Source organism: Pogoniulus pusillus, chromosome 21, assembly GCF_015220805.1.
Source record: "Pogoniulus pusillus isolate bPogPus1 chromosome 21, bPogPus1.pri, whole genome shotgun sequence".
In the NCBI taxonomy this organism is placed as follows: Eukaryota; Metazoa; Chordata; class Aves; order Piciformes; family Lybiidae; genus Pogoniulus; species Pogoniulus pusillus.
This window is the reverse complement of record NC_087284.1, coordinates 22,267,894-22,409,168: the sequence shown is the minus strand read 5'-3', so window position 1 is coordinate 22,409,168 and position 141,275 is coordinate 22,267,894. Positions and strand designations below refer to the sequence as shown.

Genomic DNA, 141,275 nt, shown 5'->3' with positions numbered 1-141,275 from the left:
CCCCCTTTCCTTCCCCTCACTCTCCCCCTCCTCCAAAGCGGAGTTGCTGCAACCTCTCCGAGCTGTGGCCGTGGTTGGAGCTTCTGGCCGGGGGCTAAGGCTGCTGAGCGCCCCCGGGCGCCAAGGAGTCAGCTGAGGGCTGCAAGGAGGCAGCTCAGAACCCAACGCACACTAAAAGCTCCTCAGAGCCTCCCAGCCAGGCAGGCTCCGCTCCGTTAGTGGGCAGGGGGAGGCTGGGGCTGGTGTTCAGCTTGGCCCTGCCCGCTCAGAGCGCAGGGAAAGGAAAATGGGATTAGTATTAATTACTATTAGTGTTATTAGCTGGAACTCAGCCTCCCCTGCATGCTTAGAACACACTGAAATGGAGATGGATTTATTATTAATCATTATTATGATTATTATTAGCTGGAACTCAGCCTCCCCTGCATGCTTAGAACACATGGAAAGGGAAATGGATTTATTATTAATTATTATGGTGATTATTATTATTAGCTGGAACTCAGCCTCCCTGCATGCTTAGAACACACTGAAATGGAGATGGATTTATTATTAATAATAATAATAATAATAATTATTATTATTAGCTGGAACTCAGCCTCCCCTGCATGCTTAGAACACATGGAAAGGGAAATGGATTTATTATTAATTATTATTATGATTATTATTAGCTGGAACTCAGCCTCCCCTGCATGCTTAGAAAACATGGAAAGGGAAATGGATTTATTATTAATTATTATTATGATTATTATTATTAGCTGGAACTCAGCCTCCCTGCATGCTTAGAACACACTGAAATGGAGATGGATTTATTATTAATGATTATTATGATTATTATTAGCTGGAACTCAGTCTTCCTGCATGCTTAGAGCACATGGAAAGGGAAATGGATTTATTATTAATGATTATTATGATTATTATTAGCTGGAACTCAGCCTCCCCTGTATGCTTAGAACACACTGAAAGGGAAATGGATTGATGATCAATGATTATTATGATTATCATTAGCTGGAACTCAGCTTCCCCTGCATACTTAGAACACACTGAAAGGGAAATGGATTTATTATTAATTATTATGGTGATTATTATTATTAGCTGGAACTCAGCCTCCCTGCATGCTTAGAACACACTGAAAGGGAAATGGATTTATTATTAATCATTATTATTATTATGATTATTATTAGCTGGAACTCAGCCTCCCCTGCATGCTTAGAACACACTGAAATGGAGATGGATTTATTATTAATTATTATGATGATGATTATTATTAGCTGGAACTCAGCCTCCCTGCATACTTAAAACACATGGAAAGGGAAATGGATTTATTATTAATTATTATTATGATGATTATTATTAGCTGGAACTCAGCCTCCCCTGCATGCTTAGAACACACTGAAAGGGAAATGGATTTATTATTAATTATTGTGGTGATTATTATTAGCTGGAACTCAGCCTCCCCTGGATGCTTAGAACACATGGGAAAGGGATTAATTATTAATTATTATTATAATGATTACTATTAGCTGGATCTCAGCCTTCCCTGCATGCTTAGAACACACTGAAAGCAAAATGGATTTATTATTAATTATTATTATTAGCTGAAACTCAGCTAATAGTAATAAAGAGGGTTGGGGCTGACATTCATCTTTCCCTGCATGCTTAGAACACACTGAAAGGAAAATGGATTTATTATTAATGATTATTATTGTTATTAGCTGAAACTCAGTTTTTTCTGCATGTTTGGAACACACTGAAAGAAAAATGAACTTTTTATCTTTAATAATTATTATTATTAGCTGAAACTCAGTTTTTTTCTGCATGTTTGGAACACACTGAAAGAAAAATGAACTTTTTATCATTAATAATTATTATTATTAGCTGAAACTCAGTTTTTTCTGCATGTTTGGAACACACTGAAAGGAAAATAGATCTATTATTAATTATTATTATTAGCTGAAACTCAGCTAATAATAATAATAATAAGGAGGGTTGAGACTGATACTCATCTTACCCTGATGTTTAGAACACACTGGAAGAATATTATTATTAGTAATAGTATTGCCATTATTATTGTCATTATTATTGTAATTATTCTTATTATTAATAGTTGTTGTTGCTGTTGTTAATATCATTGTTTTAATATAATAAAATTAAATAATATCATTAAAATACTAATAGAAACAATAATTCAGTCTTGTCTGCATGTTTAGAACACACTGGAAGAAAATTATCATTATTATTATTACTACCACTTAATAACATAGTTATTAATAATGCTAGCAATATACTTATTACTGTTATTTAATAATGCATTTATTGTTGTTGATTTATTTTTAATATTAATACTTCATATTATTAATAACAATTTAGTAATATTATTATTTGATAATAATATAATTAGATGCTATTAATAGAAATAATAATTCAGACTTGCCTGCATGTTTAGAACACACTGGAAGGAAATTTTTATTATTATTATTATTATTATTATTATTTAATAGAGTTAATTGATAATATAGTTAGTAATGATGCTGTTAATATATTTTTACTATTATTTAATAATGTACTTATTGATATTAGTTTATTTTTCTTATTGATAATTCATGTTATTATTAATAATAATCTAATACTATTATTACTTGATAATAATATTAGATATTATTAATGGAAATAATGATTCAGTCTTGTCTGCATGTTTAGAACACACTGGAAGAAAATAATAATAATAAAAAAAAAATAATGAAATAATAATAATAACTATTATTGTTATTATTATTATTATTAGTAGTAGTAGTAGTATTAAAATTGCCAGTATTAATAATATCGTTATTAAGGTTACTATTAAAAATAATAATAGTAATAATAACAATAACTATTACTATTATTATTATTAAAACTGCCAGTATTAATAATATCGTTATTAATATTACTATTAAAAATAATAATAGTAATAACAACAACAACAATAATAATTATTATTATTATTAAAATTGCCAGTATTAATAATATAATTATTAATGTTACTATTAAAATATAGTTATTGTTATTGTTTGCTAATATATTTATTAACATAAATATGTTTATTAATATGAATATTTTATATTATCAGTAATCATTGAATATTATTACTACCTAATAATAGGATTAGCTACTATTAATAGAGCTAATGATTCAGTCTTGCCTGCACGTGTAGAAGACAGAGAAAAGAACAAAGCTGTTCATGAGCCATTATTTGGGTGGGTTTTGGGGGCTGCTCTTTGGCTTTCCCTGCAGCTTTCCCAGAACAGGCTCCCAGAGCAGCTCAGGTTGGGAGGGAGCTCAGAGCTCAGCCCCTCCAACCTCCCCCCCATGCCCAGGGACACCTCTCGGCTCGACTCAGCTGCCCAAGGGCTGAGTCCCAGGGAGGGCACAGCCACAGCCTCCCCGGGCAGCCTGGGCCAGGCTCTCCCCACCCTCACTGCCCATCTCCACTCTGGGGCTCCTCTCTCCCAGCTCACAGCCACTGGCCCTCGGCCTGGCACCCCCAGCCCTTGTCCAGAGTCCTTCCCCAGCTCTGCTGTAACTGGGACACTCACAGCCCAACTGGGAGAGCCCAACTGGGAGACTCTTCAACTGGCAGAGCCCAACTGGGAGGTTCTTCAACTGGGAGAGTCCAATGCTGGGACACTCTTCATCTGGGGTATTCTTCAACCAGGAGAGACCAACACTGGGACACTCTTCAACTGGGAGAGACTTCAACTGGGAGAGACCAACACTGGGACACTCTTCAACTGGGGCATTCTTCAACTGGGAGAGACCAACACTGGGACACTCTTCAACGGGGGGAGACTTCAACTGGGAGAGCCCAATTGGGAGATTGTTCAACAGAGAGAGACCAACACTGGGACACTCTTCAATTGGGACAGCCCAACTGGGAGATTCTTCAACAGGAAGAGCTTATCTGGGAGGTTCCTCAAGTGGGAGATCCCAACTGGGAGGTTCTTCAACAAGGAGATCCCAACTGGGAGGTTCTTCAACAAGGAGATCCCAACTGGGAGGCTCTTCAGCTCCCCCAGCTCCCTTATCCTGTGCTCATAGCAGAGCTGCTCCAGCCCCCTGAACGTTTTCATGGCCTCCACTGCACCTGCTCCATCAGCTCCAAGCCCTTTCTGTGCTGAGAGCTCCAGGGCTGGCCCCTGCAGGTGAGGTCTCCCCAGAGCAGTCTAACCCTGCTCTGCCTCAGCTCCAAACCATTCTCTCTTGGCTGGAAGGGACCTCCAAAGCTTATCCAACCCAGGAAAAGACCTGAGGGTCAAGACCTGGGGGGTCTGGTGCATGATAGGATGGCCATGAGCCACCAAGGTGCCCTTGTGGTCAAAGGAAGAAGGTCAATAGCAACCTGATCAGGCTGCCCAGAGCCTTGCTGAGGATGCTTTGAGCTGGAAGGGACCTCCAGCCTTGCTGAGGATGCTTTGAGCTGGAAGGGACCTCCAGCCTTGCTGAGGATGCTTTGAGTTGGAAGGGACCTCCAGCCTTGCTGAGGATGCTTTGAGCTGGAAAGGACCTCCAGCCTTGCTGAGGATGCTTTGAGTTGGAAAGGACCTCCAGCCTTGCTGAGGATGCTTTGAGCTGGAAAGGACCTCCAGCCTTGCTGAGGATGCTTTGAGCTGGAAGGGACCTCCAGACTTGCTGAGGATGCTTTGAGCTGGAAAGGACCTCCAGACTTGCTGAGGATGCTTTGAGCTGGAAAGGACCTCCAGCCTTGCTGAGGAGGAAGTTCTGCACCATGAGGCTGGTGAGACACTGGCACAGGCTGCCCAGGGAGGTGGTGGAGACCCCTTCCATGGACACGCTCGAAATCAGACTGGATGTGGTCCTGTGGAGCCTGCTCTAGCTGGAGGTGTCCCTGCTGCCTACAGGGGAGTTGGTCAAGATGACCTTGAGGGTCCTTTCCAACCCCAGATTCATGCAATAAGCACTCAAGAGGAGCCCACAGGACCTCACTAAACACAAACCTGCATGCTGGGGGGGAGAGGTTTTCAGTTCCACCCCTGATTTCAGTGAAACATCTAACACAAAGGAGTCCTCTGACTGCTCCAGCATCGCTACCTTCTCCCTGGCCTGACCTTGACCTCCAGAGGCAGCCTCCAGCAGGCAGTGCTGATGTGGTTTGTGGTGGCAGCAACCGCAGAACAGGATCTTCCCAGTGGCTCCCAGCCAGAGGCTCACTCAGGAGCTAATGGTGGGAATGGAAGGATAACAGATATGGAGGGGGGAAGAGAAAAGCTGAGATTCTGCATCTCTGCTCCAGCAGAAGGAACTCTTTGATCTTGCCAAGTGCCTTTGGTTCTGCTTAGAGGCATCACAAGAAAAAGGATTCAAAGGTCCCCCCCATGGGGGGGGGTCTAACACCCATCCCTGGACCTGTAAAGGTGGGAAGCACTCTGCCTAGGGTGAAAGCATCCACCTCAGAGTTCTTTTGATCTTTCCCACCACCATGGTGTGGCAGAAGACCCTTTGTGTGAGGAGAAGGAACCAACTTTGTGTCAGGACCTCTGATCCACTGCAGTAAGTGGAGAGCTCAAAGCAAGGAGACCAACACATGGCCCCAGCAGCCACCCCGGGCAGCCTCTGCCAGGCTCTCATCACCTCCACTGGAAAGAATTTCTTCCTCAAGTCCAGTCTAGATCTGCTCTCTCCCAGCTCCAATCCATTCCCCACATCCCCTCTCTTCCAGCTCAAATCCATCCCCTACATCTCTCCTGTTCCAGCTCTAATCCGCTCCCTACATCTCTCCTCTTTCAGCTCCCATCCATTCCCTACATCTTTTTTCCATCTCCAATCCAGTCCCAACATCTCTCTTCCAGCTCCAGTCCATTCCCTACACCTCCTCTCTTCCATCTCCAATCCATTCCCTACAGTTCTCCTCTCTCAGCTCCAATCCATTCCTTACACCTCCTCCCAGCTCTGATCCATTCCCTACACCTCTCTTCTTCCATCTCCTATCCATTCCCTACATCTTTCTTCTTCCAGCTCCAATCTTGCCCCTACACCTCCCCTCTTCCATGTCCAGTCCATTCCCTACACCTCTCTTCTTCCAGCTCCAATTCTATTCCTACACATCTCCTCTTTCATCTCCAACCCATTCCCTACACTTCCTCTCTTCCACCTCAAATCCATTCTCTACATCTCTCTTGTTCCATGTTCAATCCATTCCCTACACCTCCCCTCTTCCACCTCCAATCCATTCCCTACACTTCTCCTCTCAGCTCCAATCTATTCCCAACACCTCCTACCAGCTCTGATCCATTCCCTACACCTCTCTTCTTCCATCTCCTATCCATTCCCTACATCTTTCTTCTTCCAGCTCCAATCCTACCCCTACACCTCCCCTCTTCCATCTCTAATCCATTCCCTACACCTCTCCTCTCTCAGCTCCAACCCATTCCCTACCCTCATCTCTTCCACCTCCAACCCATTTCCTCTTTACACCTTCAGGCCTGGCAGCTCGAAGCAGCATCCAGAAGCCTTATCCTGGCTAAGCAGAGGATCCTCTGGAGCTCTTTTCCAAGGATCACCACCAAGCTGGCTGAGTGAACTCCCCTCCAGGCCACCCAAACCAACTCTCCTTTATTTTTAGCCTCTGAAGGATTTTCCACCATGCTCCAAAAGTTGTTCTTAGGCATTTCCTTCTCCCATTATGCAAAGAAGGCAACTGCTGAATAATTCAAAGCAGCCAATACATTAATAATTAGCATCTCCCCCCCCCTCCTTTCCCACTCCCCCCACTCCAAACCTGACCTTTAATTGAATTCCAGAGTGAGAGACTGTGAAAAATGAGCCTCTTGATTTATGCTAAGCAGAAAAGGTTAAAAAGCATTTGCCTAGCAGAGCTAATTTTTAGCATTATTGCCTGAGCAGAAACGTTGCCAGGAGAAACTTTATCCTCTACTTCGACCTAGAGGCCTCCCAAGGAAAGGCTGCTGCAAAGAAAAGACAAGGAAGGAGGAAAGGGGTTTGGGCCAGGGGGGATTAGAAAGGTGCCAGGAGAGGTTGGGGGAGGTGGTGGAAGCCTCATGCCTGCAGGTTTTTAAGGGCAGGTTGGATGTGGCTGTGGGCAGCTTGAGTTAGTGTGAGGTGTCCTTGCTTGTGGCAGGGAGGTTGGAGCTGGCTGCTCCTTGAGCTTCCTTCCAGCCCTGCCAATGCAATGGCAGGGGGGTTGGAGCTGGCTGCTCCTTGAGCTTCCTTCCAGCCCTGCCAATGCAATGGCAGGGGAGTTGGAGCTGGATGCTCCTTGAGCTTCCTTCCAGCCCTGCCAATGCTATGGCAGGGGGGTTGGAGCTGGCTGCTCCTTGAGGTCTCTTCCAGCCCTGCCAATGCAATGGCAGGGGAGTTGGAGCTGGATGCTCCTTGAGCTCCCTTCCAGCCCTGCCAATGCTATGGCAGGGAGGGGTTGGAGCTGGCTGCTCCTTGAGCTCTCTTCCAGCCTTGCCAATGCCATGGCAGGGAGAGGTTGGAGCTGGCTGCTCCTTGAGCTCCCTTCCAGCCCTGCCAATGCCATGGCAGGGAGGGGTTGGAGCTGGATGCTCCTTGAGCTCCCTTCCAGCCCTGCCAATGCTATGGCAGGGAGGGGTTGGAGCTGGATGCTCCTTGAGGTCCCTTCCAGCCCTCTCATTTCTATGGCAGGGAAATGGAGCTGGATGCTGCCTGAGGTCTCTTCCAACCCTGCCAATTCTATGGTTCTATGGGGGCTGAGTTGTTGGAGAGCAGTGAAGGGGTAAAGGACCTGTGGGGTCCTGGTGGATGAGAGGATGCCCAGGAGGCAGCAATGTGCTCTGGTGGCCAAGAAGGCCAAGGGCATCCTGGGGTGGATCAGTAGGTGCAGAAAGGTTCTCCTGCCCCTCTGCTCTGCCCTGCTGGTTGGAGCTGGATGATCCAGAGCACTGCCATAGACTCATAGGATGGTCTGCGTTGGAAGGGACATGCAGAGCTCACCCAGCCCAACCCCCCCTGCACTCAGCAGGGACATCCTCCACTAGAGCAGGTTGCTCACAGCCCTGCCCAGCCTCACCTTCAACATCTCTAAGCATAGAGCCACAACCACCTCCCTGGGCAACCTGCTGCAGGGTTCCAGCAGCCTCCTGCTGCACAACTTGTTCCTCACAGCCACTCTCAAGCTGCTCTGCTCTGGTTTGCAGCCATTGCCCTCCTCCTGTCCCTGCAGCCCTTTGCACTCAGTCTCTCTGCAGCCTCCTTGCAGCCCCTTCAGGCACTGGCAGGCTGCCATTAGGTCTGCCTGGAGCCTTCTCCTCTCCAGGTTGCACCCCCCCAGCTCCTTCAGACTGTGTCCACAGCAGAGCTGCTCCAACCCCCTGAGCACCTTCACAGAATCAAGCAGGTTGGCAGAGAGCTCCAAGCTCCTCCAGCCCAACCTAGCACCCAGCCCTGGCCAATCAGCTACACCATGGCACCTCCTCTGCCCCCTCTCCTTCAGCTCCATGTCCTTGCTGTGCTGAGAGCTCCAGAGCTGGCTGCAGCCCTGCAGCTGAGGTCTCCCCACAGCAGAGCAGAGGGGCAGGATCCCTTCTCTCCAGCTCTGCCCACACTGCTGCCCTTGGCCCCTTCTGTGCTGCCCCTGCCCATTGCTGGCTCCACTGAAGGCTGCTCCCCACGAGTGCACCAAGCCCTTGGTGATGTCAGGGGAGAGGCAGTGGAGCAGGAATTGATTCCTTGCATGGATTGGGAGAGGCTTTTCAATACATTTTGATCGGGGGGTTGTTTTTTTTTTTCCCTCTCCAGCCATTCCTCCTCTCTGTCTGATTGTAGCTGCAGCAGCTCCAACTGATAGGCAGCACTTAAAAGAAGGGGAGGGGGAAAAAACACCCAGGGAGGGGCTGCAATTGTCCTGATTTTGCTCTCCTGACATGTGGGGAATAAAAAGGAAGGGGAACAAAACAAAACCACCAACCCAAACCTCTTTGATTTCATGATGGAAAACAGAACAGGCTGCAGCAGTGGCATTGATTTTGTCAAGAAGCAAAGACTCAGCAGAGCCTGGCAGGTTGGAAATGTGCCTTGGGCTCCCCTGATAGCCAGAGGCAGAAAATGCAGCCCCAGCAGAATCACCTCCCAACCCCTACAGCAGGGGAGCCTTTAGAAAGGCTTCCAACTGACTCCAGGATGCTTTCCATGGCTCCCAGAAAGTCCTGCTGGGCACCACCAGGATGCCTGTCAGGCAGCAATGTGTCCTTGTGGCACAGAGGGCATCCTGGGGTGCAGCAGGGAAGGTCTAAAGGAGGTTCTGCTTCTCCTCTGCTCTGCCCTGCTGAGGCCATGCCTGCAGCAGTGCATCCATGGCTGGGCTGCCCAGATGCAGAGGGACAGGGATCTGCTGGAGAGAGGCCAAGGGAGGGCTGCAGCACTGCCTGCTGAGGAGCAGAAGCTGAGGGACCTGGGGCTGAGAGGCTGCAGAGGAGGAGGCTGAGGAGGGCTTGAGAAGGAAGTGGCTGTGGAGGAGACTGCAGAGGAGGAAGCTGAGAGGCTGCTGAGGAGGAGGCAGCTGCAGAGGAGGAGGTTGAGAGGCTGCAGAGGAGGAAGCAGCTGTGGAGGAGAAGGAGGCTGTGGAGGAGGAAGAGGCTGCAGAGAAGGAGGAGGAAGGGCTGCAGAGGAGAAGGCTGAGAGGCTGTAGAGGAAAAGGCTTAGAGGCTGCAGAGGAGGAGGCTGCAGAGGAGGAGGAGGAAGCACTGCAGATGAGATGGCTGAGAAGGGACTGTAGGGGAGAAGGCTAGAGAGGAAGAGGCTGAGAGGCTGCAGAGGAGGAGGCTGCAGAGGAGGGCAGGGTGGAAGCAGGGAGGGAAGGTAATGAGTGGAATTGGGAAGAATTTCTTGGCAGTGAGGGTGCTGAGAGCCTGGCACAGGCTGCCCAGGGAGGCTGTGGATGTGCCCCCCCCCCGTGGTTGCTGAGGTCCAGGCTGGCTGAGCCCTGGAGCAGCTGAGTGCAGCTGAGAGGTGTCCCTGGGCAGGGTGGGGAGGTTGGAGGGGCTGAGCTCCTGCCCAACCCGGGCCCCCTCTGTGGCTGCAAGACAACCTCCCCAAGCACTCTGATCTGAACCTCTCCTGGAATGCAGATGAGCCCTGGAGGCCTGAGAGGACAGTGATCAATCTGTGGAGGCTCACAGCTTTGGGGGGGTTTGAATCCAGGCTTGGTGGGGTTTTTTTTCAACCACATTTTTCTTATTGCAGTCTCTTCCATCACTTTGCTCTTCTCCTGTCTCCCTCCCCACCCCCAGCCAGGCTCAGCCATGGCTGTGCTGCTGTTGTGTCAGCACTGCTCATCAGTCTCTGCTGCACAGCATCAATCACAGCCTGGCTGCTCAGCACCAGGGTGGGAGATGAAAGCTTGCAACCAGGAGCAGCCCCCAGCAGAGCTGAGCCCTCAAGCACAGGCACCCACCAGGGCAACCTCCTGCAAAGTGCTTCCCTCCACCAAGGTCTGAGTGCTTTGGCTTCTTCTGCAGCCTTCATCCTCTCCTCTCTGTTCAGCCTTCACTAATCACACAGCAGCCATGGTCTTGGTGTGGCTCCTGGGATCTAGATCGTCTTTGAGGTCCCTTCCAACCTAAACCATTCTCTGATCTCTGTTTTTTTGCCACACCTAGAAGGTCCTTAAGATGTTTCTGTGATGCTCCCTAACCAGAGGAGGTTTCCTTCTGCCTCTTCCTCCTTTGCATTTCAGAACAAATCCTGTTAGGAGGACAGAACTGCTCCTGAGACCAAAGGCTTGCAGCTGTGTGTCACAGAGCCATGGAGTTGTTTGAGTTGGAAAAGCTCTCTGAGATCTCCCAAGCAGCAACTCAACCCCACCATGGCCACCAAACAATGACCCCAAGTGCCATGGCCACAGGAGCACCTCCAGGCATGGGCACTCCGCCACCTCCCTGGGCAGCCTCTGCCAATCCCTGACCACTCTGGCAGCAAACAAATGTTTCCTCCTCTCCAACCTAACCCTCCCCAGCACAATTCCAGACCAATTCCTCTCCTTCCATCTCCTAAGCCTTAGGGAGCAGAGCCCAACCCCCACCTGCCTGCAGCCTCCTCTCAGGGAGCTGCAGAGAGCAATCAGCTCTGCCCTCAGCCTCCTCTTCTCCACCCTGCACACCCCCAGCTCCCTCAGCTGCTCCTCCCCAGCCCTGCTCTCCAGACCCTTCCCCAGCTTCATTGCCCTTCTCTGGACCTGCTCCAGCCCCTCAATGTCCTTCTTGGGGTAAAGGACCAAAACCTGAACTCAGGCTTTGAGGTGTGACCTCAACAGCTCCTTCTTGGAGTGAGAGACCCAAAACTGATGCCAGCATTTGAGGTGGCCTCATCACCTCTGAGTACCTCTAACTGGTGCCAGTGGTGCCCATGCCCAACCTTGCCTTGCTCTCCAGCATCTTCCTCTTCCTCCAGAGAGATGAAACAGCCCAAACCAGAGCACAGAAAGAGGAGAGCAGTGCAGGTTTGCTGCCAACCACTCACTGTCTTCACAAGCATCTTGCTGGCATTGTCTTGAGAGCACAACCCCAAACCCAACCTCTGCAGAGCAATCAGCTCTGCCCTCGGCCTCCTCTTCCTCCACACTGCACATCCCCAGCTCCCTCAGCTGTGCTCTCCAGACCCTTCCCCATCTCTGTTGCACTTCTCTGGGCAGGCTCCAGCCCCTCAAATCCCAGCCTCACATCCCCACGAAGCCCCTGGAGGACTTGTGAGGAGCAGTCTCCACTGCTGCCCTTGCTGGAAGTGAAGTGGTGGCAGAGACTGGGGAAGAGTTAAGAGCAAGAACTGATCCAGTAGGGAAAAACAACAACAGCAAAGCAGGCAGGGGCTGTGCCATCTGTGCCACCTGTTCCAGCTGCTCACCAGGAGGGCTACAGGCACCTGGGGAGTTTTCCATCTCCCTTCTGCACACTTCATAGATCACCTTCAAGCTCATCCACTTCCAACCCTGCCATGCTCAGGGACACCTCCCTCCAGCCCAGGGTTGCTCAAGGTCTCATCCAGCCTGGCCTTGAGCACCTCCAGGCAGGGCACATCCACAGCCTCCCTGTGCCAGTCTCTCCCCATTCTCACTGCCAAGAATTTCTTCCTCATCTCCAGTCTCAACCTCCCCTCGCCCAGCTTCAGTCCACACTCACTCACCCTCTCTGTCCCAGCCCTTGTCCAAAGGCTCTCCCCAGCTCTCCTGCAGACCACTTCAGGCTGCTCTGAGCTCTCCCTGGAGCCTTCTCTCCAGGCTGACCAGCTCCAACTCCCTCAGCCTGATTCCACAGGAGAGGTTCTCCATCCCTCTGCCCAGCTCTGTGGCCTCCCCTGGACCCTCTCTAACAGTTCCTTGCTCTCTTTCTGCTCCAACTCCCTCAGCCTGGCCCCACAGGGGAGGTTCTCCATCCTTCTGCCCATCACTGAAGACTGAAACTCCCTCACCAATCACCCAGGCTCAGTCGAGGCACTTTGGAGTCTTCCACACCCCCAGCCCTGCTTCCAGCCACACCAAACTCCTCTGCAGTCCTGAGAAGGCTCAAAAGGGGCACAGCAAAAGGCATTTCCCAGCTGCAGAGCTCCGAGCGACCTTCAGGCTGCTGGCTGGAGGTGATGGGGTCCATTGGATAGGTGAGGAGGAGGAGGAGAATCGTGGTGGGAGGAGGACATCTAGCGCCAGGCTCGCTGCGCACAGGCACGGCTCAGCTGCGCAGCTCTGCAAAGCATGCGGGGCTGCGGCAGGGAGGGAAGAGGAGAGAGAGAGTGAGAGAGAGAGAGAGAGAGAAAGGAAAGAAAGGAAAGAAAGGAAGAAAGGAAGAAAGGAAGAAAGGAGAAGGAAGGAGAAGGAAGGAGAAGGAAGGAGAAGGAAGGAAGGAGAAGGAAGAAGGAGAGAGAAGGACAAGGAAGGAGAGAAGGAAGGAGAGAAGGAAGGAGAGAGGGAAGAAGGAAGGAGAGAAGGAAGGAGAGAAGGAAGGAGAGAGAAGGAAGGAAGGAGAGAGAAGGAAGGGAGAAAGAAAGAGAGAAAGAGAGGAAGAGAGGAAGAGAGGAAGAGAGGAAGAGAGGAAGAGAGAAAGAGAGAAAGAGAGAAAGAGAGAAAGAGAGAAAGAGAGAAAGAGAGAGAGAGAGAGAGAGAGAAAGAGAGAAAGAGAGAGAGAGAAAGAAAGAAAGAAAGAAAGAAAGAAAGAAAGAAAGAAAGAAAGAAAGAAAGAAAGAAAGAAAGAAAGAAAGAAAGAAAGAAAGAAAGAAAGAAAGAAAGAAAGAAAGAAAGAAAGAAAGAAAGAAAGAAAGAAAGAAAGAAAGAAAGAAAGAAAGAGGGAGGAAGGAGAAGGAAGGAGAAAGAAGAAGGAAGGAGAAGGAAGAAGGAAGGAAGGAGAAGGAAGAAGGAAGGAAGGAGAAGGAAGGAAGGAAGGAGAAAGAAGGAAAGGAGGAAGGGAGGAAAGTTTTTTATGTGTTTTTTTTAATGTTTAGTTTGGGTTTGTTTAATATTTTTATGGGTTGTTTTGTTTTTTATGCTCTGCTTTTGGGGTGTTTTTTTTATGTTTGGGTTTATTTCCCCCCCTTCCCAGGGAAAGCTTTTTTGGATTGTTTTGGTTTCTTTTCACTTCGTTTCTTTCTATTTTGTTTTTCCATGCATCAACTTTCCCTCCCCAACTCCCACCACCCACCCAAAAATCGGCCTTGATGTTGCTGTGATTATCACCACCACCACCCCTCCCCACCCCCCCAGGCTGCTTCACCTTTTCATCTTTGCAAGCTGTCAGGTTAATTTCTGCTCAAAATAAAAAAAAAAGGGGGGGGGGGGAACCCCAAACCCAATTCCTCCTTAGAATAAATCCATAAATAACTATGTATAGCAATAGATAAATGCATAAAGAGATAAGTATGGCAATAGATATATAAATGGAGAAATAGAGCAACAGCTAAATAAATAGAGAAGCATAGCAATAAATAAGCATAGTAATAGATAAATACATAGAGAAGTATAGCAATAGATAAATAGATAAGCATGGCAATATATAAATAAATAAATAGTGAAGTATAGCAATAGATAAATACATAAATAAGTATAGAAATAGATAAATAAATAGAGAAGTATGGCAATAAATAAATAAATAAATAGAGAAGTATAGCAATAGATAGAGAAGTATAGCAATAAATAAGTATAGCAATAGATAAATACATAAGTAGATAAGTATAGCAATAGATAAATAGGTAAGTATAGCAATAGATACATAGATAAGTATAGCAAAAGATAAATAAATAGATAAGTATAGCAATAGATAATACATAGATAAATATAGCAATAAATATATATATTGATAAGTATAGCAATAGATAAATAAATAGATAAGTACAGTAATAGATAAATACATAAATAAGTATAGCAATAAATACATACATTGATAAGTATAGCAATAGATAAATAAATAGATAAGTACAGCAATAGATAAATACATAAATAAGTATAGAAATAGATAAATAAATAGATAAGTATAGCAATAAATACATACATTGATAAGTATAGCAATAGATAAATACATAAATAGGTAAGTATGGCAATGGATAAATAAATAAATAGACAAGTATAGCAATAGATTAATACATGAATAGGTAAGTATGGCAATAGATAAATAAATATATAAGCATAGCAATAGATAAATAAACAGATAAGTATAGCAATAGAGAAGCATAGCAATAGGTAAATACATAAGTATGGCAATCTATACATAAATGAATGAAGAAGTATAGCAATAGAGAAGCATAGGAATAGATAAATACATATATAGATAAGTATGGCAATGGATAAATAAATAAATAAATAAATATAGCAGCAGAGAAGTATAGGAATGGATTAATACATGAATAGGTAAGTATGGCAATAGATAAATAAATATATAAGCATAGCAATAGATAAATAAACAGATAAGTATATCAATAGAGAAGGATAACAATAGATAAATACATATATAGATAAGTATGGCAATAGATAAACAAAGAAATAGATAAGTATAGCAATAGATAAGTACATGAATAGATAAGTATGGCAATAGATAAACAAAGAAATAGATAAGTATAGCAATAGATAAATACATGAATAGATAAGTATAGCAATAGAGAAGTACAGCAATAGAGAAGTATAGCAATAGAGAAGCATAGCAACAGATAAATACATAAATAGGTAAGTATGGCAATAGATAAATAAATAAGTGTAGCAATTGAGAAGTATAGCAGTAGATAAATAGATCAGTATGGCAATCTATAAATAAATGAATAGATAAGTATAGCAATAGAGAAGTGTAGCAACAGATTAATACATGAATAGATAAGTATGGCAATAGATAAATACAAACATAAGTATAGCAATAGATAAATAAATAGAGAAGTATAGCAATGGATAAGTATAGCAATAGATTAATACATAAATAGATAAGTATGGCAATGGATAAATAAATAGAGAAGTATAGCAATAGATAAGTATAGCAATAGATTAATACATAAATAGATAAGTATGGCACTGGATAAATAAATAGAGAAGTATAGCAATAGAGAAGTATAGCAATAGATTAATACATCAGGAAATATATATATGAATGTATACAGAAATATATGCATATATGAATAAAGAGATGTACAAATGCATCAGGAAATATATATATGAATCAAGAAATATATTGATATGTAAATGAAGAAATATATCAAGAAAGAGATATATAAATGCATCAAGAAATAAATTAATGAATCAAGAAATATATTACTGTAAAAATGAAGAAATACATAAAGATATAGAAATGCATCAAGATATAAATAGATGAATCAAGAAATACATTACTGTATAAATGAAGAAATACATAAATACATATAAATGCATCAAGAAATAGGCAAATGAATGAATCAAGAAATATATTAATGTAAAAATGAAGGAATACATAAATATGTAAGATACAAATGCATCATGATATAGACAAATGAATGTATCAAGAAATATATTAATGTATAAATGAAGAAATACTTAAATATATAAAGAAATAAATGCCTTAAGAAATAGATAAATGAATGAACCAAGAAACATATTAATTGTCTAAATGAAGAAATGCATTAATATAGAGAGAGATAAATGCATCAAGATATAGATAAAGAAATTAATCAAGAAATATATCAATGTATAAATGAAGAAATATGTCAATCTATAAAGAGAGATATAAATGCATTAAGAAATAGATAGAGCCAGCTAAGTATATAATTATATGTAAATATATGCATAAATACATACATAAATATATACATACATTTATACATAGAGAAGTATACAGATGTATAAGAAATATAGCAATATATATACAGAAATATAGAAACATATAAATATATAACCAAAGAAACATATAAATATAGAAAGAACTATAGAAATATAAGAATAAAGAGATATAAATACACTTATAAATATATCAATATATGAATCATGAAATAGAACACATCTATAAATGAAGAAATACATAAATATACAAATAGATAAACACAAATAGACACATAAATACACAGAGATATAGAAATATGCAAAGAAATGGATGTTTGAATCATTAAAGGTATGAATATATAAATCAAGAAATAGGTAAATATATAAAGAAATAGATAAATAGGGGTAGATAAATAGATCTCTATGAAAAGATACATAGGGAAATATATAAAGATATATATAAAGAGGTGTATAAATATATCCAGATAAAAAGAGATGCATAAATAGATAGATATATAAATATATGACTCAAGAAAGCTATATATAAATAAAAGAGATAGAAATATATCTAGATAAAAAGAGATGCATAAAGAGATATATAAATATATGACTCAAGAAAGCAATACATGAATAAAAGATATATAAATATGTCTATATAAAAGCAAACATATAAATACATAAATATATATATAAATATATGAGTCAAGAAAGCTATATATAATATATATATAAATATGTCTATATAAAAACAAATATATAAATACATAAACATATATATAAATATGAGTCAAGAAAGCTATACATAACTAAAAGATATATAAATATGTCTATATAAAACCAAACATATAAATACATAAATATATATAAAATATATGAGTCAAGAAAGCTATATATATGTCTACATAAAAACAAACATATATATACATAAATATATATATAAATATATGACTCAAGAAAGCTATATATGAATAAAAGATATACAAATATGTCCATATAAATACATAAATATATATATAAATATATGAGTCAAGAAAGCTATATATAAATAAAAGACATATAAATGCATCTAGATAAAAAGAGATGTATAAATATATCTAGATAAAAAGAGATGCATAAATATAAATACATATATAAATATATGACTCAAGAAAGCTATAAATATATAAAAGGCATGTAAATATGTCTATATAAAAAGAGATGTATAAATATACAAAGAGATATATAAATATATCTAGATTAAAAGAGATATATATATATATATCAATACAGGACTCCAGAAAGCTGTAAATATATAAAGATATATATTAATAAATATATAAGTATAACTATATAAGAAGGGATATATAAATATATGACTCAAGAAAGCTGTAAATATATAAATAAAATAAATATCAATATACCTAGATAAAAAGAGATATATAAATAGATAAAGGGATATATGAATATATCTAGATAAAAAAGAGCTATATAAATATATGAGTCAAGAAAGCTGTAAATATATAAATAAAAGATATATATATAAATATATCTAGGTAAAAAGAGATATATAAATAGATAATTAGATATATAAATATATCTTGATAAAAAGAGCTATACAAATATATCAATATATGACTCAAAGAAGCTGTAAATATATAAATAAAAGACATATATCTATATAAAAACAGATATATAAATATATAGATATATAAATACATATAGGTAAAAAGAGCTATATAAATATACGACTCAAAAATGCTGTAAATATATAAAGAGATATATAAATATATAAGTACATCTAGATAAAAAGGGTTATATAAATATATGAGTCCAGAAAGCTGTAAATATATAAAGAGATATATAAATATGTAAGTACATCTAGATAAAAAGGGTTATATAAATATATGAGTCCAGAAAGCTGTAAATATATAAAGATATGTATAAATCTATAAGTCTATCTATATAAAAATGGATATATAAATATATGAGTCCAGAAATATCTATATAAAATACATATCTAAAGATAAATATATATAATATCTGAATGAAGAAAGCTCTCTCTATAAATATATCTATATAAAAAGAGATATATAAATATATGAATAAAGCTATAAATATCTATATAAAATATATAACTATATAAAGATATATATAAATATCTGAATGAAGAAAGCTCTCTATAAATATATCTATATAAAAAGAGATATATTAATATATAAATATATGAATAAAGCTATAAATATATCTATGTAAATATATATCTATATAAAGAGATATATACATAAGTAAATATCTGAATGAAGCTCTCCCTCTCTATATATAAATATATCTATATAAAAAGAGATATATCAATAAAGCTATAAATATATCTATATAAATATATAACTATATAAGGAGGCATATAAATAAGTAAATATCTGAATGAAGAAAGCTCTCTCTATATATAAAGATATCTATATAAAAAGAGATAAATACATAAATTTATGAATAAAGCTATAAATATATCTAAAAATATATATCTATATAAAGAGATAAATAAATAAATACATGAAGAAAGCTCTCTCTCTATATATAAATATATCTATATTAAAAGAGACATAAACATATATAAATATTTGAATAAAGCAAGCTATAAATATATATATAGAAATATAAAGATGTATGTATATAAAGATATATATATATGAATAAAGCAAGCTATAAATATATAAAGATATATATAAAGATGTATGTATATAAAGATATACATATTAATAAAGCAAGCTATAAATATATATAGATATATAAAGATGTATGTATATAAAGATATACATATGAATAAAGCAAGCTATAAATATATAAAGAGATATATAAAGATGGATGTATATAAAGATATACATATTAATAAAGCAAGCTATAAATATATATAGATATATAAAGATGTATGTATATAAAGATATACATATGAATAAAGCAAGCTATAAATATATAAAGAGATATATAAAGATGGATGTATATAAAGATATATATATATGAATAAAGCAAGCTATAAATATATATAAAGAGATATATAATGATGTATGTATATAAAGATATATATGAATAAAGCAAGCTATAAATATATATAAAGAGATATATAAAGATGTATGTATATAAAGAGATATATATGTGAATAAAGCAAGCTATAAATATATGAATATATATATGAATTAAAAAAGCTATAAATATATATATATTTTTTATATATATATATATATATATATAAAGATCTCTCTATATAAAGCAAGCTCTAAATCTCTGACTGAAGCAAGCTCTAACTCTCTCCCTCCAGGACTAAGGAACTCACTGCCTCAACAGCCCTGTGCTCTAAGTCTTGCTTCCTTCTCTTTCCTGCACCCCAAAGAAAAGAAATCAGCAGGTGCCAAAGCTGCCAGGAGAAGGAAATTGAAGACCCTCCAGGGTGACCTTAAGGACCACCAAGAGGCTGGGGGTGGGGAGAGGAAGGCAATTGCCATGCCGTTGTTTAAGGCAATTTCGTTGAGGGCTGCTTGGCGCTGGCACCAGAAGGGAAAAGGAGAGGCTTTGGGTTTTCCATTACTGGCTGTAATGAATTCCCTTCTCGGGGCTGTCAGCGCCTGTCAAACTTGCTTAACGAGAAGGGAAGGTGCTGGGGCGCGCCCAGATGGAAAGGGGAAAGTGCACCCTGCGGAGTGAGCCTGGGAAAGGCTTCTGCTGCCCGCCTGGAGCCTCTGCTGCCCGCCTGGAGCCTCTGCTGCCCGCCTGGAGGCTCTGCTGCCCGCCTGGAGCCTCTGCTGCCCGCCTGGAGGATGTGCTGCCCGCCTGGAGGCTCTGCTGCCCGCCTGGAGCCTCTGCTGCCCGCCTGGAGCCTTTGCTGCCCCGCCTGGAGCCTCTGCTGCCCGCCTGGAGCCTCTGCTGCCCGCCTGGAGGATGTGCTGCCCGCCTGGAGCCTCTGCTGCCCGCCTGGAGCCTCTGCTGCCCGCCTGGAGGATGTGCTGCCCGCCTGGAGGCTCTGCTGCCCGCCTGGAGGCTCTGCTGCCCGCCTGGAGCCTTTGCTGCCCCGCCTGGAGCCTCTGCTGCCCGCCTGGAGGCTCTGCTGCCCGCCTGGAGCCTCTGCTGCCCGCCTGGAGCCTTTGCTGCCCCGCCTGGAGCCTCTGCTGCCCGCCTGGAGCCTCTGCTGCCCGCCTGGAGCCTTTGCTGCCCGCCTGGAGCCTCTGCTGCCCGCCTGGAGCCTCTGCTGCCCGCCTGGAGGATGTGCTGCCCGCCTGGACCCTCTGCTGCCCGCCTGGAGCCTCTGCTGCCCGCCTGGAGCCTCTGCTGCCTGCCTGGAGGATGTGCTGCCCGCCTGGAGCCTCTGCTGCCCGCCTGGAGCCTCTGCTGCCTGCCTGGAGCCTCTGCTGCCCGCCTGGAGGATGTGCTGCCCGCCTGGTGGATGTGCTGCCCGCCTGGAGCCTCTGCTGCCCGCCTGGAGGATGTGCTGCCCGCCTGGAGCCTCTGCTGCCCGCCTGGAGCCTCTGCTGCCTGCCTAGAGCCTCTGCTGCCCGCCTGGAGGATGTGCTGCCCGCCTGGTGGATGTGCTGCCCGCCTGGAGCCTCTGCTGCCCGCCTGGAGGATGTGCTGCCCGCCTGGAGGCTCTGCTGCCCGCCTGGAGCCTCTGCTGCCCGCCTGGAGCCTTTGCTGCCCCGCCTGGAGCCTCTGCTGCCCGCCTGGAGGCTCTGCTGCCCGCCTGGAGCCTCTGCTGCCCGCCTGGAGCCTCTGCTGCCCGCCTGGAGCCTCTGCTGCCCGCCTGGAGCCTTTGCTGCCCGCCTGGAGCCTCTGCTGCCCGCCTGGAGCCTCTGCTGCCTGCCTGGAGCCTCTGCTGCCCGCCTGGAGGATGTGCTGCCCGCCTGGACCCTCTGCTGCCCGCCTGGAGCCTCTGCTGCCCGCCTGGAGCCTCTGCTGCCTGCCTGGAGGATGTGCTGCCCGCCTGGAGCCTCTGCTGCCCGCCTGGAGCCTCTGCTGCCTGCCTGGAGCCTCTGCTGCCCGCCTGGAGGATGTGCTGCCCGCCTGGTGGATGTGCTGCCCGCCTGGAGCCTCTGCTGCCCGCCTGGAGGATGTGCTGCCCGCCTGGAGCCTCTGCTGCCCGCCTGGAGCCTCTGCTGCCTGCCTGGAGGCTCTGCTGCCCGCCTGGAGCCTCTGCTGCCCCGCCTGGAGCCTCTGCTGCCCGCCTGGAGCCTCTGCTGCCCCGCCTGGAGGATGTGCTGCCCGCCTGGAGCCTCTGCTGCCTGTCTGGAGGCTCTGCTGCCCGCCTGGAGCCTCTGCTGCCCCGCCTGCTGCTGAACCACATCAAGGCAGGCTGCAGAGATGGACAGGACCTGAGGGAAAGCCAGAGAGGTTCTCCTGCCCCTGGGAATAGGTCAGAGAGGTTCTCCTGCCCCTCTGCTCTGGAGAGTAGGTCACAGAGAGTTTCCCCTGCCCCTGGGAGCAGGTCAGAGGGCTGCATCCAGCCTGGTCCTGAACATCTCCCTGGGCAACCTGTGCCAGTCTCTCCTCACCCTCACTCTCTTCCTCATCTCCGCCCCGACCCTTCCCTTTCCCAGGTCACAGCCACTGTCCCTCGTCCTGTCCCTCCCGGCCCTTGCCCACAGTCCCTCCGCAGCTGTCCTGCAGCCCCTTCAGGCACTGCCAGGCTGCTGTGAGCTCTCCCTGCAGCCTTCTCCAGGCTGCACAGCCCCAACTCTCTCAGCCTGTCGCCCCAAGGGAGCATCCTCCATCATCTCCGCGGCCCCCTCTCGCCCCTCTCCATGTCCCCCCTGCGCTGGGGCGGCCCGAAGGGGACAGAGCACCGCGGCTGGAGCCGGAGCAGCGCGGAGCAGCGCGGAGCAGCGCGGAGCAGCGCGGAGCAGCGCCTCACACCCACGCGGCTGCCCCCGCTCTGCCGTAAAGAGCCGAAGTGTCGTGAACGCCGCAAGTGCGCAGCGGAGGGACGCGTGGCCGCGGAGGCACTCCGCGAAGGGACGCGTTGTGGCGTCATTGCCGCATGGGCGCTGGGGCCGCGCACGTTGCCGTGGCAGCGAAGGGCTGCGTTGCTATGGAGACTTACCGCAAGCGGGCTCGTTGCCATGGAGACGCATCGCGCAGGGACGCGCTGTGACGTCATAAAGGCGTGAGCACGGGGGCGCGCAGGTTGCCATGGCAGCGGCGGGACGCGTTGCCGTGCAGGCGCCCCGCGGCGGGACGCGTTGCCATGGAGATGCTCCGCGGCGGGACGCGTTGCCATGGAGATGCTCGGCGGCGGGACGCGGTGTGACGTCACTCACGCCGGTGCGCTGGGGCGGGGGCAGCGTTACCATGGAGACGGACGCCGGAGCCTGGCACCGCCCCCCGGCGCAGCGAGTGGGGCGCATGCGCACCAGCGCGGTGTGCCCTCCCTGCTCCGCGCCGCCACCCTGCGGCCGCTCCCGGGACTGCAGCAGCTGGGGTCAGGGTCTTACCGCTTCAGCAGAGAAGGCGGAGGCGAAGCCCTCCTCTTCCTCCTCCGGCCCCTCTCCTCCTCCTCTCCTCCTTCCTCCCCTCGAATCGCCCCTGCCTCCTCCTCCCCTCCTTTCCTCTCTCCATCATTCTTGTGAGAGCATTCCACGAGGCTCGGATGTTTTCTCTTGTGCCTAAGAGTCTTAATAGCTTTAAGGATGGAGAGAGGTGACAAGTACAGACATACTGGAACCAGTGCTGGCCCCCCGGGGGGCTATACTGGAAACAGTGCTGGCCCCCAGGGTCTATAGTGGGACCATTGCTGTCAAGGGTCTGTACTGGAACCAGAGCTGTCCCCAAGTCTCTATAGTGGGACCATTGCTGTCCTCAAGGGTCTGTCCTGGGACCAGTGTTGTCTCCAAGGGTCTATAGTGGGACCAGTGCTGTCCTCAAGGGTCTGTCCTGGGACCAGTGTTGTCTCCAAGTCTCTATAGTGGGACCATTGCTGTCCTCAAGGGTCTGTCCTGGGACCAGTGTTGTCTCCAAGGGTCTATAGTGGGACCACTGCTGTCCCCAAGGGTCTATAGTGGGACCAGTGCTGTCCGCAAGGGTCTATAGTAGGACCAGTGCTGCTCCAAAGGGTCTATAGTGGGACCAGTGCTGTCCCCAAGGGTCTATAGTGGGACCAGTGCTGTCCTCAAGGCTCTGTACTGGGACCAGAGCTGCCCTCAAGTGTCTGTCCTGGGACCAGAGCTGTCCTCAAGGGTCTATAGTGGGACCAGTGCCTGGCATGAGTTGCCCAGGGAGGTGCTGGAAGCCTCATCAGAGGTGTTTGAGGCCAGGCTGGCTGAGGCTGTGTGCAGCCTGCTCTAGGGTAGGGTGTCCCTGGGCATGGCAGGGGGGTTGGCACTGGCTGCTCCTTGTGGTCCCTTCCAGCCCTGACTGCTTCTGTGATTCTGTGTTTCTGTGGATCTGTAACTGTCTGATTCTGTCGTTCTCTGATTCTACATTTGTCTGATTCTGTCGTTCTCTCATTCTGTGCTTCAATGACTCACTGATTCTCTGAGTCTCAGGTCTACCAGACACAGGAGGGCAGCAAAGACCTCAACTCTAAAGGCCCTTCACATCCCCAAACACATCGCAGTGGCTTCTGGATTCCTTCTCTTCCTTTCCCCCCCACCCCCCAGCCCCCTCTCTTCTTCTCCCAGGTCAGTTTGCCCTTGCACTTCTCCAAACGCCTCCCAGAAAGCAGAGCAGGAATCCTTCCCTGGTCAGCTCAACCCAGCACCTCTGGAAGCAGAAATAAACTTTGCTGCTGGCTTCAGAAGTCTCCTTGTAAGAACTGAAGGGTAAAAGCTTTGCTGCCTTTGGAGCATTTCCAACTCTTTCATTTATCTTTCACACCATGAACTTCTTCTCCCTCTCCTAATTCATAGACTCACAGAATGCTCTGGGCTGGAAGGGACCTCCAAAGCTCACCCAGCCCAACCCCCCCTGCACTCAGCAGGGACATCCTCCACTAGAGCAGGTTGCTCACAGCCCTGCCCAGCCTCACCTTCACCATCTCCAGCCATGGAGCCTCAGACACCTCCCTGGGCAACCTGCTGCAGGGTTCCAGCAGCCTCCTGCTGCACAACTTGTTCCTCACAGCCACTCTCAAGCTGCTCTGCTCTGGTTTGCAGCCATTGCCCTCCTCCTGTCCCTGCAGCCCTTTGCACTCAGTCTCCCTGCAGTCTTCTTGCAGCCCCTTCAGGCACTGGCAGCAGCTCTGAGCTCTGCCTGGAGCCTTCTCCTCTGCAGGCTGCACCCCCCCAGCTCCCTCAGCCTCTCCTCATAGCAGAGCTGCTCCAACCCCCTGAGCATCTTCATGGCCTCCTCTGCCCCCTCTCCATCAGCTCCATGTCCTTACTGTGCTGAGGGCTACAGAGCTGGCTGCAGCCCTGCAGCTGAGGTCTGCCCAGAGCAGATCAGAGAGGCAGGATCTCCTCTCTCCAGCTCTGCCCACACTGCTCTGGCTGCAGCCCAGGCTGCCCTTGGCCCTTCTGTGCTGCAGGCTCACCCTGTGCTGCTCCTGCTGCACTGCACACGCTGCTGTCTGGCTCAGGCTCCCCTGGCTGCAGACAGAATGCAACTGCCTACTGCCAGCAAGTGGCCAAAGGAACACAGACAGGTGCAGGTGGGCAAAGCCCCTCAGGAGCACCAAGCCCAACCTAGAACCCTGATCTACAAGATTCACCTTAAAGCATAGCCCCAAGCACCATGTCCAAACCACCCTGAAACACAGCCAGGGTGGGTGACTCCACCACCTCCCTGGGCAGCTCATTCCACTGCCTGACCAAAGAGAAGACTTTCTTCTCAGGCCTGCAATCCAAAGCTGTGTGACCAGCAGGAGGGAAGGGATTCTCCTTCTCCTCCTCTCCTCTCCCCTCTGCCTCCAAGACATCAAGGACATGGAACTGCTGGAGAGGCTCCAGAGGAGGCAATGAAGATGGTTCAGAGGTCTGGAGAAACAGGATAGGCTGAAAGAGTTGGGATTGTTCAGCCTGGAGAAGAGAAAGCCCCAGAGAGACCTCAGAGCAGCCTGCCAGGACCTGACAGGGGCTCCAGGAGAGCTGGGGAGGGACTTTAGGCCCAGGGAGATCTCAGAGCAGCCTGCCAGGACCTGACAGGGGCTCCAGGAGAGCTGGGAAGGGACTTTAGGCCCAGGGAGATCTCAGAGCAGCCTGCCAGGACATGAAGGGTCTCTAGGAGAGCTCGAAAGGGAATTTGGATGAGAGCTGGGAGTGCCAGGATGAAGGCCAATGGCTTGGAGCTGGGAGAGGGGAGATGGAGACTGGAGATGTGGAAGGAATTGTTGCCAGTGAGGATGGAGACATACTGGCACAGGTTGCCCAGGGGGGCTGTGGATGTGCCCTCCCTGGAGGTGTTGAAGGCCAGGCTGGCTGAGCCCTTGAGCAGCCTGGGCTGGTGGGAATTGTCCCTGCCCATTAGAGCAAGGAGGTTGGAACTGGATAAGCTTTAAGGAACCTTCCAACACAAACCATTCTATGAACCTGTGAGTAAATCTCACCTACCTTTACAACATGGAGCAGGAGAGGAGGGGGCTGCACTCCTGAATTCATTCCACACTCATCCATCCATCCATCCCCTACATTCCCACTCCTTAGGAGTTACAAGGGCTATAATCAGGGCACCTGAGGCAGTGAAACAGCTTCCAAAGCTGCCCATGTTTGCAGTGGGTACCAATTAAATCAGTAATCAAATCATTCCTGTTCAGTAGAATCACAGAACCAAGCAGGTTGGCAGAGAGCTCCAAGCTCCTCCAGCCCAGCCTAGCACCCAGCCCTGCCCAACCAACCAGACCATGGCACTAAGTGCCCCAGCCAGGCTTGGCTGCAACACCTCCAGCCACAGCCACTCCACCACCTCCCTGGGCAGCCCATTCCAGTGCCAATCACTCTCTCTGCCAGGAACTTCCTAACAACATCCAGCCTCAACCTGCCCTGGCACAGCTTCAGCCTCTGTCCCCTTCTTCTGGCCCTGCCTGCCTGGCAGCAGAGCCCAACCCCACCTGGCTACAGCCTCCCTGCAGGCAGCTATCAGCTCTGCCCTGAGCCTCCTCTGCTGCAGGCTGCACCCCCCCAGCTCCCTCAGCCTCTCCTCACAGGGCTCTGCTCCAGGCCCCTCCCCAGCCTTGCTGCCCTGCTCTCAGCACCTTCCAGCACCTCAACATCTCTCTGCAATGGAGGAGCCCAGAGCTGGACACAGCACTCCAGGGGTGGCCTGAGCAGTGCTGAGCACAGGGGCAGAAGCAGCTCCCTTGTCCTGCTGCCCACACTGCTCCTGAGCCAGCCCAAGGACCACAAGGAGCAGCCAGTCCCAACCCCCTGCCATGTCCAGGGACACCCTACCCTAGAGCAGGCTGCACACAGCCTCAGCCAGCCTGGCCTCAAACACCTCCAGCCATGGGGCCTCAACCACCTCCCTGGGCAACTCCTGCCAGCCTCTCACCACTCTCCTGCTCAACAACTTCCTCCTCACCTCCACTCTCACTCTCCCCACCTCCAGCTCTGCTCCATTCCCCCCACTCCTGACACTCCCTCACAGCCTCCACAGTCCCTCCCCAGCTCTCTTGGAGCCCCCTGCAGACCCTGCAAGGCCACCAGAAGGTGCCCTGGGAGCCTCCTCTGCTCCAGCCTGCACAGCCCCAACTCTTTCAGGCTGTGCTCACAGCAGAGCTGCTGCAGCCTCTCAGCATCCTCCTGGCCCTGCTCTGGGCACTCTCCAGCCCCAGTTCCTTACCTCCTCCCTGAACCAGTCGGAGCCGTCGACGCTTTCACCCTTTTATTGTCTTGGAAAAAAAAGGCAGGGTTGGAGGGGGAACACTTCCAGTACTCATTGATGCAGGCTAAATTTATGCTTTTTTCCCCTTGGTTTTTATGCTGTTTTTGCTTTTCCTTTGGGCCTCGATGCCTCCAGAGTGAGCAGCAGCAGCAGCAGCTTCCATCCCAGGCGGAGGAACAACTCTGACACCTCCACGCTCTGCTCGCTTCTAACCCAAGCTCAACCTCCACCTTTGCCCTCCCCCTCCCCATCAAATAGCCTCCCAGAAGTCACCTCCAGCTTTTTGTCCTCAGCAGGTTGCTATTGCTTCTTGTCCTGAAAGCTCCTTGGGACCCCAGGTTGCCATTCAGTGTTTGTGGGGTGGTGGTTTGATTTTTAGGGGGGGTGAGTTGGGATCTCCCCCCCCCAAACGCAGCAGCCACTCTATTTTAAGGAGAAAAAGGTTCAGATAGGCACTTTAGTGGAGTAACAAAAAAGCTACCTCTCTTCCACTGCGATGCCAGGAGGTTACCTCCCTTCTTAGCCACCTCAGGAGAGCTCTTTCCTGGTGGGGGAGGTCGGAGCTGGTCTCAGTGTTAATTCCAGAGTAAGAAAGAAACCAACGATGACAACAACACAAAGGAAAGAAGAAACACAACCAACCCGACCCAACCCCTGTGTGTGTGTGTCTGTGTGTGTGTGACAGGATTTGGTCCCCCTTCCACTGAGCAAACCAAGAGTGGCAGGAGGGGACCTGTGGGCAAGCTGCTGGCAAGCGCCGCTGTGGGCTGAGCATCCGAGCGAGCCTGTCCTGGGTGAAGCTTTAGCTTCAGCTTTCCAGATGGGGGGCCCTGGGGGGGGTTGCTTTGCTTTGCTTCTGTCTCCCACTCTTCCAGTCGTAGCATACGCTCTGAAGAGAAGCCAGAGCCGTCCTTAGGTGACTTTCTCGGGGTGGGAGCTTTCCTCTTCCCCGAACATCTCGGCCAGGCTCTGGAAGCGAGGCCCCCACTCGCTCAGGTAGTCGTAGTCCTGGTCTGCCTCCGTGGCCAGGGAGTCTATGGAGCTGAGGGACTCCGCCGCCGAGCCGGTCCCCTCGTAAGCGTAGGTGGCCAGGGAGTCGTAGGGAGGTGCCGTCGGATCTCCGTCGTTCTCCTGCAGCCTCTGCTGGATGAAGTCTTTGATGTCTGCGCTGTCCTCCGCCGCCGCTCGCAGCCGCGGGCAGCGCAGCGCCTCGGGCTTGATGTCTCGGCGGAGTTTGCTGTCTTCCATCGCCTTGGGGTTCCTCAGGGCGCCGATGTCGAAGGCTTGCGTGTCCTCCTCCCCGCCTCCCTCGTCGTCGTAGTGGATGACGTTGTCCCTGATGTCTTCTTTGGAGGTCATCAGGGTGTCCTTCTTCTTCTGCCGCCGCAGCGCCACGTACAGCACCACGATGACTGCCAGGAGAGACGGGGCAGGGTTAGGGGGGGCACAGGCAGCCCTTGGCGCTCCGCTGTGCCGCCACCCACAGGCTCCCGGGGCTTGGGAGGGAGCCACAGACCTCGCAGAAGCGGAACACGGTCGATTGGCAGGGGCTGGAGGGGATCAACAAAGCTCATCTGGTCCAGCCCCCCTGCCAGAGCAGCACGGAACAGAATAGAGTAGAGTAGGGTAGGATAAGATAGGATAGGACAGAATAGGATGGAATAGAATAGAGTAGAATAGGATAGAGATGAATCGAGTAGAGTAGAATAGGATAGAATAGGAGAGAGTCGAGTAGAGTAGGATAGGATAGGATAGGATAGGATAGGATAGGATAGGATAGGATAGGATAGGATGGAATAGAATAGAGTAGAATAGGGTAGAGATGAATAGGATAGAGTATGAACTTCAAGGTCCCTTCCAACCCAACCCTTTCTATGGTTGTATGATCTTTGAGCTCCCTTCCAACCCAAACCATTCCATGATTCTAAGATTTTCAAGGTCCATTCCCCACTCAATCCATTCTATGACTCTATGATCTCTGAGCTCCCTTCTAACCCAAACTATCCAAGCCAATCCATTCTCTGACTCTGTGATCTTTGAGGTCCCTTTCAACCCAAACCATTCTCTGGATCTATGACCTTCAAGGTTCCTTCCAACCTGACCCATTCTATGTTTCTATGACCTTCAAGGTCCCTTCCAACCTAACCCATTCTATGACTCTGATATTTGAGGTCACTTCCAACCTAAACCATTCCATTATTCTGTGGTCTTTAAGTTCCCTTCCAACCCAAACCATTCCATGATTCTATGATCTTTGAGGTCCCTTCCAACCCAAACCATTCTCTGGATCTATGATCTTCAAGGTCCCTTCCAATCCAAACCATTCTCTGCATCTATGATCTTTGAGGTCTCTTCCAACCCAAACCATTCTATGATTCTATGATCTGTGAGGTCTCTTCCAACCCAATCCACTCTATGATCTTTGAGGTCCCTTCCAACCCAACCCACCCAACCCAATCTATTCTCTGATCCTACGATCATCAAGATCCCCTCCAACCCAACCCCTTCTCTGATCTTCAAGCACTCAGATGATGGCAGGCACAACACAAACCCATTCCCAGGGGAAGAAGCAGGGTGAGAGCCCTGCCAGGCTGAGGACTCACCCAAGAGGATGACTATGCAGAGCAGGATTGCCACCAGCGCCCCGGTGCTGAGCCCCACTGGTAAGAAGATTGCTTCCACGTTGCAGGACAGGATGGTGCCATCAGAGTCACACCTGCAGACCCGGATGGTCATCGTGTTTGTGCTGCTCTGCACAGGGTAGCTGCTGTCTTCTATGACTACTGGGAGGAAGTACAGCTCCTGCTGCCTTCTGCTGTAGCCATTCCTCCGGGTTTCAATCCCAGCTGTGTTGTCTGGGAAACACAACAGGGGCATGAGAGGAGTTTTTGTAGGACACTGAGAGAGTCACAGAATGGTTTAGGTTGGAAGGGACCTCAAGGATCAGCCAGTTCCAACCCATGGGCAGGGACACTGGAACAGGTCACACAAGGCCTTATCCAACCTGGTCCTGAACACCTCCAGGGAGGTTGTGGAGGACAGAAGCACAGAATGTGCTTCAGCACACAGAATGGGTTGGGAGTGACCTATGAAATCAGAGAATGGGTTGAGAGGGACCTATGAAATCAGAGAATGGGTTGGGAGGGACCTATGAAATCAGAGAATGGGTTGGGAAGGACCTTAGGGAACATAGAATGGGTTGGGTTGGGAAGGAACTTAGAGATCATAGAATGGGTTGAGAGGACCTTAGAGATCAGAGAATGGGTCGGGAGGGACCTTAGAGATCAGAGAATGGGTTGGGAGGGATCTTAGAGATCAGAGAATGGGTTGAGAGGACCTTAGAGATCAGAGAATGGGTCGGGAGGGTCCTTAGAGATCACAGAATGGGTTGGGAGGGACCTTAGAGGTCAGAGAATGGGTTAGGTTGCAAGAGACCTCACAGATCACCTCAAAGGTCATAGAATCATTGAGTGGGTTGGGTTGGAAGGGACCTTACAGGTCATGCAGCCCCCTGCCATGGGCAGGGACACCTCCCACCAGCCCAGGGTACTCCAAGCCTCATCCAGCCTGGCCCTGGACACCTCTGGGGAGGGCACATCCACAGCCTCCCCAGGCAGCCTGTGCCAGTGTCTCCCCACCCTCACTGCCCAGAATTTCCTCCGTGTCTCCAGTCCCACTCTGCCCTCCTGAGGCCTGAACTCCCCTGTTTATGACACCCAACCAGGACACACGAACAGGTTGAGCTCAGTGCCAGCTTTGACAACTCAAAACACCTCAAAATGCTTTGAACCAAAGCAGCTCCCATCTCCTGCTTGCTCTTTCTCTCTGGGATGAGTCATCTGCACTGCACAAAGAGTTTCAGATGGAATTTGGAGTCAGCCAGCTTCAACTTATGCCTATTATTAGAGTTATTTCTGCTCTGTGTTCTCCATTTCTCTTCTAATTGCCCTGCTGAAGATAACCCCCAAGCAGCCAAATGACTTTCCAGTCTCCTTGGAGGAAAAACAAACAGATCCAAGCACTCAAAGCCTTTGAATCTGAACATTTTCTGTTCTTCTTCCACTGCATCTTTCAGGTGTTCAAGGTCCTTTAGATACAGGATGGGTGGGCAGAGGCCAAGGGGATGAGACTGAACAAGGCCAAGGGCAGGTTCTGAACTTTGGCCACAACAACCCCAAGCAGCTACAGGCTGGGGCCAGAGTGGCTGAGAGCAGCCAGGCAGAGAGGGCCCTGGGGGTGCTGGCAGAGAGCAGCTGCAGAGGAGGCAGCAGTGCCCAGGTGGGCAGCAGAGCCAATGGCATCCTGGGCTGGCTCAGGAGCAGTGTGGGCAGCAGGACAAGGGAGGTTCTTGTGCCCCTGTGCTCAGCACTGCTCAGGCCACCCCTGGAGTGCTGTGTCCAGCTCTGGGCTCCTGCATTGCAGAGAGATGTTGAGGTGCTGGAAGGTGTTGAGAGAAGGGCAGCAAGGCTGGGGAGGGGCCTGGAGCAGAGCCCTGTGAGGAGAGGCTGAGGGAGCTGGGGGGGTGCAGCCTGCAGCAGAGGAGGCTCAGGGCAGAGCTCATTGCTGCCTGCAGCTGCCTGCAGGGTGAAAAAAAAAAGGAGAAAAGGGGGAGAAAAAGGAAGAAGAGGAGAAAAAGGGAAGGAAAACAGGGGAAAGGGTGAAAAGGGAGCAGAAGGGGAGAAAAAAACAACAAAATGGGAAGAAAAGGAGAGAAATGGGGAGAAGTGGGGAAAACCAGGGAGAAACAGGGAGAAAAGGGGAGAAAAGGGGAGAAAAAAGGGAGAAAAAGGGAGGAAAAGGGGAGAAAGGGGGAAGAAAAAGGGTGAAAAGGGGAGAAAAAGAAGAAAATGGGAGAAAAGGGAAAAAAATAGGAAAAAAGAGCAAATAGGAAAAACAGGGAGAAAAGGGAAGAGAAAGGGGAGAAAATGGGAGAGAAAGGGGAGAAAATGGGAGAAGAGGCAGCAGGTTTTGCAGGGCTGAGGGGAAATGTCAGCCTTTGGTGTTCTGCCAGTTCCTGTCCCTTGAAAATAAGAGTTGTGGCAGGACCTGACTTTCTGTTCATGTCTGCCTGACAAGCAGAGATGTGGCACGAAGGAGGCAGCCTGTGGGCATGAGTGGAATGCAGACCCCTCTCATGTGTCACTCTCAGCACAGCCTCCTGGCTCTGGGGGAGAGCTGTAGGTGAGGAACTTACTTCTGTAGTCATGGACTGTGAAATTTGGTTTGTTGGAAGCCTCAGGTGACAGCCTGAAGGAGAACCTTTGCCCAGCTGGTGCCAGGTCTCTGTCTGCTGCAGTGACAGTCTGGATCACCTGCAACCAGAGGAAGACAAATTCTCCACTCAGCTCACTCTGGAGGAGTGCAAAGTGAACAGCAAATCACAGGATCCCAGAGTGACTCAGCTCGGAAGGGAGCTCAGAGCTCAGCCCCTCCAACCTCCCCACCCTGCCCAGGGACACCTCTCAGCTGCACTCAGCTGCTCCAGGGCTCAGCCAGCCTGGCCTTGGATAGGCAGGAGGCAGCCACAGCCTCCCTGGGCAGCCTGTGCCAGGCTCTCAGCAGCCTCACCCTGCACAGCTTCTGCCTCAGCTCCACTCTCAGCCTGCTCTGCCTCAGCTCCAAACCATTGCCCTTGGCCTGGCTCAGAGCCCCTCAGCACAAGTCCCTCTGCAGCCTTCCTGCAGGAGCCCTTCAGGCCCTGGCAGCAGCTCTGAGGTGCCCCTGGAGCCTTCTCCTCTGCAGCCTGCACCCCCCCAGCTCCCTCAGCCTGTGCTCACAGCAGAGCTGCTCCAGCCCTGACAGCATCTCTGTGGCCTCCTCTGGCCTCTCCCCAGCACCTCTGTGCCCTCCTCCTGCTGCTGCTGGAGACAGGCTTGGAGGTGAGGTCTGAGCAGAGCAGAGCCAAGGGGCACAATGCCCTCTCCTGCCCTCTGCCCACACTGCTCTGGCTGCAGACCAGCCCCTGCCTGCCTGCTGGGCTGCAGGAGGGCACTGCTGGCTCCTGGGCAGCTGCCCAGCACCCAACACCCCCAGGGATCTTTCATCCCAACCCACTCTGCACCCAGCCTGGGCTGGTGCCTGGGGCTGGCCCAGCTCAGCTGCAGGACCTTACCCTGTGACTTGTTGCAGCTCATGCAGTTGCACCAGTCCATGTCTCAAGCCTGTTGAGACTCTTCAGGCTGAAGCCCTTCCCTCAAGTGAGTCCAGCACAGCACACAGCTTGGTGCCACCAGCAGCTCTGCTGAGGGTACCCTCAGCACCTCAAGCCCCTTCTTGGCAGGAGGGGCCCAAAACTGAACCCAGGATTCCAGAGGCAGCTTCAGCAGTGCCAAGCAGAGGGGAGAAAATCACTGCCCTGCTCCTGCTGGCCACATCACTGCTGCTCCAAGCCAGGGTGCTGGGGGCCTTTTTTTGGCCACCTGAGCACACTGCTGGCTCCTGTTCAGACAACAACCAGAGCCAGGAGCAGCAGCAGCTGAACTCAAAGGCAATAAAAGCCCAAATGGAGTGAGTGGATTTGGTGGATACAGGATCCCAGGATGCTAGGAGCTGGAAGGGACCCAAAGAGGTCACTGAGACCAACCCCAACCCTGCCAGAGCAGGGGATGTGAAGAGAAGTCATTGATGAGGCTGCAGAGGAAATACAACCAATGGAATGAAAATAAAAGAGAGCAGGAAGGGTCAGCTGAATGGAAGGGAATTAAAACCAGAGCATGAAGGTCAACTAAGTAAGAGAGAAGAAAAAGAGGTGGTGAAGGTCAAGTAAATAAAAGAGGATTAAAATAGGTGATGAAGGTCAAACAAATGAGAGAGAAGAAAAAGAGGGGATGAAGGTCAACTAAGTAAGAGAGAAGAAAAAGGTGATAAAGGGCAACTAAAAGAGAGAGAACAGAGAGAGGTGATGAAGGTCTAATAAATAAGAGAGAAGAAAAAGAGGGGATGAAGGTCAACTACATAAAAGAGGATTAAAATAGGTGATGAAGGTCAACTAAAGGAGAGAAGAAAAAGATGTGATGAAGGTCAGCTAAAAAAGAGAGAAGAAAAAAGAGGTGATGGAGGTCAACTAAATAAAAGAGTACTAAAATATGTGATGAAGGTCAAATAAATGAGAGAGAAGAAAAAGAGGTGATGAAGGTCAACTAAGTAAGAGAGAAGAAAAAGAGGGGATGAAGGTGAACTAAAGAAGAGAGAAGAAATAGAGGGGATGAAGGTGAACTAAAGAAGAGAGAAGAAATAGAGGGGATGAAGGTCAACTACAGAAGAGAGAAGAAAAAGAGGGGATGAAGGTCAGCTAAAAAAGAGAGAAGAAAAAGATGTGATGAAGGTCAACTAAAAAAGAGAGAAGAAAAAAGAGGTGGTGGAGGTCAACCAAACAAAAGAGGATTAAAATAGGTGGTGAAGGTGAACTAAATAAGAGGCAAGAAAAGGTAGTGATGAAGGTCAACTCAAAGAGAAGACAAAGAGGTGATGAAGGTCAAGTAAAAGAGAAGAAGAGGTGATGAAGGTTAACTAAGAGAGAAGAAGAAGAGATGATGAAGGTTAACTAAAAGAGAAGAAGAAGAGGTGATGAAGGTTAACTAAGAGAAGAAGAGATGATGAAGGTTAACTAAAAGAGAAGAAGAGGTGATGAAGGTTAACTAAAAGAGAAGAAGAAGAGGTGATGAAGGTCAACTAAGAGAGAAGAAGAAGAGGTGATGAAGGTTAACTAAGGGAGAAGAAGAAGAGGTGATGAAGGCCAACTAAACAAGAGTAGATAAAGGCAAGGAGATGCTGCAGGCCAAAAGGGTTGCAAGCAGAGTGCCCCTGCAGGCCAGGCTGTGCAGCTGGCACGGGCAGCAGAGCAGGGGGGGCAGGGCTGTGCAGTACCTGTCCTGCCTTGGCGTTCTCACACACAGAGGTCTCGTAGGGCACTGAGATCTCGGGAGGGAACTCGTTGACATCCAGCACGTTGATGAGGACGTTGACTCTGCTGGTCAGGAGTGGGTTGCCTGGAAAGGTTTGGGAGGAGGAAAGCAGTGAAAGATGCAGGTTCTGCCTGCTGCCATCACCTGTGCCCTGCGAGCTGGCATCCAGCTCTCTGCCCCCTGGGAGCCCTCAGCTGCTCCTTCTATCTGCTCTGTCCTGAGCAGCAATTGTCAGAAGCAAACTCTTTGGGTCTGCTTGGCACTAAGGGGCTGGGAGCCAACTCAGCATGGAGCCATTGTTCCTCAGAGCATAAATGAGAGAGTTTGGAGTTGATCCCAAGCTGAGTGGTGCTGGTGAGAAGTCTTAGGGTGCCCAGCTCTGGAGCCCCTAAGGGCTGGAGGGCAGAGCAGGGCAGGGCAGGGCAGAGAAGGGCAGGGTAGAGCAGAGCAGGGCAGGGCAGAGCAAGGTCGGGTACAGCAGAGTAGGTCAGAGCAGGGCAGAGCAAGGCAGAGCAGAGCAGAGCAGGGCAGGCCAAAGCAGGGTTGGGTAGAGCAGAGTAGGGCAGAGCAAGGCAGGGCAGGGCAGAGCTGATCAGAACAGGGCAGAGCTGATCAGAACAGAGCAGGGCAGAGCATAGCAAGGCAGAGCAGGGCAGGGCAGGGCAGAGGGGCAGAATCCCCTCCCTGTGCTGCTGCAGAACCCTTCCTGTGCAGGAGCCCTCAGCAGCACAGGAGCTCATCTCCTCCCCTCATACTTACTAACTTTACTTGCAATGATGGAGAAGTTGTACTGGGCTGTGGTCTCTCTGTCCAGCAGCTCACTGGTAGCAATGGTTCCCTCGGTGGCATCTATGGTGAAGAAGGTGTCCACATCATTCTTCCAGTCAATGAAGTACCTGTGGATGACAAACAGGGAGCAGAGGGGATGGAGAAGGTGCAGAGATGGCTCCTGTGGCACAGCAGCAGCCAAGCCAGCTCAGGTCTAGCTGCTTTTCTCTTTCTAACCCTTGGCATCCTTGCAGGGAGAGGCCAACAAATATTCAGGGCTGGTTTGTTTCATTTGGATTTGGGACTTCTCAGAGGTCTTTTCCAAGCTGCTTAATTCTGTGATGCTGTGATTCTGATTTCCATCATCCACTTCCCTTCCATGCAGCTTCATTCCCAGGAAGGCAAAGTCCATAAACCTCTCTTGCAGTTCCAAGCACCTGACTGCCACTGGCCAACAGAAGAGCATTTGGTGTCCTTCACAGGCTTCAGGGATTTGATCATAGCATCATAGAATCAAGCAGGCTGGCAGAGAGCTCCAAGCTCCTCCAGCCCAACCTAGCACCCAGCCCTGGCAGGGAGCTGCAGGCAGCAATGAGCTCTGCCCTGAGCCTCCTCTGCTGCAGGCTGCACCCCCCCAGCTCCCTCAGCCTCTCCTCACAGGGCTGTGCTCCAGGCCCCTCCCCAGCCTTGCTGCCCTGCTCTCAACACCTTCCAGCACCTCAACAGCTCTCTGCAACGGAGGAGCCCAGAGCTGGACACAGCACTCCAGGGGTGGCCTGAGCAGTGCTGAGCACAGGGGCAGAAGAACCTCCCTTGTCCTGCTGCCCACACTGCTCCTGAGCCAGCCCAGGATGCCATTGGCTCTGCTGCCCACCTGGGCACTGCTGCCTCCTCTGCAGCTGCTCTCTGCCAGCACCCCCAGGGCCTTCTCTGCCTGCCTGCTCTCAGCCACTCTGGCCCCAGCCTGCAGTGCTGCTTGGGGTTGCTGTGGCCAAAGTGCAGAACCTGCCCTTGGCCTTGTTCAGTCTCATCCCCTTGGCCTCTGCCCACCCATGCAGCCTGGCCAGGTCCTTCTGCAGGGCTCTGCTACCCTCCAGCAGCTCCACAGCTGCTCCTAGCTTGGTGCCAGCTGCAAACTCACTGCTGCTGCACTCAATGCCCTGCTCCAGATCATCAATAAAGCTACTGATCAGGACTGTGCCCAGCACTGCTCCCTGGGGCACAGCACCAGTGCCAGCTGCCAGCTGACCCTTGTGGAGGAAAATGTTCCTTACCTCACCGAGCTGCTGCCAGCATCCAGGTCCTGAGCTGTCACTGCTCCTATGATGGTACCCACAGGGGTGTCCTCGAAGACCTCCATGGTGTAGAGAGGCTTGCTGAAGACTGGAGGCTCCTCCATGTCCAGCACATTGATCTTCACTGTGGCAGTGTCCTTGAAGGGCCCCACCGAGTGGAAGCGGTGGTCCAGGTGGAGGTTGGAGGCCTCCACCTTGAAGGTGTAGGCCTTCTTGGTTTCAAAGTCTAAGGGCTGCAGGAAGAATCACAGCATGGAGCAGGTTGGACAAGACCTCTGAGAGCACCGAGTCCAACCTAGCACCTGACACCTCCTCATGAACTAAGCCATGGCACCAAGTGCCTCGTGCAGCCTCCTCTGAAACACCTCCAGGGATGGGCACTCCACCACCTCCCTGGGCAGCCCATTCCAATGCCAATCACTCTCTCTGACAACAACTTCCTAACAACATCCAGCCTAGACCTGCCCTGCCACAGCTTCAGGCTGTGTCCTCTTGTTCCATCTCTGGGTGCATGCAGAAGAGCCCAACCCCACCAGGCTACAGCCTCCTTTCAGGGAGCAGTAGAGAGCAATGAGGTAGTTGTAGAGAGCAATAAGAAAGTTGCAGTGAGCAATAAGGTAGCTGTAGAGAGCAATAAGGTAGCTGTAGAGAGCAACAAGGTAGTTGTAGAGAGCATTAAGGGAGCTGTAGAGAGCAATAAAGGGGTTGCAATTGTAGAAAGCAATAAGGTAGGTGTAGAGAGGAATAAGGAATCTGTAGAGAGCAATCAGGTAGTTATAGAGAGCAATAAGGGAGTTGTAGAGAGCAATAAGGTAGCTGTAGAGAGCAATAAGGTAGGTGTAGAGAGCAAAAAGGGAGTTGCAGAAAGCAGAAAGGGAGTTGTAGAGAGAAATAAAGGGGTTGTAGTTGTATAGAGAAATAAGGGAGATGTAGAGAGCAGTAAGGGATTGGTAGGGGCAGTAAGGCAGGTGTAGAGCAGTAAGAGGTTGGTAGGGGCAGTAAGGCAGGTGCAGAGCAGTAAGAGGTTGGTAGGGGCAGTAAGGCAGGTGCAGAGCAGTAAGAGGTTGGTAGGGGCAGTAAGGCAGGTGTAGAGCAGTAAGAGGTTGGTAGGGGCAGTAAGGCAGGTGTAGAGCAGTAAGAGGTTGGTAGGGGCAGTAAGGTAGGTGTAGGGCAGTAAGAGGTTGGTAGGGGCAGTAAGGTAGGTGTAGAGCAGTAAGAGGTTGGTAGGAGTAGTAAGGCAGGTGTAGGGCAGTAAGAGGTTGGTAGGGGCAGTAAGGCAGGGGCAGAGCAGTAAGAGGTTGGTAGGGGCAGTAAGGCAGGTGTAGGGCAGTAAGAGGTTGGTAGGGGCAGTAAGGCAGGTGCAGAGCAGTAAGAGGTTGGTAGGGGCAGTAAGGCAGGGGCAGAGCAGTAAGAGGTTGGTAGGGGCAGTAAGGCAGGGGTAGAGAGCAATGAAGGAGCCACAGCTGTAGAAAGCAGTCAGGTAGCTGTGCCCCCCCGGGTGCCCCCTACCTTTCTGAGCTTGATGACTCCCTCCTGGGTGCTGTGGTCGGTGGTGATGTCGAAGAGGTTGCCCCCATCCCCCGGCACGATGCTGTACTCGATCTCTGCGTTCCTGCCGAAGTCAGGGTCCACGGCTCGGATCCTGCCCACCGCAGCGCCCACCCGCGACGACTCCGGCACCTTCAGGTGGAAGATACCTGCAGAGAAGGGGCAGGCGGTCAGGGAGGCTGCTCCTGGGCTGGCAGCAGGCCAGAGGCACGGCGAGAGGGAAAGCAGAGCCCTCTGCAGAGCCTTCAGCACAGCCACACTGGTGTGGTGGCTTAGAATGGGCTGCGATGGGAGGGATGGGCCAAGCTCCCTGCTAAGGTCCCTGCCAAGCTCCCTGCTAAGGTCTCAGCAGGCTGAGAGTGGAGCTGAGGCAGAAGCTGTGCAGGGTGAGGCTGCTGAGAGCCTGGCACAGGCTGCCCAGGGAGGCTGTGGCTGCCTCCTGCCTGGAGCTATTCAAGGCCAGGCTGGATGAGCACCTTGGGCTGGTGAGAGGTGTCCCTGCCCATGCCAGGGAGGGTTGGAACTGGATGATCTTTGAGATCCCTTCCAACCCAGCCCATTCTATGCCTCCCTGAAGATAAACCACCTTCCAACCACCCTTCTCTGTGCCAGGCTGTCTGGTGTCACCCCATACTTCCATCCCCACTGCTCAGCTGTCATTGCTGGGACACAATAAACGTTTGGGGTCTTTTTTATCCCCTCCCCCTTTCAGTCTTTGCCTTATTTCTGCTTGTTGGGGGGGGGAAGGGAGCTTGGCAAGGCTGACTCTTGGCTTTGAAACACAGAAATGCTCCTAGGGGTGAGAAAGTTTCTCTCTTTGAGAAGCAAACATGCAGAAGGAAGCAGGAATTCGCTGTGCCAGGAAGAGCTCTGGGGAGTAGATTTTGTACTCATCAAATCAATTCCGAGGCTGCTTTTGGCTTGGGTTTGGGTTTTTTTCCCCCCTCTCTGTTTAGTAACGAAGGAAAAAAACATTCACTTGTCTGAAGTGTCTCATCTCAGCGTGCTGAGAGGTGGGGCAGGAGGCACTCAACGGCTCTGACAGCATCCCAGCGTTGGGGGCTGCCCCTTTGGTTCCTCCCCTCCCTCCTGCCAGGCTCACAAGGAGGCAGCTCCCCCACTGGATGGCTTCAAAAGCTTCCAGACAACACAACCCCACGCTCAGCAGCTCTGGCAGCGGCTTCCCAGGCTCGGGATGCTGATGGTCCACCCCACGCTTGTCTCCTGGGCGGACCTCGGGTGAGATGAAGGTGTTCTGGGGGAGGGGAGGGTTGGTTGTGGCAAGCCTGTGATGTATTATTGACTGCAGAGCTCCTGCCAGCAACTCAGAGTGCAGCTTCTGCCTGGCCCCGCTTCTGATGGGAAACCTTTGCTTCCCCCTCCCTCCCTCCCTCCCTCCCTCCCTCCCTCCCTCCCTCCCTCCCTCCCTCCCTCCCTCCCTCCCTCCCTCCCTCCCTCCCTCCCTCCCTCCCTCCCTCCCTCCCTCCCTCCCTCCCTCCCTCCCTCCCTCCCTCCCTTCCTTCCTTCCTCCCTCCCTCCCTCCCTCCCTCCCTCCCTCCCTCCCTCCCTTCCTTCCTTCCTTCCTTCCTTCCTTCCTTCCTTCCTTCCTTCCTTCCTTCCTTCCTTCCTTCCTTCCTTCCTTCCTTCCTTCCTTCCTTCCTTCCTTCCTTCCTTCCTTCCTTCCTTCCTTCCTTTTTTCTTACTTTCTTTCTTTTTCTTCCCTCCTTCCCTCCTTCCTTCCTTTCCCCCTCAGCACAAGTCCCTCTGCAGCCTTCCTGCAGGAGCCCTTCAGGCCCTGGCAGCAGCTCTGAGGTGCCCCTGGAGCCTTCTCCTCTGCAGCCTGCACCCCCCCAGCTCCCTCAGCCTGTGCTCACAGCAGAGCTGCTCCAGCCCTGCCACCACCTTGGCGGCCTCCTCTGGGCTCTCTCCAGCAGCTCTGTGCCCACCTCCTGCTGCTGGGGATTGGAGGTGAGGGTTGGAGGTGAGGTCTGAGCAGGCACTCCCAGCCCTCACCCAAAGTCCCTCCCCAGCTCTCCTGTAGCCCCCTCCAGGTCCTGGCAGGCAGCTCTAAGCTCTCCCTGGAGCCTTCTCTCCAGGATGAACACCCCCAGCTCCCTCAGCCTGACTCCCCACAAGGGAGCCTCTCCAGCCCCTCTGAGCATCTTAGTGGTCTCCTCTGGACCCAGCAGCTCCATGTTCCTCTTGTTCTGGAGGCGCCAGACCCAGAGGCAGTGCTGCAGGAAGGGTCTGAGACCACCTCAGATGTATCAAAACTTGATGCATTCCTTTCCCCTCCCCTCTGTGTGTGCTGGGGGGGAAATATTTCTGCCCTGGAATCCTTTCTTTATAGAGGCCTCCTGAGAGAAGGTTCAAATCAGCTGGAGGAAGCAGTGGTGGAACAAAGGGACACAGCAGCAACAAATCCTTGGGATTAGCTGTGCCCAGGAGCCTGAGAGATGAAGGAAGTCAACATTCCTGATGGGCAATCTTTTGCCTCCAAGCACCATGGCACAGAAAAGGCTTTGGAGGTGCTGACAGAACAATGGATTTGGTTTGGTTTGGAGTTTTGAGGTCCCTAAAGATTCCCAGGGAGTTTTGGTGGGGAGCTCAGGATAGATGTGACTGACACAAGGCACCAAAGAGCAGGAGCAGGATGAATGCACTCAGTGAGAGCATCCCAGAGTGGGGAAAAGAAACCAACACCCCCAAATGCAAAGGAACCCAGCAGGGGTTGGTGGTTTGCAGTGGTAAGACCACAGCTGGAGTCGTTTGTGCTGGGTGCAAGAGGGACAGGGAAGGGCTGGAGAGAGTCCAGTGAGGCTGTGAAGACGCTGAAGGGACTGGGGACAGCTGTGTGAGGAGGAGAAGATGAGAGCCACGGGGATGGGTAGCTTGGGGAGGAGGAGAAGAGGGCAGAGAGGAGAGGGAGAGGAGATTGGAGGAGAGGAGATTCGAGGAGAGGAGATTCAAGGAGAGGAGAGGAGAGGAAGAGTTGCTTTCAGGCAACTTGTGCAAAGAGGAGAGGGCATGGCCTGAAGCTGTGCCAGGGCAGGGTTAGGTTGGATGTTAGGAGGCACTTCCTGATGGGAAGGGGAATTAGGGACTGGAATAGGCTGTCCAGGGTGGAGTCACCATCCCTGGAGGTGTCTGTGCCTGTCTCTGGGCACCACTGAGCACAGCCTGGTGCCATCCTCCTGCCACCCATCCTCGGAGGATTGCTCAGCACTGTTGAGATGGCCTCAGGCTGCTCTTCTGCAGCCTAAGCAGCCCCAACTCTCTCAGCCTTCCCTCAGCACAGAGCTGCTGCAGTCCCCCCAGCAGCTTTGCAGCCCTTTGCTGCCCCTCTCCAGCTGCTCCCTGTCCTTCTGCAGCTGGGCAGCCAGAGCTGGCCACAACACTCCAGATGTGACCTCAGCAGGGCAGAGCAGAGGGAGAAAACATCCTTTGACCAGGCTGCCTTTGCCCTTCCGTGCTGCAGACTCGCACTGCCTGCTCCTGTCCAGCTTCTCCCCACACCAGCACCCCCAAGCTCTGCTCTCTCTCCCCTCCTTAGATAGGACTTTTCTCTATCTAAAGAGGTTTCCCACAGCAGAGCTTTTTCCCTGGTGCCCATCCCAGCAGAGTGCCCCCTGAACCCCAACCTACTCTTAGGGAACCTGGGGGGGTTGTCGTTGACGTCCGTCAGGGTCACGTTGACCGTGGTGGTCCCAGCCAGGCCTCCCAGCTGCCCTCCCATGTCCTTGGCTTGGATCAAGACTTGGTATTGCTCCTTCACTTCCCTGTCCATGTTGGGCAGAGCTGTCCTGATGACTCCTGGGGAAGTAGGAGGGAGGAGAAAGGGCAAGAGAAAGGAGTTAGGCACAGGTTGGTGGCTGTCTGCCAACGGCTTTTCCGCGCCGCTCCTCTGCCAGGCTGCTGCTACCTACAATGGGTTAAGGCTGGAAGGGAGCTCAAAGCTCAGCCAGTTCCAACCCCCCCTGCCATAGGCAGGGACATCTCCAACCAGCACAGGTCACTCAAGGCCTCAGCCAACCTGCTCCTGAACACCTCCAGGGAGGTTGTGGAGCACCTCAGCCCTGTCCAAAGCTACCCTGCAGGCTTTTGGCCACCTCAGCCCTGCCCAAAGCTACCCTGCAGGCTTTTGGCCACCTCAGCCCTGCCCAAAGCTACCCTGCAGGCTTTTGGCCACCTCAGCCCTGCCCAAAGCTACCCTGCAGGCTTTTGGCCACCTCAGCCTTGCCCAAAGCTACCCTGCAGGCTTTTGGCCACCTCAGCCCTGCCCAAAGCTACCCTGCAGGCTTTTGGCCACCTCAGCCTTGCCCAAAGCTACCCTGCAGGCTTTTGGCCACCTCAGCCCTGCCCAAAGCTACCCTGCAGGCTTTTGGCCACCTCAGCCCTGCCCAAAGCTACCCTGCAGGCTTTTGGCCACCTCAGCCCTGCCCAAAGCTACCCTGCAGGCTTTTGGCCACCTCAGCCCTGCCCAAAGCTACCCTGCAGGCTTTTGGCCACCTCAGCCCTGCCCAAAGCTACCCTGCAGGCTTTTGGCCACCTCAGCCCTGCCCAAAGCTACCCTGCAGGCTTTTGGCCACCTCAGCCCTGCCCACCTTTATCTCTTGACTGTGCCCTGCACCAAGGCCAAAGCCAAGCTGAAGCTTGCTGCACTGTGGCTGCTCAGCTCTTTACCTGTCTTTGGATCAATGGAGAAATAAGGTTGGCCCTGGAGGATGCTATACACCACTCTGGCACTGTTTCCATAGGTTGGGTCATCAGCATCTGTTGCCTTCACTTGAAGGACATAGGCTCCTGCAGGGAAACACAAAGCAATCACTTTTTCAGCTCACTCCTGCTGCTCTGGAGTCTGCTTTCATTCCTCTTCCACTGGAAACGCTCTAAGGAGGAACCAATTCTTCAGCTTCATGCTGGCAACCATCAAGGTAACAGCTGAGGCATAATGGGAAGGGGGAAAAAAGAAGCAGCACAGCATTAGAAGTGATTATGAGCAGGTGAGGACTTCAAGGGGACCCACAGAGCAAACTGCACACCCAGAGGGAAAACTCTTCTGTGACTGGCAAAGCTCTGCCAGCTGCGGCTTGGACCTCCTCCTGCTTGCTCAGCCTGGTGTGGGTTGCAGCAGAGGAAGGAGTTCTTCACCAGGAGGCTGCCCAACAGGTTGTGGATGTGCCCTCCCTGGAGGTGTTTAAGGCCAAGTTGGATGAGGTCCTGAGCAGCCTGGGATGGTGGGAGGTGTCCCTGTCCATGGCAGCTGGGGGGGGGGGGGGCGTTGGGACTGGATGAGCTTGAAGGCTGATTCCAACCCACAGCATTCTGTGATGCTATGAACTTCATGGTCCCTGCCAACCCAAACCATCCCATGATTCTATGATCTTTAGGGTCCTTTCCAACCCAAACCACTCCATGCTTCTATGATCTCTAAGCTCCCTTCCAACCCAAACCACTTAATGCTTCTATGATCTCTGAGCTCCCTTCCAACCCAAACCACTTCATGCTTCTATGATCTCTAAGCTCCCTTCCAACCCAAACCACTCCATGCTTCTATGATCTCTGAGCTCCCTTCCAACCCAAACCACTCCATGCTTCTATGATCTCTGAGCTCCCTTCCAACCCAAACCACTCCATGCTTCTATGATCTCTGAGCTCCCTTCCAACCCAAACCACTCCATGCTTCTATGATCTCTGAGCTCCCTTCCAACCCAAACCACTCCATGCTTCTATGATCTCTAAGCTCCCTTCCAACCCAAACCACTCCATGCTTCTATGATCTCTAAGCTCCCTTCCAACCCAAACCACTCCATGCTTCTATGATCTCTAAGCTCCCTTCCAACCCAAACCACTCCATGCTTCTATGATCTCTGAGCTCCCTTCCAACCCAAACCACTTCATGCTTCTATGATCTCTGAGCTCCCTTCCAACCCAAACCACTTCATGCTTCTATGATCTGTAAGGTCCTTTCCTGTTCAAATCATTCCATGATTCTGTGACCTTTAAGTTCCCTTCCAACCCAAACTATTCCATTAATCTATGATCTTTAAGGTCCTTTCCTATCCTGGGCTGGCTCAGGAGCAGTGTGGGCAGCAGGACAAGGGAGCTGCTTCTGCCCCTGTGCTCAGCACTGCTCAGGCCACCCCTGCAGTGCTGTGTCCAGCTCTGGGCTCCTCCATTGCAGAGAGATGTTGAGGTGCTGGAAGGTGTTGAGAGAAGGGCAGCAAGGCTGGGGAGGGGCCTGGAGCACAGCCCTGTGAGGAGAGGCTGAGGGAGCTGGGGGGGTGCAGCCTGCAGCAGAGGAGGCTGAGGGCAGAGCTGATTGCTGCCTGCAGCTGCCTGCAGGGAGGCTGTAGTCAGGTGGGGTTGGGCTCTGCTGCCAGGCAGCCAGGGACAGAAGAAGGGGACAGAGGCTGAAGCTGTGCCAGGGCAGGTTGAGGCTGGATGCTGTTAGGAAGTTGCTGGCAGAGAGAGTGATTGGCATTGGAATGGGCTGCCCAGGGAGGTGGTGGAGGTGTTAAGAGGAGGCTGCATGAGGCACTCAGTGCCAGGGGTTGGCTACTGAGGAGGTGTTAGGTGCTAGGTTGGACTCAATGCTCTCAGAGGTCTTTTCCAACCTGCTTCATTCTGTGACTCTGTGATTCTCTGACTCTGTAATTATTTCCCCCTCCCTCCCCTTTTCTCTTTAACTTTCCCTCCTCTCATCTGCTAGGGTCAGCCACAGTTAAAAGCACTCAGGGCACACAATCTGCCTGGGCTGCTAATGCCCTCTGGGAGCCTTGCAGATGCCTTTGAGTTATTAATTGTTATTAATTTAGGCTATTTATTTATTGATAAAGCCCTGCAGCTGCTTAGGCAGTCCCAAGGTTGCAATGATGCTTATCTGGGGGGGAGGGGGGGGATAGGTTCACTTGGAAGGACAAAGAGGAGCTGCAAACAGCAGCTGCTGGTTTACACCCAGCAGGCTGAGGAAGGAGCAGCCTGGGGAAAGTTAACTGCTGGAAATCAGGAGCAAAGGAGAGCAGCACAAGAACCAATGAGCAAACATTGAGTTTCATCTCCATTCCTCTGAGAGGTGCAGCTCCTGAGAGTGGCTCTTCCTCTGCCTTCTCTCTGCCCTGTGGATTGGGTTTTCCCTCTTGCCAACAGCAGTTCCCCCCCAGATGCTTGGAAGTGAGCAAAGAGGAACTCTTAGCTGTGACTTTTGCTTTGGGCATCCTCACAACTCAATCATTTCTCAGGCCTCAGATCAACAGGGACTTAATTTTGCCCCAGTGCTCCTCAAAGGCTGGAGCAGCTCTGCTGTGAGCACAGGCTGAGGGAGCTGGGGGGGTGCAGGCTGCAGAGGAGAAGGCTCCAGGGGCACCTCAGAGCTGCTGCCAGGGCCTGAAGGGCTCCTGCAGGAAGGCTGCAGAGGGACTTGTGCTGAGGGGCTCTGAGCCAGGCCAAGGGCAATGGTTTGGAGCTGAGGCAGAGCAGGCTGAGAGTGGAGCTGAGGCAGAAGCTGTGCAGGGTGAGGCTGCTGAGAGCCTGGCACAGGCTGCCCAGGGAGGCTGTGGCTGCCTCCTGCCTGGGGGTGTTGAGATCCAGGCTGGCTGAGCCCTGGAGCAGCTGAGTGCAGCTGAGAGAATGTTTCCTCTCCTCCAACCTCTTCCCTGGGCAGCCTCTGCCAATCCCTGACCACTCCTCTAGCAAACAAATGTTTCCTCCTCTCCAACCTAACCCTCCCCTGGCACAGCTTCAGGCCAGTTCCTCTCCTTCCATCCCCTGAGCCTAGGGAGCAGAGCCCAAGCCCCACCTGACTGCAGCCTCCTTTCAGGGAGCTGCAGAGAGCAATCAGCTCTGTCCTCAGCCTCCTCTTCTCCAGGCTAAGCAACCCCAGCTCCTCTTCTCCCCAGCTCCCACTTCTCCCCAGCTCTGTTCTCCCAACCCTTCCCCACCTTCGTTGCACTTCTCTGGACCTACTCCAACTCCTCAAGGTCCTTCTTGGAGTCCTTCTCTCTTGGGCTGTAAATTGCTCAGAAAATAGAATAATTGAAGCATTTCAGTTAGAAAAGGCCTCCAAGGTCACTGAGTGCAGAGGATGGTTTGGGTTGGAAAAGGCCTCTGAGCTCATCCAGTCCAAGCAGCAACCCAACCCCACCATGGCCACCAAACCCTGGCCCCAAGTGCCAGGTTGCTGCAACACCCCCAGGCATGGGGACTCCACCACCTGCCTGTTCAACCTCTTCCCCTGCCTGCCCAGCACTGCTCTGCACAAACATTTCAGCTCTCTGTGATGAAGAAGATGATTGAGACACAAACCTCCAAGTGTGGGGACTCCATCACCTGCCTGCCCAACCTCTTCCTCTGCCTGCCTAGCACTGCTCTGCACAAACATTTCAGCTCTCTGTGATGAAGAAGATGATTGAGACACAAACCTCCAGGGGTGGGGACTCCATCACCTGCCTGCCCAGCACTGCTCTGCACAAACATTTCAGCTCTCTGTGATGAAGATGATGATTGAGACACAAACCTCCAGGGGTGGGGACTCCATCACCTGCCTGCCCAGCACTGCTCTGCACAAACATTTCAGCTCTCTGTGATGAAGAAGATGATTGAGACACAAACCTCCAGGGGTGGGGACTCCATCACCTGCCTGCCCAGCACTGCTCTGCACAAACACTTCAGCTCTCTGTGGTGAAGAAGACTGAAAGACAAACCATGGAGAGCCAAACCCAAACTCCTCTTCCATATCCCACCCCAAGCTGGCAGGACATCTGCTCACTGCCCATCAGCTGGATGTGCCTAATTAGTGCCCACCTGGGAGTAGGCTCTCACAAAGCCATCAGAGGAGCAACCAAGCAGCAGCTGCAGCTTCATTCCCTGGGGGCTGAAGAAGAGGAGCAGTGGGAAGAGCCAAACCTCTCCCTGCACAGCACAATGGTTTCAGGAGAGCTAAATCTTGCTTGCCACTGGGGGACTTCCATCCAACCCAACTGGGAGAGCTGATTGCAGAGCCCAGCAGGGCCCAAGAGAAGGCAGCAGCATGCTGAGACCTCATCAACACCTGCAGCCTCATGCTGATCCCTCTGGGGCTGGGGGGCTGTGGATTTGCTCCTCACTGTCACTTGGGGGAAGGGGTCTGAGGATGCCTTTTTGGGTTTGGCACATCTAAACTCCTCAGGGCTTTGTTATCACCTCCACTGCAAACCTTTTGGGGCTGGGATTTATCTGCTTGGTGTTCCAAGGGAAAAAATACCTCCCTAAAGAGGGTTCTCAGTAGAGTGCTTTGCTACCTACCTCACTGCCCAATCAAAAGGATGCAACTTCTCCTCCTCCCAGCCATGTTTTTGTTGCTCTGAACCCTGCAAATGTCACTGCCTGGCTTCTGAAAGATGAGCTCAGCCTGCCTGCTCCATGGCTGCTGGCAGTGCCCAGGCATTAACTGGCATCTGCCTGCTCACTGGTGGAAAGTTCACCAGGGATCGTTGGCAGCAGCAGGCTGGGGACACTGCAGACATCCACGGGGACAATTTGGTAACCCTTTGCTGTTGTTTGGCAGGTCCTGAGGCACTGGAATCAGACAAAGGAATCCATCAGAGCACTGGAGAAGAGAGGCTGAGGGGGTTGGGGGTGCTGAGGCAGTGATTTGCCATTGGAATGGGCTGCCCAGGGAGGTGGTGGAGTTGCCATCCCTGGAGGTGTTGGAGCCAAGCCTGGCTGGGGCACTTAGTGCCATGGTCTGGTTGGTTGGGCAGGGCTGGGTGCTAGGTTGGACTGGAGGAGCTTGGAGGTCTCTGCCAACCTGCTTGAGTCTATGATTCAGTCTGGAGAGGAGAAGGCAGCCCAGAGAGCCCCACCTGTGCCCTGGGCTGCAGCCAGAGCAGTGTGGGCAGCAGCAGGGCCAGGGAGGGGATTCTGCCCCTCTGCAGTGCTCTGCTGAGACCCCACCTGGAGCTCTGTGCCCACTGCTGGAGCCCCTGGCACAGGAAAGGGCTGGAGGGGCTGGAAGGTGCCAGAGAAGGGCCCCGAGGGTGAGCAGAGGGCTGGAGCTGCTCTGCTGTGAGCACAGGCTGAGAGTTGGGGGGGCTGAGCCTGGAGAGGAGAAGGCTCCCAGGAGAGCTTCTTGTGGCCTTGCAGTGTCTGAAGGGGGCTGCAGGAGAGCTGGGGAGGGACTTTGGAGGGTGCTGGGGAGGGATAGGAGCAGGGGGAATGGATCCAAGCTGGAGGAGGAGAGATTGAGGTGAGACATGAGGGAGAAGTTGTTGAGCATGAGGGTGGTGAGAGCCTGGCACAGGCTGCCCAGGGAGGTGGTTGAGGCCCCATGGCTGGAGGTGTTTGAGGCCAGGCTGGCTGAGGCTGTGAGCAGCCTGCTCTAGGGTAGGGTGTCCCTGGGCATGGCAGGGGGTTGGCACTGGCTGCTCCTTGTGGTCCCTTCCAACCCAGACTGATTCCACCAATCCAATGCTCTGTGATTCTGTGCTTCTCTGCCTCTCTGATGCTCTGTGGGCACCCAACCCTGCATCACTCACTGCCAGGAGGGCTGAATTTGAGCTGTGGCTGCTCTGGTTGAGCTCCTGAGACACTGCTCCAACTCTCTGGCCACGTTTCCAAACTATTTTGGTTCACATTTATAATGGATGCCAGCAAAATTTAGCTGCCTAACCCATTAGGGATGCTCAAATGCTGCTTGAGGAGCTTTGATGGGACAGCTCAAGCTTTTAAAAGCTATTTGGGAGTCTGAGGAGGGTTCTCAGAAGCACTTCTGTGCCCTGCACTTAGGCTGAGCTAAAAAAACCCCAACCAACTCCACGAGATGCATACAAAACTCTGCCAGTGCCAAGTTCCCTTCACACATCTGGGATGGGAAGAGGCTGATGATGAATTCATTCCCTCCATGACTACTCCAGGCTTGGGGCAGAGTGGCTGCAAGCTTGCCCAGCACAGAAGAGGACTTGGGGGTGCTGGCTGGTAGCAGCTGGAGATGAGCCAGCAGTGTGCAGAGGTGGGCAAGAAGGGCACCAGCAGCCTGGCCTGGAGCAGCAATGATGGTGCTGGGGAGAAGAGGAGCTAGGAGGAAGAGAAGCTGGGGAGAAGAGGAGCTGGGAGGAAGAGGAGCTGGGAGGAAACGGAGCTGGAGAGGAGAGGAGCTGGGAGGAAGAGGAGCGGGAGAGAAGAGGAGCTGGAGAGAAGAGAAGCTGGAGAGAAGAGGAGCTGGGAGGAAGAGGAGCTGGAGAGAAGGGGAGCTGGAGAGAAGAGGAGATGGAGAGAAGGGGAGCTGGAGAGAAGAGAAGCTGGAGAGAAGGGGAGCTGGAGAGAAGAGGAGATGGAGAGAAGGGGAGCTGGGAGGAAGAGGAGCTGGGGAGAAGAGGAGCTGGAGAGAAGGGGAGCTGGAGAGAAGAGGAGATGGAGAGAAGGGGAGCTGGGAGGAAGAGGAGCTGGGGAGAAGAGGAGCTGGAGAGAAGGGGAGCTGGAGAGAAGAGAAGCTGGAGAGAAGAGGAGCTGGGAGGAAAAGGAGCTGGGGGTGTGCAGGGTGGAGAAGAGGAGGCTGAGGGCAGAGCTGATTGCTCTCTGCAGCTCCCTGAGAGGAGGCTGCAGGCAGGTGGGGGTTGGGCTCTGCTCCCTAGGCTCAGGGCATAGCAGGAGAGGAACTGGCCTGAAGCTGTGCCAGGGGAGGGTTAGGCTGGAGGGGAGGAACAATTTCTTTGCTGCAGGAGTGGTCAGGGATGGGAAGAGGCTGCCCAGGGAGGGAGGTGATGGAGTCCCCATGCCTGGAGGTGTTGCAGCAATGTGTGGCCATGGCCCTTGGGGCCAGGGTTTGATGCTCTTAGATTGGCAGCTGGCCTGGATGGTTGTGGAGGTCTCTTTTAGCCCAACCAAGTCTCTGATTCTCTCTGCTTTAGTGCATCTCTCTCCCACAATGGCAGCAGGAGTTGCTGGGAAAGAGAGGCAGTGAAGTTCAGGACATTTGGGAGTTAAAAAGTGGCCAGAAGCAAAAAAAAATAAGGGAAAGAAACCCAAGAAATAAATAAATGAGAGGAAGAATTCCTCAAGGGTTGAGTTTCTGCCTCAGCCAGGACCAGCTCAAGATAAAAGCCAGCAAAGTGCTTTTCAGTGTCAGCCTCAGGCAGTTGCAGGTCTAAAGCCTCATCCTCAAGCTCAGCTAAATGGTCCTGGTGCTAGGGAGCAGCAGTTTGAACCCCTCTGAGAAGCTTCTGCTTGCAGCAGGGAGCAAAACAGTGACCACAGCTGAGAGAGGCAAAGGCACTGGAGAGAACTGCACTGGGCACAGCACAGGCACCAGGAGGGATTTGGGAGGAGGAATTTGCTGCCAGCCAAACATTTCCCTGCTTTAGTCATCACTGATTGGAGTTCAGGCCCCCAGTCAGGACACTGCTGCCTTGGCTATGACTCTGAGCAGCTTTCCAGCCCCTTCCTGGGCATCCATCTGCATCAGTCCTCACTTCCAGTGCAGGCTGGGGGTGGGGGGAGAGAGAGCAGCCCTGAGGAAAAGGTTTGGGGAGTGCTGAGGGGTGGGGAGAAGCTGGACATGAGCAGGCAGTGTGAGACTGCAGCACAGAAGGGCCAAGGGCAGCCTGGGCTGGCTCAGGAGCAGTGTGGGCAGAGCTGGAGAGAGGAGATCCTGCCCCTGTGCTCTGCTCTGGGGAGACCTCAGCTGGAGTGCAGCATTCAGCTCTGGAGCCCTCAGCACAGCAAGGACATGGAGCTGATGGAGGTGCCATGGAACTGCTCAGGGGGTTGGAGCAGCTCTGCTGTGAGCACAGGCTGAGGGAGCTGGGGGGGTGCAGCCTGCAGCAGAGGAGGCTCAGGGCAGAGCTGATTGCTGCCTGCAGCTGCCTGCAGGGAGGCTGTAGCCAGGTGGGGTTGGGCTCTGCTGCCAGGCAGCCAGGGACAGAAGAAGGGGACAGAGGCTGAAGCTGTGGCAGGGCAGGTCTAGGCTGGATGTTGTTAGGAAGTTGTTGTCAGAGAGAGTGATTGGCACTGGAATGGGCTGCCCAGGGAGGTGGTGGAGTGGCTGTGCCTGGAGGTGTTAAGAGGAGGCTGCATGAGGCACTGAGTGCCAGGGGCTGGCTGCTGAGGAGGTGTCAGGTGCTAGGTTGGACTCGATGCTCTCAAAGGTCTTTTCCATCCTGCCTGATTCTGGGATTTCAGGATTTCTAATCCCCAGCTCCCAGATTCCCTTCCCATGCCCAAGCCTTGCCTTCACCTCCCTGACCAGGAGATGCAGAGTGCAGAGATGAAGCTTTAGGCAGTGACCCAGGGAAGCTTTAGAGCTCCTCACTCACCCACTGGGGACATCTCTGGGACGCTGGCAACGTAAGGCCCATCCAGGAACTTTGGCTCGTTGTCATTAATGTCCTGCACCTTGATGATGAACTCTGACTCAGGCTCCAGAGGCTTCTTGGTGTCCACATCCACAGCCTGAGCCCTCAGGGTGTAGAAAGGTTTCTCCTCTCTGTCCAGGCTCCTTATGGCATGGATGTCTCCTGTGGTCTCGTCGATGGTGAAGACTGTCCCAGCACCATCTCCTGAGAGGGTGTATTTAACAGTGCCCACTCCCTTGTCCAGGTCAGAATGGAGCTGCAGGACAAAAGGGAGAGGAGGAAAGGATCAGTATTGGCTGTTTCTAGGCTGGGAAGCAATTGCTTTAGGGCTATTTTCCCCTTCTTATGTCATTTAAGGCTTTAGAAGCACCAAAGTTGAGGTCCTTGACTGCCTCTAAGTGCATGGCATCAGCACGGGGGGCATGAGCCAAGCTTTTGACCCCCACCTAGCAATGGGGAGAGCAAAACAGCAACACCCTGAGCTGCCTTGGCTGCTGCTGTGGCACAGGAGCCACCTCTGCAGCTTCTCCATCCCCTTGGGTGGCCATGGTTGGGTTGCTGGTTGGACCAGACGACCTCAGAGACCTTTTCTAACCCAAGCAACTCTCTGCCTCTGCCCTTCAAGCGCATCAGTGCAGCCTGATGGACTCCCCTCGCAGGAGCCTTTCATCTCTGCCCTGCTTATCCTTCAAACACGCCTAAAAGCTTTGCCTCAGCACTCAAGGCTGCCTCAGCCAGGCTGAAAGAGCTCTTCAGCTCTCCTCTCCCACCTGGTGAGGACTGAAGAGACCTGCTGCAACGGGCAGGGGCTGCGGGGGAGGCTGTGCAGAGCGGAGTGGTGATGGCTCTGGGCTTTAGTTACCTGCTGGAGTGCTCCAGGTGAATGAGGAGCAAAGCAAAGCAGGAGATGAGGGAGGAAATGAATGCCTGAGGAGCTAAATGCTGCTGGTAATGGGGCAAGAAGCTCAGCTGCTGGGGGAGAGGCAAAGAGGCAATGGATAACATTTACAGCTAGGGCCCTGGAGTGGAACACAGGTTCTGGGGGCTGTGGGGGAGGCCATGGGCTGTGGGGCAGGGAGAACACCAGCAGGACTCTCTTCTTTGGCTGCTTGTTGCCTCTGGGCCTTCCTGCTGAGCAGCCCAGACCCTGACCTTCCTTCTGCCTGGCCCCTGCATGCCTTTGGGAATTGCCTCTCCATAGCATCATAGAATTGGGAATTGCCTCTCCATAGAATCACAGAATTAAGCAGAGAGAGCTCCAAGCTCCTCCAGCCCAGCCTAGCACCCAGCCCTGCCCAACCAACCAGACCATGGCACTAAGTGCCCCAGCCAGGCTTGGCTGCAACACCTCCAGGCACAGCCACTCCACCACCTCCCTGGGCAGCCCATTCCAGTGCCAATCACTCTCTCTGACAACAACTTCCTAACAACATCCAGCCTAGACCTGCCCTGGCACAGCTTCAGCCTCTGTCCCCTTCTTCTGGCCCTGGCTGCCTGGCAGCAGAGCCCAACCCCACCTGGCTACAGCCTCCCTGCAGGCAGCTGCAGGCAGCAATCAGCTCTGCCCTGAGCCTCCTCTGCTGCAGGCTGCACCCCCCCAGCTCCCTCAGCCTCTCCTCACAGGGCTCTGCTCCAGGCCCCTCCCCAGCCTTGCTGCCCTGCTCTCAACACCTTCCAGCACCTCAGCATCTCTCTGCAATGGAGGAGCCCAGAGCTGGACACAGCACTCCAGGGGTGGCCTGAGCAGTGCTGAGCACAGGGGCACAAGAACCTCCCTTGCCCTGCTGCCCACACTGCTCCTGAGCCAGCCCAGGAGCAAGAGGTAAAAGCCACTGACTGACCTGGTCACAGCAGCAGAGGATCAGAGAATTGGTTAGGAAGGAAAAGCTCATTCAGTCCAAGCAGCAACCCAACCCCACCATGGCCACCAAACCCTGGCCCCAAGTGCCATGGCCACAGGAACACCGCCAGGCATGGGCACTCTGCCACCTCCCAGGGCAGCCAAGGTCCCATGCCACAGAATCACAGAGCCATGGAGTTGTTTGGGTTGGGAAAGGTCTCTAAGCTCATCCAGTCCAAGCAGCAACTCAATCCCACCATGGCCACCAAACCCTATGCTGGAGGCTAAGAAGGAGGAGAAGGAGAAATGAGAAGACAGAGGAAGGATGAGAAGGAGGAAAAAGGAGAAGGAGAAAGGAGGAGAAAGGAGGAGAAAGGAGGAGAAGGAGAAGGAGGAGAAGGTGGGGAGGGAGGGGAAGTGGGATAAGTAGGATAAGGAGGAGAAGGAGAAAGGAAGAGAATAAGGAGAAGAAGAAAGGAGGAGAAGAAGAAAGGAGGAGAAGAAGAAAGGAGGAGAAGGAGAAGAAGGAAGGAGAAGAAGGAGAAAGGAGGATAAGGAGGAGAAGGAGAAAGGAGGATAAGGAGGAGAAGGAGAAAGGAGGAGAAGGAGAAAGGAGAAAAGAGGAGAAGAAGGAGAAAAGAGGAGAAGAAGGAAGGAGAAGAAGGAGAAAGGAGGATAAGGAGAAGAAGGAGAAAGGAGGATAAGGAGGAGAAGGAGAAAGCAGGAGAAGGAGAAAGGAGAAAAGAGGAGAAGAAGGAGAAAAGAGGAGAAGAAGGAGAAAGGAGAAAGGAGAAAGAGAGAAGAATGAGAAGGACGAGAAGGAGAAGGAGAAGGAGGAGAAAGAAGGAAGGCAAGGAAAAAGAAGGCAGAAGGAGAAAAGGAGGGGGAGGAGGGGAAGGAGAAGACTCCAGCTGGAGCGGACCAGAGCTGCAAAGCATCCTCATCACTAATGGATGGCACCAAAGAGCTCACACATGTTTGCAACCGGCAGAGCAAATGGACTTTACACAACCAAGCAGCGTCTGGAAGAGGGGAAAAACCACTCCCACCCCCCCCAACCCCATCTGGTCTTCTGGAGTGCCTTCTCCAGACAAGACTTCCCTCTCCCAGCCTCTGAATAATATGGATCCATCCTGCCCCACCTCTTGCTTCTATTTCACCTTTTGAAATAGACTTTTTTTTTGGGGGGTGGGGTAGGAATGGAAATTGGACCAGAAAAAAAAAGGTAGATTAAAACTGACAGTGAAGAAGTTTCCCTGAGCACAAATCCAGGGGGCAGGAGTCCACCCCCACAGGCATCACAGCTCTGTGAAGGGCACAAAGCAACTGAGAGAAGCACAGAAGCAGTCAGGGCTGGAAGGGAGCACAAGGAGCAGCCAGTCCCAACCCCCTGCCATGCCCAGGGACACCCTACCCTAGAGCAGGCTGCACACAGCCTCAGCCAGCCTGGCCTCAAACACCTCCAGCCATGGGGCCTCAACCACCTCCCTGGGCAACCCCTGCCAGCCTCTCACCACTCTCCTGCTCAACAACTTCCTCCTCACCTCCACTCTCACTCTCCCCACCTCCAGCTCTGCTCCATTCCCCCCACTCCTGACACTCCCTCACAGCCTCCACAGTCCCTCCCCAGCTCTCTTGGAGCCCCCTGCAGACCCTGCAAGGCCACCAGAAGGTGCCCTGGGAGCCTCCTCTGCTCCAGCCTGCACAGCCCCAACTCTTTCAGGCTGTGCTCACAGCAGAGCTGCTGCAGCCTCTCAGCATCCTCCTGGCCCTGCTCTGGACACTCTCCAGCATCTCCACAGCCCTCTTGTCCCAGGGGCTCCAGAGCTGGATGCAGCACTCCAGGTGGGCTCTCAGCAGAGCACAGCAGAGGGGCAGGATCAGCTCCCTGGCCCTGCTGGCCACACTGCTGCTGCTGCAGCCCAGGCTCTGCTTGGCTTTCTGGGCTGCAGGTGCACACTGCTGGCTCCTGTGCAGCTTCTCCTCCAGCAGCAGCACCCCCAAGTGCCTCTCCTCAGGGCTGCTCTCCAGCCTGGCACTGCCCAGCCTGCACTGCTGCTTGGCTTTGCCTCCAGCCAGCTGCAGGACCTTGCCCTTGCTCTTGTTGCCCCTCCTGAGCTTGGCTTGTGCCCACCTCTGCAGCCTGCCCAGGTGCCTCTGGATGGATCCTGCCCTCCAGCCTGGCTGAGCACCACACAGCTTGGTGTGGGCAGCAAACCTGCTGAGGCTGCACTCAGTGCCTCTGCCCATGGCACTCACAGAGATGCTGAACAAGCCTGGTGCCAGGGCTGAGCCCTGGGGGACTCTGCTTGGCACTGCCTGCCCTTGGCCATGCAGCCATTGACAGCCACTCTCTGGCTGCAGCCACCAAGCCACTGCTGGATCCATCCAGTGCTCCCCACCCATCCAACCCATGTGTCTAGGTTGCTCCTCTCTACCCCACGAGCTAACAGCTCCTGGGCTTTACAGAGCCTGCAAGAAGAAAAGCTTTACAGAAGCAAACCCTCAGTGCCAGCCTGGCTTGCTCGAGGGGGCTGTTGTGTTTCCATGGCTCCAACTTGCTCCTCACACCTCCCCATGCAGCTGTCAGCACTGCTTTGTGTCTCACAGGCTTTATGCCACATCCAGGAGGCAAAGCTTTTAACGACAACCTCTTTAGTTTTGGTTTCCCTTCCCTTTTTCACATGGCAAAGCTGAGGGAGAGAGACAAAAAGCCACAGCAAGACACAAAATGCAGAGCTGTGGCCCCACTTCTGCTCCCCAGTGCAATCCTTTCACTCTTTCATCTCTCCTCATCTCTCTTCTCAGCTGTGATACCTCCTGACAATGCTCTCACTGGTGAGTGGGGATGGCAGAAGCTCAGGCAGTCAGCTTGGCACAGCCAGGCTGGCACCAGCAGGATTGCCAGGGCTGGAAGGGATCTCAAGGAGCAGCCAGTTCCAACCCACCCCTGCCCATGCCCAGGGACACCTCACACCAGAGCAGGTTGCCCACAGCCACATCCAGCCTGGACTTAACAGCTCCCAGGGCTGAGGCTTCCAGCACCTCCCTGGGCAGCCTGTGCCAGGCTCTCACCACCCTCATGCTCAACAACTTCTCCCTCATGTCTCACCTCAATCTCTCCTCCTCCAGCTTGGATCCATTCCCCCTGCTCCTATCCCTACCCAGCACCCTCCAAAGTCCCTCCCCAGCTCTCCTGCAGCCCCCTTCAGACACTGCAAGGCCACAAGAAGCTCTCCTGGGAGCCTTCTCCTCTCCAGGCTCAGCCCCCCCAACTCTCAGCCTGTGCTCACAGCAGAGCATCTCCAGCCCTCTGCTCACCCTCGGGGCCCTTCTCTGGCACCTTCCAGCCCCTCCAGCCCTTTCCTGTGCCAGGGGCTCCAGCAGTGGGCACAGAGCTCCAGGTGGGGTCTCAGCAGAGCACTGCAGAGGGGCAGAATCCCCTCCCTGGCCCTGCTGCTGCCCACACTGCTCTGGCTGCAGCCCAGGGCACAGGTGGGGCTCTCTGGGCTGCCAGTGCCCACTGCTGCCTCATGCTGAGCTTCTCCTCCACCAGCATCCCCAAGACCTTCCCTTCAGGGCTGCTCAAGCCCAGTCCATTCTGTGACCTTTAAGGTCCCTTCCAACCCAATCCATTCTAGGATCTTAGAAGTCCCTTCCAAGCCAACCCATTCCATGACCTTTCAGCTCCTTTCCAACCCAACCCATTCTATGATCTTTAAGCTCCTTTCCAACCCAGCCCATTCCATGACCTTTAAGGTCCCTCCCAACCCAACCCATTCTATGACCTTTAAGATCTCTTCCAACCCAGGGCACAGTTGGGGCTCTCTGGGCTGCCAGTGCCCACTGCTGCCTCATGCTGAGCTTCTCCTCCACCAGCACCCCCAAGTCCCTTTCCTTCAGGGCTGCTCTCAAGCCAGGCACTGCCCAGCCTACATCAGTGCTTGGCATTGCCCTGACCCATCTGCAGACATTGCACTTGGCCTTGTTGAACCTCCTGAGGTTGGCCTGGGCCCAGCTTCCAGCCTGTCCAGGTCCCTCTGGATGGATCCCTTCTCTCCAGCACACCTGACCATGTCCTCAGTTATCACCTAAGGGCCACCAACCCCCACCAAGAGCTTCCCAGGCAGAGGTAGGCATGGGCATTGCTGGGGGTCAAAGCTGCCCTGCAGAAGGTGGTTGTGAGAGCCTTTATTTGCAGTGCCTTTCACATTAAACCACCCAGAAATGAGCCACTCTGATGCCTGCACCCTGGGGACTCCAATCAAGACCCAACTAGCAGCAGTTCCTGAGACAGCTTCCATCTCCTTGCAGCTGCCACCCTGCCAAAGCCTCCTGGAGGTGATGGGCAGGGCTCTTCCCTTCAGTGGTGGGCAGAGGATCTGCTAAACCTCTCTGACAGCTGTAAATGAAACACTGCTCTGCCTCCCTTAGCTGGGAGCTGGGAGCAGGACTGCACTTTTAATCAGCTTAATTGGGGCACAGCTATGGGCAGGCTGAAGCTGGTGGGTTGGTGCTCTTCAGGGGGCAGCAGCTGCCAAAGCTGAGTTGTTTTGTCCTTCAGGTTTGGGTTTGTTTTGTTGTTGCCATAGATTCATAGAATGGGTTGGGTTGGAAAGGCCCTTCAGGGCCACCTGAACAAAGAAGAGAGAGTTTGGAGCTGCAGCAGAATTAAGAGAGGTCCTTTTTGTTCTGTATTTATCATGGGTTGGGTTGGAAAGGACCTTCAGGGCCACCTGAACAAAGAAGAGAGAGTTTGGAGCTGCAGCAGAATTAAGAGAGCTGCTTTGGGATGGGTTGGAAAGGACCTTCAGGGCCACCTGAACAAAGGAGAGAGTTTGGAGCTGCAGCAGGATTGAGAGAGCTGCTTTGGGATGGGTTGGAAAGGACCTTTAGGGCCACCTGAACAAAGAGAGAGTTTGGAGCTGCAGCAGAATTAAGAGAGCTGCTTTGGGATGGGTTGGAAAGGACCTTCAGGGCCACCTAACTAAGGAAGAGAGAGTTTGGAGCTGCAGCAGAATTAAGAGAGGTCCTTTTTGTTCCTTATTTATCATGGAATGGGTTAGAAAGGACCTTCAGGGCCACCTAAATAAAGGAGAGAGAGTTTGGAGCTGCAGCAGAATTGAGTGAGGTCCTTTTTGTTCCCTATTTATCATGGAATGAGTTGGAAAGGACCTTCAGGACCACCTAAACAAAGAAAAGAGAGTTTGGAGCTGCAGCAGAATTAAGAGGTCCTTTTTGTTCCTTATTTATCATGGGTTGGGTTGGAAAGGACCTTCAGGGCCACCTAAATAAAGAGGAGAGAGTTTGGAACTGCAACAGAATTAAGAGAGGTCCTTTTTGTTCTGTATTTATCATGGGTTGGGTTGGAAAGGACCTTCAGGGCCACCTAAATAAAAAGGAGAGAGTTTGGAGCTGCAGCAGAATTAAGAGAGCTGCTTTGGGATGGGTTGGAAAGGACCTTCAGGATCACCTAAACAAAGAAGAGAGAGTTTGGAGCTGCAGCAGAATTGAGAGAGGTCCTTTTTGTTCCTTATTTATCATGGGATGGGTTGGAAGGAACCTTCAGGACCACCTACATAAAGAAGAGAGAGTTTGGAGCTGCTGCAGAATTGAGAGAGGTCCTTTTTGTTCTGCACTGTCTGGGTCCCTTCCCACCAAACACCCAACCATAAACTGACTTCATTTTATTCAGGTCTCACTTTCACCTTTCCTTTCTGACTCTATTATCTCCTCAGCAGTTTGCTATCCTGTTCCTCATCCCCTACAAGAGGAATAAGGCTCAGGGAGGCAGAAGCTCATTGCCTGGTGTGAGCCTGCTCAGAATTCAGCTCTCAGGGAAGGGTTCACATGGTGGAGATATTAAAAGAGATTAAAGATGCTGAAGGAGAGAGAAGAGATTAAACAATATTCAAACCCAGCCTGAGCTATCAGAGGGGAAAGGAAGGGAAGAGATTAAAAAAGACCTGAAATGAATCTGAAAAGCAGAAATAAAGCAAGGAGAGAGATTAGAGATGCCTGAAATGAATCTAGAAAAGCAGGAATAAAAGCAAGGGAAGGGATTGAAGATGCTTGGAAATAAGCTGGGAATGCAGGAAGGAAGCAAAGGAGATTTGAAACACCTGAAAAGGATCTGAAATAGGAGAAATAAAGCAAGAAGAGAGGTTAAAAATGCCTGAAATGGACCTGGAAAGGGAGAAATAAAGCAGGGAAAGAGATTGAAAATGCCTGGAATGGACCTGGAAAGGGAGAAATAAAGCAAGGAAAGAAGAAAAATGCCTGAAATGGACCTGGAAAAGGAGAAATAAAGCAAGGAAAGAGATTGAAAATGCCTGGAATGGACCTGGAAAGGGAGAAATAAAGCAAGGAGAGATTAAAAATGCCTGAAATGGACCTGGAAAAGGAGAAATAAAGAAAGAAGATATTAAAAATGCCTGAAATGGACCTGGAAAAGGAGAAATAAAGAAAGAAGAGATTAAAAATGCCTGAAATGGACCTGGAAAAGGAGAAATAAAGAAAGAAGAGATTAAAAATGCCTGAAATGGACCTGGAAAAGGAGAAATAAAGAAAGAAGAGATTAAAAATGCCTGAAATGGACCTGGAAAAGGAGAAATAAAGAAAGAAGAGATTAAAAATGCCTGAAATGGACCTGGAAAAGGAGAAATAAAGCAAGAAGAGATGAAAAATGCCTGAGATGGACCTGGAAAAGGAGAAATAAAGCAAGGAAAGATTGAAAATGCCTGAAATGGACCTGGAAAAGGAGAAGGAAAACAAAGGAGATTCAAAATAGCTGAAATGAATCTGAAGACTTAGAAAGAAGAGCAAGAAAAGAGGTTAAAAATGCCTGAAATCAAACTTGAGCAGTCAGAAATAATAGGAAGGAGATTAAGAAGACCTGAAAATAAGCAGGGAAAGCAGAAAGGAAGTAAAAGAGATTGAAAATGCCTGAAAAAGGATCTGGAAAAGGAGAAATAAACCAAGGAAAGAGATGAAAAAATGCCTGGAAATGGTCTGAAAAATCAGAACTAAAGGAAAGAGATTAAAGATGCCTGAAAATGGCATTAAAAATCAGAAATGAAGGAAAGAGATTAGAAAATGCCTGAAAATGGTCTTAAAAATCAGAACTGAAGCAAGGAAAGAGATTAAAGATGCCTGAAAGTGATCTAAAAAATCAGAAATGAAAGAAAGAGATTTAAAAATGCCTGGAAATGGTCTCAAAAATCAGAACTGAAGCAAAAGATGAGATGAAAAATGCCTGAAAATGGTCTGAAAAATTAGAACTGAAGCAAGAAATGAGATGAGAAATGCCTGGAAATGGTCTCAAAATTCAGAAATAAAGGGAAGAGATGAAAAATGCCTGAAAATGGTCTCAAAAATCACAACTCAAGCAAGAAATGGGATGAAAAATGCCTGGAAGTGGTCTTAAAAATCAGAAATAAATAAAAGAGATTAAAATATGCCTGAAAATTGTCACAAAAATCAGAAATGAAGGAAAGAGATTAAAAAATGTCTGAAAATGGCCTTAAAAATCAGAACTGAAGCAAGAAATGAGATGAAAAATGCCTGGAAAATGGTCTCAAAAATCAGAACTAAAAGAAAGAGATTTAAAAATGCCTGGAAATGGTCTCAAAAATCAGAACTAAAGGAAAGAGATTTAAAAATGCCTGGAAATGGTCTCAAAAATCAGAACTAAAGCAAGAAATGAGATGAGAAATGCCTGGAAATGGTCTCAAAAATCAGAAATAAAGGAAAGAGATTTAAAAATGCCTGAAAATGGCCTTAAAAATCAGAACTGAATCAAGGAAAGAGATTAAAGATGCCTGAAAGTGATCTAAAAAATCAGAGATAAAAGAAAGAGATTAAAAAATGCCTCTAAATGGTCTCAAAAATCAGAACTGAAGCACAAAATGAGATGAAAAATACCTGGAAATGGTCTCAAAACTCAGAAAAAAAGGAAAGAGATAAAAAATGCCTGAAAATGGTCTTAAAAATCAGAACTGGAGCAGAGAATGAGATGAAAAATGCCTGAAAATGATCTTAAAAATCAGAAATTAAGGAAAGAAATTAAAAAACTCCTGAAAATGATCTCAAAGATCAGAACTAAAGCAAGAAATGAGATAAAAAATGCCCCAAAATGGTCTCAAAACTCAGAAAAAAAGGAAAGAGATAAAAAAATGCCTGAAAATGGTCTTAAAAATCAGAAATAAAGGAAAGAGATTAAAAGATGCCTAAAAATGGTCTTAAAAATCAGAAATAAAGGAAGAAATGAAATGAAAAATGCCTGAAAATGGTCTTAAAAATCAGAAGTGAAGCAGAGAATGAGATGAAAAATGCCTGAAAATGGTCTTAAGAATCAGAACTAAAGGAAAGAGATTAAAACTATTTGAAACCAATCTGAGCAATCAGAAATAAAAGTAAGGAAAGTGATTAAAGATGCCTGAAAATGATCCTGAAAAGCAGAAATAAAGCAAGGAAGGAGAGGAAAAATGATTTGAACCCAGCCTGAGCAATCAGAAATGGAAGCAAGGAAAGAGATACCTGGAAAAGGACCTGAAAAGGCAGAACTAAAGCAAGGAAAGGGATTAAAAAGTGCCTGCAAATGGTCCTAAAATTCAGAAATAAAGGGAAGAGATGAAAAATGCCTGAAAATGGTCTCAAAAATCACAACTCGAGCAAGAAATGGGATGAAAAATGCCTGGAAGTGGTCTTAAAAATCAGAAATAAATAAAAGAGATTAAAATATGCCTGAAAATTGTCACAAAAATCAGAAATGAAGGAAAGAGATTAAAAAATGTCTGAAAATGGCCTTAAAAATCAGAACTGAAGCAAGAAATGAGATGAAAAATGCCTGGAAAATGGTCTCAAAAATCAGAACTAAAGGAAAGAGATTTAAAAATGCCTTGGAAATGGTCTCAAAAATCAGAACTAAAGGAAAGAGATTTAAAAATGCCTGGAAATGGTCTCAAAAATCAGAACTAAAGGAAAGAGATTTAAAAATGCCTGGAAATGGGTCTCAAAAATCAGAACTAAAGCAAGAAATGAGATGAGAAATGCCTGGAAATGGTCTTAAAAATCAGAACTGAAGCGAAGAATGAGATGAAAAATGCCTGAAATTGATCTAAAAAATCAGAAGTTAAGGAAAGAGATTAAAAAATGCCTGAAAAGGGTCTCAAAAATCAGAACTGAAGCAAGGAAAGAGATGAAAGATGCCTGACAATGGTCTTAAAAATCAGAAGTTAAGGAAAGAGATTTAAAAATGCCTTGAAATGGCCTTAAAAATCAGAAGTAAAGCAAGGAAGGAGGTTTCAAACATCTGACCCCAGCCTGAGAACTCAGAACCAAAAGCCAGGGAAGAGCTCAAAGCCATCTGAAGCCCACCTGGGCCACCAGCACAGGGGGCAGGAGATGGAGCAGCACAAGGTCAAGGGACAAGCAGCAGCCTCCAGGGGCTGGAAAACCACTTGGGAGTGCCCAACCCCTCCACAGACAGCAGAGTGCCTCTGGCATCAGCCTGGCACCTGCTGCTAAGTGCCCAGGGGACTCACTGCTGGCCAGCTCTGTGCCACAGTCCCAACTCACAGCCCCTCTGCCAGTGGTTTTGGTGCTGCTTGAGTCCCCCCCAGCCACTTGTGCAGCACAAACTCAGCTCACAGCCCAAATATTATTGGTTTTGGTGTTGGTTTTTTCCCTCCAAGCCATTTGTGCAGCACAAACTCAGCTCAGGACCCCTCTACCATTAGTTCTGGTGCTGCTTTAGTCCCTCCAAGCCACTTCTGCATCACAAACTCAGCTCAGGACCTCTCTATTATTAGTTTTGATGCTGTTTTATTCCCTCCAAGCCATTTGTGCACCACAAACTCAGTTCACAGCCCAAATATTATTGGTTTTGGTGCTGGTTTATTCCCTCCAAGCCATTTGTGCACCACAAACTCAGCTCAGGACCTCTCTATTATTAGTTCTGAGTCTGTTTTAGTTCCTCCAAGCCATTTGTGCAGCACAAATTCAGCTCAGGACCCCTCTACCATTAGTTCTGGTGCTGCTTTAGTCCCTCCAAGCCACTTCTGCATCACAAACTCAGCTCAGGACCCCTCTACTATTAGTTTTGGTGCTGGTTGAGTCCCTCCAAGCTGCTTCTGCATCACAAACTCATCTCAGGACCCCTCTACTATTAGTTCTGATGCTGTTTTAGTCCCTCCAAGCCACTTGTGAACCACAAACTCATCTCAGGACCTCCCTATTGTTAGTTTTGGTGCTGGTTTATTCCCTCTAAGCCACTTCTGCACCACAAACTCAGCTCAGAACTCCAATTTGATTGTTCTTTGTTTCACTCCCAGCCACCTGAGCACCACAAACTCATCTCACAGCCCAAATGTCGTTAGTTTTGGTGCTATTTTATTCCTTCCAAGCCATTTGTGCACCACAAACTCAGCTCAGGACCCCTCCTTTATTATTTTTTGGTGCTCTTTTGTCCCTTCCCAGCCACTTGAGCACCACAAACTCGTCTCACAGCCCAAATGTTGTTAGTTTTGGTGCTGCTTTATTCATTCCAAGTCACTTCTGCACCACAAACAGACCTCAGGACCTCTCCATTATTCCTTTTGTTGCTGTTTTGTCCCCTCCCAGCCATCTGTGCTCCAAAAACCCAGCTCAGAGCTACTGTTTTTGGAGAGGACTTTAATCCAAACCCATTCTCTTCAAACCCAAGGATAGGAAGCAAGATGACCATGAAAGAGGTAGAAAGAAGGGTTAGAAACTAATACCAAATGATGTCTATGCTGGATACAAGAGGAGTAGAAAGGGAATCAATCCTGAAGCCTCTGATGGGGCTATGAGAGGCTGGAAAGAGAGGGAAGAAGCAACTGCTGCCAGCTGGAGGAGGTTTACCCCAGCAGAACCAGGCACCTCTGACTGCTTCCCTGCACCATTCCCACTTGGAAAGCAAGGGAGGAATCAGAGAACCAAGCAGGTTGGCAGAGAGCTCCAAGCTCATCCAGCCCAACCTAGCACCCAGCCCTGCCCAACCAACCAGACCATGGCACTAAGTGCCCCAGCCAGGCTTGGCTGCAACACCTCCAGCCACAGCCACTCCACCACCTCCCTGGGCAGCCCATTCCAGTGTCAATCACTCTCTCTGCCAACAACTTCCTAACAACATCCAGCCTAGACCTGCCCTGCCACAGCTTGAGGGGGAGTAGAACCTCCCTTGACCTGCTGGACACAGCCCCCCAGGACCCCACTGGCCCTCTTGGGCAGCAGGGCACATTGCTGTGCCATGGGTGTTCTCCCCCAGCACTGCCAGCTCCCTCTCCACAGGGCTGCTCTCCCAGCAGATCACCTCCCAAGGGTGCCCAAGGCCTGGCTGAAGCCCAGGTAGCCTGAGAGGCTTTACCTTGCCCACATACTGGGGCTCAGAGCCCATGTACTCCTCCAGCACGAAGAACTGGTTCCACACCCAGCCCCGCTTGACTCGCTGGGCAGACGACCTCCTGCTTGGCACCTGGCTGGCATCTTCACTTGGCTCTGCTTCCAAAGGCTGTGGTGGCTGTGGCTGCAGTGGAGTTAGGAGGCCTCCATCAAACAGGACCCAAAGCAGCAGGGAGAAGCAGTTCCTTGTGAGCATTGGCAAAGGCTTCCCTGGGGCGAGCGAGAGCAACTCCAGCGCTTAGAGCGGGGCAGAGGGATCCAGCCCGGGGCTGCTGCAGCCTCCACTTCCCAGCTCCTGCCTTTATTGGGGCTGTGCTGCTGCAGGCATCAATGCTCCTGATGGCAAGGGCTGTGCTGCATCCAGTTCCATCGAGGGGCACCTAGGGAAGAGGGGCAGAAGACAACATCACATCACAGAGCGTCCCGGGGAGGTGCTCAGCAAAACTCCCACAGCTCAGCTCTGCTCCCACCTTGGTGTCCTCTGCAGCATCTTTCTGCCCCCACCTTGGTGTCCTCTGCAGCAGCTTTCTGCCCCCACCTTGGTGTCCTCTGAAGCATCTTTCTGCCCCCACCTTGGTGCCCTCTGCAGCAGCTTCCTGCCCTCCAGCAGCTCAGCTCTGCCCCCACCTTGGTGCCCTCTGCAGCAGCTTCCTGCCCTCCAGCAGCTCAGCTCTGCTTCCACCTTGGTGTCCTCTGCAGCAGCTTCCTGCCCTCCAGCAGCTCAGCTCTGCCCCCACCTTGGTGTCCTCTGCAGCAGCTTCCTGCCCTCCAGCAGCTCAACTCTGCCCCCACCTTGGTGTCCTCTGCAGCAGCTTCCTGCCCCCACCTTGGTGCCCTCTGCAGCAGCTTCCTGCCCTCCAGCAGCTCAACTCTGCCCCCACCTTGGTGCCCTCTGCAGCAGCTTCCTGCCTCCAACAGCTCAGCTCTGCCCCCACCTTGGTGCCCTCTGCAGCACCTTCCCAACCCTCCAGCAGCTCAGCTCTGCCCCCACCTTGGTGTCCTCTGCAGCAGCTTCCTACCCTGCAGCAGCTCAGCTCTGCCCCCACCTTGTTAAATAAAAGAAGTCTTCTGCTCAGGACATTTCTTTGCCTTCACCTAAAGCAAATTATTCTTAGCTCCAATGGGTGCAAACCTCCCACTTGCACCAGCCTGGATTTTATTCCAGCACAGGGACCTCCAGCAGGCCCCTGGCAGGCTGCAGTGCTGCACTCAACACTTCTCTCTTTGCAAGCATCTCTCTTAAGTCTCTTTTCTTTGTTCTTTCCACACTTCACACACCTCTTTTCCATGCCCTGGGTGGAATTCCCACCCAGGGAAGCAGGTTGAAGGCTCTGCTCATCCATAATTCAATTCCAAGCTCTTCCAAATCTCCTTTAGCCTCTCCTGGTTCACAGACACAGAAACTTGCTGGCAAAAATCACAGCACACAGGAAGCAAAGGATCACAGGATGGGCTGGAAGGGACCTCCAGAGCTCATCCAGACCCATCCCTTGCAGTCAGCAGGGACATCCTCCCCTAGAGCAGGTTGCTCACAGCCCTGCCCAGGCCACAATAAGGTTCAGAACATAGAGAGTCATAGAATGATTTTGGTTGGGTCATGATAGGATGGTTTGGGCTGGAAGGGACCTCCAAAGCTCACCCAGCCCAACCCTCCCTGCACTCAGCAGGGACATCCTCCACTAGAGCAGGTTGCTCTCAGCCCTGCCCAGCCTCACCTTGGACATCTCCAGCCATGGAGCCTCAGCCACCTCCCTGGGCAACCTGCTGCAGGGTTCCAGCAGCCTCCTGCTGCACAACTTGTTCCTCACAGCCACTCTCAAGCTGCTCTGCTCTGGTTTGCAGCCATTGCTGCTCATCCTGTCCCTGCAGCCCTTTGCACTCAGTCTCCCTGCAGCCTCCCTGCAGTCCCTTCAGGCACTGGCAGCAGCTCTGAGGTCACCTGGAGCCTTCTCTGCAGGCTGCACACCCTCAGCTCCCTCAGCCTGTGCTCACAGCAGAGCTGCTCCAACCCCCTGAGCAGCTCCATGGCCTCCTCTGGATCTGCTCCACCACCTCCACATCCTTCCTGTATTTTGGTCTCTCCAGAGCAGGGCAGAGCAGTGCAGGTGAGGTCTCAGCAGAGCAGAGCAGAGCAGAGGGGCAGCATCCTCTCTCTCCAGCTCTGGCCACGCTGCTGATCTTTCAGCACCTCTCTCCCTGCAGGACCCTGGGCGGGGGGAAGGCTGCCACAGAGCAGGACCTGTCTGCTTTTTCCTGCTTTGGGAGGCAATCAGCATATTTCTGGGGAGCCTCAGAATGCAGCCTAATGATGTTTGGCATTTCTAAGCACTACAATAATAAAAAGCCTTTTTATAGCTCCTCAGACATGGTTTTAATAATTGGCTTCCCCAGCACACAAACAAAGTGATTGCTTGGAGAGAGCCTGCTGGGATTGAGTCCAGCAGCAGTGAGTTTGCAGCTGGCACCAAGCTAAGAGCAGGTGTGGAGATGTGGGAGGGTAGCAGAGCCCTGCAGAGGGACCTGGCCGGGCTGCATGGGTGGGCAGAGGCCAAGGGGATGAGACTGAACAAGGCCAAGGGCAGGTTCTGCACTTTGGCCACAGCAACCCCAAGCAGCACTGCAGGCTGGGGCCAGAGTGGCTGAGAGCAGCCAGGCAGAGAGGGCCCTGGGGGTGCTGGCAGAGAGCAGCTGCAGAGGAGGCAGCAGTGCCCAGGTGGGCAGCAGAGCCAATGGCATCCTGGGCTGGCTCAGGAGCAGTGTGGGCAGCAGGACAAGGGAGCTGCTTCTGCCCCTGTGCTCAGCACTGCTCAGGCCACCCCTGGAGTGCTGTGTCCAGCTCTGGGCTCCTCCATTGCAGAGAGATGTTGAGGTGCTGGAAGGTGTTGAGAGCAGGGCAGCAAGGCTGGGGAGGGGCCTGGAGCAGAGGAGGCTCAGGGCAGAGCTCATTGCTGCCTGCAGCTGCCTGCAGGGAGGCTGTAGCCAGGTGGGGTTGGGCTCTGCTGCCAGGCAGCCAGGGCCAGAAGAAGGGGACAGAGGCTGAAGCTGTGGCAGGGCAGGTCCAGGCTGGATGTGAGGAGGAAGTTGTTGGCAGAGATCCTTTGGGTGGGAAGGGATCATGGAATGGTTTGGGCTGGAAGGGACCTCCAAAGCTCACCCAGCCCACCCCCCCCTGCACTCAGCAGGGACATCCTCCACTAGAGCAGGCTGCTCTCAGCCCTGCCCAGCCTCATCTTCACCATCTCCAGCCATGGAGCCTCAACCACCTCCCTGTGCAACCTGCTGCAGGATTCCAGCAGCCTCCTGCTGCACAACTTGTTCCTCACAGCCACTCTCAAGCTGCTCTGCTCTGGTTTGCAGCCACTGCCCTCCTCCTGAGGGCACATCATGAGCAGCTCCTTCATGGTACCCATTTATTAATATTTAGGCTGGGGTTTTATTTGATTTCACATTTTTAGACAGCAAGCCTAAATTTGTCTCCTTCCTGCAGCCTGCAGGAGTGTGGTCGAGGGAGGGAATCAATAATGACTCTTCTTTAAGGCTGCAGTAGCCCCTGCTCAAAGTGCAGCTCCAGCTGAGCTCCCCCACCAAGAGCAGCAATCCTTGGGCAGGGGATGGATGTCAGAGCTGCAGTGTTATAGATCCCAGACAATCAATCAGGGCTGTTGGTGATTGCTAAGTGGACTGAAAGCAAAGTCCCTTTGAGCCTCAAGGTAGGAAGTTTGGCACTGGAACAACCTAAAGCAAATCTCCTCCTACAAGAAGTGAATTAACCTTACTGAAGGGCACAGCCCAACGAGATACACATCACAGAACTGGGCAGGGCACAAGCATCAACCCAACCCCACCATGGCCACCCAGAGACAGCCTGGATGAGGCACTCAGTGCCATGGGCTGGTTGATTGGCCAGGGCTGGGTGCTAGGTTGGACTGGCTGAGCTTGGAGCTCTCTTCCAACCTGCTTGATTCTGTGATTCTGTGATTCTAAACCCTGCTCCCAAATGCCATGGCCACAGGTTTCTTCATCACCTCCAGGCATGAGGACTCCACCACCTCCCTGGGCAGGCTCTTCCAAAGCCAAGCATAGAACGAAGCAGGTTGGAAAGGACCTCTAAGATCACTGAGTCCAACCTAGCACCCAACACCTCCTCATTAACTAACCCCTGGCACTGAGTGCCTCATGCAGCCTCCTCTGAAACACCTCCAGGCATGAGGGCTCCACCACCTCCCTGGGCAGCCTCTTCCAATCCCTGACCACTCTTGCAGCTAAAGAATGTTTTCTCCCTCTCCACCCTACTCTCCACTGCTCTAAGATACATCCCTGTCCCCCAAACACACAGCCCAAAACCCTCTCCAGACCCTCTCCAGCTCATCCAAAGGAGCTCTGCTGCTGTGGCTCATCTTGGCAATCATTGTGGCAGCCAAGCATGGCTAATGAGAGTTAAATATTTAATGAGAGTAGCATCTGGGGCAGCAGTTGGCAGCCTGGCTGGGCAGCAGCTCCTCTGGCTCAGGAGGGTAACTGGAGCAGAAAGAATTAGGGTGATTATTCCTTCGTCAGGAGGCTCAATGGCTCCTCAGCTGATCAATGAGGAAGGCTTCAGCAACTCACAGACTCACAGAAGGAAGCAGGATGGAAAAGACCTCTGAGGTCATTGGGTCCAACCTAGCACCTAACAACTCCTCAGTAGCCAACCCCTGGCACTCAGTGCCTCATGCAGCCTCCTCTTATCACCTCCAGGCACAGCCACTCCACCACCTCCCTGGGCAGCCCATTCCAATGCCAATCACTCTCTCTGACAACAACTTCCTCCTCACATCCAGCCTCAACCTGCCCTGGCACAGCTTCAGCCTCTGTCCCCTTCTTCTGGCCCTGCCTGCCTGGCAGCAGAGCCCAACCCCACCTGGCTACAGCCTCCCTGCAGGCAGCTGCAGGCAGCAATCAGCTCTGCCCTGAGCCTCCTCTGCTGCAGGCTGCACCCCCCCAGCTCCCTCAGCCTCTCCTCACAGGGCTCTGCTCCAGGCCCCTCCCCAGCCTTGCTGCCCTTCTCCAAACACCTTCCAGCACCTCAGCATCTCTCTGCAATTGAGGAGCCCAGAACTGGACACAGCACTCCAGGGGTGGCCTGAGCAGTGCTGAGCACAGGGGCAGAAGCAGCTCCCTTGTCCTGCTGCCCACACTGCTCCTGAGCCAGCCCAGGATGCCATTGGCTCTGCTGCCCACCTGGGCACTGCTGCCTCCTCTGCAGCTCCTCTCTCTCATCACCCCCAGGCTGGATGTTGTTAGGAAGTTGCTGGCAGAGAGAGTGATTGGCACTGGAATGGGCTGCCCAGGGAGGTGGTGGAGTGGCTGTGGCTGGAGGTGTTGCAGCCAAGCCTGGCTGGGGCACTTAGTGCCATGGTCTGGTTGGTTGGGCAGGGCTGGGTGCTAGGCTGGGCTGGAGGAGCTTGGAGCTCTCTGCCAACCTGCTTGATTCTCTTATTCTCTGGTTCTCTGCCTGCAGGACTCCCATTGACTTTCCAGAGCTGAAAAGTCTCTTTCAGCCCAAAGGGAGGGAGCAAAGCTTCCACCTCCTGGGTGCCTTCTCACTCTTGCCAAGGTTCAGCACTGCACCTCTCAAGGAAAACAGCAAAATGCTAAATGAAAAGAAATGAGTTTAGTTTCCTTCTAGAGCAAAGCCACAGCCAAGACTACAAATTCCCCTACAAAGCTCCTATTGATTTTTGTTTGTTTGTCTCTTTGCTGTTGGCTTTAGGATTATTTTTATCCCTCCCTCCTAAGAAATCAAGACCAAGGCCCTCAGGCCTCTCATTTCCTTCCCAAGTCAAATCATCCTCACTCATTCCTATGATCCAATCTCCACACTAAGAAGGACAAAGCTTTCCTACCAATTTTGGTTGCTTTTGGTCTTCAGGCAACAAATTTTCCCTTTTTTCTTGGCTTCTTTTGCTTGTTTTGTTTTCTTTTCCTTTCCATAGATCCATAGATCACAGCATCAAGCAGGTTGGCAGAGAGCTCCAAGCTCCTCCAGGCCAACCTAGCATCCAGCCCTGCCCAACCAACCAGACTATGGCACTGAGTGCCTCATCCTGTCTTAGAACCAAGCAGGTTGACAGAGAGCTCCAAGCTCCTCCAGCCCAACCTAGCATCCAGCCCTGCCCAACCAACCAGACCATGGCCCCAAGTGCCTCATCCTGTCTTAGAATCAAGCAGGTTGGCAGAGAGCTCCAAGCTCACCCAGCCCAACCTAGCACCCAGCCCTATCCAATAACCAGAGCATGGCCCCAGGTCCCTCATCCTGTCTTAGCATCAAGCAGGTTGGAAGAGAGCTCCAAACTCTGCCCAATGTAACCATTTGAACCCTGGAGCCAATTATCAACCTAAGAACATCATTGTGCAGCTTCTGCACTCTCTCTTCCCTAAATCCATGCTCATTATAGCCTGGGACAGCTTTCAACACCACCTGAAAGACTTCACAGCTCCTTTCCAACTCCATCAAACATCCTGAGCATACAAAAGCCAACTTCCCTCTCCCCCTTTCTTTCCTTTTCCACATGGCATAGCATAAAATAGACAAGAGAAAGGCTGGGGCAGCTCATTTGGGAAGCCTTAAGCACCTCAAATGCAGGCAGCCCAAATTAGAGCACTTTTAAAAGGATTAAAAATGGCATTTTCAGGGTGAAAAGGGGGGGAAGGGAGGGGGGGAAGGTAGATTGGCTCAGGCTCTGTGTCAATCAAGAGCCAAATTATCCCATCCAGAGCTATTTTGGTGGGCTTTGTATATCTATATCCATCTCAAGGGCTAAAGGAACAATGGTGAATGAAAAAGCCCTCTCCTTTCACAAAGCTCTTCCTGCTGCCACCACTGAAGCAGCAGGAGGCTCAGCTGCTAATCACCACCACTAACCTTAACTGCAGCACCCCAAAAAGTGGCCCCTAAGGGCTTCCTAACATCCAACCCAACCCTCCCCAGGCACAGCTTCAGCCCAGGGCCTCTCCTCTTGGCACAAGCTGCCTGGGAGCAGAGCCTGACCCAGACCTGCCTGCAGTTTCCCTCCAGGTAGCTGTGGAGAGTGCTAAGGTCCCCCCTGAGCCTCCTCTTCTGCAGGCTGCACACCCCCAGCTCCTCAGCCTCTCCTCCAGCCCCTTCCCCAGGCTCTCCTCTGCACTCACTCCAGCACCTCAGCACCTTTCTAAAGTACTGTGGTGAGATGTGTGTCAATCAAGAGCCAAACTACCCATCCAGAGCTATGCTGGTGGGCTCTGTACACCTACAGCTACCTACATCTGTGCTGGAGTCACCATCCCTGGAGCTGTTCAAGGCAGGCTTGGACATGGCACTTGGTGCCATGGTCTGGCCTTGAGCTCTGTGGTAAAGGCTTGGACTTGATGATCTGTGAGGTCTCTTCCAACCTTGGTGATACTGTGATACTGTGATACTGTGATATCTATATCTGTCTGTCTGCCCCAGGCAGCTCCTGGCACAGCTGGCAGCTCCTGGCACAGCTGGCAGCTCCTGGCTTGGGCAGAGTCACTCTGGTGTGGGTCAGGAACTGTCTGGATGGCAGAGCCCAGAGAGTGGTGGTGAATGGAGCCACATCCAGCTGGCAGCTGGCACTGGTGCTGTGCCCCAGGGGTCAGTGCTGGGCACAGTCCTGTGCAATGTCTTTATTGATGAGCTGGAGCAGGGCATTGAGTCCAGCAGCAGTGAGTTTGCAGCTGGCACCAAGCTAGGAGCAGCTGTGGAGCTGTTGGAGGGGAGCAGAGCCCTGCAGAGGGACCTGGCCAGGCTGCATGGGTGGGCAGAGGCCAAGGGGATGAGACTGAACAAGGCCAAGGGCAGGTTCTGCACTTTGGCCACAGCAACCCCAAGCAGCTCTCTCCCAGCACCCCCAGCTCCCTCTCTGCCTGGCTGCTCTCAGCCACTCTGGCCCTAGTCTTGGTGGGGTTGGGTTGGTGGATGGACTCTGGGACATGGTTTGATAGCAAAGATGGGGTTGGATTGGTGGATGGCATGAAGGGGTGAGGTTGGTGGATGGACTCTGGGACATGGTTTGATGGCACTGGTGGGGTTGGATTGGTGGATGGCATGAAGGGGTGAGGTTGGTGGATGGACTCTGGGACATGGTTTGATGGCACTGGTGGGGTTGGATTGGTGGATGGCATGAAGGGGTGAGGTTGGTGGATGGACTCTGGGACACAGCTTGATGGCAGTGGTGGGGTTGGGTTGGTGGTTGCACTGGATGACCTTAGAGGGCTTTTCCATGCCAACCAGTTCTCTGTTTCTAAGGACACTGATTTGTTTAGTGCTGAATACAGCCTCCAGCATCTCACCCTGCTCCTTCCCCTGCTTCTTTCCTTTCCCCTCTGCATTCCTCACAGCATTTCTGCTCTGGTGCTCAGGCTGGAACCATTTTCTGCCTCTCTGCAGGACAGGATGGGAGCAGTGTTCGTGCAAGCCACACTCAGTCACTTCATTAAGAGCCTTACTCATCCCTTCCTGTCTTTCCCAGTCTCACCAAGGAGAAAGAACATCAGCACTGACAGGAATTGTTAGGATGACAAAGCTCCTGTGCACAGCAAGATGAAGGAAGCCTGTGGCACTGCAGGCTTTAGCAGGTCCAGAAGTGAGGGGCAGACTGGAAGCTGAGGAGTAGGAAGGAGTAGGGATCTGTGCCCTAATTGCTTCCATTTATCTCTTATGCTAATTGCTGGTTTGGAGCCAGCCATGTGCCCTGCTGGCCAAGATGGTCAGTGGCAGCCTGGGGTGGATTAGAAAGGCTGAGGAGGTCCAGAGAGGTTCTCCTGCCTCTCTACTCTGCCCTACTGAGGCCACATCTGGAGTGTTGTGTCCAGTTTTGGCTCTTCAGCTCAAGAAGGAGCTCAGGGAACGAGGTTGAGAGAGTCCAGCACAGAGCCACAAAGGTTATAGAAGCACAGAACTGTCAGGACTGGAAGGGACCTCAAGGATCATCCAGTTCCAGCCTCTCTGCCACGGGCAGGGACACCTCACACAAGACCAGGATGATCAGAGCTAAGAGGCTTCCAGCACCTCCAGACCTTGCTTGTCTCAGGGGCTCCAGAACTGGGCACAGTGCTCCAGGTGCTACTCTGAGGTTGGAGGAGATGAACTCTGAGATCCATCCCAACAGAAGCCATTCTATGAGCCCCAGAGCTGCTGCAGGCAGTGAACAGCTCCTGTGAGGCCAGGCTGAGGCAGTTGAGGCTGCTTGGAGCAGAGGAGCCTGAGGCTGCCCTCAGTGCTGGGCATAAAGATGTGCAGGGCTGGAGTCAGGCTCTGCTCAGGGCTGTCCAGTGCCAGGCCAAGGGGCAGTGGGTGCCAGCTGGAGCAGAGGAGCTGCCAGGGGGACAGAAAGGAAAGCTTTGTCCTTGTGAGGGTGCTGGAGGCCTGGCACAGGCTGCCCAGAGAGGCTGTGGAGTCTCCTGCTCTGGAGCCTTCCCAGCTCTGTCTGGATGTGTTCCTGTGCCACCTGCCCTGGATTCTCTGCTCCTGCTCTAGCAGAGGGCTTGGCCTGGGAGGTCTGCAGAGGTCCCTTCCAACCCCTCACACCCTGGGACCCTGTGATATGAGAGATCTGCTGAGAGCCCTGGAGCAGATGCAGGGAGGTTCTCCTGCCCCTCTGCTCTGCCCTGCTCAGGCCCCACCTGCAGCAGTGCACCCAGGGCTGGGCAGCTGCAGAGGGGCAGGGATGTGCTGCAGAGAGGCCAAGGGAGGGCTGCAAGGATGCTGCAGGGGCTGCAGCACTGCCTGCTGAGGAGAGGCTGAGAGCCCTGGGGCTGCTCTGGCTGCAGAGGAGAAGGCTGAGAGGGGACCTGAGCAATGTCTGTCAAGAGCTGAGGGCTGGGGGGCAGGCAGGGAGGGACAGGGACAGCCTCTGCTCACCTGTGCCCTGCCACAGGACAAGGGGCAAGGGATGCAAAGTGCAGCCCAGGAAAGTGCAGCTCCAGGTGAGGAAGAACTTCCTGAGTGTGTGGGTGAGAGAGGCCTGGCACAGGCTGCCCAGAGAGGCTGTGGAGTCTCCTTCTGTGCAGCCTTCCCAGCCCTGCCTGGATGTGTTCCTGTGCCACCTGTGCTGCATTCTCTGCTCCTGCTCTGGCAGGGCTTGGACAGGGACATCTCTAACCCCCCTAACATGCTGGGATCAGGTCCTTCAGGGCATGTCCAGAGCTATGCACCTTTGGGTTTTGGGCACAGCCAGGAGCAGTGCCTGCTCCCTCCTGGCTGCAGGGACACAGGGAGTCTTGCACTGCATCACCACTGCAGTTTCCTTCCTCTGGGAAACTCAATTTCAGATCCTATCTCTTCTCTTATTTCTTCCTGTCCTGCAGGAAATGGGAGGGGGGAAAAAAAGTCCAACTCACCAAAATGAAAAGAAAAGGACTTTTTAGCTGGGTCTGTAGTGACAGGGTGAGAGGGAATGGACTGAAGCTTGACAAGGGGAGGGTTAGATTGGGCCAGCAGGCTGGGAGAGGAGATTCTGCCCCTCTGCTCTGCTGACAGCTCACCTGCAGCACTGCCTCCAGTTCTGCTGCCCCCAGCACAAAAAGGACTTGGAGCTGTTGGAGTGGCTGCAGAGGAGGCCACAGAGGTGATAAGAGGGGCTGGAGAACCTTCCCTATGAGCAGAGGCTGAGTGAGTTGTGCCTGGGGGAGGAGAAGGCTGCAGGGAGACCTTAGAGCTGCTCCAGGGGAAGGCTTCCAGGCTGCTCCTCCATCCACCCTTCACTCACTGCTGCCCCTGCAGGCTGCTCCTCCATCCACCCTTCACTCACTGCTGCCCTTGCAGCCTGCTCCTCCATCCACCCTTCACTCACTGCTGCCCTTGCAGCCTGCTCCTCCATCCACCCTTCACTCACTGCTGCCCCTGCAGGCTGCTCCTCCATCCACCCTTCACTCACTGCTGCCCCTGCAGGCTGCTCCTCCATCCACCCTTCACTCACTGCTGCCCTTGCAGGCTGCTCCTCCATCCACCCTTCACTCACTGCTGCCCTTGCAGCCTGCTCCTCCATCCACCCTTCACTCACTGCTGCCCTTGCAGCCTGCTCCTCCATCCACCCTTCACTCACTGCTGCCCCTGCAGGCTGCTCCTCCATCCACCCTTCACTCACTGCTGCCCCTGCAGGCTGCTCCTCCATCCACCCTTCACTCACTGCTGCCCTTGCAGCCTGCTCCTCCATCCACCCTTCACTCACTGCTGCCCCTGCAGGCTGCTCCTCCATCCACCCTTCACTCACTGCTGCCCCTGCAGGCTGCTCCTCCATCCACCCTTCACTCACTGCTGCCCTTGCAGGCTGCTCCTCCATCCACCCTTCACTCACTGCTGCCCTTGCAGGCTGCTCCTCCATCCACCCTTCACTCACTGCTGCCCTTGCAGGCTGCTCCTCCATCCACCCTTCACTCACTGCTGCCCTTGCAGGCTGCTCCTCCATCCACCCTTCACTCACTGCTACCCTTGCAGGCTGCTCCTCCATCCACCCTTCACTCACTGCTGCCCCTGCAGGCTGCTCCTCCATCCACCCTTCACTCACTGCTGCCCTTTGCTGTGGCCAGGAGCAATGCTTCCCTGCTGCAATTCCTTCTTTGTTGCAACTCCTGCCCTACTGCAATTCCTGCTTTGCTGCAATCCCTTCCCCTGCTGCAACTCCTGCCCTGCTGCAATTCCTGCCCTGCTGCAATACTTGCCCTGCTGCAACTCCTTCCCTTGCTGCAACATCTGCTCTGCTGCAAATTCTTCCCTTGCTGCAACTCCTGCCCTGCTGCAATTCCTGCCCTGCTGCAACTCCTGCCCTGATGCAACATCTGCCCTGATGCAACTCCTTCCTTTGCTGCAACTCCTTTCTTTGCTGCAACCCTTTCCCTGCTGCAACATCTGCCCTGCTGCAACTCCTTCCCTTGCTGCAATTCCTTCCCTGCTGCAACTCCTTCCCTGCTGCAACTCCTTCCCCTGCTGCAACATCTGCCCTGCTGCAACCCTTCCCCTGCTGCAACTCCTTCCCCTGCTGCAACCCTTCCCCTGCTGCAACACCTGCCCTGCTGCAACTCCTTGCCTGCCCTCAGGAGCCCATTCTGACCCCCAAAGCACCAGCCCAGCCAGCTTGCTCTCTCTTCCCCTGCTGTCATGTAAGATGCACTCTACACAAAAGCAAGAAGATCGACCTTGAAAGGCAAGGGGAGGGAGGGGGGGATGCTGTAATAAATCCCCCACCCAAAGCCATTCAGCAGCCCAGCCTGAGATCTAAGCTCTGTCAGAATGATTTCTGAGTCCATTTCAGCGAGGCAGTGCCATGCTTTATCACTGCTCAGCTCCTGTCTTACAACTCAGGCAGCCCACTGGAATTGCTAAGTTGTTTAGGGAGAGCATCCCCATGCAAGTCACACTGCCACGGGGATGGGAGAAGGCAGAGAGAGCTCTGCAGGTGAAGCAGGCTGAGAGGATGCTGACAGGCAAAGCACTCAGGCACACAACTAATTGCTGCGTGTTTCACTGCTCTCCTTCCCTTCTGCCTGCACAGAAACACTGCTGTGACACAGCTCAGAGCAGGCTCTCCTGCCACTCTGCTCTGCTCTGAAACCACAGAGCCACTGAAGCTGGAATCTGAGGTCTCTGAGCCCCTCCAGCCACAGCCTATGTCCCAACACCACCACAGCAACCAGAGCGTGGCACTGAGTGCCACATCCAAGCTCTCCTTAAACACCTCCAGGGATGGGGACTCCACCACCTGCCTGGGCAGCCCATTCCAGTCCCCCTTTCCATCAGGAAGTGCTTTCTAAGACCCAACCTAACCCTCTCCTGGCACAGTTTCAGGCCATGCCCTCTCCTCTTGGCACAAGTTGCCTGGGAGCAGAGCCTGACCCAGACCTGACTACAGCTTCCCTGAGTGCCACATCCAAGCTCTCCTTAAGCACCTCCAGGGCAAGCAAATCCATCACCTCCCAGGGCAGTTCATTCCAGTCCCTAATTCCCCTTCCCACCACCTGCCTGGGCAGCCCATTCCAGTCTCCCTTTCCATCAGGAAGTGCTTCCTAACATCCAACCCAACCCTCCTCTGACAGCTTCAGGCTATGCTCTCTCCTCTTGGCACAAGCTGCCTGGAGGCAGAGCCTGACCCAGACCTATCTACAGCTTCCCTGAGTGCCACATCCAAGCTCTCCTTAAACACCTCCAGGGATGGTGACTCCACCACTTTCCAGGGCAGCCTATTCCAGTCCCTTATTCCCCTTTCCATCAGGAAGGGCTTCCTAACATCCAGCCCAACCCTCCCCTGGCACAGCTTCAGGCCATGCCCTCTGCCCTCAGGAGCAGAGCCTGACCCAGACCTGGCTACAGCTTCCCTTCAGGTACCTGTAGAGTGTGCTAAGGTCCCCCCTGAGTCTCCTCTTCTGCAGGCTGAACCCCCCCAGCTCCTTCAGCCTTCAGTCCTTTCCCCAGGCTCTCCTCTGGACCCACTCCAGCACATCAGTGTCTTTCTAAGGCACTGAGGCAGCTCTGGCTGCCCAGCTGCAGAAGGACAGGGAGCAGCTGGAGAGGGGCAGCAAAGGGCTGCAAAGCTGCTGGGGGGACTGCAGCAGCTCTGTGCTGAGGGAAGGCTGAGAGAGTTGGGGCTGCTTAGGCTGCAGAAGAGCAGCCTGAGGCCATCTCAGCAGTGCTGAGCCATCCTCCGAGGGTGGGTGGCAAGAGGATGGCACCAGGCTGTGCTCAGTGGTGCCCAGGGACAGGGCAGGGGGTAAGGGGCACAAACCTGACCATAAGGAGTTCCACCTGAACACGAGGAGCGATTGAAGGGTGCTGGAGCCCTTGGAGCAGGCTGCCCAGAGAGGTGCTGGAGTCTCCATCTCTGGAGCCATTCCAAACCCACCTGGATGTGTCACTCCACCACTGCACACACATTTTTACCCACAAACTACAACAGAAAGGGAGGGAGGGGAGGGAAAACAAACCCCCCAACCTGCTGGATTTGCCTGGTGGCCAGGAAATGTGCAGCTGTGGCAACAGCTAAATGAGTTGTGACTGTAAAAGGGGGAAAGATAACACTAAAGGAGTTGGTCTCCAAGCCACCAAAGCCCTCAGCTTCCAACCAGTGGAGCTCACACTTCATTACCACCTCCCCAGGAGCAGTTGTGCTTATTTATAGGTCTTTTCTTTACAGAGGTGGGTTGAGTTGCTCAGCTCCTTTGGTCCATTCAGGCTGCTGCCTGCCTGGGAGAGATCAAATCTTGCCACGGATAGATTATATTGAAGGCAAAAAGCTCTGCATTAAAGTGCAAACCCAACCCAAGAGGGCAATTTGCTCACACACCAAGGAAATCAAAGGCCACTTACAAATAACCCAGAGCCAGCAAGCTGCAGATGTCTCATAGCTGCTGGAGCTTCATGTTAATACCACTGAAAAAGTCTTTGAAGGCACATCCTGAGCTCATTCCTAGTGGTAGGAGCAGGGGGAATGGATTCAAGATAGAGGAGACTGAGATTAGAGAGCAGGAGGAATGGATTCAAGATAGAGGAGACTGAGATTAGAGAGCAGGAGGAATGGATTCAAGATAGAGGAGACTGAGATTAGAGAGCAGGGGGAATGGATTCAAGATAGAGGAGACTGAGATTAGAGAGCAGGAGCAGGGGGAATGGATTCAAGATAGAGGAGACTGAGATTAGAGAGCAGGAGCAGGAGGAATGGATTCAAGATAGAGGAGACTGAGATTAGAGAGCAGGGGGAATGGATTCAAGATAGAGGAGACTGAGATTAGAGAGCAGGAGCAGGGGAATGGATTCAAGATAGAGGAGACTGAGATTAGAGAGCAGGAGCAGGGGAATGGATTCAAGATAGAGAAGAGTGAGATTAGAGAGCAGGAGGAATGGATTCAAGATAGATGAGACTGAAATTAGAGAGCAGGAGGAATGGATTCAAGATAGAGGAGACTGAGATTAGAGAGCAGGAGGAATGGATTCAAGATAGAGGAGACTGAGATTAGAGAGCAGGAGGAATGGATTCAAGATAGAGGAGACTGAGATTAGAGAGCAGGGGGAATGGATTCAAGATAGAGGAGACTGAGATTAGAGAGCAGGAGCAGGGGAGTGGATGTGGTAAAGGGTTGGACTTGATGATCTGTGAGGTCTCTTCCAACCTTGTTGATACTGTGATACTGTGATTCAAGATAAAGGAGACTGAGGTTAGACATTAGGGAGAAGTTATTCAGCATGAAGGTGGTGAGAGCCTGGCACAGGTTGCCCAGGGAGGTGCTGGAAGCCTCACCCCTGGGAGTTGTTAATGCCAGGCTGGATGTGGCTGTGGGCAACCTGAGCTGGGAAGGGACTTTGGAGGGTGTTGGGCAGGGAGAAATCTCTTTGCTGCCAGAGTGGTCAGGGGTTGGCAGAGGCTGCCTAGGGAGGTGGTGGAGTGCCCATGCCTGGAGGTGTTCCAGCAACCTGTGGTCATGGCACTTGGGGCCAAGGTTTGGTGGCCATGGTGGGGTTGGGATGCTGCTTGGACTGGATGCTCTGAGAGCTCTTTTCCACCCAACACAACTTTCTGACCCCCTTCACTTGCCTGTAATAAGACTGCAGCCAGCTGGAGACACTGCTCAGTCTGAACAGCTTCTGATGCTCTCAAGGAGAGCAAAAGCACAACAAAACAAATCCTCTGTAGCACCAAGGGGACAGAAATGTCCCCTTCAAACCCTCACTGCAGCTCTTTGCCAGGCAGGGAGCTGTTGGAAGAGCAGGCAAAGACTTCAGTCCCTCCAGGTGACAAGAGCCAGCTAAAGACCCCAATGTCATAGAATCAGTCAGGGCTGGAAGGGACCACAAGGAGCAGCCAGTCCCAACTCCCCTGCCATGCCCAGGGACACCCTACCCTAGAGCAGGCTGCACACAGCCTCAGCCAGCCTGGCCTCAAACACCTCCAGCCATAGAGCCTCTACAACCTCATGTGCCATAAGCCTTCCACTCCCCCAGATCCTTGAGCTGGCTCAAATGTGGCTTTGAGGAGCTTTGCTCACTTCCCAGCTGCCAGAGCTGACACTTTGCATCACTCCACCACTTGGCAACAGCTGCCTCTTCCTTAGGCACAGGTGCTGAGTACCAGCCCAGCCCTGACATTAGCCTGGTGCCCTGCACTAATTGAGGCCAACACAGTGGTAATTAGGAGTTGAGTAATTAGAAAGCCAACAAGATTGCTTTCAATAATTAATCCTCAGGCTGTGCCACTGCAATCTCCTTTGCATCATCCACTGCACAGGTCTCAAGTTGTTTGGGTCCTGCACATGCATCAATCACTCATCCAGGGGAGCAGAGGGAAAGCCTGGGAGCAGGGTGAGAACCTGGAGGCAGAGTGAGAACCTAGAAGTATAGAATCAGTCATAGAATCAAGCAGGTTGGAAGAGACCTCCAAGATCATCCAGTCCAAACTAGCACCCAGCCCTGTCCAGTCATCCAGATCATGGCACTAAGTGCCTCATCCAGTAGGATGAGAACCTGAAAGCAGGATGAGAACCAGGAGGGAGGGTGAGAGCCTGGAAGTAGGATGAGAACCTGGAAGTATAGAATCAATCATAGAATCAAGCAGGTTGGAAGAGAGCTCCAAGATCATCCAGTCCAACCTAGCACCCAGCCCTAGCCAGTCATCTAGACCATGGCACTAAGTGCCTCATCCAGTAGGATGAGAGCCTGGAAGTAGGATGAGAACCTGGAAGCAGGATGAGAACCAGGAGGCAGAGTGAGAACCTGGAAGCAGGATGAGAACCAGGAGGCAGAGTGAGAACCTGGAAGCAGGATGAGAACCAGGAGGCAGAGTGAGAACCTGAAAGCAGGATGAGAACCAGGAGGCAGAGTGAGAAGATATAAGTGGAATAAAAAGGTATAAGAAACATACAAGAAAGATGGAGAGGGACTTTTTAGGATGTTGTGTAGGGATAGGAGCAGGGAGAATGGATCCAAACTGGAGCCCCTGGCACAGGAAAGGGCTGGAGGGGCTGGAAGGTGCCAGAGAAGGGCCCCGAGGGTGAGCAGAGAGCTGGAGCTGCTCTGCTGTGAGCACAGGCTGAGAGTTGGGGGGGGCTGAGCCTGGAGAGGAGAAGGCTCCCAGGAGGGCTTCTTGTGGCCTTGCAGTGTCTGAAGGGGGCTGCAGGAGAGCTGGGGAGGGACTTTGGAGGGTGCTGGGGAGGGATAGGAGCAGGGGGAATGGATCCAAGCTGGAGGAGGAGAGATTGAGGTGAGACATGAGGGAGAAGTTGTTGAGCATGAGGGTGGTGAGAGCCTGGCACAGGCTGCCCAGGGAGGTGCTGGAAGCCTCAGCCCTGGAGGTGTTTAAGGCCAGGCTGGATGTGGCTGTGGGCAACCTGCTCTGGTGTGAGGTGTCCCTGGGCATGGGCAGGGGTGGGTTAGACCTGGCTGCTCCTTGAGCTCCCTTCCAGCCCCATGATTCTAGAAACAGTCTGTGGACCTGGCACATAGGCTGATGGCTTAGGATTGACCCTCAAGTGGGTCAAGGCTTGGACTGGAGATCCTTCAGTTCCCTTCCAGCCCTGCCAAGTCTCTGATTCTCTGGCAGGGAGGTTGGAGCTGGCTGCTCCTTGAGCTCCCTTCCAGCTCTATGATTCTCTGGCAGGGAGGTTGGGGCTGGATGCTCCTCGAGCTCCCTTCCAGCTCTGATTCCATGGCAGAGAGGTTGGAGCTGGCTGCTCCTCGAGCTCCCTTCCAGCTCTGTGATTCTACTTACAGCACACAACGATTGGTTTGTTGTTTTTTCACATAATTATTGTCTTTTTTTGGTTGGTTGTTTGTCTTGAGCTTGCAAGGAATCCTCCACAGTTATTAGCAGAGGAGAGCTGGGTTGGCTGTTTCTAAAGGGATTGCTTTGAAAGGCAAAGATGGTTTTTATTCAGGAGGTATCAATGAGGTGGTGAAAAAATAAAGGCAAGGGGGGGAAAAAAACCCATAAAGAGGATTATCTGCAGCTGTTGAAGTGGAGGCAGCTACAGGGAAAGGAATTTGTTGGACTCAGAGTACCTGCAAATAATTTTCTGCTCTCCTGCGGGTGCCTGCCCCACATTACTTGCACAGGGATCTGACCTTGCTTCAAAAGGCCATGCCAGGACCACAGCTCTCAGCCAGAGCAAAAGCAAACAGGAGCAAGGGGAAAGGCAGAAGTGGTTCACAAAGGGGTTGCAAGGAGAGTGGTAAGTGGCAAACGGCAGCAGGCAGCTAAGCCTCCCCCTGAGACAGCAGCAGCTCAGATCCCCAGAGGCAAGGGATGGAGGCAAAGATGTAATTACTGCCTGCCAGTGGTAGGGAGAAGCAATTTACTGCTGCCACGCTCAGGAGGCAGGACAGGCTCAATTCCTCCCCCTCCCAACGACTCCTTAACCCAAACCATGCATCCCAACTGCCTATCCTGTGGCTATATCCAGCCTCACCTTCAACATCTCCAGCCACGGAGCCTGCAGCTCACCCAGCCCAACCCCTGCACTCAGCAGGGACATCCTCCACTAGAGCAGGCTGCTCATAGCCCTGTCCAGCCTCACCTTCAACATCTCCAGCCATGGAGCCTCAGACACCTCCCTGGGCAACCTGCTACAGGGTTCCAGCAGCCTCCTGCTGCACAACTTGTTCCTCACAGCCACTCTCAAGCTGCTCTGCTCTGGTTTGCAGCCACTGCTTAGTTCCAACTCCCACTACGATGGGCAGGGACACTCCTACCACTAGCTCAGCTTGCTCAAGACCTTGTCCAGCCTTGATGATCTCAAAGCTCTCTCCCAACCTCACAGGCTGGTGTGAGCTGGAAAGCACCTCCAAAGCTCACCCAGCCCAACCTCCACTAGCTCAGGTTGCTCAAGACCTTGTCTAGCCTTAATGATCTCAAAGGTCTCTTCCAAGCTCACAGCATCACAGGATGGACTGGGGTGGAAGTGACCTCCAAAGATCATCTAATCCAACCTCCTCTAGCCCAGCTTGCTCAAGACCTTGTCCAGCCTTAATGATCTCAAAGGTCTCTTCCAACCTCAGAGCACCACAGGCTGGTGTGGGTTGGAAGGCACCTCCAAAGCTCATCCAGCCCAACCTCCACTAGCCCAGGTTGCTGAAGACCTCCTCCCAAAGCTGGCTGCTCTCAAGTCCAACGAAGACTCCCTCACACTTCATTCCCCCTTCCCTGTGGCTGTGTTTTGCTTCAGCATCTGAGCTAAACAGAGCAGCAAGAGGAAGCAAATTGCCATCCCTGCTCTGATTTGTTTGCCTAATTATGCCAGCCTGAAACAAAAACCCCCAAGATTTAAGAGCATTTTAAAAGTAATTACAAGGCAAAAATCTTTCCACTGGGGGGAAAAAAATAAACCCAAACCCAAACCTCGAAGCCTCATGAGGTGTTTTAAAAGGAACTGAGAAGCAGAAGAACAGTTTTGGCTGCTGTTTAGTTTGACAGGAGATGTTTTGCCACCTCCTTGTCTTCTCGTTTTGCTTTAGATCCTCCTCATGACAACTCCTCTTGGCCTGGGGGGTTCTTGTGCTCCTGTGTTCAGCACTGCTCAGGCCACCCCTGCAGTGCTGTGTCCAGCTCTGGGCTTCTCCATTGCAGAGAGATGTTGAGGTGCTGGAAGGTGTTGAGAGAAGGGCAGCAAGGCTGGGGAGGGGCCTGGAGCACAGCCCTGTGAGGAGAGGCTGAGGGAGCTGGGGGGGTGCAGCCTGCAGCAGAGGAGGCTCAGGGCAGAGCTCATTGCTGCCTGCAGCTGCCTGCAGGGAGGCTGTAGCCAGGTGGGGTTGGGCTCTGCTGCCAGGCAGCCAGGGCCAGAAGAAGGGGACAGAGGCTGAAGCTGAGCAGAGCCACCAAACCCAGACCTGGCCAAGTCACCAAACCTGGACCCAACTGAGCCACCAAACGCAGGCCCAGCTGAGCCACCAAACCTAGACCCTGGGACAGCTGCATGCAGATTCCTGACTGCCATTCCCAACATTCCTTCTTTTAACGCCGTGGGATTTTGAAGCCTTGTGAGCTCCTGCTTCCAAAGGGATCCAGAAAGGGAGTTTTATCATCCTGAACTTTGCTTTTTCCCCTTTCCAACTGCTGTGACGGAGAGGAAATGAATGCACTGAGGACAAATAAATGCACTAAGGGCAAATTAATGCACCGAGGGCAAATAACTGCACTGAGGACAAATTAATGCACTGAGGGCAAATAAATGCACTAAGGGCAAATCACTGAGCAGAAATCACTGAGCACAAATCAATGCACTAAACCCCAAACAAATAAATGCAGTGAACCCCCAAACAAACAAATGCACTCAGCACAAACAAATGCACCAAGCACAAACAAATGCACCCAGCACAAACAAATGCACCCAGCACAAACAAATGCACCCAGCACAAACAAATGCACTCAGCACAAACAAATGCACCCAGCACAAACAAATGCACTCAGCACAAACAAATGCACCCAGCACAAACAAATGCTCCAAGAACAAACAAATACACCCAGCACAAACAAATGCACCCAGCACAAACAAATGCACTCAGCACAAACAATGCACCCAGCACAAACAAATGAACTCAGCACAAACAAATGCACTCAGCACAAACAATGCACCCAGCACAAACAAATGAACTCAGCACAAACAAATGCACTCAGCACAAACAAATGCACCCAGCACAAACAAATGCACCCAGCACAAACAAATGCACTCAGCACAAACAAATGCTCCAAGCACAAACAAATGAACTCAGCACAAACAAATGCACCAAGCACAAACAAATGCACCCAGCACAAACAAATGCACCCAGCACAAACAAATAGGTTAAGAGCAAAGAGGTGCACTAAGAACACATCATGGTGCTAAGAATTGCTGGTTGTAGTCAGCACAGATAATTGTATTAATCTCTAATAATTGTATTAGGCTTTAATAATTGTATTGAGCACAAATAACTGCACTAAGCACAAATAAATGTACTAAGCACAAGTGTTAATCTCTAAGAAGTGTATTTAAGCACTAATAAATGTACTAAGCACTAATAAAGTGTAGTAAGCACTAATAAAGTGTATTTAAGCACTAATAAAGTGCATTTAAGCACTACTAGCTAATAACATAGGTAATTATCCTATGCACAAATAAGTATTAGGCACTAATAAGTGTACTAAGCACAAATAAATGCATTTAAGCACTAATAAAGTGTATTTAAGCACTACTAACTAATAACATAGGTAATTATCCTAAGCACAAATAAGTATTAGGCACTAATAAATGTACTAAGAACTAATAAGTGTATTTAAGCACTAATAAGTGCATTTAAGCACTACTAACTAATAACATAGGTAATTATCCTAAGCACAAATAAGTATTAAGCACTAATAAATGAACTAAGCACTAATAAGTGCATTTAAGCACTAATAAGTGCACTGAGCATAGGTAATTGTCCTAAGCTCTAATAAGTGTATTTAAGCACTACTAAGTAATAACATAGGTAATTATCCTAATCAGAAATAAGTATTAAGCACTAATAAGTGTACTAAGGATAAATAAGTGTATTAACACACCAATAAGTGTGTTTAGGCACTAAGTGTATTTAAGCATTAATAAGTGTACTTAAGCACTAATAAGTGCACTTAAGCACTAATAACTGTACTAAGCACAGGTAATTGCTCTAAGCACAAATAAGTATTGAGCACTAATAAGTGTAATTAAGCACTAATAAGTGCACTAAGCACAAATAAATGTACTAAGCACAAGTATTGAACTCTAATATGTGTATTAAGCATTAATAAGTGTATTTGAGCACTAATAACTGTACTAAACACAAACAAATGTACTAAGCACAAGTATTGAGCTCTAATACATGTATTAAGCATTAATAATTGTATTTAAGCACTTATAACTGTACTAAACACAAAAAGTATTGATCTCTAATATGTGTATTGAGCACTAATAAGTGTATTAAGCACTAATAAATGTACTAAGTACAAATAAGTATTGAGCTCTAATATGTGTATTAAACACTAATAAGTGTATTAAGCACTAATAAGTGTATTAAGCACTAATAAACATACTAAGCACAAATAAGCATTGAGAACTAATAAGTGTATTAAGCACTAATAAGTGTGCAAAGCACAAATAAGTGTATTAAGCACAAATAAGTGCAATAAGCACAAATGCACTAAGCACAAATAAGTATTAAGCACTAATAAGTGTATTTAAGCACCAATAACTGCACCAAGCACAGGCAATTGCCCTAAGCACTAATAACTGCACTAAGCACAAATAAGTATTGCGCTCTAATAAGTGTATTAAGCACTAATAAATGTACTAAGCACTAATAAGTATTGAGAAATAATAAGTGCATTAAGCACTAATAAGTGTACAAAGCACAAATAAGTATATTAAGCACAAATAAATCATTTAAGAACAAATGCACTAAGCACAAATAAGTATTAAGCACTAATAAGTGTATTTAAGAACTAATAAGTGTATTTAAGCACCAATAACTGCACCAAGCACAGGTAATTGCCCTAAGGACTAATAACTGCACAATGCACAAATAAGTATTGAGCTCTAATATATGTATTAAGCACTAATAAGTGTATTAAGCACTAATAAATGTACTAAGCACTAATAAGTATTGAGAAATAATAAGTGTATTAAGCACTAATAAGTGTACAAAGCACAAATAAGTGTATTAAGCACAAATAAATCAACTAAGAACAAATGCACTAAGCACAAGTAAGTATTAAGCACTAATAAGTGTATTTAAGAACTAATAACTGCACCAAGCACAGGTAATTGCCCTAAGGACTAATAACTGCACTAAGCACAAATAAGTATTGAGCACTAATAAGTGTATTAAGCACTAATAAACGTACTAAGCACTAATAAATGTACTAAGCACAAATAAATATTGAGCACTAATAAGTGTATTGAGCACTAATAAGTGTATTAAGCACTAATAACTGCACTAAGCACAAATAAGTATTGAGAACTAATAAGTGTATTTAAGCACCAATAACTGCACCAAGCACAGGTTAATTGCCCTAAGCACAAATAAGTACTGAGCACTAATAAGTGTATTTAAGCACTAATAAGTGTATTTTAGCACTAATAAGTGTACTTAAGCACACGTAACTGCCCTAATAACTGCACTAAGCACAAATAAATATTGAGCATTAATAAGTGTATTTAAGCACTAATAAATGTATTTTAGCACTAATAAGTGTACTTAAGCACACGTAACTGCCCTAATAACTGCACTAAGCACAAATAAATATTGAGCATTAATAAGTGTATTTTAGCACTAATAAGTGTATTTAAGCACCAATAACTGCACCAAGCACAGGTAACTGCCCAAAGCACTAATAACTGCACTAAGTACAAATAAGTATTGAACACTAATAAGTGTATTTTAGCACTAATAAGTGTATTTAAGCACTAATAAGTGTATTTAAGCACCAATAACTGCACCAAGCACACGTAACTGCCCAAAGCACTAATAACTGCACTAAGCACAAATAAATATTGAGCACTAATAAATGTATTTAAGCACTAATAAGTGTATTTAAGCACCAATAACTGCACCAAGCACACGTAACTGCCCAAAGCACTAATAACTGCACTAAGCACAAATAAATATTGAGCACTAATAAATGTATTTAAGCACTAATAAGTGTATTTAAGCACCAATAACTGCACCAAGCACAGGTAACTGCCCAAAGCACTAATAACTGCACTAAGCACAAATAAATATTGAGCACTAATAAGTGTATTTAAGCACTAATAAGCGTATTTAAGCACCAATAACTGCACCAAGCACAGGTTAATTGCCCTAAGGACTAATAACTGCACTAAGCACAAATAAGTATTGAGCACTAATAAATGTATTTAAGCACTAATAAGTGTATTTAAGCACTAATAAGTGTATTTAAGCACCAATAACTGCACCAAGCACAGGTTAATTGCCCTAAGCACTAATAACTGCACTAAGCACAAGTAAGTATTGGGCACTAATAAGTGCACTAAGCACAAAGAAGTGCATTGAGCACAAACAAGGGTATTAAGCACAAACAAGGGTATTAAGCACAAATAAATCACCTAATCCCCACGGGGGGGTGGGGGAGGGAAGTGTCGCTTGCTTCTCCTCCTCCCTTCTCCCATCCCTGGCACGTTTCTAGCACATTTAACTCCAGATATATCTATATGGGGGGGGGGGATGCTTCAGAGAGCCACCGACTGGAAACCGACTGCAGCCAGCCAGAAGCTGCTTCCAAGGCGAATCCCTTCCTGACCCCCCAGCCCGGGGCGCAGGTCCCCCTTGCTGCAGTGCAGGCTGTGCCCGTTGGCTCCGGTGGAACTTTGGGGTGCGGAGATGCAGCGGGATGCAGCGCAGCTGCCGCTTGCTTACCTTGCCTGGAATCCTTCCTGCGCTCGGCGCTGGAGTTGGCAAATGCAACAGGAATCCTTTTTCCCTTTGCTCCAAGACGGAGATCCCAAATCCAAGCCTCGCCGATTTAGGAGGGGGAGGTTAATGGAAGTTGCTGCAGCTCAACACTCCCCCAGGGAGCTGCATCCTTGAGGGTTTGCTGGGTGGCTAAAAGGAGAGAAGAGAGGGGGGGAAAGAGCGGCTGAAACCCTCGGAGGCTGCCGGGGAGTGAAGAAGCACCAAAGCGACTGGTTCTTAACGGGAGATTCTTCAGCCGGGGCGGGAGGTGGGGGGGAGGGGGGGTCGGGGAAGATGCTGCTAAGTGCCGTGATAGGCTCCTGTCATGTCCCCGGAGCCGGCAGATGAGCATTGACCTGATTAGCTCGGAAGGCTCCCCGCACGCAGAGCCAGCCCCGAGAGGCTCGGCGGTCGGCAGGGGGATGGAGGATGCCAGCGCAGCCCCTCGGGAAGCTTCATCCTCCCAACCCGCAATGGATGCGCCGCGGCTGGAGCGGCGATGCGGGAGGAGGCTCCGCGGCGCGGCGCAGCGGCTTTAAAGAGGATGCGCTGGCTGGGATGGAGCTGCTCAAGGGGCAGAGGGATGGAGCCGAGCGGTTAGAGGCTGCTGCGGCTCAAGGCTGGCTGGCGGAGAGGTTCTGCGAGCATCCCTGGCTGCCACCCCGCAGGCAGCAGCGGTTCAGGGGTAGGAGAAGTGCGGTGGGGGTGGTGGGTTGGTGTTAGCCCCCAGATGGCAATCGAGCAGCGTGGGGAGGGGAAAAAACAGGGATAAATGGGAAAGAGCCAATCCCCGGAATAGATTGGGATTGGTGAAAGAAGCGGAGGAGGAGATGGAAATAAACCGGAGAGGGAGAATTCCAGCAGGGAGGCAAAAGCGGTAGCGAAGTGAACAGGGAGAGGGCTCCCGGGGGGCTTGCGGAGAGGGGAGAGAGCAAGGAAGGAGCTGACTGCATTTGGAAATGTATCCAATAAAGATGACGCTGGAAAAAATGGGAATGGGGAGGAAAAGGAAAGGGAAAGAAAGGGAAATATATGGAAGTGGAATGAAAATGGAAATGGGGAGAAAATTGAAAGGGAAAGAAAGGGAAATATATGGAAGTGGAATGGAAATGGAAATGGGGAGAAAATGGAAAGGGAATGAAAGGGAAATATATGGAAGTGGAATGGAAATGGAAATGGGGAGAAAATGGAAAGGGAAAGAAAGAGAAATATATGGAAGTGGAATGGAAATGGGGACAAAATGGAAAGGGAAAGAAAGGGGAAATAAGTGGAATGGAAATGGAAAAGAAATGGGAATAGTGAGAAAATGGAAAGAGAAAAATATGGAAGTGGAATGAAAATGGAAATGGGGAAAAATGGGAATGAGGAAAAGGAAAAAAAGATGGAAGGGGAATGAAGTCAAATGGATAAAATGTGGAGATGGAAATAAAGGAAAGATATGGAAGTGGGAGAAAATTAAATGGGAAAAATGGGGATTGGGGAAAAAAACAGAATGTAGAAGGGGAATGAAAATGGGAATGGAAAAATATGGAAGGGGGAAAAAAGGTAAAGTATGGAAGAGAAATGGAAATAGGAAACATAGGAAGAATATGGAAGTGGAATGCAAATGGAAATGGAGAAAATATGGAAGAGGAATGAAGATGGAAAAAAAGTGGAAATGGAAATAAAGGAAAAATATGGAAGTGGAATGAAAATGGAAATGGAAAAATATGGAAATGGAAATAAAGGAAAATATATGGAAGGGGAATGAAAACGGAAAAAATATGGAAGTGGAGCAAAAATGGATGTGGAAAATTATGGAAATGGAATAAAAGGAAAAATAGGGAAGTGGAATGAAAATGGAAATGAAGAAAATATGGAAATGGAAATAAAGGAAAAATATAGAATGGGAATGAAGATGGAAATGGAAAAACAAAGAAGTGGGAAACAGGGAAAATATGGGAGGGGAATGACGATGGAAAAATGTGGAAATGGAAATGAGGGTAGCTTAGTTTGGAAAGGATCTCAGAGGTCATCTCCCCTGACCTCAGAGTACCACCTGGAGCTCTGTGCCCACTGCTGGAGCCCCTGGCACAGGAAAGGGCTGGAGGGGCTGGAAGGTGCCAGAGAAGGGCCCCGAGGGTGAGCAGAGGGCTGGAGCTGCTCTGCTGTGAGCACAGGCTGAGAGTTGGGGGGGCTGAGCCTGGAGAGGAGAAGGCTCCCAGGAGAGCTTCTTGTGGCCTTGCAGTGTCTGAAGGGGGCTGCAGGAGAGCTGGGGAGGGACTTTGGAGGGTGCTGGGTAGGGATAGGAGCAGGGGGAATGGATCCAAGCTGGAGGAGGAGAGATTGAGGTGAGACATGAGGGAGAAGTTGTTGAGCATGAGGGTGGTGAGAGCCTGGCACAGGCTGCCCAGGGAGGTGCTGGAAGCCTCAGCCCTGGAGGTGTTTAAGTCCAGGCTGGATGTGGCTGTGGGCAACCTGCTCTGGTTTGAGGTGTCCCTGGGCATGGCAGGGGTTTGGAGCTGGATGCTCCTCGAAGTCCCTTCCAGCCCTGCCAATTCTATAGCAGAGAGATTGGAGCTGGCTGCTCTTTGAGGTCCCATCATGATTCCCTGATCATCTCCACCAACAATAACCACTGCCTGCAGCAGCTTTGTGGCTCTGCACTGGACTCTTCCAACCAGCTCCCTGAGATCCTTCTTAGAGCTGAGAGGCCCAGAGCTGGAGACAATATTGCAGCTCACCCACAAAGAACCAGGAAAGCTTCCACCTTCCCTTTATTTAGCTTCTATCACTGCCAGGATGCTCCCTTGGCAGTGCCTTTCTCTTCCCAACTGATGAAGAGCATCCCCAGGTGCAACATCTGGGTAACAAGATTGTCTCTGGCAATATTTCATACACAGGCAGCAAATTGATTTCAGGGCAGAGGTTAAGCTTTTAATAACATTTCCAGAATGCCTATTCCTTAGGGATTCCTCTTTCACTGGGGGGGGACCAAGCAACAAGATAACAAATCAAATCAGAAGGCTTTTAGAGGCATCCATCTGAAAGGATCAACATTCTGCTCCCTGGCTTAAATGGGTATCCTGTGGCAAGACTTGAAGGGGAAGGGAGGAGGGGGAGGTTGCTGGGTCAGGCTTGCACTGAAAACAAGAAGCTGCCTTCCCTTTTAGCCCCTTTTCCACTTTGATCCCTTTTTCCAACCTCTTTCATCAATGCCTGCTAGAGAACAGGCAGCAAATCATCCCAACATGTTCTGATGCTGTGATTCTGTGATGCTGTGAGTGATGCTGTGATGTTGTGACTGTGATGCTGTGGTGCTGTGATGCTGTGACTCTGATGCTGTGATGCTGTGACTCTGTGATTGTGATGCTGTGATGATGTGACTCTGTGATGCTGTGGTGCTGTGATGCTGTGACTCTGATGCTGTGATGCTGTGACTCTGTGGTTGTGATGCTGTGACTCTCTGGTGCTGTGATGCTGTGACTCTGATGCTGTGATGCTGTGACTCTGTGGTTGTGATGCTGTGACTGTGATTGTGATGCTGTGATGCTGTGATTCTGTGATGCTGTGACTCTGTGATTGTGATTCTGTGATGCTGTGATTCTGTGATGCTGTGACTCTGATGCTGTGATGCTGTGACTCTGTGGTTGTAATGCTGTGACTCTGTGATGCTGTGACTCTGTGATGCTGTGGTGCTGTGACTCTGTGGTCGTGATGCTGTGACTCTCTGGTGCTGCGACTGTGATGCTGTGGTGCTATGATGCTGTGACTGTGATTGTGATGCTGTGATGTTGTGATTCTGTGATGCTGTGACTCCGTGGTTGTGATGCTGTGACTGTGATTGTGATGCTGTGATTCTGTGATGCTGTGACCCTGTGATGCTGTGACTCTGTGATGCTGTGACTCCGTGGTTGTGATGCTGTGATGCTGTGATTCTGTGATGCTGTGACCCTGTGATGCTGTGACTCTGTGATGCTGTGACTCCGTGGTTGTGATGCTGTGATTGTGATTCTGTGATGCTGTGACTCTGTGATGCTGTGACTGTGACTCTGTGGTGCTGTGACTCTGCTATTCTGTATGCCTCCCTGCTGCTGCCTCTCTGAACGAGGAGGGGGTTGGCCCCTTGCCCCACTCGAAGGGGACAAACCCTGAGCTGAAACCTCCTCTTGGGCTCCTCCCTGGCATGTTCTTTTTTTCCTAACGGCTGAGGAATGTTCTGCTGCTTCCCCCCAGCCATAAATCTGAGTCGAGTTTAAGGGCCACGTTTTTGGTGTCATAAAGCATCACAGCTGCCCGTTTGCCAGGGCAGCCACAGGGTTTTACAGCAGAGGGAGAGAGAAAAATCAGATCCTGGGAGGTCAAAACATCTCTGCCTGGGGAGTTCACTGTGCCTGCAATTACTGCTGCTGTCTGGAAGAGCTCAGAGAAACAAATCCACTCACCAGCAGCACCAAACCTCCCAGCAACCCCAACTGGTTTGTCAGACCTCAACAGGTCAAGGAGGTGGTGAGGAGAAGCTTGGACTTGGAAGGCTTTATCAACCTTAGTGACTGAGGGCAGTGGAGCACTGCAACAGGTGGGGTTGGGTTGGTTGTTTGTTGGCCTCCTCCTAGCATCTCTGATCCACTGCCAGCCTGGGCTGCTTTGTGGCATTGGTCTGAGTCACTTTCAGCCTTCACTCTGATGGTTTTGGGGGTGCTAAAAGCCTTCATCCTGATCTGGGAAGTGGATCAACTGCAGCAGGTTGCCCAAGGAGGTGAAGCCCCTGAAGGGGCTGCAAGGAGGCTGCAGAGAGACTGAGTGCAAAGGGCTGCAGGGACAGGAGGAGGCCAATGGCTGCAAACCAGAGCAGAGCAGCTTGAGAGTGGCTGTGAGGAACAAGTTGTGCAGCAGGAGGCTGCTGGAACCCTGCAGCAGGTTGCACAGGGAGGTGGTTGAGGTTCCATGGCTGGAGATGGTGAAGGTGAGGCTGGGCAGGGCTGTGAGCAGCCTGCTCTAGTGGAGGATGTCCCTGCTGAGTGCAGGGGGATTGGGCTGGGTGAGCTCTGCAGGTCCCTTCCAGCCCATCCTGTGATTCCATCTACATTTGGGTTTGTTTCTTGCTATATTCCCTTTTACCCTGGACTGTTTTTCACCCCAGGATGCTGCTCCTCACTTCTTCAGTTACTCCACATCAGAGTCATCCTCTTATCTTCGTTTATGTTTTCCCTTTGGTTGTTTTCCTTTGCCCTTTTTTCCCTCCCTCTTTGATTTTTTTGGTTGTCTTTTTGTTGTTGTTTTGTTTCTTTGTAATTCTTTATACAATCTCCTTTCTTATTATCCTTTTCCCCCCTTCTCTCTAAGTTCTTTTACTGTAATTGCTCTCTAGGCAGAAACAACTTCCTGCCTCTTAACTCAATCTGCTCTCTTTCCACTCTCCCCACCCCTTATTGATGTTTCTGGCCGAGTTTCAGTACCACAAGCACACAGAGAATCACAGAATTGCTTGGGTTCGAAAAGCTCTCCAAGATCTCCCAGTCCAATCTTCAACCCAGCCCCACCATGGCCACCAAACCCTGGTCCCAGGTGCCACCATGGCCACCAAACCCTGGTCCCAAGTGCCACCATGGCCACAGGCTGTTGGAACATCTCCAGGCATGGAGACTCCACCACCTCCCTGGGCAGCCACAGAATGGCTCAGGTTGGAAGGCAGCTCAGAGCTCAGCCCCTCCAACCTCCCCACCCTGCCCAGGGACACCTCTCAGCTGCACTCAGCTGCCCAAGGGCTCATCCAGCCTGGCCTTGGATAGGCAGGAGGCAGCCACAGCCTCCCTGGGCAGCCTGTGCCAGGCTCTCAGCAGCCTCACCCTGCACAGCTTCTGCCTCAGCTCCACTCTCAGCCTGCTCTGCCTCAGCTCCAAACCATTGCCCTTGGCCTGGCTCAGAGCCCCTCAGCACAAGTCCCTCTGCAGCCTTCCTGCAGGAGCCCTTCAGGCCCTGGCAGCAGCTCTGAGGTGCCCCTGGAGCCTTCTCCTCTGCAGGCTGCACCCCCCCAGCTCCCTCAGCCTGTGCTCACAGCAGAGCTGCTCCAGCCCTGCCAGCATCTCTGTGGCCTCCTCTGGCCTCTCCCCAGCACCTCTGTGCCCTCCTCCTGCTGCTGCTGGAGGCAGGCTTGGAGGTGAGGTCTGAGCAGAGCAGAGCCAAGGGGCACAATGCCCTCTCCTGCCCTCTGCCCACACTGCTCTGCCTGCAGCCCAGCCCCTGCCTGCCTGCTGGGCTGCAGGAGGGCACTGCTGGCTCCTGGGCAGCTGCTCAGCACCCAGCACCCCCAAGCCTCTCTCACCAGAGCTGCTCCCAGCCCACTCTGCACCCAGCCTGGATTAGTGCCTGGGGTTGGCCTGCCCCAGCTGCAAAACCTTACCCTGTGACTTAGCCTCTGCAGTTGGCACTGCACAACCACACAACACATTGGGAAAGAAATGCATTTTTTAGCCTCCTAATTAAGTCCTCTCTGGACAGGAAGTATCAGGATGTGTTCATCTGGGGCCATTAGCCTCTCTCTCCCCTTTCTGCTGAGTATGGAGGAATGAAAGATGGTTTAATTAGAGCAGGAGCAGGAAATTACCTCTCTTGAAGGGGGAGGTGGAGGAGACATCCTTGGCACCACTGTGCCAAGTGGAGATACCACCTTGAAATATTTATTCTCAGCTCCATCTGCACCTGCAGTGAGCAGCAGGTTTGAAAGGCACTCAGGGAGGGAATGGAGAAGAGAGGAATTTGGAAGCAGGACTCACTGAGTGGCTTTGGTTGGGAAAAAAAAGACCTTCAGGATCATGAAGTCCAACCAGGAGGTAACTCCACCAAGTCTGGTGCTAAGCCATGGAGTAGGGATCAGGATCTCTGGGTTGTAGTTGAGTCATCACACAGAAGCACCCAGAAAATCACAGAGCCACAAAGAACCACAGCACCACAGCATCACAGAGCCACAGAACCACAGACACACAAACACACAGCCACAGTCACAGCCTCACAGAGCTGAGCAGGTGGGAAAAGACCTCTGAGATCATCGAGTCCAACCTAGCACCTAACATCTCCTCATTGACTAACCCCTGGCACTCAGTGCCTCATGCAGCCTCCTCTGAAACACCTCCAGCCACGGCCACTCCACCACCTCCCTGGGCAGCCCATTCCAATGCCAATCACTCTCTCTGCCAGCAACTTCCTAACAACATCCAGCCTAGACCTGCCCTGGCACAGCTTCAGCCTCTGGCCCCTTGCTCTGTCCCTGCCTGCCTGGCAGCAGAGCCCAACCCCACCTGGCTACAGCCTCCCTGCAGGCAGCTGCAGGCAGCAATCAGCTCTGCCCTGAGCCTCCTCTGCTGCAGGCTGCACCCCCCCAGCTCCCTCAGCCTCTCCTCACAGGGCTGTGCTCCAGGCCTCTCCCCAGCCTTGCTGCCCTGCTCTCAACACCTTCCAGCACCTCAACATCTCTCTGCAATGGAGGAGCCCAGAGCTGGACACAGCACTGCAGGGCTGGCCTGAGCAGTGCTGAGCACAGGGGCAGAAGCAGCTCCCTTGTCCTGCTGCCCACACTGCTCCTGAGCCAGCTCAGGATGCCATTGGCTCTGCTGCCCACCTGGGCACTGCTGCCTCCTCTGCAGCTGCTCTCTGCCAGCACCCCCAGGGCCCTCTCTGCCTGCCTGCTCTCAGCCACTCTGTTCCCAGCCTGTAGCTGCTTTGGGTGGTTTTGGCCAAAGTTCAGAACCTGGCACTGGGACTTGTTCAGTCTCCTGGCACTGTCCTGTGCCCATCTGTGCAGCCTGCCCAGGTCCCTCTGCAGAGCCCTCCTGCCCTCCACACTTGCTCCCAGCTTGGTGTCACCTGAGGCTGGGCAGGGCTGTGAGCAACCTGCTCTAGTGGAGGATGTCCCTGCTGAGTGCAGGGGTTGGGCTGGATGAGCTCTGGAGGTCCCTTCCAGCCCAGCCCATTCTGGGGTCTGTGTTAAGCAGGTGAGACCACAGCCAGCCACAGCACTGCTGGAGCCCCCAGCTCTCACTCTCCAGCTGCAGGAGCTGCCTTTGCTCTCCTGGTTGCTCGTGGTGAGCTGTGCCTGCTGTGGAAACATGCCACAGGAGCAGAGATGTGTATGTGGCACACTTAGGGATGCCAGCTTGGCTCTGCAGGAGCACATCCAGGCAGCCTGTGCTCAGCCACCTCCAGAACCATCTCTGCTCAGCATTAATGCCTGCAGGATCCCTGCCTCTCTCTGCTTTTTTGTCTCTTTACTACCCATGAAGGCACTTCTGAGCAGAATAATTACACTCTGCAGCCTTTGTCTAGAGGCTTCTCATCTTTCAAGTGCTTCACAAATATTACAGTCACTAATTAATCTTCCCAGCCACTCGGGTGGCTCTGTTTGTACAGACAGAGAAGTGCCAGCCCGGAGCAGAAGTGGCCTGCCTGAGGCCATGGAGAGTGGAGAAAGGGGAAAGATGCTCCTAACTAGAAAGGAATGGAGGCAGATGGCACAGTTAGGGTGATGGAGAGGAGAGTTGGGGAGTGGAGACTCGAGGAGAAGAGAGGAGAGAGGATGAAATTTGAGGAGAGGAAATTTGAGGGGAGGAGATGAGAGGAGAGGAGATTTGAGGAGAGGAGATTTGAAGAGAGGATAGGAGAGGAAATTTGAGGAGAGGAGAGGAGAGGAGAGGAGAGGAGAGGAGAGGAGAGGAGAGGAGAGGAGAGGAGAGGAGAGGAGAGGAGAGGAGAGGAGAGGAGAGGAGAGGAGAGGAGAGGAGAGGAGAGGAGAGGAGAGGAGAGGAGAGGCGAGGAGAGGAGAGGAGAGGAGAGGAGAGGAGAGGAGAGGAGAGGAGAGGAGAGGAGAGGAGAGGAGAGGAGAGGAGAGGAGAGGAGAGGAGAGGAGAGGAGAGGAGAGGAGAGGAGAGGAGAGGAGAGGAGAGGAAGAATGGAGAGGAGAGGAGAGGAGAGGAGAGGAGAGGAGAGGAGAGGAGAGGAGAGGAGAGGAGAGGAGAGGAGAGGAGATTTGAAGAGAGGATAGGAGAGGAGATTTGAGGAGAGGGGATTTGAGGAAAGGTGAGGAGAGGAGACTTGAGGAGAGGAGCAGAATCCCCTCTCCTGCTGTTGGGCTGCAGAAGTGAGCTCTACATCAGCTCATCTCCAACCCAAGTTAGTTAACACAGTCTGGACGCTGCTGAGTTCCACCCTTCGAGACCCTTCAGGCTGGGGCCAGTTTGCCTTTCCCAGCCCTCTTCCTACCTGCAGAGGCTTCAGCTCTGCCTTCCTCCGGCAGGAAAAGAGCTGTTAATTAGCTTGGACATCTTTTAGCGCCTAATTAAAGGCAGAGAACACGACACAAAGACCAACCCTTTCCAGCAGGCTGGCATTTGGGCAGGGGCAGCAGATTTGCAGCCAGCCCAACCCTCCCCCCCACCCCCCACCCCTCCAAGTCCGATTTGTCCTGTGCCATTAATGCTAAGGAAGGGAGAATCAATCACTTATTGATGGTGGTATTAATAAATCAGGCCCTCATCTGTTGGAGGAAAGGCTCTGTTAATAATCAATGCCCCTGCTCTCCAGGAAGGTGGTGCCAGGATGAAAGAGCTTTGATTTGGTGGAGGGAAGGATTCAACTCAGCCTTGCACTCAGCAGCAAAGAACTCTGCTGCCTTGGGAGCTGTGGCCACAGGGGGCTTGGAGCAGCTTTCCCCTGAGGACAGGTTGAGGGACTTGGGACTTGCTCAGCCTCCAGGGAGGTCTCAATAGAGGGAGGACATGGACCTGATGGAGCAAGTCCAGAAGGGGCTGCAAAAATGCTCAGGGGGTTGGAGTAACTCTGCTGTGAGCACAGGCTGAGGGAGCTGGGGGGGATGCAGCCTGGAGAAGAGAAGGTTCTAGGGAGGTTTGGAGCCTTCAGCAGAGGGAGGACATGGAGATGATGGAGCAGGTCCAGAGGAGAGCCACAGAAATGCTCAGGGGGTTGGAGCAGCTCTGCTGTGAGCACAGGCTGAGGGAGCTGGGGGGGTGCAGCCTGCAGAGGAGGAGACCTAACAGCAGCTGCCAGTGCCTGAAGGAGCTGCAAGAAGGCTGCAGAGAGACTGATTGCAAAGAGCTGCAGGGACAGGAGGAGGCCAATGGCTGCAAACCAGAGCAGAGCAGCTTGAGAGTGGCTGTGAGGAACAAGTTGTGCAGCAGGAGGCTGCTGGAACCCTGCAGCAGGTTGCCCAGGGAGGTGGTTGAGGCTCCATGGCTGGAGATGTTGAAGGTGAGGCTGGGCAGGGCTGTGAGCAGCCTGCTCTAGTGGAGGATGTCCCTGCTGAGTGCTGGGGGTTGGGCTGGATGAGCTCTGCAGGTCCTTTGCAGCCCAGCCCATGCTATGATTCCATGCTAGTTTTAGCTAAGGAGGCAAATAAAATCTATTCAAAACCCTCAGAAGCAAAGAAACCTTTTAGAGGCAATCAATTTGCTGACCAGAACTGCCCCTGGGGGTTCAAACAGCATTTGCAAAGCCCTTTTCTCTTCTTTTGGTCAATCAATAAAGGAATATTGCTAAGAAGAAAAATGGAGATGTCCTGGCCATGGCCTCTGGCTTCAGAGGCAAAACCAAGAGAAAAAGGCATTCTGTTCATGCCAGCCATGCAGAGTGGCAGTTCAGGTTTGGAAATGAATACAGGGGAAGCTTAAACCTGGTTGCCTATTTTTACATGCCAAGGTGAAGTCAATCTCACTATTTCACAGGCTCACAGGGTGGCAGGGGTTGGGAGGGACACAAAGAGATCACAGCTCACAGGATGGCAGGGGTTGGGAGGGACACAAAGGGATCACAGCTCACAGGATGGCAGGGGTTGGGAGGGACACAAAGAGATCACAGCTCACAGGATGGCAGGGGTTGGGAGGGACACAAAGAGATCACAGCTCACAGGATGGCAGGGGTTGGGAGGGACACAAAGAGATCACAGCTCACAGGATGGCAGGGGTTGGGAGGGACACAAAGAGATCACAGCTCACAGGATGGCAGGGGTTGGGAGGGACACAAAGAGATCACAGCTCACAGGATGGCAGGGGCTGGGAGGGACACAAAGAGATCACAGCTCACAGGATGGCAGGGGTTGGGAGGGACACAAAGAGATCACAGCTCACAGGATGGCAGGGGTTGGGAGGGACACAAAGAGATCACCAAATTCACTGTTGTCCCATTCCAAGGTGAAATCAAACTCTCTCTTTCCTCATTCCAAGGTGAAATCAAACTCTCTATCTTCCCATTCCAAGCTAAAATTCAACTCCCTATCTTCCCATTCTAAGATGAAATTAAATGCATCATTTTCATGTTCCAAGATGAAATCCATTTCTCTACCTTCCCATTCCAAGATGAAATCATTCCCAGGAGCAACCAAATTCACTGTTATGCCATTCCAAGGTGAAATCCAACTCACTCTCCTCTCATTCCAACATGAAATCCAATTCTCTATCTTCCCATTCCAAGATGAAATTAAATCCATCCCTTTTACACTCCAAGATGAAATCAAATTCCCTACTTTCCCATTCCAATGTCTAACCAAATTCACTCTCTTCCCACTCCAAGATGAAATCCAATTCTCTATCTTCCCATTCCAAGATAAAATCCAACTCTTTATCTTCCCATTCTAAGACAAAAAAATCAATCTCACTAATTTCCTATTCCAAAGTGTAATTGAATTCTCTACTTTCCCATTCCAAGGTGAAATCAAACTCTCTATTTTCCCATTCCAAGACAAAATCCACTTCTCTACCTTCCCACTCCAAGATGAAACCCAATTCTCTACCTTCCCACTCCAAGATGAAACCCAATTCTCTACCTTCCCACTCCAAGATGAAACCCACTTCTCTATCTTCCCATTCCAAGATGAAACCCAATTCTCTACCTTCCCACTCCAAGCTGAAACCCAATTCTCTACCTTCCCACTCCAAGATGAAACCCAATTCTCTACCTTCCCACTCCAAGATGAAACCCAATTCTCTACCTTCCCACTCCAAGCTGAAACCCAATTCTCTACCTTCCCACTCCAAGATGAAACCCAATTCTCTACCTTCCCACTCCAAGATGAAACCCACTTCTCTATCTTCCCATTCCAAGATGAAACCCAATTCTCTACCTTCCCACTCCAAGCTGAAACCCAATTCTCTACCTTCCCACTCCAAGATGAAACCCAATTCTCTATCTTCCCATTCCAAGACAAAACCAAATCCACTCCTTCCCCATCCCCCCTCTCTGCTGCTGCCCATCAGATCTTCTCCTCTGTCCCTTCCTGAAGCAGAAGCATAACCTGAGGAGCTAATTGTCCTCTCCAACCTCTCCAGCCAGGCTGCTCCAGTGCCTGACTTGCTTTGAAGGGGATTTTCCCCCTCTCCCACTGCACATTGCTGAGGCTGATGAAAGGGTGAGGAGAACCAAAGCTGCAGAACCCACACCAGGATGCTGGGTGCTAGGTTGGAGTGGATGAGCTTGGAGGTCTCTTCCAACCTGGTTGCCTCTATGAATCTATGATCCTATGTAGCAGCAGAGTTCCTTCCACTGCCATTACTCATTTGCCACTCTTGCAAGCTGAGCCTCATTCTTTGTACCCTGCCAACAAGATTCATCTCTTGACTCTGATTTTCAAGAGCCTGCTTTAATTGTTTCCATCTCTCTTTAATTCTTTGCACTGTCTCAGTCCCAGCTCCAGCTGGAGAGGGCAAAAAAAAAAGGGGGGAATTAATTCTCTAGCCAGGCAGAAAGATCAAATTGAAAGCACTTAGGAAGTGTGAATTCTTCTGTGTGAATAGGCAAACATCCTATCATCTGCTCTGGCAACTGCCAGCAAAGGCTTCTCCTTGCAACTCAGACATGAAGCCCAGGCTAAAAATGGCTTTTAGGTACCTGGAACAAGAGGAAAAGCAAAAAGCTTTGGGGTGATGTAGTTCAAAGCAGCTCACTGAAGACAAATACCAGGAGAAATCATACATAAAACACCAGCAAGGATCCATATTCTTTTGTTTCAGGTGGCCTTAGCTGGAAGAATGAACCCCAGGAACCTTTGTCTGGCTCTTCCCATATGATTCTGGGTGGAAGTTGTTGCCAGGATATGCAGCAGAGGCAACCACAGCACAGCAATTCCAGCACAAGCTCAAACAGCAGGCAGAGGTGAGGTTGGGTTGGTAGCTTCATAGAATGGTTTGGGTTGGACCTCCAAGATCATCCAGTTCCAACCCCCCCTGTCATGGTAGGGACACTTCCCATTAGATCAGACTCAGAATGGTTTGGGTTGGACCTCCAAGATCATCCAGTTCCAACCCCCCCTGTCATGGTAGGGACACTTCCCATTAGATCAGACTCAGAATGGTTTGGGTTGGACCTCCAAGATCATCCAGTTCCAACCCCCCCTGTCATGGTAGGGACACTTCCCATTAGATCAGACTCAGAATGCTTTGGGTTGAACCTTCAAGATCATCCAGTTCCAAGCCTTTGCCATGGGCAGAGACACCTCCCACCAGCCCAGGTTCATAGAATGGTTTGGGTTGGAAGAGACCTTCAAGATCATCCAATTCCAACCCCCCTGCCATGGACAGAGACACCTCCCACTAGGTCACACTCATAGAATGGTTTGGGTTGGACCTTCAGGATCATCCAGTTCCAAACCTCCCTGTCATGGTAGGGACACTTCCCATTAGATCAGACTCATAGAATGGTTTGGGTTGGACCTTGAAGATCATCCAGTTCCAACCCCCCTGCCATGGCAGGGACACCTCACACTAGAGCAGGTTCACAGAATGGTTTGGGTTGAACCTTTGTGATCATCTAGTTCCAAGCCCCTGCCATGGGCAGGGACACCTCCCACTAGAGCAGACTCATAGAATGGTTTGAGTTGGACTTTCAGGACCATCCAGTTCCAACCTCCCTGCCACAGGCAGAGACACCTGAGACTCAGAATGTCTGTCAGCAACAGAATGAGGGGACACAGCCTCAAGCTGTGCCAGGGCAGGTCTAGGCTGGATGTTGTTAGGAAGTTGTTGGCAGAGAGAGTGATTGGCATTGGAATGGGCTGCCCAGGGTGGTGGTGGAGTGGCTGTGGCTGGAGGTGTTGAAGCCAAGCCTGGCTGGGGCACTTAGTGCCATGCTCTGGTTGATTGACCAGGGCTGGGTGCTAGGCTGGGCTGGAGGAGCTTGGAGGTCTCTCCCAACCTGCCTGATTCTATGTGTCTATGATTCTATTCTATATATCTATTTATATCTCTCTCTGTTGATATCTCTGGATATCTATTAATATCTCCATCTACCTATTTATATCTCTCTATTCATTTCTGAATATACCTATTGATACATTTATATATCTATTTATTTATCTACATGTCTATACCACCACCTACCTATTTATAGCTCTCTCTATTTATTTCTCAATAAATCTATGCCTTTACATATCTATTTCTATTTCTATACACCTATTTCCATCTCCATCTACCTATTTCCATCTCTCTATACCTATTTATTTCTCACTATATCTATTTCTATCTTTTTATATCTATTTATAAATCCATTTCTATTACCATCTATCTATTTCTATCACCACCTATCTATTTCTGTCTCTCTATATCTATTTATTTCCCAATAAATCTATTTATACCTTCATATAACTACTTATATCTCTAGATATCTATTTATATCTCTATCTACCTATTTATAGCTCTCTAGATCTTTTCATTTCTCAATGTATCTATTTCTATCTTTATATATCTATTGATTTATCAGTATATCTATTTATATCTCCTTCCACCTATTTATATCTCTCTAGATCTGTTTATTTATCAGTATATCTATTGTTTTATCAGTACATCTATTTATACCTTCATATACCCTTTTATATTCCTAGATATCTATTTACACCTCCATCCACCTATTTATATCTCTCTATATCTATTTACATCACCACCTACCCATTTATATCTCTCTATATCAATTTCTCAGTGTATCTATTGATACCTTTATATACCCATTTATATCTCTATCTACCTATTTATACCTCTCTCTACCTCTTTATTTCTCAATATATCTATTGATACCTTTATACATCTATTTATAGCTATATTTATGTCTTTATCTACCTATTTATATCTCTCTATATCTATTTATTTCTCTCTTTCTACCTCTATGTATCTATTTCTATCTCTATGTATCTATTTCTACCTATATCTATTTCTATATCTCTCTATCCATTTCTATCTCTCTATACCCATTTCTATCTCTATCCATTTCTATCTCTCTATACCCATTTCTATCTCTCTATACCCATTTCTATCTCTATCCATTTCTATCTCTCTATACCCATTTCTATCTCTATCCATTTCTATCTCTCTATACCCATTTCTATCTCTCTATACCCATTTCTATCTCTCTCTCTATCCATTTATATCTCTCTATCCATTTCTACCTCTCCATATCCATTTCTATCTCTCTATCCATTTCTATCTCTCTCTATCCATTTCTACCTCTCCATATCCATTTCTATCTCTTTGTATATCCATTTCTATCTCTCTCTATCCATTTCTATCTCTCTATACCCATTTCTCTCTCTCTCTATCCATTTCTACCTCTCCATATCCATTTCTATCTCTTTGTATATCCATTTCTATCTCTCTCTATCCATTTCTATCTCTCTATACCCATTTCTATCTCTCTCTATCCATTTCTACCTCTCCATATCCATTTCTATCTCTTTGTATATCCATTTCTGTCTCACTCTATCCATTTCTATCTCTCTATACCCATTTCTCTCTTTCTCTCTATCCATTTCTATCTCTCTACACCCATTTCTTTCTCTTTGTATATCCATTTCTATCTGTCTATACCCATTTCTCTCTCTCTCTCTCTCTCCATTTCTACCTCTCTATAACCATTTCTCTCTCTCTATCCATTTCTATCTCTCTATACCCATTTCTATCTCTCTATACCCATTTCTCTCTCTCTCTCTATCCATTTCTACCTCTCTATACCCATTTCTCTCTCTCTATCCATTTCTATCTCTCTATATCCATTTCTCTCCCTCTCTCTATCCATTTCTACCTCTCTATACCCCTTTCTCTCTCCCTGTATCTAAAAGCCTGCATCTCTCTGTCTGTGCATAGATGGATGCTGGAAGCTGTCCCTGCCCATGGCACTGGATGAGCACTCTGGGCTGCTGGAAGCTGTCCCTGCCCATGGCACTGGGTGAGCACTCTGGGCTGCTGGAAGCTGTCCCTGCCCATGGCACTGGGTGAGCACTCTGGGCTGCTGGAATCTGTCCCTGCCCATGGCACTGGGTGAGCACTCTGGGCTGCTGGAAGCTGTCCCTGCCCATGGCACTGGGTGAGCACTCTGGGCTGCTGGAAGCTGTCCCTGCCCATGGCACTGGGTGAGCACTCTGGGCTGCTGGAATCTGTCCCTGCCCATGGCACTGGGTGAGCACTCTGGGCTGCTGGAAGCTGTCCCTGCCTATGGCATCTTGAAGACCCCTTCCAAATGTAACCATTCCATGAATCCATGCAGAATGGCACCTGCTGAGTGCCAGTTTTGGCCTTGTTGTTGCTAAAGCAGGCTTGATAGAGAGCTCCTGAGGGATGCTTGCTGCTACTGCCCTTTGCTCACCCGAAAGCAGGCTCTGCCTGCCTGCAGTGTGTGCTGGCAGCAGTGACACTTGCCATGGAATTCTTCCCTTAATTACTTCTTCTTCATTCTTTCTCTGCTATTTCCTTTATTCTTATGCATTTTCCACCTGTTATCAATTTATTGAGCAGGTCATTATTGCTGTCTTCATGATTCTGTGTCACACATCTCTTCAACCTTCCCCTGTTATCCCTTTATTAGTGTATTGAATGGCTCCAGCATCAATCTCTTCCTTGCCTCTTTGTTACTGTGTCTCTATTATTATTTATTCATTAGGATGTTGTAATTTATTGTATATTGATCCTCTAAATCTTTGCTATTTTTTTATTATTGTGGCCTAATTATTTGGTTCTTTTTCTTATGTATTAATTGATTATTTTTTCCTGTATATTATTTCCTTTCTATGATGTCTTTATTTTATGTCTTTATTATTATGCCTTTATTTTATGTCTTTATTATTGCATCTTTATTATTATGTCTTTACTATGGTGTCTTTATTATTGTATCTTCATCATTGTGTCTTTATCACTGTGTCTTTATCATTATGTCTTTACTATTGTGCCTTTATTCATAGAATCACAGAACCAAGCAGGTTGGAAGAGAGCTCCAAGCTTCTCCAGCCCAACCCAGCACCCAGCCCTGCCCAACCAACCAGACCATGGCACTAAGTGCCCCAGCCAGGCTTGGCTGCAACACCTCCAGCCACGGCCACTCCAACACCTCCCTGGGCAGCCCATTCCAATGCCAATCACTCTCTCTGCCAGGAACTTCCTAACAACATCCAGCCTGGACCTGCCCTGGCACAGCTTCAGCCTCTGGCCCCTTCTTCTGGCCCTGCCTGCCTGGCAGCAGAGCCCAACCCCACCTGGCTACAGCCTCCCTGCAGGCAGCTGCAGGCAGCAATCAGCTCTGCCCTGAGCCTCCTCTGCTGCAGGCTGCACCCCCCCCAGCTCCCTCAGCCTCTCCTCACAGGGCTGTGCTCCAGGCCCCTCCCCAGCCTTGCTGCCCTGCTCTCAACACCTTCCAGCACCTCAACATCTCTCTGCAATGGATGAGCCCAGAGCTGGACACAGCACTCCAGGGGTGGCCTGAGCAGTGCTGAGCACAGGGGCAGAAGCAGCTCCCTTGTCCTGCTGCCCACACTGCTCCTCAGCCAGCCCAGGATGCCATTGGCTCTGCTGCCCACCTGGGCACTGCTGCCTCCTCTGCAGCTGCTCTCTCCCAGCACCCCCAGGGCCCTCTCTGCCTGGCTGCTCTCAGCCACTCTGGCCCCAGCCTGCAGTGCTGCTTGGGGTTGTTGTGGCCAAAGTGCAGAACCTGCCCTTGGCCTTGTTCAGTCTCATCCCCTTGGCCTCTGCCCACCCATCCAGCCTGGCCAGGTCCCTCATGTCTTTATCATGTCTTTATTCTGGTGCCTCTGTTGCTCTGTCTTTATTCTTTCATGCATTCTTTCCTGACATCCTTTCTTTCCCCACTGCACCTTCCTGCTTATGTCTTTGTCATAATCACTGTTCATTTCCATAGGTATTTATTATTTCTTGACCCTTTATTGTTGTCTTTCCTATTAGGGATCACATCCCCAGCCCCAATTTCCTTCTGATCCCTTTATTACTGGCTCTGTGTTATCTTATTACTTACAAATGATTTCTTTACTGCTATTTCCTTGTGATTAAGTCTTTATTATTACCATTATTAATTTTTCATGCCTAATTTTTATTCTCCTTCCTTTATTACCTTGTTCATTATTTTAAAACACAATTATCATTTCTTTAGGGTTCTGATCATTACTTTTCAAGTGCATTTATTAGTCCTTTGGTTTTAGTTCTTTACTTTGATTTCTCTTGTTTTTATTACTTCATTTTTAGTTCTTTTTTTCCCAGTTCTTTATTCTTCTTTCTCTATTCTCATTTCTCTACTTTTTATTTCTCTGTTCTTATTTCTTTCTAATTACTTCTGTATTATTTATCTACTCTAATTTCTCTATTCTTATTCTTTACTTTTATTTCTGTATTTTCCTTTCTCTATTCTTATTTCTCTATTCTAATTTCTCTACTCTTATTCCTCTGTTCTTATTTCTCTACTCTTAATTCTCTTACTCATAGTTCTCTTACTCTTATTTCTCTTACTCTTATTTCTCTACTCTTACTTCTCTATTCTTATTTTTCTATTCTTATTTCTCTACTCTCTCTACTCTTATTTCTCTTATTTCTCTGCTCTTATTTCTCTACTCTTATTTTTCTATTCTTATTTCTCTACTCTCTCTCCTCTTATTTCTCTTACTCTTATTTCTCTGCTCTTATTTCTCTACTCTCATTTCTCTACTCTTAATTCTCTATTCTTATTTCTCTACTCTTATTTTTCTCACTCTTATTTCTCTTACTCTTATTTCTCTACTCTTATTTCTCTATTCTTATTTCTCTACTCTTATTTTTCTATTCTTATTTCTCTACTCTCTCTCCTCTTATTTCTCTACTCTTATTTTTCTATTCTTATTTCTCTACTCTCTCTACTCTTATTTCTCTACTCTCTCTCCTCTTATTTCTCTACTCTTATTTCTCTGCTCTTATTTCTCTACTCTTATTTCTCTACTCTAATTTCTCTATTCTTATTTCTCTATTCTTATTTCTCTACTCTTATTTCTCTATTCTTATTTCTCAACTCTTATTTCTCTAAGTCTTATTTCTCTATTTTTATTTCTCTACTCTTATTTCTCTGTTCTTATTTTTCTATTCTTATTTCTCTACTCTCTCTACTCTTATTTCTCTTACTCTTATTTCTCTCTTATTTCTCTGTTCTTATTTCTCTACTCTTAATTCTCTTACTCATATTTCTCTAATTCTTACTCCTCTACTCTTATTTCTCTACTCTTACTTCTCTATTCTTATTTCTCTATTCTTATTTCCCTTATTCCTCTATTCTAATTTCTCTATTCTTATTTCTCTTACTCTTATTTCTCTATTCTTATTTTTCTACTCTTATTTCTCTATTCATATTTCTCTACTTGTATTTCTCTCTTTTCATGTCTCTGTTCTTATTTTCCTAGTCCTAATTCTCTACTTTTTATTTCTCTACTTTAATTTCTACATTTCATTTCTCAATTCTTTTTCTCTATTCTTATTTCTCTACTTCTATTTATCTGTTATTTCTCTATTCTCATTTCCTAACCTTTATTCCTCTATTCTTATTTCTCTATTATTTTTCTCTTTTCTTATTTCTCTATCCTTATTTCTCTACTCTTTTTTTCTCTATTCTTATTTATCTACTTTTATTTCCCTACTTCTATTTCTCTATTCCTAATTCTCTACTCTTATTTCTCTACTCCTATTTCTCTATTCCTATTTCTCTACTCCTATTTCTCTACTCCTATTTCTCTATTCCTATTTCTCTATTCCTATTTCTCTACTTTTATTTCTCTATTTTTTTTCTATTCTTATTTCTCTATTTCTACTTCTCTCTTCTTATTTCTTTATTGTTATTTCCTTATTCTTAGTTCTCTATTTTTTATTTCTCTATTCTTATTTCTCTACTTTTATTCTCTATTTTATTTCTTTATTTTTATCTCTACTCTTATTTCTCTACTTTTTTCACTCTATTCCTATTTCTCTACTCTTATTTCTCTACTCCTATTTCTCTATTCCTATTTTCCTACTCTCATTTCTCTATTCCTATTTCTCTACTCCAATTTCTCTATTCCTATTTTCCTACTCTCATTTCTCTATTCCTATTTCTCTACTCCTATTTCTCTACTCCTATTTCTCTTCTCTTACTTCTCCATTCCTATTTCTCTACTCTCATTTCTCTATTTGCATTTCTTTATTCTCATTTCTCTATTCTAATTCTTTATTCTTATTTCCCTACTCTTATTTCTCTCTCTTTCTCTCCTCCTATTTCTCTCCAACCACTTCTAACTACTTCTTTCTAATCATTCCTTTATAACAATTCCTTCACTCTTTTTTGTCTTCTTAACCCTTGCTTCCCTTCCTCTCCAGCCCCCTGCCACAGACCCACTGATGCAGCCAAATGGACCAGGCTGACTCCAAGGCTGTGAGCCTCCTGCCAGCCCTTTGCTGTCACTCAGAGGAGGCTTTGAGCTTTCCCATCCTTCAGCCAAGCCTTTCAGCACCTTCCTGAGTCTCATTCAGTTTAGGAATGCATTAAGTTAAGGATTTCCTTTTTTATTTCCTCCCCTTCCAAGGGATTTGGTGAATTCATATTTTAATATTTCAAGCCCAGGGCTTGGCTTCTGGTAGGGGATTTAACTTCTTAGCACTTCTTAGCTTAATTGGGCTTCTAGCTGGGAGAAAAGGTTGGGGTTTGGGTTTTTTTTTTTTTTGACATCTGTAAGAGGTAGGACAAATAAAGAGGAGTTAAAATAGGTTCTGGATTACTGGGACAGAGCTGGAGCAAGCTGCACAAGTGACAAAGGAAGGAGGCACAGGGGAGAAATGACCTCTTGCTTTCAGTCTTCATTTCCCCCCAAACATCCATTCATTTGTCCTTGCTGCTGTTACATCCCTCAAAGACCTTTTTTCTCCTCCTTCCTTTAATTAACAGGCAGCTAAAAGTTCCCAGTTCCTTTCTAGAAGGCTGAGCCTCACCTCTGACATCCTTGGTCAGATTGGGAAAGTGTGGAATGGCTCAGCTCAGGAGAGCTAAATGTGAGAACCCAAATTCACAGAATCACAGGTTGGAAAAGCCCCTCAGGACCACCAGGTCCAACCTATGACCCTACCCTACATGGTCCACCCTAAGCACCACATCCAAGTGACTTTAAGATGCATCCAAATGACTTTCAGCTCAGGGGAGCTAAAAGACAGGCTGCTAGATCCAGAGTCTGTCTTTGCTAGATCCAGAGCCTCTCATTGCTAGATCCAGAGCCTGTCTTTGCTAGATCCAGAGCCTCTCATTGCTAGATCCAGAGCCTGTAGTTCCTAGATCCAGAGCCTCTCATTGCTAGATCCAGAGCCTCTCATTGCTAGATCCAGAGCCTCTCATTGCTAGATCCAGAGCCTGTAGTTCCTAGATCCAGAGCCTCTCATTGCTAGATCCAGAGCCTCTCATTGCTAGATCCAGAGCCTGTCTTTGCTAGATCCAGAGCCTGTAGTTCCTAGATCCAGAGTCTGTCTTTGCTAGATCCAGAGCCTCTCATTGCTAGATCCAGAGCCTGTAGTTCCTAGATCCAGAGCCTCTCATTGCTAGATCCAGAGCCTCTCATTGCTAGATCCAGAGGCTGTCTTTGCTAGATCCAGAGCCTGTAGTTCCTAGATCCAGAGTCTGTCTTTGCTAGATCCAGAGCCTCTCATTGCTAGATCCAGAGCCTGTAGTTCCTAGATCCAGAGTCTGTCTTTGCTAGATCCAGAGCCTCTCATTGCTAGATCCAGAGCCTCTTGTTGCCTGAGAAGGATTTTAATGTCTGGGTGAAGAGCTCTCAAGATTTAGTTGGAGGCTTTCTGGCACATTCAAGGTGAAATCCCTAACAGCCCCTCCTGTTATCAACCTCAGATATGTAGCTGAGAGTCATTTTGTTCCCCACCACAGAGCAGGGTTTTCCCCAGCTGAGAGCCCTGGGGCTGCTCTGGCTGCAGAGGAGAAGGCTGAGAGGCTGCAAAGCAGAAGGCTGAGGGAGCTGGGGGGGTGCAGCCTGCAGAGGAGAAGGCTCCAGAGAGACCTAACAGCAGCTGCCAGTGCCTGAAGGGGCTCCAAGAAGGCTGCAGAGAGACTGAGTGCAAAGGGCTGCAGGGACAGGAGGAGGGCAATGGCTGCAAACCAGAGCAGAGCAGCTTGAGAGTGGCTGTGAGGAACAAGTTGTGCAGCAGGAGGCTGCTGGAACCCTGCAGCAGGTTGACTGCACCTCTTAGGCTGACCACAGCACCACTTAGTCTTTGTCATCTTCCAAGGATGTGACAGGCATCAGCTAATTAATTCTTACAGCTCTTTAAATCCCTTTAGAGGGCTTGGGGGAGAAACAAACTCAATCCTAATTACAAGCCCAAAGGCTTTGGCTTTAGCACTGGAGCTAGGGCAGGTTGGTTAACATCTTGATGGGCACTGACAGGAGGAATGAAGCTTTGCTGGAAGCCTCCTTCCTGGGAGCTGTTAAGTCCAGGCTGGATGTGGCCTTTGAGGGGTCCCTGCCCATAGCAGGGAGGTTGGAACTGGCTGCTCCTTGAGGTCCCTTCCAGCCCTGACCATTCTGGGAGCCTCTGATTGAACAAAGTGCCTCACTCACTGCTGAAACAACAACAACAAAGGAGTTTAGACCCTGGAGAGCAAAACTCAGCCAAAGGAACTACCTTCTGGAGAGCAGCTCAGCCTCCATTTTCCATGGGGGACTTTCCACTTCCTCAGGACAGGGAGGAGATAAGAACTTCATTCTGCTGGCCAGGGCTTAGCTAATAACAGAGGTAATAATTACAGCAGTGAAGTTAATGACTGCATTTGGTGCAGGCCTGGTTGCTGGCTGTTACCTGGATACATCAGATAGGCAGTAATGGAATTTCCTTTAACTTATCTTTGGTAGAGAGGGGAAGGGGAAAAAAAAAAACCAAACCACAAACTGAGGATAAAATTAGATTTGATTTGATTTATTTTCACTGCAGCAAATTTTATCTATGACCCAAACAGCAAACTCCCAACTGCTGGGGAGATAAGCAGGGACTTAGTCAATGCAGTGCAATATTCTCTGCTTTTAATAATGACTACATCATAGAGTCACAGAGCTGGCAGGGCTGGGAGGGAGCTCAAGGAGCAGCCAGCTCCAACCTCCCTGCCATAGAACTGCAGGGCTGGAAGGGAGCTCAAGGAGCATCCAGCTCCAACCTCCCTGCCATGGGCAGGGACACCTCACACCAGAGCAGGTTGCCCACAGCCACTTCCAGCCTGGACTTAACAGCTCCCAGGGATGAGGCTTCCAGCACCTCCCTGGGCAGCCTGTGCCAGGCTCTCACCACCCTCTGATCTTCACAGAACCACAGAATGGGTTTGGTTGGAAGGGACCTGCAAAGCTCATCCAATCCAACCCCCCCTGCACTCAGCAGGGACATCCTCCACTAGAGCAGGCTGCTCTCAGCCCTGCCCAGCCTCACCTTCAACATCTCCAGCCATGGAGCCTCAGCCACCTCCCTGGGCAACCTGCTGCAGGGTTCCAGCAGCCTCCTGCTGCACAACTTGTTCCTCACAGCCACTCTCAAGCTGCTCAGCTCTGGTTTGCAGCCACTGCCCTCATCCTGTCCCTGTAGCCCTTTGCACTCAGTCTCTCTGAAGCTTTCTTGGAGCCCCTTTAGGTACTGGCAGCAGCTCTGAGGTCTGCCTGGAGCCTTCTCTTCTCCAAGCTGCATGCCCCCAGCTCCCTCAGCCTTCTCCTCTGCAGCCAGAGCAGCCCCAGGGCTCTCAGCCTCTCCTCAGCAGGCAGTGCTGCAGCCCCTGCAGCATCCTTGCAGCCCTCCCTTGGCCTCTCTGCAGCACATCCCTGCCCCTCTGCAGCTGCCCAGCCCTGGGTGCACTGCTGCAGGTGGGGCCTGAGCAGGGCAGAGCAGAGGGGCAGGAGAACCTCCCTGCATCTGCTGGCATCACTCTTCTGGATGCCCCCAGGACCCCCTTGGCCTCCTTGGCCAGCAGGGCACATTGCTGTGACAGGCAGCACTTAGTGCCCAGCAGCACTGCCAGCTCCTTCTGCACAGGGCTGCTCTCTTGCTAGGCACATCACTCACTTCTCCCTGGCAGGCTCTCTGCACAGTCTCTGCTCTGCATCCTTCTGTCTCCTGGGGTGTTTTTCTGAGTGCTTTGTCTGTTGTAGTTGGCTTTCTGGGCTGGTTTCTGGTGTGGTTGCTTGGGGTTTTATTTCATCTCAGGCTAAGCCTGCTGAGTTGATTTCTTGTCTTAGCAACTACTCCTCATTAACCTCTTAACCTCCCCTGGAAAAGAAACCAAAACCCAAATACATAAATAGCATCTCTTAAAGAGCTCAGAGGGGAATGTTTTGTCTTCACCCACAGCCAAACAAAACCCAAAGCCAAATGGAAATAAAACAAACAAACAAAAAAAACCAAACTAAAATAAAACAACAAAAAAAAACCCAAAGCAAAATAAAACAACAAAATAAATCCAACCAGCTACTGGCAGCAGCTCTGAGGTGCCCCTGGAGCCTTCTCCTCTGCAGCCTGCACCCCCCCAGCTCCCTCAGCCTGTGCTCACAGCAGAGCTGCTCCAGCCCTGCCAGCATCTCTGTGGCCTCCTCTGGCCTCTTCCCAGCACCTCTGTGCCCTCCTCCTGCTGCTGCTGGGGACAGGCTTGGAGGTGAGGGCTGAGCAGAGCAGAGCCAAGGGGCACAATGCCCTCTCCTGCCCTCTGCCCACACTGCTCTGCCTGCAGCCCAGCCCCTGGCTGCCTGCTGGGCTGCAGGAGGGCACTGCTGGCTCCTGGGCAGCTGCTCAGCACCCAACACCCCCAAGCCTCTTTCACCAGGGCTGCTCCCAACCAAGGGCCACAATCCCCTCTCTTGCCCTCTGCCTGCAGCCTCCCTGTAGGATCCCTTCAAGCTCCAGAAAGGCAGCTCTGAGGTCCCCCTGGAGCCTTCCCTTCTCCAGGCTGAACCCCCTCAGCTCTCTCAAAGACATATCAGTTCCACCTTGCATCAGCCTTTGGTGGTGGCTTGGGCTCAGGAAGGCTCAGAGAGGAATTGTATGGAGGTGATGGAATTTCAAGCCCCTAATTTCTTCTTCCTCCTGATCTGTTTGCCCTTTCTCTGCTCTTGGCTGAGTTTGTTTTATGCTAAGAGTTGAAATGCATCAGAAAGAGGAATCTGAAAGGGGTGAAGCAGCCTCCACAAGGAGCAAACCAGAGCTGCCTGCTTGGCCACATCTGCTAAAGAGAAGGTCTTGAAGCAGCAGCTTGTTTTCAGGAAGGTTCAGGAGAAATGGTATGGATGGGATGGAATTTCAGCCATCATCTCTGTAGCCTCCTCTGACCTCTCTCCAGCCGCTCTGTGCCTTCCTGCTGCTGCTGGGGACAGGCTTGGAGGTGAGGGCTGAGCAGAGCAGAGCCAAGGGGCACAATCCCCTTTTCTTGCCCTGCTGCTCACACTGCTCTGCCTGCAGCCCAGCCCCTGCCTGCCTGCTGGGCTGCATTTTACCCTTTGCCTGCCTTGCTGATGCCCAGGAGTGTAAATTCCCTTTCACCATGGATGCTATCCTGACATCAACCACAGGAGCAGAGGATGTGAGGGGCTGGAAGGGACATCTAATCATCAGCTCCCTGTCATCTTCCACCTCCATGACTTAGAGGCCAGAGAGAGAGCCTGGTGTACAAAAATACATCATGCAGCATCCCCTACTGCAAACAGGACTGAATCCTGCAGCTACTGAGCACATTAATCAGCAGCCCAGCAGCAAGGCCCCACTCGTGCAGCTGGAGCAAGCCTGGAGACAGGAGTCCATCTCCCATGGAAGTGGCTACTGATTGCAGGCTAAGGTGGTGTGCCTGGGGAGCTCAACTCTGCAGCCTTCTGGCCAGCAGAGAAGGGCAGAGCTGGCTGGCTGCAGCCCTTGGCTTAGCTGTGCTGCCCATCTGACTCAGCAGAGGAGAGCAGCACTGCTTGCATAAAGCCTCAGCCTCCTCTTCCTCACCGTGCACACCCCCAGCTTCCTCAGCTACTCCTCCCCAGCCCTGTTCCCCAGCTTCATTGCCCTGCTCTGGACCTGCTCCAGCTCCTCAAGGTCCTTCTTGGAAGGAGGGGTACAAAACAGAAGGAGACTCCACCACCTCTCTGGGCAGCCTGTGCCAGGGCTCTGCCACCCTCACACTCCAGAAGTTCTGTCTCCTGTTCAGCTGCAACTTCCTGGGCTGCAATTTCCATCCCTTGCCCCTTGTCCTATGGCAGGGCACAGGTGAGCAGAGGCTGTCCCTGGCCCTGCCTTCAAAACTGAACATGCCCTGATGGGGAAAAACTTCACCATGACAGATGCAGTAAGGCCATTAGCTCAGCACCACCACACCCAGCACTCTGTAGCTCACCTTGCAGGTCTCTTCCAACCTGGTTGATTCTATTCCAGTCTATTCTACTCTATTTCTATTCTATTCCATTCTCTTTCTCTCCCATTTCATTCTATTCTATTCTATTCCATTCTATTCCATTCCATTCTGTTCCATTCCACTCCATTCCTATTGTAATCCATTCTATTTCTATTCCATTCCATTCTATTTCTATTCTATTCCATTCTATTCTTTTCCATTCCATTCTATTTCTATTCTATGCCATTCCACCCTATTTCTATTCTATTCCATTCCATTCTATCCCATCCTATTTCTATCCTATTCCATTCCATTCTATTCCATTCTATGTCTATCCTATTCCATTCCATCCTATTTCTATTCTATTCTATTTCTATTCCAATCTGTTCTATTTCTACTCACATTCCATTCTATTCCATTCCATCCCATCCTATTTCTATGCTATTTCTACTCCCATCCCATTCTATTCCATTCCATTCCATCCCATTCCATCCCATCCCATTTCTATTCTATTTCTACTCCCATTCCATTCTATTCCATTCCATCCTATCCTATTTCTATGCTATTTCTACTCCCATTCCATCCCATTCTATTCCATCCCATCCCATCCTATTTCTATGCTATTTCTACTCCCATTCCAGTCTATCCCATCCCATTTCTATTCTATTTCTACTCCTATTCCATTCTATTTCATTCCATTCCATCCTATTTCTATTCTATTTCTACTTCCATTCCATTCTATTCCATTCCAATCCATCCCATTCTATTCCATCCCATCCCATCCCATTCTATTCCATCCCATCCCATTCCATCCTATTTCTATTCTATTTCTACTCCCATTCCATTCTATTCCATTCCATCCCATTCTATTCCATCCCATCCCATTCTATTCCATCCCATCCCATGCTATTCCATTCCACCCCATCCTACTTCTATTCTATTTCTATTCCCATTCCACCTCATTCTACTCCATCCCATCCCATCCCATCCTATCTCTGTTCTATTCTGCTCTGTTCTCTCTCTGTTCTCTCCTGTCTCTGCACACACACAGGTGTGCTCAGGAGGAGCTCTGCTCAGTGCTCCCCAGCTCTCAGAGCAGGGTTAGCATCCTCCTTCCCCATGCCTTGCTCTCCATTCCCCCTCCTAGCCTCTGAATGCCACCAAAGCCCTTCCCCGGGCATGCCCCAGCCCCTCAATGTCCTGCTTTGAGCAAGGGCCCCAAAACTGAGCACAGCACAGCCTGATGGTGAAAACCCTCACCCATGGCCCACAGAACTCCCTCTGGCACTGCAAGCACAGGCAGGAGAAACCCAATTAGAGGCTGCACAGAGCAGGCTGTGCAAATAGCAGCACAGCCCAGGAGCTGCCTGTGCCAGCTTGTCAGCTGCTGTTTCCTCTCCCCTGCTCCACTCTCAGTGGACTGACAATTCATTTAGCTGGTTTTTCCTACCTCAGGCCTGACCTTTATTCCTCCAGGGCCCAAAATGAATCATGGCCCAATCTTCTGGAAACACCAGCAGTGAATATCCTGTCTGTTACTGTTAAAGGAAGGGGAGGTGAAGTCTTCCAGGGCAAGAGATGCCTGCAAAGAGCTCAGACCAAAGGCATATTTGGGGGCTCTTGAAGCTATACTACACCCAGACTAGAGGTGATTCTCTGTGCTGAGACCCCACTGCTGGAGCCCCTGGCACAGGAAAGGGCTGGAGGGGCTGGAAGGTGCCAGAGAAGGGCCCCGAGGGTGAGCAGAGGGCTGGAGCTGCTCTGCTGTGAGCACAGGCTGAGAGTTGGGGGGGCTGAGCCTGGAGAGGAGAAGGCTCCCAGGAGAGCTTCTTGTGGCCTTGCAGTGTCTGAAGGGGGCTGCAGGAGAGCTGGAGAGGGACTTTGGAGGGTGCTGGGTAGGGATAGGAGCAGGGGGAATGGATCCAAGCTGGAGGAGGAGAGATTGAGGTGAGACATGAGGGAGAAGTTGTTGAGCATGAGGGTGGTGAGAGCCTGGCACAGGCTGCCCAGGGAGGTGCTGGGAGCCTCAGCCCTGGAGGTGTTTAAGGCCAGGCTGGATGTGGCTGTGGGCAACCTGCTCTGGTGTGAGGTGTCCCTGGGCATGGCAGGGGGATCCAGAGCTGAATGCTCCTTGAGCTCCCTTCTAACCCTGACAGTTCTATGAGTCTGTGCATCAGACAACCATGGAGCTGCTGTGGGGGTGAGCTAGAGCTGATAAAAACCATGGAGCTGTTGTGGGAGTGAGTTAGAGATGCAAAAAGCATGGAGCTGTTGTGGGAGTGAGTTAGAGATGCAAAAATCATGGAGCTGTTGTGGGGGTGAGTTAGAGATGCTAAACCCATGGATTGGTTTGAGTCAGGAAAAGATGACACAAACATGTTCATTTCCCCACCCCTTCCCCTCCCTGGCAGTAAGAACCAGTCCATGGGATGTGAATTTCCTTTGCTCCATAGCTTTGGGTGAGTGTTATTGTCTGATGCCCTTGCTCACAGCAGATCAGGCATTAGCCTGTCTGAACTCAAGGAGCTGCCTCTATTTTCCTGGCAATTAAACCTCTTGAGAAGGCTGAGGATGAAATGAGACCTCCTGAATGGCCAAGGACAAAATCTTGGTGGTGCTGCTTGTAACTTGGCTCCAGCACTGCTCATAAATTCGAGGAGAAAATCCTTAGTGGAGTGCAGGCATCCAAAGAATGAGAAGAAATGAGGCTAAAGCAGGAGTGAAAGGCAGGAGGAAATTCTTGAGTGGAGCTGGCTCCAGCCAGGATGATCAGACAGAGGCAGAAAGGCTCTGCATTAATGCCCACTGATTGATTGAGGCACAACAAACTTTCTCCCTGATGGTTTGCTGAGCTATAGAAAGGCTTTCCAGTGAGCAGAGTAGCCAAATTTATCCCTAACCCCACCCCAAGTATCTCCAAGATTTCCTTCACTCCCTACTGTAGTTAAGCTTGAGGCTAGAGTGGCTGAGAGCAGGCAGGCAGAGAGGGACCTGGGGGTGCTGGCAGAGAGCAGCTGCAGAGGAGGCAGCAGTGCCCAGGTGGGCAGCAGAGCCAATGGCATCCTGGGCTGGCTCAGGAGCAGTGTGGGCAGCAGGACAAGGGAGCTGCTTCTGCCCCTGTGCTCAGCACTGCTCAGGCCACCCCTGCAGTGCTGTGTCCAGCTCTGGGCTCCTCCATTGCAGAGAGCTGTTGAGGTGCTGGAAGGTGCCCAGAGCAGGGCAGCAAGGCTGGGGAGGGGCCTGGAGCATAAACCCTATGAGGAGAGGCTGAGGGAGCTGGGGGGGTGCAGCCTGCAGCAGAGGAGGCTCAGGGCAGAGCTGATTGCTGCCTGCAGCTGCCTGCAGGGAGGCTGTAGCCAGGTGGGGTTGGGCTCTGCTGCCAGGCAGCCAGGGCCAGAAGAAGGGGACAGAGGCTGAAGCTGTGCCAGGGCAGGTCTAGGCTGGATGTTGTTAGGAAGTTGTTGTCAGAGAGAGTGATTGGCTTTGGAATGGGCTGCCCAGGGAGGTGGTGGAGTGGCTGTGGCTGGAGGTGTTGCAGCCAAGCCTGGCTGGGGCACTTAGTGCCATGGTCTGGTTGGTTGGACAGGGCTGGGTGCTAGGCTGGGCTGGAGGAGCTTGGAGCTCTCTGCCAACCTGCTTGGTTCTCTGATTCTCTGGTTCTGTGCATCAATCACTACATTAATTCCAGGGTTAGAGACTTATCCTTGCAGCCAGACAATGATTCCTTGTCCTGTGCTGGGGCACAGGTGAGCAGAGGCTGTCCCTGTCCCTTCCTTCCTCACTCCCAGCCCTCAGCTCTTGACAGACATTGCTCAGATCCCCTCTCAGCCTTCTCCTCTGCAGACTGAGCATCCTCAGGGCACTCATCATCCTCTCCTCATGGCCATTGCTCTGGACACTTTCCAGGTTGCTCAGACCTCTACCATTTTACATCTCCAAGAAAGCAGCTTCATCTTTTGCTTTGCTCCTGTGCCCTTTAAGCTTCCAAACTCTGCACTGAAACCCCAAACTCTTCCTTGGCTTAGAAACAACCCAGGAATCAATATTAATTCTTTTTCCTCCCTCTCCTGCCTTCAATTGGAGGAATTCTTTCCAAATCAGGTTTCAAATGCATTTTTCATCCCTTCTCCAAGGGGATAAACCTCCCTCCCCCCCCCAGAAAATGAAGGTGAAAGCAGAGCAGCTCTCTAATTGCTCTCCCTCCCAGCACAAAGCTTAGCTGCAGAGGGAATTGCCAAGCCAAGGCTTACAGCATAGCTTCAGGGAGGGGTTAGAAGAAGATGAATGTTCATTGCTTTTAATCCTCCCCATGATTTAGGAGCCTCTGGGGTGCCTCTTCTCCAGAGTATGGACTGCTGTGGGCTTGGTCTGCCTCACTGCTTTCATGCCAGAGGTGTTTGGGAGGTCAGGGAGGGATTCTGGTGCCATCTAGAATGGGTTTAGGTTGGAAGGAAGCTCGAAGCTCAGCCAGTTCCATGGGCAGGGACACCTCCTGCTAGAACTGGTCACTCAAGGACTCAGCCAACCTGCTCCTGAACACCTCCAGGGAGGTTGTGGAGCACAGAAGCACCCAATGTGATCAAAGATGGTGACCTGGATTGCTTCCAAAGAGCATCCCCAGTAAAAAGCAGGAGATGGAACGGGCTGGGAAGGGGCAGGAGTGAGCCAGAGAGCTACAGAATGTTTCTGTGTTGAGCTCTTGGAAGCTGAGAGGCCTGGAGCTGATGTTTCCTCAGCTGAACACAAATGTATGCAGTTAAAACAAACATCAGAGCACCTCCTGGAGCAAGTGAACACGTAGCTGGCTGCAGCTCCAATGCCTCTGCAGTGCAGAGAAGCAGAGGATGGGTTGGGTTTGGAAAGTCCTCTGAGCTCATCCAGTCCAAGCAGCAACCCAACCCCACCACAGCCACCAAACCCTGGCCTCAAGTGCCTTGGCTGTCATCTCTGAGCTCATCCAGTCCAAGCAGCAACCCAATCCCACCATGGCCACCAAACCCTGGCCCCAAGTGCCTTGGCTGTCATCTCTGAGCTCATCCAGTCCAAGCAGCAACCCAATCCCACCATGGCCACCAAACCCTGGCCCCAAGTGCCTTGGCTGTCATCTCTGAGCTCATCCAGTCCAAGCAGCAACCCAACCCCACCATGGCCACCAAACCCTGGCCCCAAGTGCCTTGGCTGTCATCTCTGAGCTCATCCAGTCCAAGCAGCAACCCAATCCCACCATGGCCACCAAACCCTGGCCCCAAGTGCCTTGGCTGTCATCTCTGAGCTCATCCAGTCCAAGCAGCAACCCAACCCCACCACAGCCACCAAACCCTGGCCTCAAGTGCCTTGGCTGTCATCTCTGAGCTCATCCAGTCCAAGCAGCAACCCAATCCCACCATGGCCACCAAACCCTGGCCCCAAGTGCCATGGCTACACATTGCTGCAACACCTTCAGGCATGGGCACCTCCTAGACATCAATCATCTCCTAAAACTCAAACCAGCTCCTAAAACTCAAACTACCTCCTAAATTCCAAACCAGCTCCCAAAACTCAAACCAGCTCCTAAAAATATTCAAACCAGCTCCTAAAATCCAAACCAGCTCCCAAAACTCAAATCATCTCCTAAAACTCAAACCAGCTCCCAGAACTCAAACCAGCTCCCAGAACTCAAACCACCTCCTAGAACTCAAACCAGCTCCCAAAACTCAAACCAGCTCCTAGAACTCAAACCAGCTCCCAAAATCCCAGCTCCTATAATTCCAACACCTATGGAATCCAAGCTTAGAAAATTCAAATCCTCATCCAACAAAAAATTCCAACTTCCTTTCCCAATAATTCCAATTCTTATCACAAACCTCCAACCTCTTAGCCAATAATTCCAGCTCATCAGATTCCTACCTGCCTCTAACCACTCCAAGCTGAGTGGTGAAGTCCTTGGGATTGCAGGAGAGGATTCCAGTCAGAGGGAGCTGGACAGGCTTGACAAGTGGAGAGGAGAAGGCTCCTGGAAGTCTGTGCCAATGTGGGGAGAAGGCTCCTGGAAGTCTGTGCCAATGTGGACAGGAAAAGGCTCCTGGAAGTCTGTGCCAATGTGGACAGGAAAAGGCTCCTGGAAGTCTGTGCCAATGTGGAGAGAAGAATCCTGGGAGTCTGTGCCAACGTGGAGAGGAGAAGGCTCCTGGGAGTCTGTGCCAATGTGGGGAGAAGGCTCCTGGGAGTCTGTGCCAATGTGGGGAGAAGGCTCCTGGGAGTCTGTGCCAATGTGGAGAGGAGAAGGCTCCTGGGAGTCTGTGCCAACGTGGACAGGAGAAGGCTCCTGGAAGTCTGTGCCAATGTGGGGAGGAGAAGGCTCCTGGAAGTCTGTGCCAATGTGGGGAGGAGAAGGCTCCTGGAAGTCTGTGCCAATGTGGGGAGAAGGCTCCTGGGAGTCTGTGCCAACGTGGACAGGAGAAGGCTCCTGGAAGTCTGTGCCAATGTGGGGAGGAGAAGGCTCCTGGAAGTCTGTGCCAACGTGGGGAGGAGAAGGCTCCTGGAAGTCTGTGCCAACGTGGGGAGGAGAAGGCTCCTGGGAGACCTTACAGCAGCATTCCAGTCAGTCACATGGACCTGGAGGGAAGATGTGGAGGGACTCATTAGGACAAGAGGTGACTCTCTCCTTGCCTGACAGTTTGGAACCAGATGAACTTCCAGCCCAAACCATGCTATGAATCTCTGATTCCTTCACTTTCAAATCTTCCAATGCCATTTTGATGCTCTCCTGTGGTGAGACATTGGAAGAGGCTGCCCAGGGAGGTGCTGGAGTCACTACCCCTGGTGAGCAGCAGGTGGTTTAGTGCTCTTGGAGATGTTGCCTACAGGTTGGGCTTGATAAGCTTAGAGGTTTTATCCCAACTGTAATGATTCTATAATTCCATCACAGAAGTAAAAGCAAACAGAGCTCTCCTGGGTGGAGTAGCTGGAGAGTAGGATGAGACATAGGTTAGACTTTAAATGTTGGGGACTGGAGAGGAGGCAGCTCAGGTGGGACAGAGTGGTTCTGAAAGGAAAAGGAACTTCCTGGCCTGCAGTGAGCACAGGCAGGCACAGCCTAAAGGGATTCAAAAGGCAAATGGGCAAGAACTGAATGGAAGAGTCCAGCCCAGAGCCCCAAAGAGCTGCTGCAGGCAGTGAACAGCTCCTGTGAGGCCAGGCTGAGGCAGCTGAGGCTGCTTGGAGCAGAGGAGCCTGAGGCTGCCCTCAGTGCTGGGCATAAAGATGTGCAGGGCTGGAGTCAGGCTCTGTTCAGGGCTGTCCAGTGCCAGGCCAAGGGGCAGTGGTTGCCAGCTGGAGCAGAGGAGCTGCCAGGGGGACAGAAGGGAAAGCTTTGTCCCTGTGAGGGTGGCAGAGCCCTGGAGCAGGCTGCCCAGAGAGGTTGTGGAGTCTCCTGCTCTGGAGCCTTCCAAGCTCTGTCTGGATGTGTTCTGTGTGTCCTGCCCTGGGGGGGGGGGAGCTTGGACTGGATGAGCTTTGGAGGTCCCTTCCAATCCCTCATGTTCTGTTAGAAAGAGATCACAGAATCACAGCATGAAGCAGGTTGGAAAAGACCTCTGAGATCATCAAGTCCAACCTAGCACCCAACACCTCCTCATTAACTACCCCATGGCACTAAGAGCCTCATGCAGCCTGCTCTTAAGCACCTCCAGGGATGGGGACTCCACCACCTCCCTGGGCAGCCCATTCCAATGCCAATCACTCTCTCTGACAGGAACTTCCTCCTAACATCCAGCCTAGACCTCCCCAACACAACTTGAGACTGTGTCCCCTTGTTCTGTTGCTGCTTGCCTGGCAGAAGAGCCCAACCCCACCTGGCTACAGCCTCCCTTCAGGGAGTTGTAGACAGCAATGAGCTCTGCCCTGAGCCTCCTCTGCTGCAGGCTGCACTCCCCCAGCTCCCTCAGCCTCTCCTCACAGGGCTTGTGCACAAGGCAGAGAAAAGAGCCAGCAAGAGGAGCATGCAGAACATCCTCCCAGTTTGCAGAGGAGTCAGAAACTGGACGACCAGGGAAGGCAGGGAGGTGGGAGAGAAGGTAGGGACTGTGGCTGCTTGAGGAACACAGAGGGCAAGAGAGCAACAGGCAATGGAAGAGGAAGGGAACTCTGAGGGCAGCCAAGTCCTCTTCACAAGGCTAAGAGGAGCACACATGGAACCCTCCATCAATTCAGTATGACTTTCTGTGGCCCTGGAGCTTGTCAGCAGCAAGAGGAATGATTGCTCCCAGCACTGGGTTCAGGTGGCATTAATTATTAACAGCAGGTCACCCAATTAACCAGGGCACAACACAGCCTGGCAGAGGCAGGCAGTTGTAGATGCTGTGTAGCTCCATTTGGGGCATGAATTACTCAGTGACTCAAAGCTAACCCAACACACTCCAAGGTCAGACAGAGGCACAGAAGCTGCTTAACAGTTTTCTGGTGTAAATGTGATATTATTGTATGGAATAGAAGAATAATGAACCAAATCTCTCCTGCTGCACAACCATTCCCTGCTGAAAACAGCCCCAACCCCCAAATCTCTCCTGCTGCACAACCATTCCCTGCTGAAAACAGCCCCAACCCCCAAATCTCTCCTGCTACACAACCATTCCCTGCTGAAAACACCCTGGAGAGGGGAAGGCTCCCAGGGGACCTTATTGTGGTCTTTGAGGATCTGCAGGGGGCTCCAAGAGAGCTGGGGATTTAGGCTGTCAGGGAGTGCCAGGATTGGGGGAATGGAGCAAAGCTGGAAGTGGGGAGAGTGAGAGTGGAGGTGAGGAGGAAGTTGTTGAGCAGGAGAGTGGTGAGAGGCTGGCAGGGGTTGCCCAGGGAGGTGGTTGAGGCCCCATGGCTGGAGGTGTTTGAGGCCAGGCTGGCTGAGGCTGTGTGCAGCCTGCTCTAGGGTAGGGTGTCCCTGGGCATGGCAGGGGGTTGGTACTGGCTGCTCCTTGTGCTCCCTTCCAGCCCTGACTGGTTGTGATTCTGTGATTCTGATTCTGGGGTTCTATGATTCTGTGATTCTATATTCCTATGATCAAGAAGCTCACACAAGCCCTGTGAGGAGAGGCTGAGGGAGCTGGGGGGGTGCAGCCTGCAGCAGAGGAGGCTCAGGGCAGAGCTGATTGCTGCCTGCAGCTGCCTGCAGGGAGGCTGTAGCCAGGTGGGGTTGGGCTCTGCTGCCAGGCAGCCAGGTACAGAAGAAGGGGACAGAGGCTGAAGCTGTGCCAGGGCAGGTCTAGGCTGGATGTTGTTAGGAAGTTGTTGTCAGAGAGAGTGATTGGCACTGGAATGGGCTGCCCAGGGAGGTGGTGGAGTGGCTGTGCCTGGAGCTGTTGCAGCCAAGCCTGGCTGGGGCACTTAGTGCTATGGTCTGGTTGGTTGGGCAGGGCTGGGTGCTAGGCTGGGCTGGAGGAGCTTGGAGCTCTCTGCCAACCTGCTTGGTTCTATGAGCCTATGGTAGCTGTGGCCCTTTCCAGGTGCCTCTGGGCTGCAGCTTCTCCCCTTCTACCCCTCCCCAGAACCCTCCTGAGTGGGACAAAGCAAAGAGCCTCCTTTCTCCTTCCCTCCCTTCAGCCCTTGCCAATGGGAAGAGCTATTTTCCTGCTGGGGGAGGCCCAAGTTCAGGAGGAACTGGAATGAAAGCAATCAGCCATTCCCCACGGCCATTCACCCTGCTAGCAGTGAGCAGTGATTTGCAGTCCCTGCTGGCTTGGCTTGAAGCTGAGCTCCTGGCTGAAAGGTCAAAAAGCTTCCTAAGCAATTATCAATCTCCTTGGTTCATCCTAGCCCCCTCTATTATCCTGATTTCCTTAGGAAGATTAATGCTGCTGCTCCCCCCCAATTTAATCAAATAAGCCTTTGGCTCTTGACATTTCCTCCCATCCCACAGCTGCTTCATCCCAGGGATAAGGCAAAGCAGAAAAGACCATAATGAAATTACTGCCTCAGATCTCTCTCAAAAGTTAAATAGTGGCTCCTCAAGACTCTGTTTGGAATCAAGACACAAACAACTCCATCACTGCACTGAGGGCTGCTTTGTGGTGCCTTCAGCATCTGAGTTGGGCTTGAGTTTGTCAGGTGTGGTTTGATAAAAGCATCACAGAAGGGTTTGGGTTGGGAGGGAGCTTTGAGATCAAGAATCAGAGAATGGGTTGGGTTGGGAGGGAGCTTTGAGATCAAGAATCAGAGAATGGGTTGGGTTGGGAGGGAGCTTTGAGATCAAGAATCAGAGAATGGGTTGGGTTGGGAGGGAGCTTTGAGATCAGGAATCAGAGAAGGGTTAGGGTTGGGAGGGAGCTTTGAGATCAGGAGTCAGAGAAAGGTTTGGGCTGGGAGAGAGCTTTGAGATCAGGAATCAGAGAAGGGTTAGGGTTGGGAGGGAGCTTTGAGATCAGGAGTCAGAGAAAGGTTTGGGTTGGGAGAGAGCTTTGAGATCAGGAGTCAGAGAAAGGTTTGGGTTGGGAGGGAGCTTTGAGATCAGGAATCAGAGAAGGGTTAGGGTTGGGAGGGAGCTTTGAGATCAAGAATCAGAGAAAGGTTTGGGTTGGGAGGGTTCTTCAGGATCAGGAATCAGAGAAGGGTTAGGGCTGGGAGGGAGCTTCAAGATCAGGAATCAGAGAAGGGTTAGGGTTGGGAGGGTCCTTCAGGATCATCTAGTCCCAACCCCCTGCCATGGTCAGAGACACCTTTTAGCAGAGCAGGCTGCTGAAGGCCTCATCCAGCCTGCTCCACTTGGCAACTAAACCTCTTGGTTCTTCCTGCTTAGGCAGTCAATATTTGGGGAGAGTCACTGGCACATAAATACTCTGTAGCTGGACTTGGGAAAGTCACCTTCTGGACACCAGCCTGGGAGCCACAGTCTGTGCTCCAGCACCACTCAGGAGGCAGAATCTGTGCTCAAGCACTATTAAGGAGCACAATCTGTGCTCAGCCACAACTGAGGAACCACAATCTGCACTCCAGCAGCACCAAGCAGCCACAATCTGTGCTCAGACACCATTTGGGAGGCAGAATCTGAGCTCAGTCACCACTAAGGAGCCACAATCTGTGCTCAACCACAACAAAGGAGCCACAATCTGTGCTCCAGCACCACCAAGCAGCCACAATCTGTGCTCAGACACCATTTGGGAGGCAGAATCTGTGCTCAGTCACCACTAAGGAGCCACAATCTGTGCTCAGTCACAACTAAAGAGCCACAATCTGTGTTCCAGAACCACTTAGGAGGCAGAATCTGTGCTCAGCCACAACAAAGGAGCCACAATCTGTGTTCCAGCACGACTAAGGAGCCACAATCTGTGCTCAATCACAACTAAGAAGCCACAATCTGTGCTCCAGCACCACTAAGGAGCCACAATCTGTGCTCCAGCACCACTAAGGAGCCACAATCTGTGCTCCAGCACCACTCAGGAGCCACAGTCTGTGCTCAGGCACCACTCAGGAGCCACAATCTGTGCTCCAGCACCACTAAGGAGCCACAATCTGTGCTCAGTCACAACGAAAGAGCCACAATCTGTGCTCCAGCACCACTAAGGAGGCAGAATCTGTGCTCAGCCACAACAAAGGAGCCACAATCTGTGCCCAAGCACCACTCAGGAGCCACAGTCTGTGCTCAGGCACCACTCAAGAGCCACAATCTGTGCCCAAGCACCACTCAGGAGCCACAGTCTGTGCTCAGGCACCACTCAGGAGCCACAATCTGTGCCCAAGCACCACTCAGGAGCCACAGTCTGTGCTCAGGCACCACTCAGGAGCCACAATCTGTGCCCAAGCACCACTCAGGAGCCACAGTCTGTGCTCAGGCACCACTCAGGAGCCACAATCTGTGCCCAAGCACCACTCAGGAGCCACAGTCTGTGCTCAGGCACCACTCAGGAGCCACAATCTGTGCCCCAGCACCACTCAGGAGCCACAATCTGTGCCCCAGCACCACTAAGGAGACAGAAACAAAGCTCCCCATCAGCCAAGCTTTGCTCTGGGTATTACTGAGCACTTTTATTAATCTGAGCTATAAAAGCATTTTATGACCTGCTTGAATTTCCCCCACTTTAACCTCTGAAGTTAAATGGAGCTTTATATCCCCATCTATATTTCTATGCTTCTGAGCTCTCCACATGAAATTCCTACCATGGAAAAAGGAATAGTCAGGAACTGGGTTTGACTCCTTATTATCATATTGTCTGTGCCAAGGAAAGAGAGGCTCCAAGCAGTAAAGGTATTAAAAGCAGACCATTACCCTTTTATTGTCAGTTTGGGGGCACACCTGCAGGGTCAGATGGTTGGGGGTGCAGGGGGAAAGAAACAGTCCACAGCTGTAGTAACTGCTGAGTCCTCTTGCAGTGTCATTGCAAGCCTAGGATTAGTTTTACATCTGAGTGTACTCACTGCAGAGCATGAAAACTTTATGATCCACTTAGCTACCAAGCTCTGGCACTAGCTCCAAGCACTGGAGGAAGCTCTGGCATTGGCTCTGGCACTAGCTCCAAACCATTGCCCTTGGCCTGGCTCAGAGCCCCTCAGCACAAGTCCCTCTGCAGCCTTCCTGCAGGAGCCCTTCAGGCCCTGGCAGCAGCTCTGAGGTGCCCCTGGAGCCTTCTCCTCTGCAGCCTGCACCCCCCCAGCTCCCTCAGCCTGTGCTCACAGCAGAGCTGCTCCAATCCCCTCAGCATTTTCATGTCCTCTTCCATACCTGTTCCATCAGGTGCAAATCCTTCCTGTGTTGGAGGCTCCAGAGCTGGATAGAGCTCTGCAGGTGAGGTCTCCCCAGAACAGCCTCAGCCTGCTCTGCCTCAGCTCCAAACCATTGCCCTTGGCCTGGCTCAGAGCCCCTCAGCACAAGTCCCTCTGCAGCCTTCCTGCAGGAGCCCTTCAGGCCCTGGCAGCAGCTCTGAGCTGCCCCTGGAGCCTTCTCCTCTGCAGGCTGCCCTCAGCCTGTGCTCACAGCAGAGCTGCTCCAGCCCTGACAGCATCTCTGTGGCCTCCTCTGGCCTCTCTGCAGCAGCTCTGTGCCCTCCTCCTGCTGCTGCTGGGGCCACACAAAAAACTGCAGACAACAAATAAGAGTAATTAAAACCCATTAAAACCTTCAATAAATTAACAAAAAAATATCACCAGGAGCAAATCAAACCAAACCAACACAGAAAGGAAGCAGAAATCAGGAGCAAAATTCATTGCAATGTGCAAATTGAAGTCATTAAAAACCAACCACAACAACAAAAAAAGAAGTTTTAAAAGTGTCTTTGTAGGGGAAAACACACAAAAAATGAATAAAATTGATTAGAAATAGGAACATTTGAAATGGAAATGAATTAATGGGAGTCAATGAAGGTCACTTCCAACCTGGTTGGTTCTATGAGGCTATGAAATGCAGCTCAGACTTGCTAAGCAGAAATGCCTTATCTGTGTTTGGATTCTTGTTCTTACACCTCTCAGCAAGCCTATGAGTGAAGGAGACCTCACCCACACCAGCCTGGGATCTGCTTCTTCTCACCAAAGCATTCAAGCTAGCACCAAGAATGCAACCAAGTAAATGAATCATAGAATCACAGCATCAAGCAGGTTGGAAGAGAACTCCAAGCTCAGCCAGTCCAACCCAGCACCCAGCCCTGGCCAAGCAACCAGACCATGGCACTAAGTGCCTCATCCAGGCTTGGCTTGAGCACCTCCAGGGACGGTGACTCCACCACCTCCCTGGGCAGCCCATTCCAATGCCAATCACTCTCTCTGGGAAGAACTTCCTCCTAGCATCCAGCCTGTACTTTCCCCAGCACAAGAAGAGCAAATGAAATGAATATCAAGCAATAAACCACATCAAACATATCAATTAGGCTGAGCAATCAGCACTGCCATCCTTCCTGAAGCTTCTCCTGCCCAGACTGCTCTCCTCATGCTTCCTGAGTTTAAAAGCAGAACTCAGCAAGGGAGGCAAAATTAAAGCAATGGTTCCAGAGGTGATTGTGCAAGGAAGAACCTAAAGGTGAAGTGATGGAAGCAGAGGATGGAAAAGTGAAGCAGCAGCAGGAGCTTGTGCAAGGAAGAACCTAAAGGTGAAGTGATGGAAGCAGAGGATGGAAAGGTGAAGCAGCAGCAGCAGCAGCAGCAGGAGCTTGTGCAAGGAAGAACCTAAAGGTGAAGTGATGGAAGCAGAGGATGGAAAGGTGAAGCAGCAGCAGCAGCAGCAGCAGGAGCTTGTGCAAGGAAGAACCTAAAGGTGAAGTGATGGAAGCAGAGGATGGAAAGGTGAAGCAGCAGCAGCAGCAGCAGGAGCTTGTGCAAGGAAGAACCTAAAGGTGAAGTGATGGAAGCAGAGGACGGAAAAGTGAAGCAGCAGCAGCAGGAGGAGCTTGTGCAAGGAAGAACCTAAAGGTGAAGTGAGGGAAGCAGAGGAAGGAAAAGCAAAGCAGCAGCAGCAGTAGGAGCTTGTGTAAGGAAGAACTTAAAGGTGAAGTGATGGAAGCAGAGGAAGGAAAAGTGAAGCAGCAGCAGGAGCTTATGCAAGGAAGAACCTAAAGGTGAAGTGATGGAAGCAGAGGATGGAAAAGTGAAGCAGCAGCAGCAGCAGGAGCTTGTGCAAGGAAGAACCTAAAGGTGAAGTGAGGGAAGCAGAGGAAGGAAAAGCAAAGCAGCAGCAGCAGCAGGAGCTTGTGCAAGGAAGAACTTAAAGGTGAAGTGATGGAAGCAGAGGATGGAAAAGCAAAGCAGCAGCAGCAGCAGGAGGAGGCAGTGGCAGGCAGCAGAGAGCTACCTGGCACTGAGCTGCTGCAGGGAAGTGCTCCTGACAGGCTGTGCAGGAGCTCTGGGAGCCAGCAGTGCATTAACAGCAGTAGGAGATCGCTACAAGCCAAGCAACAGCATCCCTGGGACTGGGCTCTGCTTTGACAGCAGCGGGGACAAGCCCCAGGCTGCGCTTCGGCTGAGTGCTGCTCAAGCTGCAGACACAGATTGGTGGATTTAGCTCTCCCAGGCTCACAGGATGTTAGGGGGTGGGAGGGAGCCAAGGAGATCATCCAGTCCAACCCCCCCCTGCCAGAGCAGGACAATGCTACCTATCACAGAGCACAGCCTAAACACGGATTGAGGGAAGGGGTTGGGTTGGAAGGGACCTCAAAGCTCATCCAGCCCTGACCCCTTGCCATGGGCATGGACACCTCCCAACAGCTCTGCTTGCTGGAGGCTTCATCCAACCTGGCCTTAAACACCTCCAAGGAGGGGGCAGCCACAGCCTCCCTGGGCAGCCTGTGCCAGTCTCTCCCCACCCTCACTCTCAACAATTTCTTCCTCATCTCCACTCTCACTCTCCCCTCTCCCAGCTCAGAGCCAGTGTCCCTCATCCTGGCAGTCCCAGCCCTTGTCACAAGTCCCTCCCCAACTCTCCTGGAGCCCCTTCAGGTACTGGAAGGTTGCTGTAAGGTCTCCCTGGAGCCTTCTGCAGGCTGAACACCTCCAACTCTCCCAGGCTGTCTGAACAGCAGAGCTTCTCCAGCCTCCTGATCATCTCTGTGACCTCCTCTGGCCCCCCTCCAGCAGCTCCAAGCCCCTCCTGTGCTGAGTTCCTCAGAGCTGGAGGCAGTGCTGCAGGAGGGGTCAGAGCAGAGGGGCAGAATCCTCTCCCTGTGCTGCTGCTCTCCCTGCTCTGGCTGCCACCAACACACAGCTGGCTCTGGGCTGCCAGCCACTTTGGCACCAACCCCCGAGGCCTTCCCCTCAGGGCTGCTCTCAGCCACTCCTCACCCAGCTTGGATTTGTGCTTGGCATTGCCCTGACCCAGATGTGGAACCAGTTCTGATCCCAAGAAGTTTACCTGTGGGATGCAAAGCTTCTGGAGAAGGCTTTCAAAGCTCCTCACAACAGCCCTGCAGTGACCTCCTTCCATTTATCCACTCTCCTGCTGCCTGCCTGCCTTCAACCCAGCCTGTCTGAAATGATGAACTCTGCCTGCCAGATCTCAGTGCCCCTTGGCAAGAAGAATGAGAGCTAATAATACACCTGGAGACAAAGGAACTGGAACAAGCAGAGCTGGAGAGAGCAAAAAGGAGGCACCAACAAGGGAGGGACAACTCTGATTTAGAGACACTACTTTGTGAGGTGCTCCAAAGAAACAGCTTCTTGCTGGCATACAAAGAGCAGCAAAGGTTTGGGGCTTGGAAGGGATGTTTACAGCCTACCTATGTCACACAGCCCAGCAACTGTGCCCTGAAGAGTGAAGGGAGAAGTTGCAATAGCAGAGTAAAGAAATACTGTGCTGAAAGCATCTCAAAGCCAAAGGTTGGCAATTAAGGAGGACAAACCCTGAAGGCTGCTTTGAAAGGCAGCTTTCCTGTTGGTGTTTTAGCACAGACAAGCAGCTGGAAGGTGGAAGACCCAAGGTAGGAAGCTCAGGTGGAGGCTCTGCAGCCACCCACTGCATAGCAGGAGGAGGAGCCAACAGCATCCTCGTGGAGCCAAGGGCTGGGCTGCAGGCAGAGCAGTGTGGCCTGGATGCTCTGTCCCCAACCTGGGGTTGTTGTGGCCAAAGTGGGCACCTCCAAGCACCTCCACATCTTTCCTAACCTGGTGCAGTTAGAAGAGACCTCCAAAATCATCAGCTCCAAGCAGCACCCCAACCCCACCATGGCCACTGAACCCTGGCCCCAAGTGCCATGGCCACAGGTTTCTGAACACCTCCAAGCACCTCCACATCCTTCTTCAAGTGGTACAGTTGGAAGGGAGCTCCAAGCAGAAACCCAACCACACAATGGCCACTGAACCCTGGCCCCTAGTGCCATGGCCACGGGTTTTTGAACACCTTCAACCACCTCCACATCTTCCTTCAACTGGTGCAGCTGGAAGAGATCTCTAAGATCATCAACCAGCAACCCAACCCCACCATGGCCACTGAACCCTGGCCCCTAGTGCCATGGCCACAGGTTTTTGCACACCTCCAAGCACCTCCACATCTTCCTTCAAGTGGTACAGTTGGAAGAGACCTCCAAGACCATCAGCTCCAAGCAGCACCCCAACCCCACCATGGCCACTGAACCCTGGCCCCAAGTGCCATGGCCACAGGTTTTTGCACACCATCAGGGATTGGGAACTCCACCACCTCCTTGGGGCAATCTGTTCCAAAACTCTTCCAGGCAGGAAATTTCTCTCTGGCTGCTGCAAGCCAACTTGAAATGCCTCTGCAAAGCTCCACCTTGGTAGGTCTGAAAGGCTCAGTTGGGAACCTTCTGATATTTTAAATGCATCTGAGACCCTCCAAGATTCTGACCTTGTCCAAAAACACCTAAGGGAGAGCAGCAATTAACATTTGCTAAAAGCCATGGGCAGGGAAAGGTGAACTTTTCATCTGCAGCTTGGCTCCACCCTGGCACAACCCAAGTCTGCTGAGGGAGGAGATGAAGGTAGCTCCATCTGATTTTAATCACTTTTGAGAATAAAAAGAATGACAATAACAATAAAGAACTCTCAAGGCTGACAAGGAATGAGGTATGAAAAGGAACAGACAAAGCAGGGAGATGCAGAAGTAACCCAGAGCAAATACTGATAGGTGGATGCAATAATGATGTATTTATGCACAAAATATTGTGCTGAAAGCATCTCAAAGCCAAATGTTGGCCATAAAAGAAGGGCAAACCCTGAAGGCTGCTTTGAAAGCAGCTTTCCTGTGGGTATTTTAGCACAGACAAGCAGCTGGGAGGTGGAAGGAAAGACCCAAGGTAGGAAGCTCAGGTGGAGGTCTTGCAGCCACCCACTGCATAGCAGGAGCAGCCAACAGCATCATCATGGAGCCAAGGGCTGGGCTGCAGGCAGAGCAGTGTGGGCAGAGGGCAGGAGAGGGCATTGTGCCCCTTGGCTCTGCTCTGCTCAGACCTCACCTCCAAGCCTGCCCTCAGCTCTGCTGTCCCCAGCAGCAGCAGCAGGAGGGCACAGAGCTGCTGGAGAGAGCCCAGAGGAGGCCACAGAGATGCTGTCAGGGCTGGAGCAGCTCTGCTGTGAGCACAGGCTGAGGGAGCTGGGGGGGTGCAGGCTGCAGAGGAGAAGGCTCCAGGGGCACCTCAGAGCTGCTGCCAGGGCCTGAAGGGCTCCTGCAGGAAGGCTGCAGAGGGACTTGTGCTGAGGGGCTCTGAGCCAGGCCAAGGGCAATGGTTTGGAGCTGAGGCAGAGCAGGCTGAGAGTGGAGCTGAGGCAGAAGCTGTGCAGGGTGAGGCTGCTGAGAGCCTGGCACAGGCTGCCCAGGGAGGCTGTGGCTGCCTCCTGCCTATCCAAGGCCAGGCTGGATGAGCCCTGGAGCAGCTGAGTGCAGCTGAGAGGTGTCCCTGGGCAGGGTGGGGAGGTTGGAGGGGCTGAGCTCTGAGCTCCCTCCCAACCTGAGCCATTCTGTTCTCCTATGACAGCACCAGCAGAGCTTCCACAGCAAGGCAGCTGCAAAGCAGGAGTGCTCTCAGCCTGCTTGTCCAGACATCACGTTTTTAAGGGACCAGAGACTTTTTCCTCTTCTCAGACTAGCTTTGGAGTCCTGCAGAGCAGAATGTGCTTGCAATCTGTTCTCCTCCACTGCAGACATCAGAGGACTGCTCCCTTCTAACAAATCCTAAGCTTTGTCTGTTCCTTTTACTTCAGAAACCATCAGCTCAGCAAAAGAAAAGTCCAAACTTCCAGTGTCAGGCAAAACCTTGCAATTAGAACCATCGAGTGAGGTGACCTTAGCAGCACCCAAGAAACAAAGAAGCTGCTTTTACAGCACCAAACAGTGTAAACCTTTCCCTCTCTGCTGCCAAATCTTCAGACCACCAGGACAGCAAAACTAAAACTAATAAAGGTTTTAAGATGAAGAATAAACACTGTGGGAGTGGAGCTGCTGTGGGTGGTGGTGAAGGGAAAGCTCCTGGCTGCTTTAAACCACACAAGCAAAAGGATACAGGCAGGCAGGGCTGGAAAGGACCTCAAGGAGCAGCCATGCCCAGGGACACCTCACACCAGAGCAGGTTGCCCACAGCCACATCCAGCCTGGCCTGAAACACTCCCAGGGCTGAGGCTTCCACCACCTCCCTGGGCAGCCTGTGCCAGGCTCTCACCACCCTCATGCTCAACAACTTCTCCCTCATGTCTCACCTCAATCTCTCCTCCTCCAGCTTGGATCCATTCCCCCTGCTCCTATCCCTACCCAGCACCCTCCAAAGTCCCTCCCCAGCTCTCCTGCAGCCCCCTTCAGACACTGCAAGGCCACAAGAAGCTCTCCTGGGAGCCTTCTCCTCTCCAGGCTCAGCCCCCCCAACTCTCAGCCTGTGCTCACAGCAGAGCAGCTCCAGCCCTCTGCTCACCCTCGGGGCTCACTTCCAGGGATGAGGCATCCACAAATGCTCTGGGCAGCTCCTTCCAGACTCTCATACAGAGAAACATCGAGGTTGGAAAAGAACTTTAAAGTCCTGGAGTCCAAGCAGCAGCCCAACCCCACCATGGCCACCAAACCCTGGCCTCAAGTGCCATGGACACAGGTTGCTGGAGCACCTCCAAGCATGGGCACTCCACCACCTCCCTGGGCAGCCTCTGCCAATCCCTGACCACTCTGGCAGCAAACAAATGTTTCCTCCTCTCCAACCTAACCCTCCCCAGCACAATTCCAGGCCAGTTCCTTTCCTTCTCTCCTCTGAGCCTAGGGAGCAGAGCCCAACCCCCTCCTGACTGCAGCCTCCTCTCAGGGAGCTGCAGAGAGCAATCAGCTCTGCCCTCAGCCTCCTCTTCTCCACCCTGCACACCCCCAGCTCCCTCACCCTGCTCTCCAGAGCCTTCCCCAGCTCTGGGCCTGCTCCAGCCCCTCAATGTCCATCTTATGCTTCACAAACTGATTCCCTGAAGCAGCCATCAAATGCTAAACTGTTTTGCTTTTCCCTTATCATTTGAGACCATAAAGGATCTGGAAGCCTCTTGAAGCAAGAAACACTCAGAGCTGAACAAAACTCAGCACTCTGCAAGGACCTTGGGGCCCAGCACAGCTGCCAGCAGCAGGAGTACCTCACAAACCAAATCCATAAGCTCCCCAGATGCTGTTCCCAGCTCTCTGCTTGAGGAAGAAAGGCAGAGAACACCCCCAGGACACCAACAGCCTCTCCAAACCCAAACTCTGGCAGAGGTTTTGGGGGCTTCAGAGCCAGCAGTTAATTAAATCGACTTGGATGAAGCCTGGGAATCACAGGAGGGGCACAGAATTTCTCTTCCCACTGCTGCCCTGCAGAATGAAGGGGTGGGAAGGGAGCTGTAGAGATGGAGGAGTCCAACCCCACGCTGCCAAAGCAGAGCCACCTGGGGCAGAGACCTCAGCCCCTTCCTAGTGGGAAGAAGAGAAGAAGGAGCAGGAGGTGAAAAGCAATCAGGCTCAGGAAGAAGAAGGAGGCACATCAGCACTAATCAGTCCCTGTCACAACAAGCTCTGGGTGGAGGAGTTGATGGAAAGGAATTAAGATGAAAACTGCAAAGAGATTTCTGAGCAGCTTTGGCAAGTGATGGTTCACAGAGCCACAGAATGGGGCAGGCTGCAAAAGACCTCTGAGACCATCGAGTCCAACCTAACATCTTCCCATTTACTAACCCCTGGCACTGAGTGCCTCATGCAGCCTCCTCCTACACACCTCCAGGGATGGGCACTGCACCACCTGGGCAGCTTTGGCAAGTGATGGTTGCAGCACTGGGAAGGATGAGCAGCAATCCTGACCCTCACAGCCAGGCAGGATGCAGAGCAAGCAGCTGCTCTGCACAGCAAACTTCATTAGCCCTCAGCAGCTTGCTAGAGGAGTGAGCTTTGATTCACTCCATGGGATGGCTTGGGCTGGGAGGGAGCTCAGAGCTCAGCCCCTCCAACCTCCCCACCCTGCCCAGGGACACCTCTCAGCTGCACTCAGCTGCTCCAGGGCTCAGCCAGCCTGGCCTTGGATAGGCAGGAGGCAGCCACAGCCTCCCTGGGCAGCCTGTGCCAGGGTCTCAGCAGCCTCACCCTGCACAGCTTCTGCCTCAGCTCCACTCTCAGCCTGCTCTGCCTCAGCTCCAAACCATTGCCCTTGGCCTGGCTCAGAGCCCCTCAGCACAAGTCCCTCTGCAGCCTTCCTGCAGGAGCCCTTCAGGCCCTGGCAGCAGCTCTGAGGTGCCCCTGGAGCCTTCTCCTCTGCAGCCTGCACCCCCCCAGCTCCCTCAGCCTGTGCCCACAGCAGAGCTGCTCCAGCCCTGCCAGCATCTCTGTGGCCTCCTCTGGCCTCTTCCCAGCACCTCTGTGCCCTCCTCCTGCTGCTGCTGGGGACAGGCTTGGAGGTGAGGGCTGAGCAGAGCAGAGCCAAGGGGCACAATGCCCTCTCCTGCCCTCTGCCCACACTGCTCTGCCTGCAGCCCAGCCCCTGCCTGCCTGCTGGGCTGCAGGAGGGCACTGCTGGCTCCTGGGCAGCTGCTCAGCACCCAACACCCCCAAGCCTCTTTCACCAGGGCTGCTCCCAACCAAGGGCCACAATCCCCTCTCTTGCCCTCTGCCTGCAGCCTCCCTGTAGGATCCCTTCAAGCTCCAGAAAGGCAGCTCTGAGGTCCCCCTGGAGCCTTCCCTTCTCCAGGCTGAACCCCCTCAGCTCTCTCAAAGACATTTCACTTCCACCTTGCATTAGCCTTTGGTGGTGGCTTGGGCTCAGGAAGGCTCAGAGAGGAATTGTATGGAGGTGATGGAATTTCAAGCCCCGAATTTCTCCTTCCTCCTGATCTGTTTGCCCTTTCTCTGCTCTTGGCTGAGTTTGTTTTATGCTAAGAGTTGAAATGCATCAGAAAGAGGAAGCTGAAAGGGGTGAAGCAGGCTCCACAAGGAGCAAACCAGAGCTGCCTGCTTGGCCACATCTGCTAAAGAGAAGGTCTTGAAGCAGCAGCTTGTTTTCAGCACCCCCTGCAGAAGAGAATTGTTCTCTACTCTTTAGCAGAGCAATTAACAACATCAGCAAGGAATGATCTCATTTGCTGCTGCCTTCCTAGAGCAAAGCACTGGAGCTCACCACTGATTCAATCTGAGAGGGCTTTTCCATCGGCTGGAGGCAATTTCAAACGCATTACAGCATTTCAGAGGATGCTTTCAGCTTCAAAAGCAGCTGCCTCAGGTCCCTGGAGGGGGAACTCAACCCAAGCAGCTTGATTCTTGCTCAAGTGTGGGTTTCTGCTCCCTTGAAAGAATAAAACCAGCAGCTCAGGAGATATTTTTACCTCTCTTCAACACCTGAGGGACAGCAGAGTGTAAAGCATCAATTGTTTTTGGTAGTCAAAAGAAAACTTTGATGAAATTCCAATTCCTGAGCTGTCAGCCTGACCTCAGTGCCAGGCAGGGGCATGGAAGAGGTCATCTTGAGTGCCACTACCAAGCACCTACAGCATGGCCAAGAGCTCAGGCCCAGTCAGTATGGGTTTAGGAAGGGCAGGTCCTGCCTGACCAACCTCAGCTCCCTTTATGATCAGGTTCCTGCCTGGTGCATGTGGGGCAGGCTGTGGATGGAGTCTGCCTGGGCTGCAGCAAAGCCTCTGGCACCCTCTGCCACAGGCAGCTCCTGGCACAGCTGGCAGCTCCTGGCTGGGACAGAGTCACTCTGGTATGGGTCAGGAACTGGCTGGATGGCAGAGCCCAGAGAGTGGTGGTGAATGGAGCCACATTCAGCTGGCAGCTGGCACTGGTGCTGTGCCCCAGGGGTCAGTGCTGGGCACAGTCCTGTGCAATGTCTTTATTGATGAGCTGGAGCAGGGCACTGAGTGCAGCAGCAGTGAGTTTGCAGCTGGCACCAAGCTAGGAGCAGTGTGGAGCTGTGGGAGGGTAGCTCCATGAGCTCATCCAGCCCAAGCAGCAACCCAACCCCACCAGGGCCACCAAGTCCTGGCCCAAAGTGCCATGGCCACAGCTTGCTGGAACACCTCCAGGCATGGGGACTCTGCCACCTCCCTGGGCAGCCTCTGCCAGTCCCTGACCACTCTTACAGCAAAGAAACTCTTCCTTATCTTCCACCTCTTCCCTGGGCAGCCTCTGCCTATCCCTGACCACTCTGGCAGCAAACAATTTTTTCCTCCTCTTCAACCTCCTCTCTGGGCAGCCTCTTCCAATGCCTCAATTACAATAGGAAGCAGCCCTGGTGAAAGAGGCTTGGGGGTGCTGGGTGCTGAGCAGCTGCCCAGGAGCCAGCAGTGCCCTCCTGCAGCCCAGCAGGCAGCCAGGGGCTGGGCTGCAGGCAGAGCAGTGTGGGCAGAGGGCAGGAGAGGGCATTGTGCCCCCTGGCTCTGCTCTGCTCAGCCCTCACCTCCAAGCCTGTCCCCAGCAGCAGCAGGAGGAGGGCACATAAGTGCTGGGGAGAGGCCAGAGGAGGCCACAGAGATGCTGTCAGGGCTGGAGCAGCTCTGCTGTGAGCACAGGCTGAGGGAGCTGGGGGGGGGTGCAGGCTGCAGAGGAGAAGGCTCCAGGGGCACCTCAGAGCTGCCTGAAGGGCTTCTCCATTGCCCTGCTTGCCCACAAGGGCACACTGCTGCCCAGTGCATCACTTATTGCCCACCAGGACTCCATGGAGCTACTTTGCAGCAGGAAAGCTCCACCTCAACAGGAGGGGAAACTTCTTTGGTGTGAGGGTGTTGGAACCCTGGAGCAGGCTGCTCAGAGAGGCTGTGCAGGCTCCTTCCTGGGAATCATTCAAAGCCATCCTGGATGGATTCCTGTGTGGGCTGGATTGGATTTGATGCCCTCTCTAAGTCCCTTCCAACCCTTCAAGCTCTGTGACACCTCTGAAGGTGTCCAAGCAGCTGTGAGAAGCCTCAAGATGCATTGGATGGAGCTGGGAGAAAAGAAGTGCAGGGAGTTTTAGGCTGCTGTGTTGCCTCCCCAGGAGCTGTTAATTCCCTGGGATCATTGTCTGGCTGCAAGAATAAATCTCTAACCCCTGGAATTAATGTAGTAATTGATCCACAGCAGCTTAATTAACAGCAGGGAGTGATGGAAACGTGATTGGAGATGAGCCCAAGCTCTGTGCTCTGAGGGGAGCTGTTGGAGGGGAAGGAAGGAGCTCTGTGGGCTGCTGGAAAGCCCAAGCTGAGCCCAAAAAAACCCCAACCCCAAATAATTAACCATTTCTTGCTTTCATTTCTGTAATGAGAACCCAGCTGGAGATGACTGTGGGGTCTGTGTGTGCAAGGGAATTCTCTCCCAGCCTGGGTTTAATTCAGCTGCTGTCAGCTACCACAGAAGGGCTTCAGCTGGGAGCTGCTTTGGCTCAGTTTCCTTTTTCATCACTTTCATTGCTTTGATTTCCCTTTTAGGTTTCATGGATTCATGGAATGCTTTGAATTGGAGAGGATCTTCAGGAACTATTTGCAACCCCTCTGCCATGCCCAGGGACACCTCACACCAGAGCAGGTTGCCCACAGCCACATCCAGCCTGGCCTTAAACACCTCCAGGACTGAGGCTTCCAGCACCTCCCTGGGCAGCCTGTGCCAGGCTCTCACCACCCTCATGCTGAATAACTTCCTCCTAACTCCCCAACATGCTCTGTAAGCCAATTCCATCAACTCCATCTCCAGGGAAGGGATAAGATTTTGCCAGGGTTGGAAGGGACCTCAAGGATCATTCAGCTCCAACCCCTCTGTGATGGGCAGGGACACCTCACACCAGAGCAGGTTGCCCACAGCCACATCCAGCCTGGCCTGAAACACTCCCAGGGCTGAGGCTTCCAGCACCTCCCTGGGCAGCCTGTGCCAGGCTCTCACCACCCTCATGCTCAACAACTTCTCCCTCATGTCTCACCTCAATCTCTCCTCCTCCAGCTTGGATCCATTCCCCCTGCTCCTATCCCTACCCAGCACCCTCCAAGGTCCCTCCCCAGCTCTCCTGCAGCCCCCTTCAGACACTGCAAGGCCACAAGAAGCTCTCCTGGGAGCCTTCTCCTCTCCAGGCTCAGCCCCCCCAACTCTCAGCCTGTGCTCACAGCAGAGCAGCTCCAGCCCTCTGCTCACCCTCGGGGCCCTTCTCTGGCACCTTCCAGCCCCTCCAGCCCTTTCCTGTGCCAGGGGCTCCAGCTTGGATCCATTCTCCCTGCTCCTATCCCTACCCAACAACTTCCTCCTCTCACCCTAACTTGCACTGTAAGCCAATTCCATC

General features: G+C 50.9%; 1 protein-coding gene across 3 annotated transcripts; it reads right to left on the bottom strand.

Moving 5' to 3' along the window:
- Positions 1 to 26,981: 26,981 nt before the first annotated feature.
- On the bottom strand, positions 26,982 to 122,315 carry CDH12 (cadherin 12). 3 transcript variants are annotated; one of them, XM_064161238.1, is made up of 13 exons: positions 122,044 to 122,315; positions 89,488 to 89,673; positions 65,068 to 65,482; positions 51,800 to 52,094; positions 43,194 to 43,313; positions 42,156 to 42,323; positions 38,472 to 38,659; positions 36,942 to 37,195; positions 35,659 to 35,795; positions 34,862 to 34,983; positions 32,190 to 32,307; positions 29,599 to 29,850; positions 26,982 to 28,407 (listed from the first exon to the last, which is right to left on the bottom strand). In XM_064161238.1, exons 3-13 carry the CDS (start codon positions 65,296 to 65,298, stop codon positions 27,908 to 27,910), a joined length of 2,385 nt encoding a protein of 794 aa, XP_064017308.1. In that variant the 5' UTR covers positions 65,299 to 65,482; positions 89,488 to 89,673; positions 122,044 to 122,315; the 3' UTR covers positions 26,982 to 27,907. The 3 variants fall into 3 exon arrangements, with proteins under 3 accessions (XP_064017308.1, XP_064017309.1, XP_064017310.1); XM_064161239.1 differs by lacking the exon at positions 89,488 to 89,673; XM_064161240.1 differs by lacking the exons at positions 29,599 to 29,850; positions 122,044 to 122,315 and having other exon boundaries at positions 89,488 to 90,248.
- Positions 122,316 to 141,275: the final 18,960 nt, after the last annotated feature.

Coding starts and splice junctions, on each gene's coding strand:
- CDH12 (XM_064161238.1), bottom strand. CDS start 65,298: ATGCTCACAAGGAACTGCTTCTCCCTGCTGCTTTGGGTCCTGTTTGAT. Junction 43,314..51,799: donor CCCAGAGATGTCCCCAGTGG/GTGAGTGAGGAG, acceptor GTTTCCCTGCAG/GAGCCTATGTCCTTCAAGTG. Junction 28,408..29,598: donor CTGCATAGTCATCCTCTTGG/GTGAGTCCTCAG, acceptor CTCTCCTGGCAG/TCATCGTGGTGCTGTACGTG.